The sequence below is a fragment of the Juglans microcarpa x Juglans regia genome, chromosome 7D (genome assembly GCF_004785595.1).
Source record: "Juglans microcarpa x Juglans regia isolate MS1-56 chromosome 7D, Jm3101_v1.0, whole genome shotgun sequence".
Lineage (NCBI taxonomy): Eukaryota > Viridiplantae > Streptophyta > Magnoliopsida > Fagales > Juglandaceae > Juglans > Juglans microcarpa x Juglans regia.
The window spans coordinates 17,080,138-17,183,194 of NC_054606.1; the positions used below are offsets into that span (position 1 = coordinate 17,080,138).

General features: G+C 37.7%; 1 protein-coding gene, 1 long non-coding RNA gene and 1 other non-coding gene across 4 annotated transcripts; 1 reads left to right on the plus strand and 2 right to left on the minus strand.

Moving 5' to 3' along the window:
- Positions 1–28,478: 28,478 nt before the first annotated feature.
- Positions 28,479–91,895, minus strand: LOC121239342. Of its 2 annotated transcripts, none has more exons than XM_041136579.1 (14): positions 91,563–91,895; positions 89,697–90,410; positions 84,381–84,587; positions 83,965–84,276; positions 65,884–66,011; positions 64,498–65,634; positions 62,777–62,918; positions 62,514–62,670; positions 62,160–62,323; positions 57,347–57,432; positions 55,429–55,528; positions 51,329–51,390; positions 30,195–30,354; positions 28,479–29,029 (listed from the first exon to the last, which is right to left on the minus strand). In XM_041136579.1, the coding sequence occupies exons 1-14, from the start codon at positions 91,740–91,742 to the stop codon at positions 28,856–28,858; spliced, it is 3,723 nt and encodes a 1,240-aa protein (XP_040992513.1). In that variant the 5' UTR covers positions 91,743–91,895; the 3' UTR covers positions 28,479–28,855. The 2 variants fall into 2 exon arrangements, with proteins under 2 accessions (XP_040992513.1, XP_040992512.1); XM_041136578.1 differs by having other exon boundaries at positions 62,514–62,676.
- On the plus strand, positions 30,669–30,787 carry LOC121240111. Its single transcript, XR_005935444.1, has one exon. It is a non-coding gene; the product is annotated as a 5S ribosomal RNA (ribosomal RNA).
- LOC121239343 lies at positions 73,490–81,230 on the minus strand. Its single transcript, XR_005935290.1, has 3 exons — positions 80,843–81,230; positions 78,060–78,065; positions 73,490–73,501 (listed from the first exon to the last, which is right to left on the minus strand). It is a non-coding gene; the product is annotated as an uncharacterized LOC121239343 (long non-coding RNA).
- Positions 91,896–103,057: the final 11,162 nt, after the last annotated feature.

Sequence of the window (103,057 nt, forward strand, 5' to 3'; positions counted from 1 at the left end):
ACTGACTTTTTCTCTTGATCTGAATTACTCTCAAATCCCATCATTATCCTTATTTGAAGAGTTCTACACTCGTTGAAAGTTCTAAAGTTGTACCAACGTCTTGCCCACTTGAAAGTTCTTTGAATTTGACTAGGTTTTGACTTGCTCATTTATAGACTCAGAAATTAAACATAAAAATCTGCTCATGAGTGTCCCAAAATAAATAAAAACTCAATTCAAGAATACACATTAATTCCTATGATTTCTATTCATATTTTATCACTTTAGTCCAATAATAGGGTATTTAGAGTGCATTTTTGTACACTCATCACCCGACTTGTGGGCTTCAGAAAGGATGATTAATTCAAATTATTTAAAACCTTAATCTCAGAGTTTTTCTCTATTTGTGAGTTTCCTCAATTTCAATCTCTAGCTTTTGTTGTTTAGCTAGCCGTAAAAATTAATCTTCTATTCTGACCCAGCGTCTGTTGGTATCAGAGATTTAGCTTTTTGTTGGAGTGAATTATTGTCAGTTTGCATGGCTAGTGGTAGAGGTCATGGTCGGAGTGGACATGTGAGGAAGTCTCTCCTTGCGATTGTAACATACAGAAAGCGATGATTGCAAATTTGTAGAGGAAAATAATATAATTATCCCAGAGTCTAGAGGCACAAAACCTAGAGGGTCATACTTATGATCAAGAGTCTGAATCCAGTTTCAAAAACCCGTATCACAATCGTGCTCTATTATGGGAGCATTGTGGTCAGGAGGAACAAGGTGGAGACCTAGGCTTTAGAGTGGATCTACCAGAATTTTCTAGTACTCTACAAGTAGAGGGCTTCATTGATTGGTTGCACAAAGTGGAACGTATCTTTGAATACAAGGATGTCCCAGATCGTAAGAAGGTGAAACTAGTCGCCATCAAACTAAAGGGCCGAGCGTCTGCTTGTTGGGAGCAGTTCAAGCGGTCTCAGAAGTGACAAGGTAAAGCCAAGATTGGTGACTAGGAGAAGATGAAAAAAAAGATGAAGGGTCACTTTGTGCCCTTTAGATATACTCAAATCTTGTTTCAATGACTTCACATGTTGAGGCAAGGAATGAAATTCGTTGATGGTTACACCAAGGAGGAACGACACGAAAACTTAGGCTTCAGAGTTGACATACTAGAATCTATTAGTACTTTGCAGACTAAAGGTTTCATTGATGTGTTGCCTGAGGTCGAGTGAGCTTACTACTTTGAGAAAGATAACTTCAAAAAGGAACATTCTTCCATAGGATGAACCCTACACCGATTTTCAATACCTATCCCGACGAAGACGAAGTCCTGGAAGAGATAACTGCCTTGGTGCGTTGGGCGGCTTTTCTAGCTTGCCTACCATAAGGCGAAAATTCCTTTATCACCTTGCGTCAAGATGTCTCAGATAAGCTTTCTACACAGTGTTGCTCACCCATATGCTATACTAGCTGCACTCTGCATAACCCATGGCTATTTTTCACCAAACCAGTGGAGTAGATTCTCATCTTTTCCTTCCATGCACACTGGATTGGTGGTTTGTCCCCTTGCACTAGCGCAGTTCTCACATCCTCCCCTCCATTCAAGGAGTTTCGTCCTCAAAATTTGGTGAGGATCCTCCATTGATCTGGCCTTCTAAGGGAGAGGATCTTGGCGGGGGATTTGTCGATACCTCTGGTTTCCTTCTACTAAAGAGGGGACTTGCCCTCATCTAGATCTGCAGACTGACCTTCATCATCTGAGATTGGGACATGAGCTGACTCCTCATGTCTCCTTTGTCTACTCCATCTGGGTTGCCCACCAATTGTGCTCTCTCGTATCCTAGCTCGTCCCTTAGGTTTGGCATCATAGGATGTTGGTGAATCCTCACCATTGTCCTTTTATTGCTTGTCCTGCTTTGATGCAGCTCGTTTCTCTCCTCGAAGTGCCCCAGCTGTACCATTGTGGTCCAGCATCTCTGCTAGTAGGGTTCTTGCCCTCTAAAATCTCTCTTCATCTCAGCGGCATTCCTCATCTACTCGTTGGTGTTAGGCTTCCAATCTCACCGCTTCATGCTATAACAGCTCGCTATAAATTCAATAGTAGAATTTCCATAGTCTTTAGGAACCTTGTGAAAATACCGTAAGTTTTCATGATTCGATCAATCGCATAGGTTTTAGTCTGTCAGCATAGTCAGAGCTATCACTCACTATGGTGCTAGAAGTGTGATTTTATTTATTTGAGGTAATTAGAAGTGTCAGTTTGAGATATGGTCTGCGCCATTAGACTCAGTTGATTATTTAAGATTTTACAGTGCAATAATCTTTGATGTGCTTAATTTCTACATAAGTTTTGTCATACTTTTATTCTTAATTTTATGCTAGTTTGTGCTTAATTTTCTTATTTATTAGATTTTTTATTTATTTTGTTTATTTTTGTTTAGGAATAAATAAATTGAATGAGTCATCAAAAGAATAGGAAACATTCAGTTCTTGAAATTCCTGAAGTATCCTTCCGTATTTAAAGGATAACTTTTTCTAAACAACTCCAATAAGGGTAATTTTAGTGTCTGTAGAAAGCCAAGAGAAAATCATAGAAATTTTGTGTTAAAGCCTTGGCAAAAAACGAATATCTAGAAGGTAGAAAGGGCACATCAATTCAAAAGTCGCAAAACTACCAAATTTTTGAAATACCCTTCAGTATTTAGAGCGCAACTTCTTGTAGAAAACTTCAATAAAGGCAATCTCGATGTCTATGGAAATCTGAGATAAAAACATAAAACTTTTGTGTTTAAGTGAGGGCCGAAAACGAATATCTTCAGGGATGAAACAGTGCTTCAAGCAGGATGTCGAAAATCTGCAGAATTGGAGTTCATCAACGATAGAGATTCTTGATCTACATAGAGTTTCCTTCTTAACTCTTTAATCTTCTCTTTGTATAATTCTCATTATGAATTCCAGAATTATTATGGTTTGTTTTGATTAGATTATGAACTAATTTCTATTGCTAAGGCTTTGATGTAGGCTCTCCATGATAATCCCGAATCTTATTTCCTTGTGATCATAATTTTATCATTTCTTATGAGTATACATCGTTGAGTTTAATGCCTTCAATTATTTGGCCAATAGTTGAATTATTTGTTGTGTATGTTAATTCGAGAGATGATGCATGTAGTTTAGTTTCGTATGATGTATGTCATGAATTGAACGAAAAACAGGAGTGAGCCAACATGATTTGTGCGATTTTTATGTGAAATATTATTAATCTTAATGTGTTCAAATGCTTTTAAATTTGCATAGACATATCGCGGGTTATCGTATGTTGAGTAATTCTAATTCTACTCTAGAAATGGTCTTAGATAAGTTAGAATATTTCATCGTCAAATAGGATGATAATTGATTGATTGTATGGTTAGGATTTGGGATTGGATTGGTTAGGTGAGTCGGATGCCTTAGTGTTTTTTTCTTGGGTGAAATATTCTTCTTTCCAAGTGTTTGGTCAATTCTTTAGTTGTTGATTTAATTTAATTTGTTGCTGTTTTTCTAAGTCGAAATGCACCACTTTTCTTGATTTCAAATGCTTTTAAATTTGCATAGACATATCGCCAGTTATCGTATGTTGAGTAATTCTAATTCTACTCTAGAAATGGTCTTAGATAAGTTAGAATATTTCATCGTCAAATAGGATGATAATTGATTGATTGTATGGTTAGGATTTGGGATTGGATTGGTTAGGTGAGTCGGATGCCTTAGTGTTTTTTTCTTGGGTGAAATATTCTTCGTTCCAAGTGTTTGGTCAATTCTTTAGTTGTTGATTTAATTTAATTTGTTGCTGTTTTTCTAATTCGAAATGCACCACTTTTCTTGATTTTCAAATAATTTAGAATTAGAACAATTTCAATAGTTAATAGGTAAATAGTCCTTGTGGGTTCGACATCTTTCTTATCATTATATTACTTGGTACGATCGTACACTTGCGAAATTTCACAACAATCTCATTTTCAGTTTTTGGATGATACACTTGTTCGAAAATGCATTTTACTTATTTCGAGGGACTTCGGGATTGAAATTCAATAAACAAATTGCACAGTTAGGTTTGTATGAATATTTAGGTTTTTACCGTGCGAAATTTATTTTTTACTTTTCCAGAGTGAATAGTAACCTCAATAATAGAATCCAGTGTAGTGTTTTCAAAATCATAGTGTGGAATGTCTAAATTAGGTTAGAGAAGTTTTATTTGGACATTTGGCAAGATCTTAGCCACACTTGGTGAATAGTATTAGACACTTGACAACATGAGGAACCATTAGATAGATTTGTAAAAGAAATCAAGGTGTGAGATCATGCCACCTAAGCAAAATCCTATTTTCCATCTGATGAACCAAATTGTGCTGAATCAAAAAGGGTTTCAACCCTAGTGAGATCCTAAACCATTGGAATCTATTTGAAGCCCCAAAAGCTTGGTTGAAACTGAAACCCTAAACGGTTTCCCCAAACCCTAAAGTTGGCCTCCAAACCCTTTTTGATCCGATTTCTACTATTGTGTTTAATCACTTGACTAAACCACTTTCACATCCTATTAATTCATCAAATTCTTGTTATGACATCATTATCCAACCTTTTAAATCTTGGAATTTGATTGGGCCAAGAAAAATTAGATTTGGGCTTGATAGGATCTCAAACCCTAACCAAACCCTCTTTAAACCAAAAATTGAAGCCCACTTGGTTAAGACCCACGAATTTGGCCACCTTGGAAAAGCTTCTAGGGGAAGTTTTCTCCCCACATGACATGCCATCCTCTGCCCTTGGCAGCACCCAAATAATTCCTTGATGTGAGAGGGAAGTCCACCTCACCACCCTGCATACCTCACGGCAGTAGCAACAGTCATTCTCCCTCACTATTCTTCACTTTTTGTGACATAGGCACCTCCAATCAAAGGGTCATTCAAGCCCATACCCCCCCTTCAAAATTCTAGAGTCATGCAAGACACACTTCACTTCATTTCATCACTTTTCCACCCCGTTCTTAGAGAGAAACCCTTAAGAGTTCTCTCGGGTAGATTTCAGAGTTATTTTGCATGATGATTTTTGACATATTTTAAGTATTTTCTCATGATTAGTCCTTCATGAAAGTTGTTCATCTTTGAGTTTAGTTTCCGTGGATATCTTTTTTTTTTATTTAATGGTCATTTGTATGATAAAAAGTTGTTTTAACCATGGAAAGGTCATTCTAGGCGTTAATCTGGAGAGTATGTTATATTTTGGAGTTTTTGACAAAGCTAATGAACATATCTTGATCCAAAATTTTTATGGAGTATTTTAAATATGTGTATATGAATTTTAATTAAGGACTTGTTGCATGATTAAAACTTTTGATGAAATATTTTCTTAGATCTAGAAACTTACACTGGAAGAAGAAAAACAGTTTCTATTTTGAGAAAGTTTGAATATTTCGTAGTTTAATCTTACTTCAATGGCCTTGATATTTTTATTGGATGATCTTAAGCCTCTTATATGCATGTTAGGATGTTATTTTGTAGATTTTTTTGTATTAGTTTCAAATATATGAATGTTTTTGCAAGTGGATATTCGGTTAGGCCAAATGATTGATGTTTTTTAGCTAGATCCAAGTTTTTTGTTGTTTTTAGCCATGTGATTTTAAGTTTAATGGTTGGATCTTCTTTAGGACATATTCTTTAAATCATGTGATATTTTGGTTTAAAGATCTCAACTTTTTAAGCGATGAATCAAGTGATTGCTCAAAACAAGTTAAGAAAAAGTTTATGTTTTTGGACTTAGTAGGAAGCTGAAAACTCCAAGTATTGTTTTGTGATTTTTGGTGACTTTTGTTTGATAATTCTAAATATGGTTGTTCTTAGGATGATGTTATGAATATGTTAGAAGTGATATTTGATTTTTTTGGAATTCTTGGAGATGCTTTGAAAAAAGTAAAAAATTGTGATTCAAGGGTTTGTTTTTAGTTAAAAAATTTGGATCTTTTTACTAAAATGTTTTGGGTTGATGATTAGTAAATTCTTGTTGGGTCTTTTAATTATGTTTTTAAACTTAGGATAGGAAGATCTTTGCTGCACAAATTTGGTTTGATCATCAGTTTTGAAATTGGAAGAAGTGCAACAAAAATTAAGGGAAAAAACTCGTGCATGTTTCAGCCCCTATGGAGTTTTCATGATTGTGTTTTGTTTTAAATTTTTTTGAGTTGATATTTGAGTTTAGGAAAAAATTTACATGATGGTAATTTTTGGAGTTAGGATGCAGAATTCTTAAGTTGGGCAAAATGGACATTTTTTCACATGTAGAGGGTAAAATGGTAATTTTACTCTAAGTTAGTTTTTTTTCCTTATTTCTAAGTGTTAGTGATTAAATTTCTAACTTTTAGAATCCCTACTTATAGTTTCTCGTGTTTCACACTTTATTCTCGTAACGTGTCGATTGTTGTAAGTTAGCTCTTAACTTACTATCAACTTATTGTGTATATGTGATAGGTAATGAAACTATAATTATATTTGTATGTTATCATATATGACATTTCATGCCACGCCATTACATATTTATCTGTTACACATGATGTATACTGTCACGAAATACTTATCTGTTACATAATATATTCTACACGCTATTTGATGCAAGTATGTCATGTTACGTATACCATCTGTTACATGTATGTCATGTAACGTAATATTTACTGTTACATGTTATGCCATGTTATGGAATATTGTCTGTTATATTGTTATGCCATGTTATAAAATATTTTCTGTTACATATTATATCATGCTACAAAATATTTTCTGTCAAGTACGTCACGTTTGTCGACTTACGTTCATGTCATGTTATGCTATGTTAGGACTTCTATCCTTTTGTATTCATGTCACGTTTCATCTCAAGTACAATTTGTGTATCTCAGGAGTAGTCATGTCAAATTAGTTCATGTTTATCGCTACCCTAAGTTCTAGGATGAAGTAATATCATAGTGGAACTCCTTTATTCATGCTGGAGTGTCTAAATAGGTGAGAAATTTTCTGGGTTGATGAAATACAGTCAATAGATTGCGAATGGTAACTAGTTGGTCACCAGAGCGAGCCAGACACTAATGCCGATGGAGCCATCTTTTATTTCACGTGTGTCCACAGCAATTATGGTATAAAAAACTCATGGGATCACAACAATTATGATGCATGACATATAGGGTTACAACAATTGTAGCGCATACACTACGTGAGACACAACAATTGTGACACGTAGAATATGTTGGGCCACAACAACTATGGAGCATGTATTATCACTCTCACAGCTGGTCCAAATACCATGCATTGTGATATGGTAATCAGCAGGGACACATGGCTCAAGAGGACCCGTGTAGTACCCACATGGTCATTTTATTAATCAAGTTTATTAAACAAGATTCCAAGTTCATGTATTTCATGTTCACGTCAGGTTTCAGTTCACATTCATGTCTAAGTCAGTTCATGTTCAGTTCACGTTCAGTCATGTTTCAAGTTCACGTTTATGTCCAAGTCAGCTCACATTCAATTTCATGCTCAGTCATGTTTCAAGTTCAAGTTCATGTCCAAGTCAGTTTACGTTTAGGTCACGTCAAGTCAAGTCTCAGTTTCAAGTTCATGTCATGTCAAGTTTCAAATTTAGTTCATGTTTCAGTTCAAGTTAAGTCAGTTCATGCCATGTTATGCTTATTATTGACTTTGATTATGCAATCATATATTTACTGCCATGCATGCATTATTAACCCAACTACCATTTCCCTTGAATGGTAGGCGATGTTTCAAGACCAGGATAGGGAGCGGACACCGGTAGATTGGAAGAGGTTGTCTAGACGCTGCAGACACGACACAGAGCTTACGGCCTCCATTGTTAGGTTTTTGGTCAAAATTTTGGCATCGTTAGTCGAGTTACGCGAGTTACTCAATGAACTAGCCCATTAGTATATTTTGGTAATATAATTAAGGAGTGCAGTCTCCCTTGTTTTGAGATTACAATCTTCTGAGACCTGTAGTGTAATCATGTATGTTTATTTTGTCATATATGCATTGATTCTGTTTTAATTATTTGGGATATTATAAGTTTGGTGCATAGTATTGCTAAAAATAAAAAACATTATCCGCTGCGAATATTGCATAATGCTAGATGCATGTTAGGAACATTGCATTTTATATGTCATGAACAGGGGCAGGTAACTTTGCGTTGTATGTCCCGATGCTTCAGATGTCCGTCCGATCCCAAGCGAAATCTGGGGGTGTCACACACGCAGCTACTCCAAGAACCGACTCATTATCTTGAGCGGTACAACTGCCCTTCGTGCGGTTCTTTCTCTCGCACCATGGTTATGGTTCTTAGGGCTCTAAGAGATATGGTCCAAATGGGTAAACTGAAGGCTTCCTTATTACCTTACTCTTGCCCTCGATTTGACTAATCTACCCTTGCATCGAGTGTTACAACGCACTCATTATAGCTCGAATAAGTATGGGGACTATTCCTGCATGACATGCTCACTTTCCCAAGTAAACTCCTCGTTTCCTACATCTCCCCACTACACCTTTACTAAGGCTATGATTTTAAATTGCAATCTTTGCTCCTTCCAGTCTACGATTCGTACTGGTCTTTTTACATAAGTGAGATCTGGATGCAATGGGACTAAATCCAAACTGAATACTCGGGGTTACTGATTCTTGAAACTTTTCCTTAATGAGGAAACGTGGAACATGTCATGAACCCATTTGTATTTCGTTGGTAACGCAACTCGGTACGCTACTGAGCCTACTCTTTCCATTACTTTGTATGGTCTAATGTACCTTGGGCTTAATTTTTCTTTTAGCCCAAATCTTTTAACTTCTTTCATAGGTGATACCTTGAGACACACCAAATCTCCTTCCTCAAAGTCAACTCCCTCCTTTTTACGTCAGTGTAGTTCTTTTGCCTACTCTGAGTCATAGCCATAATTGCTCGTATGAGTTTGACATGTTCTATCATCTTCTAGATAATCTCCTGTCCAATCACTCTAGCTTCTCCTATTTCATCCCAACATATCGACGATCTATATCTTTTCCCGTATAATGCCTCATAAGGGGCCATTTGGATGGTCACCTCATAACTATTATTGTATGCAAACTCAATGAGTGAGATGTAGCTCTCCCAGGGTCCCTTAAAATCTAAAACATATGCTCTTAGCATGTCCTCCAACGTCTGAATAGTCCTCTCTGACTGTCCGCTGGTTTGGGGATGGTTAGCACTACTGAATTTCAGCTTAGTGCCCATTGTTGCTTGTAAACTTTCCAAAAAATAAGATGAAAATCTTGGATTTCAGTCTGATACTAAAGTCTTAAGCACTCTGTGTAACCTAACTATTGTAACATTCCACTTAAGACTACTTAGTAACATTATCAAATATTGAGAATTTGAAAATAATAACCCATGACTTTGGCTAAGTGGAAGTTATGATCCTTAGAGAAAATAGAGCTTTTGGATCATGATTTGGCAAAATGACATCCACCATTGCTTTAAATAGGATTTTTAGAGATTTCTAGAGCAATGACACTTTTTGTGAAAATAGGTTGCCAAGAGGCTAATAGTAAGATGACAAGTGGCATGAAGAAGAATTGCCACCTTAATGGACTTGGTATTTGGTTCATAGCAAGCCATGGAAGTTAGATGATTTGAATAAGGCCCAAAAGTTGGTTAAATTAAAGGTCCAAGCTTGATAAGAAAAATGTGTCAAAGAATGGTTCAAGACAAAGCCCAATGTGAGGCCCAAGACTAAGACCTAACTTAGTAAGCTATTGAGGTATAAGGAAAGGCCCAATAAAAACTTTCACATCATGCAAGCAGATTTTTTCTAGCTTTTCTCTCCATCATTTTTTTGAAATTTTCATCTTCTTCACTTGAATGGGATCAATCTTCCACAACTCTAGAATAGTAGTTAGATTGCAACTCATGCCATGAAGTGGGAAGGCATGTCAATGCCAAGAAATCACTCAATCAGATGCACTAAGTGCAAACTAATGCACTCCAAGAACAAGCCAACAAAATCTTGTTCTTTCAACTACCTCATCAATTGATTTTTGGACTTGATTAAACCACTCTCATGTTACCTAACTCTGGAAAATTTAGGCATAATATGAAGCCAAGAACAGCTCCCATAGTCACTCCAAAAACCAAACTATTTCACCTTGGAAATGGAACTTGTTTAAGCCAAATTGCACCCTTGTTCTTCTAAAATGTTTTGCAACAAATCTAGCCTTCTTCACACGCTTATAGCACCACATCTAGGTTTGGAAATGTGTCATCAAATCACACTCATTTTACCCTAAGAACTAACCCTAGCAATGATTAAAACGGAGTCATTTAGTCTCGATTGTCCTCCTGCAAGATGACAGAGACAGACAGACACAACATGGTTTACACGCCCTTATAGCCTTCCTTATGTCCAATCCCCAATCTCTCTTCGAGTGAAGATCTCCCACATAATGTTGGACCATATCTTTGGGTTCAAACAATATGATATGCCGAGTCATAATCTTTTCTGCAGGCCAACTCTGGATGTGACTCTTTAGATGGAGTGTGGACTTCTGTGTACTACACTGCCACTTTTTGAGCGTTTCCGTGTAATTTTAGAAAACTCATTCGTCAACAAGGGTCTTGCCCTTGATTGTTGCTCATCTTGAGCTCGTTCTTCACCTTTGTGCATTGGCTGGCTTTTCTAGCTCGCCTACCATAAGGTGAAAATTTATTTATTATCTTGTGTTAGAACGTCTCAGCTAGGCTTTCTACACAGCATTGCTCGCCCATATACTAGACTAGCTGCACTTTGCAGCACCCGCGTCTATTTTTTACCAAACCAATGGAGTGGCTTCTTAACTTTTTTTTTTTCCAATCACACTTGATTGGTTGTGACGCCCCGACTCCCACGTACAAAGATACGGGAATCGTGACGTCAGGATGATGAGAACACGGTTACGAATCCCAATGAAAGTGCCAAATGTGTGTGTACATTCAACAGTGTACAATAAACAACGCAGCGGATAATATAAATAAGTCTACTAAGTACCAGAATTTTTAAATATAAATATTCAAAAGAAATCATCTTTAAAAAGTTATACAGTCATCCCAAAATATATTACAAAATAAATACATAAATAATTGATAAAGTGAATCTCGATAAACAGGAGCAATCCCAGATCACTCCTCCAACGAAGCCAAGCTTAAGGCTCGTCATCCTCATCTACATCAAAATTTGCGATACCATAAAATGGTACCACAGGTAAGTATAAACCAAACAACCACAAAATAAAAACATATTGATGCAACCAACATGCATGCATATGATGAAATATGCATCAAATCCAAAATATCATTTTTCCCGAAAATTGATATTTTCCAACACACGCCAAAATCTCATTTTTGCCCAAAAATAGTAATCCGTCATTTTCCCAGAAAATGACCCAAATCAATAAAACATCATTTTCCTAGAAAATGAATCACATACAAATCCTTTTATTCAACACACGCTATTTTCCCAGAAAATAGCCCATCAATCCATTAACCATATGCACCACGATCTCCCCTAGGGATCATCCGCACGTCCTGACTTCGTAGCGATGCCCAGTTCCGCGCCCAGCGCGTTCGTGGCCAAGCACCCATTACGCAATGATCGATGCCCAGTTCCGCGCCTAGCGCGTTCGTGGCTAAGCATCCTCTAGCCCCCGCTAGCAGAAGGGCCATGGAGTCAGCACGAGACCATCTCGTCCGATCCCGTTGTCGCCCTGCTACAATCCAGGGAATGTCACTCAGTATATTCCACTCCCGAGTGACCAGAGGAGCTCCAGCGAGATAATACCCCATCTCGGCTTAGGGTTGTGATACACACGCACCCAAAAATCCTTTAACACATGAAAACCCAGTTTTCAATCAGCACATGAACATGAATGCATTTACACGAAAATCCAGTTTCCTTTACAAACATGATCATGCGTGCGATATGCCATGTACATAAACAACAACATACCAACAACCAACAATACAAATCAAACACACAACAACTCCGTCCACAATCCATCCGACCCCTGAACTCCTTGAACTCATTCCGGCATAACCAACCAGTTCACAATAATATGAGTTAGTGCAAAAATATATTTAAATCACGATAGTTATTTGGAAAAATACTTACAGTGCTATAATATAACTTCCGAAGGATCGCAAAGCTGTGAGAAGTGGTGGCTTAGCAACAAAACAGTGTAAAATACATTGTGGCCGTGGGTCTCAAAAACTCACCTTTGAATGGAGACAAACTAAGACCCGAAATTGATAGGGTAGGACTTAGGGATGTCGATGAAACTAGTGGTGATGGTGGTTTGCCGTGAGTGGCGGCGCAAAGGGTAGTTGAAGACAAAAAATACCTAAATCAGAAATGGGGTTGGTTGTGCTTTATCGGTGACGGATCGGAGCTGGGGTTGGGTGCATTGGGTTGCTAGGAGGTCGAGGATGAAGTGGTGAAGAAATGGTGGCTGGAGGTGGTGCGACGGCGGCGCTGGAACAAACAGAAGGCCGCGGCTTTGGGTGGTTCGTGGAGGCTAACAGTGGCGAGATAGGGGCTGGGATTGACGGGGAATGGTCGCCGGCCGGTGGGGGAGCGAACGGGAGGGGCAGTGTGGGTCATGGCGACGCGGCGGCGGTGGCTGGGTGGAAAAGGAGAAATCGCACGGGAGAGAGAGGGAGGGGTGTCGCGCGGTGAGAAGGAGAGGAAGAAAGAAATGAAAAGAAAAAAAGAAAAAAAAGAGGAAAGAGAAAATGGAGGAAAAGAAATGAGGTCCAGTCCTCACATCTTGGGTTACAAAAATGATCCAACGGAAACGATTTCAAAACAACGAGTACAATACAATAATTTAAACGTAATGATACAATGAAAATAAAATAATTAAATCCAACAATCAATTAATTTAAAATAAAGAACAATTTAAATGCATCACAATAATAAATATTAAGAAAACATAACAAATTAATTTTCACAATTTAAAGATCATAAAATAAACCATTTAAAATATTCGATAATTTTAAAACAAGAGAATAAATTTTTGAATTAATAAAAATAATCCTTCAATAAAAATACACTAAAATACGGGGTGTTACATTGGTAGTTTGTCCCCTTGCGCTAGCGTGATCCTCACAATAGAAGCAACCAAATTAGCAGGTAAAACATTTTCTTCCTGATTTATCCAAAACAAAAACTACATCATTTTTCCTTTTTTGTTCTTATGCTACCACTGAATATTCTAAGTTTGTTTCTCTTCAATTATTCTCATTCCCTGCTTCCATGGTTATGTAGTTGAGTATATAACCAAGGAAATGAATTTTAAAGAAAAAGAAATTAGCTCAAAATCGTCTATCACAAGTAAGAGAATTTGCCATTTGTTTGCTAAATTTTCAGTTTTTTATTTAGTTAACACTGAAAACCACCATCTGTTATTCCACCTCGAACTGTTTTAGCAACCTATACATACTCAACACTAAGGCAAATTTCATTTTTTGTGTACTCCTTATGAATCCTTAATTCCTTACTCTTTCCAGCTCCAACTCCTTGGCTTTCATGTTTAGTTTTATTCATCCCCACCACCCCATATCAAATGTGAATCATAGAGGCAAATTGAAGTAGTGAAAAAAGAAAATAGCGGCCCTAAACCAAGAATGACAATAAGAACAAAGTGGAAACACAACTTTTATTTCACCACCAATTTTAATTTTGATTTCCCTTGATTACCTTAATTCTTATATTATTCTTGATTCCCATTTTTCTGTTACTTACTCATAGCTGCAGAAACTTGAAAGACTCCATAGTAGAGACATCAAATAGCAGCTGAAAGTGATACAAAAAGCAGTAGTAATTATTGCATAACAACAAGAAAATTACAACATATGTAATGATCTTCCAACCCTTTTATGTTTTGGAATTCTCTTATCTCAAGCCATAATTGACCACTTCACTCAAGATCCCTTGTATAGGCATAAGCCAAAATCTTTAGAAGTGTCAAATAGAAGTTGATGAAAGAATAAAATACTAGATATGGAATAGCTAGCAGCAGAAATAAAATAGCACATACCTTCTGTCATGGTGATTCAAGAATAAAACAAGAGTCTAAAAGAAATCTCACTTTAAGAAAAATATGTTAAACGTGAATAGCAAGAGAATTTTCTTGGCTATGCCTCTTTATTGCCGTACCGATGGTGTAGATAGACTCTTTATTTATAGGCTAGGCTAGGGACCCTCTAACAGAGTTAGACTTGAACCATTTCTCCAATCAAGGAATATGAATTATCCATTACTGGTTGTTCATTAGAAATAAAACTCTCAACACAAGTTAACAAAATGTGGCATATGGGTCACTCTAAATAGAATTCTAACATTCTCCCACTTGACCCTCAAGTCACAAAAATTTCCATATAGGGTGATAGAAAAACAAATATGGCCAAATATTGTTTATTTCAACTAGTTATAGAATACTACTACTCAGATAAAGAATATTATACACGAATCATGGCGGTAAAGCCCTTTATAAAGTTAACCCATCCCTTCCATGTATCACATGTACAACACCCCTTAAATAAGTACCATATGAGCAAACAACTTTATGAATGAACTTCCAATAAGTCATTCGGGTCCTACTTTACATTATCCCCATGGATAAAAATAATATGCGCAAAACAACTTTATTCTCCAAAATAAAACCAAAATGAATACTATATATGTCTATAGACCAAATAAAGAGAAACTAAACATAAAATAAATTGACAAGTCCCATATTGTCCACATGACCATTAAACTGCAGTACTGGTAAGCCTTTGGTCATGGGATCTGCAATCATCAACTCAGTACTTATGTGCTCAATAAAAACCTCATTCCTTTTAATGCTCTCTCTAACGCTGAGGTACTTGATGTCGATATGCTTACTTCTGCTACTGCTTTTATTGTTCTTGGAGAAGAAAACTGCAGCAGTGCTATCACAGAAGATCTCTGTAGCAGTGCTATCACAGAAGATCTTTAGTGGCCCTTCTACTAAATTAACAATCTTAAGATTCTCTTCCTACTCACGTTTAACATATTTGTTTTTTAAAGTCCCATTATAAGAACAAGAGTTCCAACAAAAAAATAAAAATATGAAAGCTACATGAAAGAAATAGCAAGAAAATGAGGTATAAGAAAAATGGTAAAAATCAGGGTCAAAATACAGAATTTATAAAATTTCAGGGTCGAAGTATGAAGAATAAGAGTTTAAGGTCACAATTATAAATAAATAACAAATAAGGACAAAACATGTAGTTGAAGAAAAAATTTGGGTTTGTAAGTAAATATTTTAAGTTATACTCTATACTGTCTTTATAATTGAAAACTATGCAGAAATCAAGACAAAATTGCACTAAACCTAAGGCGATCTATAAGTTATTATTTTGAGTATGAATGAACTTTGATGATTGAATGAGATTTATTATTTTATTTTTTATTGCATGTTTTGATTACTTCTTGCCTAAATGACTTGATTAAATTTCTCTATGTATGTTGAATTAAAGTCAAGTACTCATGACATTGCTTGGAAATTAATAATAAGAAAGAGAAGCGACCCTACGATTGAGAAGGGAAAGAATCAAGATGGAACTTCTCTAGCCACATCTAAAGTATGTAAAGGTGGAAGTGGCAATCTTGTGGTTGGGTGGGGAGCATCCAGTGACTCTGAGCGGATAAGAAGATGAAATAAATTGTCAACAAACCTTACAATCGAGTGGATCGGGAGCATCCAGAATCGCATGGGTCACTCATTCGACCATGAAAACAGAAATTGAATTAATGGCAAATCATGAAAATGAATGTTATCTCTTTACATGACTGCCTACTTTGTTGAATTGTTGTAAATACCTACTCTTGGCAAATTGATAATTACACCTTTTGTGATAACTTGGGCAGTACGAAACCTGTATGCAATCACTTGCTTATATTTGGAGTAAAACTTATCTCATCGTGATTATCCCACATGTAGTCCCAAATATCAGAACAGTTATCTGTCAACTAACCGAACGACTTGTACGAGACCCCAAGGTCGGGGAATTATATTTAGTTTCACTGTTTTTAGTTTTTGTTGTTAAAAGACCATATATTGTCTTATTTAAATTGTTTTAAATGGCTAATGTAGGCCCATAAGTTGGACATGTTTTCTTGGTTTGTAATATTGTAGTTGTTGTTACTTAATTTAATACATACGTTGAATTCAAGATTTCAAGCATCATATAATTATATATCTACATATGGATTTTGATGATAACAAACAAATTCAAGCATAAATGAGTCTCATACTCAAGTTGTACACATAATGGAGCTAAGCATATCAACGTATCAAGCATGAGTAAGAAAGGGAACTATTATGGACCTAGATGTAATATTGAGTGTTGTAGTGATAGTATGAAAATGGTAGAATGAACACATGATGAAGATGAAGGAAAATACGCGGAGAGTAGATTAATCATGCTGGAATTCTTCGAGGGAATTCCTTCCTCCAACAATTCATCATACTCAGGTTTCAGATGGCATTTCCCACGTCCTTCCCTTCCCATATACCCCACTCATAACAAACTAAGACAAAAGATAAAATAACCATTGTAGTAGCAATTGTAAATGACAGTAAATAAAAGGATAGAAACACATCGTTTGGTTTATAAGTACCAAACATTGCATTTTACAAAAAAAATGGTCACAAGCCTAAAAACCAAGGACTCCAGAAGCTTCCTCTTCAGTCTCACGTCGCATATCCCTCTTCTTTAAGCTGTGCGTTTTGCTTCCCTCAGCGGTGCCATTTAGAGTTCACCCCTTCACTTCAACACCCGTAGCTTTAGTTCTAATTCATCTCGCAGTTCTCTATCTTTCAGTTCACCCCTTTCTCTCTAGGGCTCCTAACAAGTCCTTCCCCGTTTACAGCACCTTGCCCCCAAGGTGTTGAAATTGTTGTTGTAGCTTCCACAAAAGTTTCCATGTGTTATCTTCATTAGTTGTCCCAGCCCATTTAAAACAAGAACCTCGGTCACTACCTTATTGCCGTGCTTCCTCATGTGTCGATCCACAATTACTTCAGGTTCCGGTGAGACCTCACCATGTGTATCTACAGGAGGTAAACTGGCCAAAGGTTGGGTCTGAGTTCCTAACTTTCTCTTAAGGCATGAGACGTGGAAGGTAGGGTGAGTTTTTGAAGTTTCTTGTAGTTTGAGACGATATGCAACTAATCCTATTTTTTGTTCCATAAAACCGTGGTGAGAGTTTCATGTTTCTACGATAGACAACAGAACGCTGCAAGTAAGGTTGCAAGCGGAGGTACACCCACTCACCCACTTCAAAACTCCTCTCAGTTCTATGTTTGTTTGCTTGATGCTTCATTCTATTTCTAGCTGCCTCTAGATTTTCTTTCAATATCTTGAGAATTTGGTCTCTTGTCTTCAACAACTGATCAACTGTGTTGTTGGTTGAGGTCCTCGAGACATAGGACAATAGTCGGGGTGGGGGGTAACCATACAAGGCCTTGAATGGGGTCAACTTAGTTGCTGTGTGATACGTGGTATTGTACCACCACTCGGCAAATGGTATCCACTCAGTCCACTTCTGTGGCTTCATTCCCGCCTAACACCATAAATAGCCCCCCACACACTTGTTCAAAGCTTCTGTTTGACCATCCGACTGAGGGTGGCATGCAAAACTATGATTTAGAGTTGTTCCCTGTAATGAGAACAAGGCTTTCCAAAAGGAACTTACAAAGACAGGATCTTGGTCAATGACAATTGTCTGAGGTAAGCCATGTAATTTAAAAACATTGGTAAGAAATAAATTGGCCACGACAGAAGCAGTGTATGGATGAGATAAAGTAATGAAATGGCCAAATTTAGTAAACTTGTCAATAACCACAAGAATAACATTCTGGCCATCAGACATAGGAAGTCCCTCTATAAAAATCCATAGATATGTCTATCCATGCCTGTTAGGGATGGGCAGTGGGTGTAGAAGTCCAGCTGGAGGAAAAGTTTGGTACTTCACTGCTTGGCAAGTGTCACACTCCCGGACTAGCTGTTTGGTGTCTTTTTCATCCCTTGCCAATAAAAGTCTCGCTTGGCCCTTTGATACGTCTTAAGGTAACCCGAATGGCCTCCCAAATGGATGGTTATGAATATAATGCATCACCTTATTCTTAAATAAGGAATCATGCACAATCACAATCCTCCCCTTCTTCAAAGGCAGCCCCTGATTTTCTCGATACCCTTTAGGTGCATATCTATCCCCTCTTAGTTTCTCAAGGATTTCCTTTACTTCAGCAGACCCCTCATAACTTTCTTTCAACTCAGCCACCCACTCAGGATTCGGAAAGGAAATCATGGCCAAATAGCCATCAATATGGTCTCTTCTTCCATTTTCCGTGATAATGCATCGACAACGACATTTTCCTTACCCTTTTTGTTTGAGATTGTAAAGTCATACCCCAATAATTTTCTAATCCACTTTTGTTGAGCAATTGTTCCCACCTTTTGTTCCAGTAGGAATTTTAAGGTCTGCTGGTCCGTTTTCACCACAAAAGATTGCCCCAAAATGTAAGGTCTCCATTTCCTTATCTTTGTCATTAAGGCCAACAACTCATTCTCATAGGTCGAGAGAAGGAGGGCCTTACCCTTAAGGGCCTTGCTCAAATATGCAAGGGGCTATCCCGATTGCATCAATACTGCACCAACACTCCTTCCACTCGCATCACATTCAATAACAAACGGTTCTAAAACATTTGGTAGTCTAAATACGGGAGGGTTTGCCACTGCTGTTTTCAGCTCCATAAAGGCCCTCATAGCCTCTTCGTTCCACGCAAAAGCATGTTTTTTTAGTAAATCTATCAATGGTGCAGCTATCACCCCATAATCCTTGATGAATTTATGGTAGTACCCCCGTCAAGCCTACAAAGCCCAGAGGGATTTCACAGAAACTAGGACAGGCCAATCTAACATCGCTGCCACCTTACCCGGGTTTGCCATTACACCATTGTCACTTATAACATGTCCCAAATAATCCACCTCTGACACCCCAAACTTACATTTTGACAATTTCGCGTACAACTACTTTGTTTGCAATATTTCCAACACTATTCTCAAATGCTCCATGTGAGCTATCCAGCTCTTACTATATATTAGTATATCATCAAAAAATACTAATACGAACCTCCTCAACTAAGGCCTAAACACATCATTCATCAAGCATTGAAAGGTTGATGAGGCATTGGTTAGCCCGAAAGGCATCGCAAGGAACTCATAGTGCCCCTTGTGTGTCCTAAAGGATGTTTTTGCCATGTCCTCGAGTACACCCTGATTTGGTGGTATTAGGGGTGGGCAGTGGGGCCCTGGCCCCTGTCCACCCCACCCCCTTATGGTAGGGCAGATCCCCCCATCAGCCAGATGCAGGGGGCGGGTGGCCTCGCCCACATCTGGCACCCACAGCGGGGGCGGGGGCGGGGGCGGGGGCTGGGGCGAGATAGGGGTGACCCTCGCCCCGCCCTTGCTTATATATAAATAAAAATATATATATATGTATTTATATGTATAAAAAAAATATCAGGCATGAAACAACATCGTTTCATGCATAGGTTTTTTTTTATTTAATAACAAATGATGAAACGACTCAGTTTGGCCATAGACAAAACGACATCATTCCGTCATCTGTTAAGATTCTTAGAAACCCCCCCCTCCCCGAGACTTAGCCCCTTCTCAGTTCTCTGAATCTCTCTCTCTCTCTCTCTCTCTCTCTCTCTCTCTCTCTCTCTCTCTCTCTCTCTCTCTGTGCTGAGTCTTGTTCACTCTTTGCATCTTTGATTCTCCATCGTCATCACTGTCTTTCCCACTACGTCATCGCCGTAGCCTTCCGTCTACATCTCCGTCGCCAAAGGTAAGAATCTTGGTTAAAGTTTTGATTTTTTGTTGATTTATGGAATGGAGATTGGAGGAAAGATGAGATTTAATCGGAGATGGATGATGGTATTGTGTTTGTGAATTGTGTGCTATGGAGACTTGATTGTGCATGTATTTTGATGATTGATGAACTAATGTGTGTGAATCCATTCTGTGATTTTGATTTTTGTAGGTTTGTAATGTGTTTTGAATCTTGATGATTGAATACATGATAGTGAATCAGTGATTGTGATTTTATGGCTAAATTAATTCGGATTAGGGTTTCGAAATACCCTAAATTAATTTGAGAATCCAATCCGAATTAATTTAGCTTGATATTCTTATGGCTTGATGTTCTTATGGCTTCCAAATAGAAGTAACACTTGATTTCCATAAACATGTACAGTTTATGCAATATTATTAATCTTTGATGTTACTCAATTTCTTAGATGCATTCTGTTTTCAAACTTCGCAACCTCATAAAACTGGCAATAGGACTTATCTGAACAACCAGTGTGTGTACTATGTAGTCCTCAACCAGAACAATAGTATTTTTTGAATGGTTTTTTTTTTTTTTTGAGTTCAACTTCAACTGGAACAATAGTTTTTTTTTTCTTTTTGATTAATTTCATTTTGCAACTCAAAATTATCACTTTTTTCTTTTTATCAAATTACAGTACTCCTAGTCTCCAAATTGTCAAAACCAAAGAACTATCAATTTCTTCCAATTTTTACCATCTAATTTCTAATTGATCTGTTAACTATAATAGTCAATAGAGCACTTAATTATATTTCTCGTATTACTATATTTTAATTACGTGAAATGTAGTATAAAAATTGAGTACTATATCATTTGTATTCGAAGAGCACAATGAAGTACTTTCAATAACATAATTAATATTTTGATGTTAATACTTGGATGTTAATTGTTTGGCATGTTGCTATAATTTCATATTTGTTGTTTGCTTGAGTTCATAGATATTACGGTAGATTCTAGTGCAAGCTCCCATTTCCAGGCCCAGGGTACTCCTACCCTATCGCTACTCCTACTCCTACTCCTGGCTCAACACCTACCTCTACGGAACCTTGTCCTGTGTAACGCCCCAATCCCGAAGGTTCGGAGAGTTAGCTCTTAATACCTAAAATTAACTTAAATAACACAACTATAAAATCCAAAAAATCCCATAAAATATTAATCCATTTAATCAATTCAAAAACCTAAGTTCCTCTATGGGGACAATAAAGAAATTCCCAATAACATAAATGAGAAATTCTCCAAAAAACTCGAAAATATCTTCAACTCATCAAATCAAAATACCTGAAAAATAAATCAGTTTACTAACTACGACTCTCAAATAAGTATTTGTACCCTCAGACACTTATTCCACTACGATCATCACACATTGCTAAACTTTATACTCTTATTCTCCAGCTGAACTATCAAAATTATCTGAAAAATAATTGGAGTTAAGGGGTGAGTTATCAACAACTCAGTAAGCAGAGAACATATACTAGTATGTAAACATGAGCATTTACAGAGTTCAGAATGCAGAATAAAAATATTTTCTTTCAGAATGCAGAATCAGAGTAATGTTTTCAAAATGTAACGTCATAACATGTTATCAAATATATCAGAGCGAAAGTTTGAAAATATTCATAATCAAAATCCCTTTGGTATAGCATAAACTGAAACATCACATCTTATCTTATCATATCAGAACAAATACCATGTTTAACCCCCGTGGTAGGGTTGTGCAAATCCAGGTAGCTAACCGAGCAGAAACAGAATGTGAATCTTCTCCTTATTCATTCTCGGAGCCCCGAGTGTGCACATAGGAAAGACCACGCAGAAAACCACTTTGTTTCCAAAGTGGGTGCACCAGAAACAGAAAAGTTGGTACCAACCCGAACATAGGCCACAGTTTTACAGCCGTTGTAAGGTCAGAACGGAATAGAAACAGAAACAGAATGTTATGTCAGAGGTTTTCAAAAATCACATCAGATCATATTAGAGTACAGAAAATTTTCAAAACAGAACAAAATCATATCACAACATAATTTATGCACAAAATTTCATATTCGTTCTCTTTTCAAAGTTCAGAAACAGAATATAAAATATAAGCTCATGTCTACACCAGTCATGACAGAAAATAATTTCTTATTAAACAGAATCTCATGAGTAATGCAGAACAAATAACTGAAGTAGTTCAAATTTCTTTTCATAATCAAATATGTATATTTTCCAAAAATAACCTCAGCTCATTTTATTTTAATGCAAAGTCTAGCATAGGAATCCCGCTTACCTGGACTTCTTAGCTTTTCAGGAATTTCCTCAAAATGCCGAACAATTATTAATTGTCACCTATAACATAATAACGTAATTCTCATAAATTTTCAATTAATCACGTATTTCGATATTTAATCCTAAGCTTCTACAATAACCTATTTAATTCCTCAAAACCTAAAATTACAAATCATCACTTTCTAAAATCGTCAATGTTGATTTAATAACTATGACTAAAACATTTAAAAGTTTGATGTATTTATTATTGAAAACAAACTATAAAGTTTAATACTAGATAATATAATTATCCCAAAATATTTTAAAATAAACATAACTATTTTTAAATAGACTAAATCATATCTAAAGTGTAAAAACAACATTACTCCAATATTGTTTACTTTTAAAATAAATCTTTACTTAATAACATGTTAAAATGCTTAAGTGATTTATGTAATCATAATTATATAAGAGTGTACTAATACATAATAAAAAATTAAAAGCACATTAATATAACATGTAGTAAAAGGGCACTAATGTAATTTCCTTCATTTCTTTGAAAACCAACAAAAACTTACGTAAACAGATAACTTGCATGGCAGGGGCTTACCCACGGAGGAATCACGCGGCAGCGTGCAATGCAGCGAGGGGCTAGAGGCTTAGCAAAGTAGCGGTGGTGATCTCGATGGAGCACTGGAAGCGAGAGAGAGCAATACGGTGAGGGAAACAGATAGTGAGGGAGAGACGGAGAATAATGGAACGGAAACTCACCGCGAAGGAGGAGCGGCGTAAGGTGCGGAGATGAAGATGGCTGTCTTGGCAGCGTCGAATGTGTGGGAAGGAGTTGTGCAAAGAGCTGGGAGATGGACAGTGGCAACGTCGGCGGCTGGGTGGTAAAGACAAACTCACGGTGGCCGAAACAAAGTGCTCTATTTTTGGGAGATAAAACAGAGGATTTTGACTTGGTGAAAGCCGTGGGTTGCTATTTCCTGTGGCTGTGGCATGCGGTTTTGGTGGTTGTTCTTGGTGGATGCTTACGAGTGGTGGATGAACTGGACGACAACTATATGGAGGTGCTGGGGTGGCGTGGCAATGCACGGTGCGGGCTTCATGTAAGCATGGGTTGCGTCGATCTCATATAGGGGCAGCGTGAATTCTGGTCGGTGCACGGTGGAGATGGGTTGGTTGTTCAGAGGCTTACGAAGGGGTGCACTGGTGGCGACAGTATGGAGGACGGAGGGCTGGCTTAGGTGGGGTGACTCTCGGTATGGGAGTGCATGAAACCGAGGGGATGGAGGCTGGGGCTTACGAGTCTAAGGTGGGGTGGCGGCAAGTGTTTAGGTAGTTTCTAATAGCATGGGATAACATATATGTGTCTATATATATGTGAGGTGAAACCCTAGAGATAAGAGGGAGACGTGTGTGTGGAGAGAGCTGAAAATAAAGTCGTGTGTGTGCATGGAGTGGATAAAAAAAAACACTAGAGACGTGCAAGATCATGCATTGCCGTGGACGAGAGGGAAAAACTTAGGGGTGAAAAAAAAATATAGACAGAAAGAAAAAAAATAAAACATGCGGGAAAAATTAACGTATGAAAAAAAATAAAATAAAATAAAATGAACTAAAAATAAATAAACAAAAATTGAGCTTGATTGGGTCCGGGTGTTACATCCCGCCCCCAAGCCTAATAAGAAACCTGCTTCCATAATTTGGTTTTATTTTACCAAACTAGAGGGTGATGACCCCAATAACTCACAAGTCAAGTGTAACCACTGTGGAAAAATTTATGTATGCCACTATAGGAAACATGGTACCTCACAATTAAAGGTGCACTTAGAAGAGCAATGCAAAAAAAGTCCAATATTAAGATCATTATAAGAGAAGAGTCAATCTAGGCTAGAAATTGGACTTAAAAAAATGGTGGATGGGAGTTGTGGGGGTGCAACGTTAAGGGGGTATACTAAGTATGATCTTGATGAGTGTAGGAGACACCTAGCTCGCATGGTCATCATGGACGAGTTACCTTTTCAAGTTGTTGATGAGAAAGGGTCCAAACGTATTCTCACTACTTAGAACCAAGGTTTAATCTTCATTTTCGCCACACGATGTCAAAGGATGTAAAAAAACATTATTTTTCTGAAAAGAGAAGTTGAGGGATCAATTGGTAGGTCAATTTGTTTACCTCACCACTGATACTTGGACATCAGTCCAAAATTTTAATTATATGTCTTTAACTATGCATTTTGTTGATGGTGATTGGACATTGCATAAGAAAATTATAAAATTTTGTCAAATCACCGATCACAAGGGTGAGACGATTGGGAGGGCCTTGGAGGCCGCAATAAAGGAGTAGGGGTTGACACGAGTTGTTACAGTCACAGTTGATAATGCCTCGTCTGACGATATCACATTGAGACATCTTAAGACCTATCTTAGAGAGGCAAATAAGATCATCATGGGTGGTGAGTGTCTACATGTGAGATGAGCGGCACATATTTTGAATCTTATTCTCACTGATGGTTTGAAGGATCTTCATGACTCAATTGCTCGGGTTAGGACTGCTGTGAGATGGGTGAGATCTTCTCCTTTGAGATGAGAGAAATTCAAGGTTGCTGTGAGGACCTAACATCTAAGAAGGGCCTTTGTACTGATATGCCTACACGCTAAAACTTAAATTTTTTATGTTGGAGGCGGCCCAAGAATATAAGTTGGCATTTGCATTATTGTGTGATCAAGACATCCAATATGTAAAATATTTTTATGATTGGGAAGTTGTATATATTTTCGTAGATTTTCTGAGGCTTTTGTACGAGATCACCACGACACTATCTGGTATTTTGTATCCTACATCAAATCAATTTTGTCAACAAATATGTAGGGTAAAAGAAAAATTAGATGACATGGTCACTGGTGGTCACATTAGGCAGCTGGAGATGGCATTAATTATGAGGTCAAAGTACGACAAGTATTAGGGCGATTTCACTAGGGCTAATATTTTATTATATGTAGTTGTTATCTTTGACCCTCGATTTAAGGTGAATGTCATGGTATTTGGATTGCAAATTGCGTACGGGCAAGCATAGGCGGAGCATATTGTAGTAAGGGTAAGGGAAACCCTTGGTAGATTATTTGATGAGTTTATCGTCTTGCGGGGTGGTAATATTGCGGCACCTACACCTACCCCCCACCAGTTCCAAAGGCCAAGGTTGGAAAAAACATAGATTGGACTGGGGTAAAAGGTTGGAGCAGACCCTCTTCGTCTGGAGTTTTACAGAGGCTTAGTCAGAGATTGACAGATTCTTGCCAGTGGATCTTCAACCATTTTCAGAATCGGCCTTTAGCATCGGAGGGCACATATTGGATTCATTCTGGAATTCATTAGCTCCTACCACGTTGGAGGCTTTAATTTGCACATAGAATTGGATCACAGGGACTCCAATCCATATTCCAAATGTTCTTGATTATGAGGAGGCCGACGTCGAGGAGGAGGGTGGTGATCAGCCTGGATCTGGTAATCGTGGGACTTGAATTTTATTTTCTTATTTTAATTTATTTATTTTCGTTTAATTGGTATTAATTTCAAATTTAATTGTTATAGTGATACATGAGACTATGTCTAGGACTACCTCCGATGTAGTATGACTTTGTGTGTATTAGACCCACCATTGCCATAATTTGCACAATTTGTCCCTTAATTATTTGTTGCATTTATAATTTTATATAATATTTTAGTATCTAATTATTTTGCTTGTATGTTTTTTAGCTTTTATATTCTCAATATACATATGCCGAATCCTAATCCTAAGGACCCAATGACCTATGCTCATCTTCATCACAATGACCTAATCTCATCTTAGTTAGTACTTTTAATATTTTGTATTTTAAATTATTGTTTCATGTTTATAACTTTATAATTCTAATTTGTTTTATTTTTAGCTTATTAATATTGCAGGTTTTATAACTTTTATGATCTCGATTCTCAATCTCACAGCAGTCAATACAACTCAGTCTCAGTGAACTCACCGCCAGGGGCGGACCTACATTGATGCTTAGTATATGGTTTTTTAAAGATGTCCTAATATAAAGATAATTTACCCCACAAAACATTTTCAAAAATCTTACCTAGTACTTAGTTGTTTAGTTTTTCAACAATTTTTCATACTCACACCTATTTTTTGTCATTAATAAAATCTCACATTCTCATTTTTCTCACATCTCATGAGAGGCAAGAAAATATCTTGGTCTCTTTTTATAAGCTATTTGGTAAATCTACAACCTCATTTTTCCTATTTACTTACACTTTTATTTTCAAGTGTTCCACTAGCTAATTTATTAATTTGGATTAGTTTTGTTAGTAAGTACATATGTACTACCATCGAATTAACAATAAGGAGTGAATGCAAAGATAAAACCACGTACCTATTTTTTGATTTTTATCGTTTGCTTCAACAAGTCTCATATACCTATTTTTATCTTAATTTTTATCGTTCGATGGACTCAAGTGAGAGGTTCAGATTGGTAGCTTGAATAATTTAATTGTTCCTAGATAACTACCTTATATGGTTAATGTTAAATATTAGTGACACAGTTTGCTACATTAAATGTTAGTTATTGTTCACCCTACATACGATACACTTTGCTAATCGCCCCCCCCCCCCCCCCCCCCCCCCCCCCCCCCCCCCCCCCCCCCCCCCCCCCCAACCAAATCCTAGTTCCGCCCCAGTGGTACTACCACAACCCTTTCTTTCCCATGCGCCATCTTCATATGATCAAATGAAGTTTGATCTTAAATTTGCATATATGAGCAACCAAAGTTTGCCTCTAAATTGAGCTCGGATTTTCTCACTCAAAGGGTTTCCCATGATACCATCAATGCCCTTCATGCGCATATGCGCCGACCCCCATGCCAAACCAAGAGTCGATCTTATTTTTGCCCATATGAACCATGATGGCCCCTTCGTGCGTGTGCCCCATCCTTTTGCAAAAGCAGCCAATCTTATTTTCACACATAAATGGACAAAGTTAGCCAACAATTTAAGTGCACTCAAAGGGGTTTTGAATCTTGATAGTACCACCAAGGCTCCATACGTATATATGCCGCATCCCCATGCCGAATGAAGTTGGTCCTATTTTTGCATGTGTGAGTAAAGTTTGTCGGCTTGTCGTCAAATTGTGCATCAAGTTTTCTTGAAGGTGTTCCAATCGTACCATCATGCCCCCTTCATGCATATGCTGTATCCCAAGCAAAAGGAATCATTCTGTTTTTTGCACACAAGAACGAGCAATGTGAGTTGCAAAATTGAGTTCGAATTTTTTGGGTCAAAGGTATTTCGATAGTACCAGGGCTACTGCATGCCAAGCGGAGTCGATCTAGTTGAGTTTTTAGCTCGAAGGTGCTTCCGATAGTACAACGATGTCCTCCTCTATGGATACGCCCATCCCAATGCATGCAGAATTGGTCCAATTCATTTTTAACTATATATATATATATATATATATGGGTTGTGAAAGAAATGGGTCAAATTATCATTATTGACAAATAGCGTGAAAGGTCTTAACACGTGATTGCATGCAGTGCACACGTTAAAAGAGTATGTGAGGCAGCACCATGCATTAAATATGTTGAAATATTTGTAAAATACACAAGTGGAGTGAGTAGACATAGAAAAACGAGTTCAGTGAAAAAACCTGTAGTGCATTATAAAGTAAAGTATATAAGTTTTGCATAGTCTTTCTTAAAAAAGAAATTAATACACGCTCAGGACCATATGAGAAAACCGTTTCTAATAGTAAATCCCATTTTTTTTCCTTTTTTTTTTACAAAAAAAAAAAAAAAACTATACAAAACTTGCACACTCTAAAATTTTATCTAATATTAATCTTACTAAAATTTAACATAGATACAAGACATGTGAGAATGCGTGCTGCTAGGTTTTTGTAGGTGGCAAATCGGATAACTCAATTTAATTGGTCAATGACTTCAAAATCGATTCTTTGGAATACAAAAGAGATTGTTGGAGAACACGCCAAACTAGCAATTACCAATTATCTTAAAAGCTTTATATATATATATATATATATATATATATATATATATAATTAAATAATATTTTAAGACCCTCCATCATGTAGATCTAAAGTTTTTTTAATCAGTATAATTAGGTGAATGTTTATTTGTTAGTATACTGGACATGAACTAGTATTTCTAAGTGTAAATTGTTATTGAAAACAGTACATCTAAAAAAAAAATTTGATAAATTTATGTAAAGTTCACGATCAACTTATAAAACCCAAATCATGATACAATTTCCAACGTAATTTAGGTAGTGTAGTACGTTTACATACAATGGTGGTTTGGGAGTCTAGCGAGTGGCTCTCCCTCCCCAAAAAATCAGTGAAATCTTTAGCATAGTCACTAGAACATGTAAGAATCTATGGGCTCGTTTAGACCAGGACCAACATAATATCACAAATACGGTAGATGTTGAATGGCATTACGGAGGCTTGAAGGATTGCTACAACAGTTCCCCCACACCAGTTGGACGCATCTACCCTCATCTTTCGAGAGATTACTCCTTCAAGAATGCACACCCTCTGATAATAAAGAACTCAAAAGGATCAGCACTTTGCATCCCCTATCTACTGCTCATCACAACTGGCATGTGATTGCAATCATCCGAGTAATACTCGTTATAATTAAGATATGCCCAAAAACAGGAGAGCCCAAACTCCCCATGTTTAGGTGACTTCAGATAACAAAGATGCAACTCATTGAGATTTTTGTTGAATGTTTGCTTTATGGCAAGCACCTGCAAACAGAAGGTCAAATGACTGTTTCTTAACAAAAGCTCAAAAAACACTAGACAGAAAACCAAAGTCGTTTCAATATTATGCATATTTTCCAAATTCATGACAAATAATGAATTCAATGTCACAAAGATGCATTGGTTCATTGTGGTAAGGATTGAGATGTGTATATGCCGTTAGCATGCATGCACAAAGAAATGCATCAAACATGTGTTTAGCTACTCCACGGAGCAAGAGCTCTCTCTCTAATTCAGCAGCCTTATCCGTAGCTCTCTCATTGAAACCCTCACTCTTGCCCAAAAAGTCAAGCTTGGGAGAGAGGGAGAAGCCCCACAGAACCACCCCCCCTCTTTCTTCTTTCTTTTCTTGGTCATTTCCTATTTGTTTGTTTCATATTTCTTGCTCTGTATTAACTTGTTTGGGGTGTTTGTTGGGGATTTCCCTCACCCATCATCTGTGTACCATCTTTTAGTTTAATGTCATAATTTATCTTGTCCAAAAAAAAAAAAAAAATCCATCCAACAAGCACTTATTAATCGAAATGGGATAAGACATGCTTAAGAACTAGCAGGGTTTCCCTGTCAATCACGAGTTCTGGGTAATATGGTGAGTGCGAGTGCACCACCAAATTGGATGGAACTCGAATGTCCACATGAATGAAGGAAATTATTCCCCTTCATTTATGAACTCTTGGCATTTTCAAAGCACTCAGAGCTGGATATTTAATACCGGAACAACTAAAAGATTTCCAATATGCTAAGCGGTTAATTCCTTAGCATCCTCGTCATTTAAGTAAGTTTAGTAGTGTTAGCACTATACGAATATCGCTAATGCACTAGTGGTACCGCAAAATTTATCAACAGAAAATGGGTGGATTAAACACTTAGGCATGCTTTGGAATATCAAAGACAAATACATGATTTTTCATATCTACACTTTCAAAAGAATCCAACAATGTCTAATGATGAACATAAATAGTCATGTGAGATGTGAAATATTCGACATTTTGATTTAAGCAGCCATATCAGAACATAACCAGCATAACTAATGACGGCAAATGCTTATTTTAGTGAGAGTGAGAGAGAGAGAGAGAGGTTACATGGTGATTAAAACAGATGGCAGTTCATGTTGTGTGCACAATATTTTCAACAAAGATGTGAGGATCACCTGGGATATATTGATTCTAGAAAATGTACCCATCAAATCTTCTTGATCCATCCCAACACCACATATACCTCCTGTAAGACAAGACCGGAAATCCAGTGCACACTGCAAAATGTTTTCAATTATGCTGGCTACATGACGTGTTTCGTCAGAGAGGAAACATCTGCAAAAATTATTCACATTGTTACATGACATTCAAGCACGCTTCAATTGTCCAGGATCGAAACATAAAATAAAAACCAATGCAGTAGAAAGAAAAAATAACATTCATTTGGTAACTAGTTATGAAGCAAAAACATAATTGTCAGACAGAGCGAAAGACTTCACCCATGCAGAAAGCACTGTTGAGCTAGATGTCCACCCTAGGGAGACATGTGGGCAAGAAATAAAGATAGTAGTGGCATGCAGATGTTTCATTAAACTTCAGCACCCTCAAGCTCAGCACATCCAAAATATCTTATTCTTAAATTACAAAGGGGGTGCGATCATACCAGCACTAATGCACCGGATCCCATCAGAACTCCGCAGTTAAGCGTGCTTGGGCGAGACTAGTACTAGGATGGGTGACCTCCTGGGAAGTCCTCGTGTTGCACCCCTTGTTTTTAAAAAAATAAAAAATGAGAGAGAAGACAAGCCGCCACCATGCAACCACCCAAGACTGGCGAGTGACCCATCGCCACTAGCACAAACAAGGTCGATGGGCCTCGACGACCTCAATCTAGTGTCTATTATATCCTTGAGATGACGACTGGGTTCTGATCTATTTTTCTGAATTTTTCACGACTGTCATGCCCAATATGGGTTCTCCTATGAAGTTGGTTATAGAATTTAAATCCTTTACACTGGTGAAGGAGGAAAGCATGTTGGTCATTACTGAAAGGAGTCGAAGGGTGATTTCTAAGTTGGTTCTGGGTTCAACAACAGTACAGTGGCTGGCTAAGGCCATGGATGCGTGCACAAAGGATGAGAAACAAGATTTTTTCTCTACTGTCCGGGAAGGAGTCGCAGGTTCATGATGCATCGTTGCTCGAATGCTTGAGGACGTTATATGGCGGTGGAGGAGTATGGTGGTGGTGGTAGGAGGAATTTTATTTTCATTTCTGAGGAGGGGGGTAGTGGATGGAGAAGGATGGGGGAGGTATTGCATGATTTTTCCTTTGGAAGTGATGGCTTGGAAGGACAAAGAGGTGTTGTCGGACATGGCTCTATTAGGGAGTCATGTCCAACTCAGTGGTAGAGGGGCCGTAGCAGACATGTAGGTGGCGTGGAAGAGTGGGAGAACTTGGAGGTGAATCATAAATCTTATGCGGCAGCTCTGAAGACTGGTCATGCTTCGGGGGTTCAGAGTGAGGGGGGTCTGCAAATAACGCTACAGAACCAGTTTGTCAAGGTGCACATTTCTTTAAAGTAGATGGAAACTCAACTTGTCGAGTTGAAGGCAGCGATAGCTTTCTTGTCTATGAAAATATACCTGCTTTCAGCTGGAGGCAACATGAATGTAAGAAATAAAATAGGCCCGAATACTTTAAACTCAGATAAAGGAAAACGGAAAATCGGATTCGGCCTTGTCCCTATAAGTTTATAACCAAATAGAAGAGAGTATGGTGGGTCAAAAGGAAATCTGGCTTATTTGAAGTGGGGTCTACATCGGGCATCGGCGTAGAGACATCAATAATGGAATCACTAATGGAATCGCCTCATGTAACACAAGATAGACCGATAGTCAGTATTACACCCTTGGTCCCCGAATAAACTACGGCTCCCTCATCGGAGTTGAATGAAAATGGTGTACTGCCGAGGTCTGAAGGAGATGCAGGATCCGCTATCACTCCAGAGGTGAAAGAACTTGCTGTCACCCCAGAATCTCCAATGGGGACCCTGATACCATTGGAGAGAACCAATGGAGTTGCTGGAGAATCAATGGGTTTGGCATTGGTGCCTTGTGTAGAGGAATGTCAAGAGTTGAAAGTGTTGTTGGATACTATGTCTAGGGATAATGTTGCTCCCCTGGTCTCTCTTCCTCCAATAACGGATTGGATTCTACCTAAAATTAACAAGATTTAGCAGTTTGTGGGAATGTCACATGGAGGATGTGAAGACCAATTTAAAGAACTAATCACTGCGATTGAGGCAAGTCACATGCTTGAAATCAAATCAAATTTCAAGAAAAGTAGGGAGTTACGTCTTATTTCTTGGACAATCAACTATGACGCTAAGGGTGATAGCTCAACTAGAGGGAAGAAAGACTAAAGGGAAGGCATTGTGAAGACGGGAAACAAGGGGTTGGGGTTGGGTTTTCGGGTAGAGTTTTAGTTCTACGGTTAGGGTCAAGCTTGGTGTATTTTGGGTTTTTTCACGGGCTTTTTGGGTCATTAAGGGTTTTTAATATGGACAAGGTGTTTCCTTTCAGTGTCCTTAGTTACTCCTTTTGATATATATAATATTTTTACTTATCAAAAAAATTGCAAAAGACTTTGAGTTGTCCTATGCACAAAGTCGGGAGGCAGGGGCCGGGGGGGAGGGGTGCCGCGCTAGGCTTTGGCCTTGGCAGGGTTTCACCCACCCGCTCAGCCCATATATATATATATATATTATATTAAAAATAAATAAATTTTATAATGGAACGAAGTCGTTTCTTTTTAGAGTAAATTCTCCCCCTGGCGTCTCAAACCCTATTTCTTCTTTTATTTGTTCTTCTTTCTCTTATTTCCTCTGTTCTTCTTTCTGGATTTCTCCTTTCTCTCCTCTCTCTCTCTCCTTTCTCTTATCCTCCCTATTCTCTTCTTATTCTCCTCTTACTCTTGACCCAACTTCTCTCTCCGTTGTCATAGGTCACAACCAAGCTGCAATCTACAAAGGAAAGACCATGGCTTGGTTGTGGGTTACTATGACCAAAGACCGCAGTCACTACTGTGGATCTGTAAGTTAAAGACCCATGGCGAGTCTTATGGCCCACGGCTGTGGCCATACCCGTGGGGTGGTGCACAAATCTGAAGATCTATTCGATTTGTGCAATTTTCTTGATGTATAAAATGTGTTGTCTGATGGGGTGGCTGGACAGTGGTGGCGTCAATCCGCACGGTCGGCAAGTGGATGCGGATAATCGCCCCGCCTAGGCGTGGACTCCCGTTGGGGTTGATTTAGTCACCCTGCCCAGGCAAGGATGGGGTGCAGGATGGGTGGCAAGGATGGGGTGCGGGATGGGTGGCTAAGCCCGTATAAGGTTGGTAGCACCCCCAAGATTTTCTTTCTTAAAGATGTGTTCAAAGCTAGTGTGGATGCCAACAAGTAGATTGGTGTTATTTAGGCTCCATTAGGGCTTCAGGGGAGCTTTGCTCATGTGGGATAAAATGGCGGTGGAGAAACTAGTGGAGTGATTGAGGGAATATATGTGGGCTTGTTCCTTCAAGAATAGCAAAAATGGTCTGTGTTCCTTGGAATTTTGCAACTGTTTATGGGCCCAAGTTTGACTGCAAAAGAAGGTTTTTGTGATAGTTAGCTAGACTGAGTAGTCGTGGAAGATGTGTCCACGTATTTGCAACTTGACTTGCTTCCCAAGTGAAAGCTCAAGTGAAGCTCACCCTTGTCCCAACTCCTACGATGTATACATTTCCTATCTTTATTTTTGGTCAAGGTCTATTGAATATCTCCTTGATAAGTGGAACATTTATGTTGTCAACCAATCGAGACTCCCTCTTACTCTAGATCAATAGATTGCTTGTATAGCTGGAGTGGGAATCTCAATTGCCATATTCGAGTCAAAAGAGGCTGCCCCAACTTTGCTCAGGCCAATTCCACATTATGCTTGATGGTGGAGGTATTCATGATGATAAAAGATACTTCAAGTTCGAAAATACGTGGCCAAAGACTGAAGGCTTTGTTGATAGGGTTAGAAAAGACCCCCAGCTTTGTGGATAAGTCTCTTATAGAAGATCTGCAAGACTGCAAGCAATCAATAGTGTGGACGATGTGAGGGATTTGTGTTGAAAAAAAAAATGAGGAATGACCAAGTGAAAAATGATATGGAGTGGGCTACATTTTCAGAGGTGTTGGAGGTAGAAATCAAGGGCTCTTTGGTTAACAACAGGTGAGAAGTGCACAAAGTTTTCCATCAAGTGACTGGTTTGAATCCCAGTAATCTATTGAGATGCTATGGGTTGATGAATCAATATCTAGTCTCAATCTCTATCAATAAATCTAAGATTCAAAGTAAAATTGTATAGTTTTATGAGGGACTGTTTTCTAAACAGCTTGCTTTGGAGGCTCAGCTTAATGGCTTAGCTTTTGATTCCACTGGGGAGGAGGCCTAGTAGCTTAAGGAGGTTCTTAAAGTTGTGTAAGCTTTAAATGGTGAAAAGGCACAGGACCCGGATGGTTCTCTTTGGATTTCTTTCAAGTATGTTCACATGTGATTAAAGGAGATATTATGCGGGTGCTAATCTTCATGCCAAGTGTAAGTTTTAAAGGTCTTAACGCTATCTTTATTGCTCTCGTTGAAATGAAGGGTTGTGGAGGTTAAAGAATACATAGCTATTACTTTAGTGAGTAGGGTTTACAAGATCATCTCTAAAGTACTTGTCAGCAGATCGCATGTGGCGTTTGAGAAAATCATCTCATAGCCCTAGAATGCCTTTGCCGAAGGAAGGCAAATTTTAGACTCATTCTTATTACTAACGAGGGCATATATTGTAGCTTTTGATCCAAAGAACCAATGCTCAACAAGTAGACATTGTGAAGGCTTATGATCATCTCAAGTCGGAGTTCTTTTTATACTTGTTGAGAAGATGTGGTATTAGACAGGAATAGCGAAATTAGATTATGTCAATTGTATTTCTATGGTGCGCTTTCCCATTTTGCTATATGGAACTTCTTAGGTTTCTTTAGCAGCTCTTGTGACTTGCAACATAGAGATCCTATCTCTCATTTGGAAGATGATTAGGTACTCCTAGAGTACGATGACGTGGTTCTCTCAACCTGTCACAATATGCCACGTAAGCAAAATTGCTAATGTAAGAATTAATTTAAGGCTTTGGGGAGAGATGGTGTACTTGGGTTGAGTTTTGAATCTCTACAGTTCGATTCTCTATCTTGGTGAATGGTTCACCGGTGGGTTTCTTTGATTCCTCCCATGGTTTAAGATAGGGGGACCCACTCTCTCCACTACTGTTTATATTCGTCATGAAAGCTCTCAACAAGATGATTGTGGGCCTTGTGGAAGGTGGTTTTCTCTATGGTTTCCTGGTGGGGAATGGTGATTATGGTTCTATTGATATTTCTCACTTGCTTTTTGCAAACGATAGTCTCATCTTTTATGGAGCAAATCTCAAGCATATCCAATCTTAGATGGCTCTACTTCTTTGTTTTAAAACTGTCTCGGGGTTGAGAGTTAATCTCTCAAAGTCTGAATTGGTGCTGGTGGGGGCTGTCCCTAAAGCGATGAATCTAGCCTCTCTCTTGGGATGTAAGGTATCTTCTTTACCCCTGAAGTATCTTGGCTTACCACTGGGTGCATCCTTTAAATAAGAGAGGATTTAGAATGTTGTGGTTGAAATGGTGGAGCGTAGATTGGCTTCTTGGAAGAGGTTGTATTTGTCTACAGGTGGTAGGCTCGCTTTGATTAAAAGTACTCTTTCTAACCTACCCACCTATTTTCTGTCTTTGTTCCCGCCCCCCACAAAGGTTGCCAATCGTATTGAGAAGTTAAAAAGTGACTTCTTGTGGAGTGGGTTAGGGGAAGAGTTCAAATTTCATATGGTAAATTGGTCAATATGTTTGTACTCCAATTTTTAGGGGTGGATTGGAGATTCGTAACTTGAGGAAGTTCAACCAAGCTTTATTGGGTAAATAGTTGTGGCGGTACCAACACAAAAGGGGGGGGGGGGGGTCCTATGGAAGTCTATTATAGATTCAAAGTTTGGGCAAGCTTGGCAAGGATGGTGCTCAAATTAGGGTGTCTGTACTTCGGGAGTACCTAATAATAGGATGGGAGTACCACGTGTCTGTACTTCGAGAGTACCTAATAATTACTCATCTCCTTTGCCTTTTGTGGTTGTTAAAGCGATGCTCAGCAGAATGTTATCTGCATTGGTGATTTTTTCTATTAGGATCTTCTATAGGCCTAGGAACTCTAGTGTCATACTCGTCAGATCTCTTTTATGGAAACACTTTTCCTTGTTTGTTTGTTCCGGTTGGTAATGTTACCAACGAGGATAGTTTGGCTGATATTTTGGTGTGCAAGGCGTCCTATTTACCAATGAAGTACCTTGGCATCCGTTAAGGGGTCACTTTCAGGCCAAGACAACTTTGGATGGTGTTATTGAGAAGATTTAGCATTCGTTGATTGCTGGAAGATGAGTATATATCCAATGATGCAATGATCACTTTGATCAATAACAATTCCTTCTTTGTCTATGGATGGCATGTCTCCCTTTTAGCTTTCTTCTAGTATGGTAACCGCCTAGAGAAGTTGGAACAAGACTTCCTTCAGAGAGGGTTAGGCTAAGAGGTTCAATTTCATAAAGTAAGATGTGCCAATATATGTTCTTTAATCTCTTAGAGTGGGTAGGGAGTTTGGAACCGACTCTAAACAGCCAATATATGTTCTTTGATGGAATGATCATCACTTTGATCAAGAACACTTTCTTATTTATCTATGGATGACATGTCTCTTTTTTAGCTTCCTTCTAGTGTGGCTAACCGCCTAGAGAAGTTGGAACGAGACTTCCTTCGGAGAGGGTTAGGTGAAGAGGTTAAATTTCGTCTAAAGATGGGCCAATATATGTTCTTTGATCTCTTAGGGTGGGTTGGGAGTTTGGAACTGACTCTTGTTTAGTCATGCACTCTTGGGAAAAAGACTTGGGCACTATCAAGATTAGAGACACCTTGTGAAGAGCTGTAGTAGATAAATAAATACAGATGTTTGAGGGGTGCGTGGTGTTCTAGAGAGGTATAAGGGTCTTAGGGTCAGAATTATGGAAAAACAAAAGAAAGGTTGGTAAAAGTTGTCTAAGTATTCTAAATATGGGATTGGGGAAGTGATGTAGGATGGAAATTTAGAAAACACTAGAAGTGGAAGAAGTAGCGGAAGAGAAGAAAGAAGCCAGAAAATTAATAGAAGAAGAAGAAGAAGACAGAGAAAAGATGGAAGACAGTGGTAGCCTCAATTGATTAATCTCCAAAACTGAACTCTGATGTTTCATCACAAGCATTTAAATAGGAAACAAACCCTAAATAAACCATAGAAATTCTATGGGCTAAAGCCCAAGCCCATTAATACAAACCCAAATAAAATATAAGTAAAATGACCAAAATAACAATAATAAAAGATGTCCTCATCAACTCTCCCCGGGTGGGAAAAACTCGACTTCGTCGAGTTAATAAAACCAATAAGGCTACAATCAATCACCCAACCATAAGCTAAGTGGTTAAGCAAGCTTCTTGCAATGCCCATAAACTTGTGTGAGTGGAGGCCTGAACCTGGTTCCCCTGGAATGGGTGGATGGTGACCCGGGCAAAGGAAAATCTTGCTGACTCCGATAGATAAAACTCCAATAAATATGGATCAAGCTGTTGAAGTGTCTCTCTGGAAATCCAGTACAATCGGAATCAACAGCTTGATCATTGGTCAACACAATGTGGTCATTTAAAATAGTATCAATTTTATCTTTGTGTGCTATGATAGATGGTATTGGAGTAGGAGTGACAGAAAGGTCATGGTCAAGGTCCACAGATGGAGGTAGAAGATGATCATTGGAGGGATGGAAATGACCTTTGTAAGCAACTAAGTCCTCAACATTGAAAGTAGGGTGGCAACTAAAATGTGATGGAAGATCAATTACATAGGCATTTGGATCAACACGCTTTAAAATTTTAAAAGGACCAGCACTACATGCCTGCAATTTGGAAGCGGATCCAAGTGGACGCCGTTCCGATCTAATTCAGATCATAACATGATCCCCAACCTTAAATTCAACATGTCGTTTATGCAAATTAGCTCGAAGTTTATATGATGCATTACTGGCCTCAAGTTGTTTATTGATCTCAATATGCAAGTCATGAAAATGTTGAACAAATGCCTCAGTTGACACAGACACATTAGCATGTGGAGACAGGGGAATAAGGTCTAAAGGCTTCCTAGGCTTATAGCCATGAACAACTTCAAAGGGACTCATACCTATAGACCGATTCACAGAACTGTTATATGCAATTTGAGCTGTAGGGAGGATCAAATCTCAATTCCTAAGATTTTCCTAGACCAGACATCTTAATAAGTTGTCAAGACTGTGGTTAACAACTTCAGTTTGACCATCCGTCTGGGCGCTAAACAGTGGAGAATTTCAATTTAGTGCCAGCCATATGCCATAGGGTTCTCCAAAAATGACTAGTGAAACATCCTTATTTGAAACAATAGTCTTAGGAAGACCATACAACTTGACAATCTCATTAAAGTACAACCTAGCGACCTTAGACACATCTGAAGTCTTGCTACAAGGGATAAAGCGAGCCATTTTCGAGAGACGGTCCAATACAACAAAAATAGAATCATGCTTATTTGGAGTGCGTGGAAGTCCCAACACAAAATCCATACTGACGTCTTGCCAAGGACAACTAGGGACAAGAAGGGGTACATAGAGACCAGTATTCTATTGCTTTTGTGGCCAATTGACAGGTGTTATAGGTTCTAACTATCTTAGCCACATCTTTCTTCAAGCTAGACCAATAGAATTGACGTTCAATCTCTTCTATGGTCTTATCACGTCCAAAATGTCCGGCCAAGCCTCCGGCATGAATTTCCCAAACTATAAAGTCTCAAGCTAAAGTCCAAGGGATGCACAACTTATTGGTTCTATAAAGATAACCAGCTTCCAGACAGAAACCATCAGTGGTATCCGACTACCCACTTTGCAAAGCGAGAAAAATATCCCTAAAATCAGGACAAGACTCATACTCTTCCTTAAGTCTTTCAAAACCTATGACTTTGACATTCATGATAGACAAAAGGGAGATGTGGTGGCTCAAGGCATCAGCTACTTGGTTCTCAAAACCCTTCCTATGCTTCAAAACAAAAGAAAAAGCCTACAAATATTCAACCCAATGGCCATGCCTAGAATTCAATCTTTTCTGGTAGTTAAGGTAGCGGAGGGCCTCATGGTCCGAATAAAGAACAAACTCCTGAGGCAACAAATAATGGCGTCAATAGCGCAAAGCTTGCACAACCGCATATAGTTCTTTATCATAAGTAGAGTATCGTTGTTTAGCATCATTTAACTTCTCACTAAAATAAGCAATAGGGTGGCGTTCCTGGCTAAGGACTCCACCTATTTCTACCTCTGAGACGTCACACTCGACCTCAAAAACTTTGGAAAAGTCGGGAAGCCGCATAACAGGAGCTTCCATCATTCACTTCTTGACTAACTTAAACGCCTTAGCCGCTTCCAGTGTCTAACAAAACTCTCCTCTCTTCATGCACTCCGTGATAGGAACCATAATTGTGCTAAACCCCTTAATGAAGCGACGATAAAAGGTAACTAGGCCATGAAAACTCCTGACATCATGTATAGTCTTGGGCTTTGCCCAACCAACAATGGCCTGAATCTTTGTGGGTTCAGTAGATACTTCTGTAGAGGATACAATGAATCCTAGGATGACAACTCGATCGGTGAAGAAAGAACATTTCTTCACATTAGCATACAAACTTGTTTCACAAAGGGTAGAACAAACCTGTGTGAGATGATTTAGATGTTGTTCCCTAGTTTTACTATAAACAAGAATATCATCAAAGTAGACAACGAGGAACTTACCCATGAAAGGCCAAAGAGCTTGTGTCATCACTCTCATAAAAGTACTCAAGGCATTGGTTAGTACAAAAGGCATGACCAACCACTCATAAAGACCATCCTTCATCTTGAAGGCAGTTTTCCACTCATCACCCAGGCGAATCCTAATTTGATGATACCTACGCTTTAACTCAGTCTTAGAAAATATTGTGGCACCAACCATCATATCCAACATATCATCAAGCCTAGGGATGGGAAAACGATACTTCATTGTGATCCTATTAATGGCACGACTATCAATGCACATTCTCCAAGAGCCATCTTTCTTAGGAGTCAAAAGGGCATGAACTGCACAAGGGCTCAAACTCTCACAGATAAATCCTTTGTGAAGGAGTTCATCCACTTGCCTCTGGACCTCAGCATGTTCAGTAAGATTCATCCTATAATGAGGCAAGTTTGAAAGAGATGCTCCTGGGACAAGATCTATGACATGTTGAGCATCCCTTAAAGGTGGTAAGTGGTGAGGGAGGTCCTCAAGGAAGACATCCTGAAACTTCTGAAGAAATGATTAGGCCTTAGCAAGGGCCACTATAGGAGATTTTGACGGAACCTCCATAACAACCACACAAACACAACAGAATCACCCACGAGTGTATGTTCAAACTTCGTAGGGTTAATGATATTTAACCCTTTCCGTTCCACAATTTTCTTTGCTTGTGAATTGGATCGACCATGGATGGTCACATCCAAATCGAACAACTAAGGCCTACCAAGAATGGCATGACCGACATCCATAGGAATGACGTCACACCATATATGATCCTTATACTCTAGAAACTGGATGGGCACCAAACAACGCTCTTTTACAGCTATGGAAGAAGTATCAACCCAAGAGACATTATACGGCTAAGGTGAGGAACTGGCTTCAACCTAAGACGTGACACAGTAGCCACAAAAACCGCGTTAATGCAACCACCACTATCCACAATGATTTTACAACCCTTATCATTGATTTTGATATAAGTATAAAAAATGGCATGACGACGCCAATCATTAGCATCTTTGGGCTGGGTAAGGGTACAAAGAACAACACTTAATCAGGGTTGAGAACAAGGGGCATAGAACCTAGACCCACAGGAAGGGTCCGAATACAACCTAAGAAGGTATCCTAATCATCACCCAAATTACCAAACTCTTCAAGCTTAGGTTCATAGACTTGATCCTCTAACGGCTCATCAACAACACCCTCATGTTCCTCAATGATCAAGGCTCGACTAGGACAATTGGAGGAAATGTGGCCAAAACCCTTACAGTTGAAGCACTGCAAGTGGGAGGAAGCCCTAGGAATTTCAGGACCTTTACCCTTATTTTCCCGTATGGGAGGAACATTAGATGGGGAAGGCCCTAGGAGAGACTTATGGGGAAGAGTGGATGCTGGGGTGATGGACGGGCGATTGTCTCCACGCTTTCCATACGGAATCCTGGTAACCGACTCATAGTCTCGAACTAAAGAATAAGCGTGGTCAAGAGTAGTGACACCCCGAAGGACAAGCTCGCGCCTAAGATCATCTTTTAGGCCTTGTCTAAACCTACTCAAAGTCATGGCCTCATCCTCAACTACATGACATCTCCTTTGGAATTCATCAAATTGAGTGACATACTTAGTCACTGGCCGATTGTCATGTGTAAGGGCATTCCATTGGTCCAACAAATTACCCCTTTAAGATTGGGGTAAGTACTTCTCTTGAAGGCGACGTTTCATTTCTTCCCAACTCCCAACAGGAAGCGCATGGCGCCTCTCAAGAAGATCCACTACACTTTCCCAAAAGAGTTAGGCAGTGCCAGTTAATTTCAAGCTGGCGAATTGAACTCTCTGATCCTCAAAAACCCCATACCAAGTAAAGAAACGATCCATATCCTTAATTCATTGAGTAAAAACTCTAGGATCTAAGCAACCATCAAAAGTAGGGGCATCTAACTTGATGTTTCTAAAAAAGCGTTCTTCATGATGAGTAGGAGACTGAGTACCTTGACAGTAATAGTCTCGCCCTCGCTCACGACAATAATCCTTATCCCCATGATCACGTCTAAAGTGTTGTCAACCACCTCGTCAACGACGATGGTCTCTATTATGGGTCGCTTCTGAGTTGTTAGATGAATGAGGGGTTCCTCAAAATTGTTCAACCTAGGAGCTAGGTCCCTGTTCTCCACACGGGTAGCAGCCATCTCAGTTTGGACAGCCGCTAATTGAGTCTATAAATGCTGCTAGTTAGTGGCTAGTTGAGCTAACTGTCGGGTGAGGGCATCAAATTGGGAAGGACCCATGGTAAAGGTACTAGAACTAGGGGTGACAAGACGACCACTACACAACTGCATGCAATGCAACACCCGCTAAATGAAGTGCAATGGAGAGATCAATGAACAATAAATGCAAGCAATGAAACTATCAACCTAAGCAAATTTTTTTTTTTTTTTTTTTTGGGATTAAGTAAATCCAAATACGGCAAGCAACTAATGCTAATATTTAAAATAACAAAGCAAAGACCAAATACCAATCAAGAAAATCCAATCACGTAGGATTGATTTTTTTTTTCCTTTTTTTGGACAAATAATGAAAAGACGAAAAGCAAAGTTATGGACTATGAAAATGAGAGAATGAGAATACAAAATCCAAGGATTGAATAAATTGGGCCGTGGCAAATGTGGGGTAAAATTAACCACGGAGACTAAATCAGCAAAAATGATCCAATCAAGTGGGTTTGGAAAAATTACTACGGGTAACAGCACATAGAAAACAATTGATACAATTTTAAAATAAACCAATAGTATAAAACCAAAGAGAAATAGAAAACAGTGACTCCCTTTGGTCGTTGAGAAGAAACGCTTCTGATGGTGCACCCGAAGTTACAGTTCCTTTTCTCTTTTTTTTTTTTCTTTTTTTTCTTTTTTTTTTTTATTTTTATTATTGTGTTTCCTGCACTAGGTATTTTGGCACCTCTCAAATCACAGCAAGGTCTCTTCTCAAACACTGGGTATTTTGGCACCTCTCAAATCATTTTCGGCGCTTCTCAAGGTCTCAAATCACAACAAGATCTCTAGGTATTTCGGCAGAGTATTTCAACAATAAAGGTTAGAGCAAGAAAAACAGATGGAGAGAGGTAAGAGAGAGAGAGAATCTGAGAAAGAGAGGGAGGTGGAACGATGAAGGTGGAAGGAGACGAGGGAGATGACAAAACGGGTGGCCGAATAAAATGTTTACGTTGACGGAAGGGATAGAAATGTGAGAGATTGAGGGAGAAGAAAGACAGATGTCGGGGGAGGGTTTGCTGCCCAGAGGTGTCGGCTGGTTCTAGTGATTTTCGGCAGTCTAACTTGGTGGTTTTTGGCAAGGTCTGAGAAGAAGATGAAGCGATTGTTCAGCACTGGGTGTTTTCTCAGCATGGTCTGGTCTGGGTTTAGAGGAAGAAGATGAAATGGTTGGTCTGAGAAGAAGATGAAACTGGTTTGGATTGAAGGGAGTTCTTCTGTGGAGATGAATTTCGTGGATTGCAGAAGACGAAGAGCAAAAAAAAAATAGGGACCGGAATTAATCTATTCTTTGAGAAAACTATAGAACCAGCTCTTGATACCAAATATGATATAGGATGGAAATTTAGAAAACACTAGAAGAGGAAGAAGTAGCAGAAGAGAAGAAAGAAGCCAGAAAATTAATAGAAGAAGAAGAAGAAGACAGAGAAAAGATGGAAGATGGCAGCCTCAATTGATTAATCTCCAAAACTGAACTCTGATGTTCCATTACAAGCATTTAAATAGGAAAAATAACACAAACCCTAAATAAACCTTAGAAAGTCTAAGGGTTAAAGCCCAAGCCCATTAATACAAACCCAAATAAAGCATAAGTAAAATGACCAAAATAACAATAATAAAAGATGTCCTCATAAGGAAGGATTCAAGATTTAATTCTAGTAGGATAAGTGGTGTGGAGATAGGACTCTATCAAAGCTTTTCCTAGATGTCTATAGTATTGTTTGTGCAAAGGATGCTTCTGTGGCAAAACATTTGGAGATATTTAACGATTGGATGTTATTTAATCAATTGTAGTCTACTAGTTTGAGATGAGAGGGAAAAAGAAGCTTTTTTGTCCTGCTACGAGAGGGACGTTTACTATTCATCCTTTCTATAATGTCCTTGTTCCCCATCATGACAACCCTTTTACTTAGAAATTTTGGTGGACCATAATCCCTTGGACTTTGGAGAATTGTGTTTGTAGCCTGGACAACCTCTATAGGGAAGACTATCATCATGGATAATCTAAGGAAAAGACTTTGTTTTGATTGATCAATACTCCATGTGTAAAGTAGTGAAGAATCCATTAATCATCTTCTACTCCATAGTGGGAATGCCAGTGCTTCGTGGAGTGACTTTTTCAGTCAGATTGCTTTGCCCTTGGTCATGCCCAGACGAATAGTGAACCCCATTTTTACCCTAAAAAAGGGTTAGATGGCAGCTTACAAATTGCAGCAATGTGGAAGATGGTTCTTACTTGCCAAATGTAGTGTATTTGAACATATGAAGATTCTCGAGAAGAGAGTGAATGTGGTTGGATAGAAATTTAAAGGACAATCTTATAACTGGTAGGAGAATATGACTTGGGTGTCAATGAGACAATCTACAAAGATGAAGCACTTATAGAAGGCAGGATTTTAACTTCCAGATAATAAGGATTGTGAGGAGTATTCTTTCAAATGAAACAAAATTATGCACAAGGATAAAGTTTTGAAGCTAATTTGTAACAATTCTTCCCCTATATTCAAAAATTGCGCTTGAAAAAAAAGGCAAAAGAAATACCTGAAGGAGTTATTCAACATTTGAATAATCCTGTGGCAATTGACAGATGCAAGGAGAAAAAGGGTTTTTTGATGGGCTTCTGTTGAAGAGAATGAAAATAAATCGAAACAATTCTATAGGAGAGGATATGATATTGATGGTATTCTGAGGTACGACATCGATATGCATTTGATGATTGTCCTAAAATTGATAGTTATGACCTTGTACTTCAATTGTTTGATGAAATCCTAGAGAGGCCAATTTTAACAAAGATTTATTACCTTCCCCAAAAAGTCAGTATTCTAATATTTCTAACAATATAATAAAGATTTACGTAATGCTACTTTCTTATCACACTAGATGGGTGGAATTTGATCATATTCAATCTGAAGATCAGATCTGTTCTGATTCTTTGGATTTGGCCCAAGAACAATCAGATCTAATGAGATCTACAAATCTGTCACCTATGGATGCAATTGTTGGTTACTTTTTGGGCTTGTGTTTGGTTTTGAGACTCAGTTGTTGGTTGACTTTCAGATGTTTTTTGGTGTGTTGGACCTGCGGATCATGGACAGTGACTTCAAGAATCCACCAGCCTGTTCAGTGAGGGTGGACGGGCAGTGGGTATGGGCAGGCAGTGGAAAAATAGCCACTGTGGCCAGGCGGGGCCTGGGGCTGGGGAGGGTGGCTACCCACCCACACATGCCTCACTTGATCATAAGAAAGATATGCTGCCATATGAAGTGGCATGGATGCAACGTGTATATTGCTTGTCTATCCCAACTGAATAAGGCATAGAGATTCACCAAATTCATAAAGTGATCAATATGAATTTCTCCAAGACTTCAACAGTTTACAGTAGGTGTCTACGTGATGCGTGAATGAGTCCAGCACCAGCCACTTAGTTGTTTCTATGCATGCAACATTTCATTTGTGCAATAGAATATTGCCCACCAATATGACCTGATGTGTTGGCATAGGTAATATCCCAAAACTTGGTGCAAAAGCTTTCACAAATTCAGTTTAGGGGTCTTTTGGGTTTCTTGTTCTGTTGGGCATTATTTTGTCTTGCTGGGATGGTGTCCAAGAGAAGTGTCTTGGTAGATTCGAAGATTTTCATTTTTTCTGTGGTGAAGGAAGGGTGGTTGCGTATTACTAAAAGGAGCAGAAAAGTTCATAAATGTATTAACTTTGGTAAGACGACGGCGAGATGGTTGGAGAAAACGGTTGTTGTTTGCACTGAATCAGGAAGTAGTGAATTCTACAAGACATCGTGTGAAGGGAACCGTGCTTTTTTGGCTCAGCGATGTGTAAGCTGCTATGGTCGTTACTTGGTGATAGCAGAGTACGGTGATGGTGGTAGGAAATGTTTTATTGGCATTCCAGAGGGAGTGGATGGGAAATGATGGAGAAGGTTTGCTGAAACTCTCAAGGACGTGGTTTCTGTGAAGTCCTCTATTCCTATCACAAATAACAGAGGAAGAGTGGAGGGGGAAAAACTCAGCTTCATGGTGGAGGTTGAGTCCTGTCTAAGTTGATGGTGTCAGAGGACAGTTTAGGTGGTGAAGGGTCTTACAAGGCTACATTGTTGAGACTGACGTCTTTCCCTGATTATCAGTTCCCGACAGAACACAATAGGGGCGTTCGGGGGAAGGAGTTGACGTAGGCAGATGGTGATGCTGTTAAGATTGCTGAAATTTACAAACCATCTCTAGTATCCAGGGGCAGTGTTGGTGTCTACGAGGGAGGCACACCTGGTCGGGAAGAGGAAGAGTCATGGTTGGAGTTGAAGAGCGAATTGATTAAAATCAAAGAGAAGATCAACAATTTTCTCTCAAAGATTGACAAGGAGATGAGCCTGGTTGTGCATGTGCGCCGTCAGTATGGGGTGGATGGGCAGAATGTGGATTATTCTAAGGCAGTGGACTTGGGTTGTAATAATGGGTCCAGCTTGCAATTGGCAGGTCTAGACGCTAGGGTTATTAAAGAGAAGTCTCAAGTGGGCTGCTTTCAGCGGCCCAAACCAAGAGAACTGGATAAAGAAAAACAAAAAGCTGATTCGGCCATTCAGAAGACAACTTGGCCCATGTTGGTGCAGTGGAGTAAGAACGTTTCCAGGTCCATCTCGAGCTCAACTTTGATTGATATCAACCATCGACAGAAGCTCCTCCCACACCGGGGTTAACACAAAAGAGTTCGCTAGTTGTTTGTCCCTGGGATCAACATCCTGTCATTGGTTTGTCCGCCAACGGCTTCTCCCGAGGTTTTGCCGGTTGTTCTGCTGGAATTTTCTCTGCTGGAGGTGACTCATGGGACAGAAAGTGACAGCAAGGTCTCAAATCCCGTGAATCATAAGGGATGCTGCGAGAGTGTTTTTGGGTGTGGTTTAGTCGTGCGTGAAGAGGAGAATTATGATCTTTACTCTTTGGTGGAGGATGATTATAGGCTGATGGGGACAATCAAAGGTTTGCTGAGATGCAGATTGTTATAAGGGATATGGAGTGTGGATTGTATTCATACGAAAGGGAGAAGGTGGGTGATGATCTTGTGCCTTTATGTACTTTGCTCCCGGGTGTGAGTATGGTTGGGTGCTCTTCAAAATGGGTGCTTAAGAAAGTCCAAGAAATTCAAGAGCGCTTGGGAATTTTAAGTGAAGGTTTTGAAGACTAGTTTATGGCCTTACTTATTGCCATTGAAGCGGGTTGTTCTTCATCCTCGAAATCAGCATCGGAACGAGAATTGAAGAGGCTTACCTGCACAATAAATTATGATGCCAAGGAGGGAGTGTAAGTCAAGTAAGGAATAAGGGGAGGGCTTCAAATTCAAATTAATGAAGCTCAAGATACTATCATGGAATGTTAGGGGGCTTAATAACCTTTACAAGCATCTCCGTGTCAAAAATTTACTATGCCAATGGAAGGTCGATGTGATTTGTTTATAGGAAACAAAGTTTCAATTTTTTGATAGGAGGATCATCAAAAGTTTATGGGGATGTTCTTATGCGGGATGGGTTGTCCTTGCCTCCAGGGGGGCTCTAGTGGAGTCATTGTAATGTGGGATAAGAGGATTGTGGAACTTATAGAGGTGTAGTGGGGAATTCTCAATGGATTTGAGTGGGCTTTTTTGGCCTAATATGAATAGTAGTAGAAGGCTTGTGTGGGATGAGATTGCTGGGGTTTATAGCTGGTGGGATGTGCCATGGTGTATTAGAGGGGATCTCAACGTGACTCAATTTTTGAGTGAGAGGTCAGGGGAGAATCAGTTTGATCCGGCTATGGCTGATTTTTCTGATTTTACCTTTGATCTGGAGTTATTGGACTTGCCTTTGGTGGGGGGTGCTTTCACATGGTCTAACAACCGATCTTGGTCAAGGTTGGATCAATTTCTTGTTTCTCCTTCTTGGGAGGCTCAAATTCCACAAGAGAAGTGTTACATACACAAAGAGAGTACACAAAAATAAATATACAAACTGATGTGGTTTCATGTGATCTGTTAAATCTACTTTACAATAAAAGCAACTTTACAATCTGACGTATTGCATCAAGTCACATCAGTTTGTGGGTTTACTTTTGTGTAATCCTTTTATGGCTAAAATATTTTTCTTTCTTCAATGCTGCCAGAAAATAATGTCAAGGGTATGTTCGGACCATTGTCCTATCATATTAAATTGTGGGGGCATTCATGGGGTCGCAGGTATTTTAAGTTTGAAAATATGTGGTTATAAGCTTATGGTTTTGTGGATATGGTGAGACAATGGTGGTCTTCTTACCAGTTTATTGCTACCCCAAGGTTTATATTGGCAAGTAAGCTTAAAGCTTTTACAGAATGATTTGAAGAAGTTACATAGGTTGGAGGAGAGGGTGAGATAGGGGCTTTATCATAAGAGGAGTTGAGTAGGAAAACTTCAGTGACTGCTGATCTTGAAAAGCTGATTTTGATGGAGATTTGTGGAGGCAAAAATCTCGGGCTCTTTGGTTGAAAGAAGGTGATTGTTGCACAAAGTTTTTTAATCGGGTTGCCAACTCTCATTGTAGAAACAATACCATTGAGATGCTCCACTCTAAAGGTAGAGTTATTGACGATCATTCTGATATTATGAATCATGTAGGTCATTTATATGAGACACTTCTATTGGAACAGCAAGCATGGAGGCCAAAATTTGATGGGTTGGTTTTTGAGACTATTGACATCTTAAGTGCAAATTGGATTGAGAGACCGTTTGAGGAAGGTGAGGTGCACCATGTGGTTAGAGGGATAACTAGAGACAACGCCCCTGAACCGGATGGCTTTGCCATGTCCTTTTTTCCAAGAGTGTTGGGATATTGTAAAGGGAGATATTATGAGAGTTTTTCAAGAATTCTTTTCTTATCAGAGATTTGAGAAATGCCTCAATACAACATTTTTAGCACTCATTCCTGGGGGGAGGGGGATGTCAAAGATTTTTGTCTCACTAGCCTTGTAAATGGGGCGTACAAGATTATTTCAAAAGTACTTAGTCCGGCGCCCCCTTGTCTTTTTGTGATTGTTATGGATGCACTTAGTCAGATGTTGAAGGCTATGGTTGTGGGATTTCTATTTGGCTTCTTGGTGGGAAGCACTTACAATGGTTTTATTAATGTCTCCCATCTCTTCTTTGCTGAAGCACATTACTGTTTTGTGATATAGATCCTAGTCATATTTAGGCATTGAAGGCTCTCTTGATTTGTTATGAAGCTGTTTCTGGTTTTAAGGTGAACCTTGGGAAGTCAGAGATGGCGTCGGTGGGCGAAGTTAGGGAACATTAGAAGGTTGGCAAGTATTTTGGGCTGCAAGGTTGCTTCTTTGCCAATGAAATACTTGGGTCTCCCACTTGGGGCATCCTTCAAGGCTAAGACTATTTGGGACAGGGTTGTGGAGAAAAATTGAGAGGAGATTGGCCAGTTAGAAAAGGTTGTATTTGCCTAAAGGGGCAGAACCACTCTTGCTAAGAGTACACACTCTAATCTTCCCCCTTATTTTTTATCCCTTTTTCCTTTGCCGGCAAGTGAGGCTAATCGTATTGAGCAGATTTTTCGAGCTTTTTGTGGGAGGAATTGAAGAGGAAACTAAGTTCCACCTGGTTAAGTGGAATAAGATTTGTACACCTATTTCTAGTGGAGGGCTGGGAACTTGAAATATGAGGATTTTTAATAAGGCAATCCTTGGGAAATGGTTATGGAGGTACCATCAGGAAGGAGAGTCTTGATGGAATATTATTATTGAATTAAAGTATCGGAGTTTGCGAGGGGGCTGGCGTTCAAATGATGTGAGAAGTGCGTATGGTGTAGGTTTGTGGAATAACATTAGCAATGGATGGGAGGCTTTTGTTCAATTTATTAGTTTTGCAATTGGCAATGGATCCAGGATCAGATTTTGGCATGACTTTCGGTGTGGTGATTCAGCTCTTAAGATTATGTTTCCTTCTCTTTTTCGATTGGCTCTGGATCAGGAGGCTTCCGTGTCTAAGTTATTGGATTGTTCTAGTGGTTCCCCCCGATGGAATGTACGTTTTATTAGAGCTGTAAATGATTAGGAAATTGAAGCTATTTCTGATTTTTTTTTCAGTTTATTGTATACTGTACTTATTGATAATAATGTGGTGGACATGATGCTTTGGATGAAGACTGGGAGTAGGAAGTTTACTATGCGATCTTTGTATAAGGCTTTGTCTAGTCAAAATTATACTTTGTTCCCTTGGAAGTGTATTTGGAAAAAGTAAGGTGCCACCTAAGATTGCTTTCTTTGGTTGAACAGCGTATCTAGGGAAAAGTTTGGCTATGGATAACTTGAGAAAGAGGGGTCTCATCGTAATGGATTGGTGTTATATGTGTAAGAGGAGTGGGGAGTTAGTGGATCATCTTACTTCACTATGAGGTGGCAATGATGTTATGGGTGGAGATCTTTAATAGAATGGGTATTGCTTGGGAAATGCCCAAGAGGGTGGTTGATTTGTTTGCTTGTTGGGAACAATGTAAGGCTAACTCACTAAATGCGCATGTTTGGAAAATGATTCCTCTATGTATCATGTGGTACCTATGGATTGAAAGGAATGGTTGGAGTTTAGAAGATAACGAGTGTTCTCCAGATGAGCTTAAAAGTTTCTTCTTCCATTCTTTATTTCTTTGGGTTTCATCTTGTGTCTCTAATGGGTCTTGCTTTAATGATTTTCTTGTATCACTCTCTAGCTCCTGATTTTTGTAACTAGGTGTATGCTGTTTGTATACCTCCTGTGTACTTGGGTACGCCTATTTACTCTCAATACAATGTTATTTTACTTTAAAAAAATGACGTAATGGTTAACAAGAGATCCCTCATCCTGGTCACTAAATAGATCAATAATTTTTCCGTACCTATTGAACAATGCACACTGCATAAATATAAATATCATCTTTTTAAATCAGGGGTGGAGGTCAACAAGAGATCCAAGTTGGTTTTATTAACAACCATTTTCGAAACACTGTTGCCATTAATGTTCAAGGAATGACATCTTTAAAAGACAGCAAAATCTGAACTTACATGTGTAAACAATCCATTAGATAAGCCATATGCAAGGACTCAAGATCCAACATATCTTTGACCTACATAAACGACAAGCAAATTCCAGATTAAAGACACTACAAGAATTAAATAAATATATTGATATGTACCTACGAAAATGACAAACAAAAAAGGTACTATAAAATGAAAATGGTACTATAAAATGAAAATAATATAAGGACCATAGATGTCAATCAAATATGCACAAACAAAGAGACTGAGGGAGAATAAAGAAAGCCCAAGAGGTGGAGTTACTATACTACATCATGACTTACACATTAATCACTGAAGCAGATAATGAATAAGGAGATAATATCTGGACAACTCTTCGAAAGAAAAGAAGCAAAGGGTGGGTCTAAAATCTTAAATGCACCCATAATGTGGCCTGAACACTGGGTTCAACTCACTGAAGCCCAATCATTAAGATGACATCATAGAACAACTTAAATGGACAGGATTCCAACAAATTGAAGACTGGAATATTAGATTGATCCCTAACTTCGGGAGGAAACACCTGAGACAAGTAGCCAAACAGGGTTCTTCCCTATCAACTCTGGCAAGTAACTTCATTGTTGACGTTCAGAAATTACCAAAAAACCACTGCAACTATATTTAGAGAAACCCAAAAACCAATAAATTATCAAATCCTGAGACATTCTCTTTCATCCTCAAAACACAGGATATATTGGAGCCACCAAAAACAAATCAAAGGCCACCATGATTTGATTGCAAACAATCGCAAAACACCGATCAAGCACAGCCAACACCATATGTGAACTTTTTCATGATTTGATAACGTCAGTGATGGAGAGAGCAATACACCACATCATCTTCATACACCTCCAAACGACATTCATATGCGAAAATCTAAGAACCCAAGACAACGACTACCACTACCCAAAAAATAAGAAATAATGAAGAAAAAAATGAAAACAAACAAAAAATGAGAATATATATATAAAGGAAATGTGAAGAAATCAATCTACCAAAAACAAGGGAATGCTCCAATTCCAGCTTTGACACAATGCTACTCATGACGCAAGGAAGAAAATATGTGAAAAGGGCAGTTGGTTTTCAATACAAGCCCTTACTCTTTCTTATGCATAAAATTGTTACAAAAACATAGGAGAAAAATGACAAGGATGACAGCTGATGGGACATCCGACAAGGGCACCTCATCTACAGGTCCTAGAGACTCCTTTCTGTACAGAATATATAAGGAACCCTAACATAGCATTCCAATAGAAATTAACCCAACTAACAATAGATGTGATGCTACAATTTTTTTTTTTTTTAGGTATCATATGTCCGAAAACATTTAACAGCTTTCAAGAAGTCATATGCCTCTCACACACCCCAACTCTAACATCACTTCACAGGTAGGCCAGCCTACCATTAAATTAAAAGACCCTGACCTCGATGTTTAGATCAAATATGAAAATAGTCACTGAACTAGAGACGTAAACAATTGGGTTCACAAGCAAAAGTAGATCTCTTGCTCTAAATGCTTGAGTTCTCTTTTTTGGATAAGTAAAAGACATTTTATTGATACAAAAAATGGAGATAGCCCAAGTACACAAGAAGTATACAAGAGAATGCACCTAATTAAGAACTAGAAATAAATACAAGACATGGAAATTGGGACAATTAAAATCTAAAGGTACGGCCCACATAAATAATGTCTTAAAGAAGAAAGTTTTGAGCTCTTCCAAAGAACGCTACCGATCCTCGACGTTCCGATCATTCCTTTCCCTCCAAATGCACCACAATAAGTAAATAGGTACCATCTTACACACAGCTGCACTCTGGGGGGATTCCCTTAGACCTCTCCAACTAGCTAGAAGATCAACCGCCTTCCTAGGCATAACCCACATTAATCCAACTCTGCTGAAAAAACCATTCGCTAAGGCCCTGGCAAACTCACAATGGAGGAATAAGTGATCCACTGTATCACCACTATTTGTGCACATACAGCACCAATCAATTATGATAATCCCACATTTTTGTAAGTTGTATGTGGTCAGGATCTTCCCTAATAATGCAGCCCAAACAAAAATGCCACCTTAAGAGGCGCATTGCTTCTCCAAATATTCTTCCAAGGGAAGTAATTGTTATCCTGAGTAGTAAGAGTCTCATAGAATAAGTGTACGAAGAATTTTCCTTTCCTAGGAGTCCAAACAACCTTGTCTATCTCTTAATTGCTGACTCCAAAGAAGTAAAACAAATTGAAAAAAAATCTACAAATACACCAAACTCCCAATCATGGGTCTCCCTAATAAAGCTGACATTCATTGTTGTGAGCTAGAAGAGATTTCTCTTAATTCAGCCACCCACGCCTCTTGCTTCCGTGCAATTCTGAAAACTGTAGGATAAGCATCCTTGACGGCCCTGTCCCCCACCCATATATCATGCCAGAAACTTATCCTGATAGCCATCCCCCACCACCAATTTGGTATGGCTAGAGAAAGACCCCCAACCTCTCCAGATATTTTTCCATAACCCGACTCCGTATTCCCAGCCAAACTTTATCTGAGCACCATCCCCCTTAGGGCTGTAACCTGACGAGAAAAAGAAGGGAGTCAACCATGTAGATAAAGCTCTAGGGCTACAACCTGATGTGAAAAAGTCGGGTCCCGAACAAAACTGGCTGTGAAAGGAATCAAATCCGAACCAAACCGATGACAATAGATTTAGGAAGACGGTTCAAGATGAGATCGGGTCTGGTTGTCGGGCTAGACTCACGCACTTTCTAGTAGTCTACCTGCTTTTCTATAGCACCTTCACCCTGAATTATAACTCCAAAGTACTTTCTTCATCATCAAACTCTGCACAGAGAACTATATCATATGATTAGACTTGGCAAACCTTAAGTGATGTTTCAAATCCCTGTAGATTTATTTCCCATTCTCATCTTGCCACTGATACATTTCAACAGTCTCATATGTCATGTAACTGTGATAATCACTTTCAAAGCAACAACAATGATTAGGGAAGTTGTTATGAACAGCCACATCGTGAGACGCTGGCCCTGGTCACCATTGTCGAATATATCTGGAAATTCTTCATGAACAGCACGTTCATTGTAAATGAACTGTTGTTGCTCTCTGCTGTGTTGAGAGTTTGGGTTTGATTTGTAGGGTTATTAAAAAACACTGGGGGCTAATAGAAACCATTATATTTGGCTTAGATTTTTCATCCAATGGCACAACACTCTGGAGGAGATGACAATTCTATAGAGGTTAAATCTGAAACTCTATTTTATGTCTCTCGAAAGTATGATGAAGAGTCATATCTGAGGAAATCAACCTCTTCCTCTGAATATCAGAGAAGAAATCGTCCTCTTCCTACTTAAACTCACTATTGTCGGTTTGCCTCCTTCCATCGCTGCCACCGCAGGGCTCATTGTCCCTAGATCAATCGCCACCACCTTCTCATTCACCAACCTCAATGCCCAGACCTTAGCGATGGCTCCAAGTCTTAGCAAAAATGTCTTATTAAGTAGCCTTTGCCAAATAAGAAGGCTTTGGAAGACGATGACTGGGTTTCTTCCAGAAAGGAAGTGGTGGTACTGAGGCCATAAATTTGGACTTGCAGAGGACGCCAAGGAGAACTAGAAGGACTTACAAAGAAAGGGGAAAAAAAAGAAAAGAAAAAGGGTCTTGTCGATTTCATGAGCCACTAAACCGAGACTAGTCCAATATTGGCCAGTTTTGTCTAAGGCATGAACAAACCTGAACCAAAACACACTTTTTCGGTCAGGTCGGTTTGGTATGGTTGAGCGGGTCGGGCGATCAATTTTTTTGCACAAGCTCGCAAACACCTACTCTATCAGCTCTAAGCATTCACATTCAACAAAAAGTGCATACACTGAACCCTAAGGCAATGGAGTATGAAAAAACATTTTAAACACGATTGGAAATACTATATATGAAAAAACATTTTAAACACGATTGGAAATTATATATATAGAAATATGCACAACCAAACACACATCTATATATGGACAACAAGTCTCCACAAAATATCTACAATGAGTATAGAAAATAAATCAACAAAGATAAAGATAGTTTGTGTCAAACCTTATTATGAAGGGAGTCAAGAAACCTGCACCATGATACGTGAGATAATTGAGACTCCACGTATTGCTGTAATGTCGAAATAAAATGATTGACCTGATGCCTAACATGGGATGGGAGAAAGAGAATGATTAGTTTTTAGAAGGAAAAAAAAAAATGCATCATGCTAAAATTTGGCAGAATTTGAAACTTCAATGTTAGAACATTTTTTGAGATAATGATCATTGACTTTTATTTTTCCTAAGCTTTTGTTCTAGATAACTGCTACAAAAGGAAAAATTAAGATCACATTGTATACTGATTATTGATGGGCCTCAGGATTGATTTCACAAATTAGTAGACCTCTTGAAAACTCTGTTCATCAGGATATGATTAACTGTACAATAAGCTCTACCCGTAATAAGCAGAAGAATCATACAATTCAACTTTATTCATTTTGGAACTTTTGGTAGTGGCATAAATAAGCATTAGCCTAAGGGATACTTAGCACAAAAAGAGGGCTATTTCAGATATATTTCTCTTAAAAACAAACAAACAATAACCAAACAAATATATTTATCGTTGTACAAGTAACACAAGAAGATAAACAGCAAAGCAAAAATAAAATAAAACAAATTAGTTCATTTTTTTTAAGCAAAAGAGAGGAAGATTAAGTAAGAAGAAATCATTGTTAATGTGTCACTCATTATGAAGAAACAAAATACCATCTATCACTAGTGCTAATGTTTGCTTATTGCACAAAGGATGCAAAGATGTTCTCAATTTCCTTTTGGGAACTTTTGCTGTCATGGAAAAAGGATTTCATCAGGAGATGCTTTCACAAATGAAGACTTATATGCAAGGATCCAATACTAAATTACTTTATTCTTAACTTCTACAATGACAATGCCTTAGCTTACATATAATAATAAAATAATTTTCATGGAGTTAGTGTATTGTACTGTACATGACACGTAAAATAAATAACAAAAAAAAAAATTTGAAAAATGGCTTATGATATAATTCATTAGTTGATAACTGTAATTTTATCATCAAACTCAATTGAACTGAACGTTAGTCCCAACTAAATAGCAGTAAATACAAGAATCATTTTCCACCAATCACTCCTGTCGAAGCATATTTTTTACACTAGGACTAAAATGACATTTTGATATAGAAACAGTGTTACCAAAACAAAAACAAGAAAAAAAGGGAAGCAGCCAGATAAGAGTTAGTACATGCTAAGTATCCTAGCTTAACATTTTCTTATGAGTAAGATTTCATTAAAACTAAAAAGAAAGATACAAAAGGAGGGGTGGGGAGTCCCAACAAAACACCTCGTTACATTCAATACGACACATAAAACTAAAAGAAAAAAGGGACAATGGACCACAAAATTGGTCTGCGCACATGTTTTTAATGCAAAACAACAAAGGGTTTGCAATAGTGCGACTGAAAACAACAGTGCATAATCATGCACTGTGGTTGATTGCTTAAAGGCGTCCCATAGAGCTTTCTGAACCCTCGTTTGCCAATTTTGATTATACTAGAGAGGGGAGGGGGCTTATCTCAAAACCACACAGGGTATCCTAGCTTTACATAACAATGAGTATATCACCTCAACTCTATCCCACAACCCTCATCCCCCAAAAAATTTTGAGATGGACTCTTAAGTTAGTTTTTCTTCATAGTATCCATTTCCACTATATGAATAACGTTTGTCCCATCCAAAAATCCTATATTAGATAATGTCCAAGGGTTGGATCTGTCTTTTTCCTAAGCTTTCTAACATTTTTTACCCCTATCATGAAGTAGCAACATTGCTATGTTAGCATGATGGGTCCATGAAAAATAGCCATAAACCGAAGAGCCAGAGGAAATAAAAATCCTACACGATGAGAAAAACATAAATCCAAATAAAATGAACCATTTTTTGCCTTACCTTAACTTCATCAATTTATGGAGATGGCTTACTTCATTTTCATGATGCTCAGAAGTAGGTTTCCGATTAATCAAGTGCACCAAATCCTGTTTGCCACAATTGACAGCTTGTTAATACTTTAACATGATAAAGCAACTTGAATGTCTATGATTTTTCAGCATGAGTTATGACATAAAACCTAATGTTAATGTCAAAACTCCTAGAAAGTGCATCAACTCTTGCAGACACCTAACACTATATATCAATTTCGTGATTAAGCAAAACAAAACAAACAAAAAAATCCATGCAGGTCTAATTCTCAAAAAAATTGGGTGTTTTTTTGTAGGTAAAATTAAAATTTTATTAATAAAAAGAAGGTGCAGCCTAAGTACACAGGAAGTACACAAAGAAAACACCTAACACCTAAAAATTGAGTGTATAGCAGCCACCATTGAAAAATGATATGTAGGTATCAATGTGTGTCACCCCAAGGAAAGGGAGGAATCTAGAAAACTTGATTATGAATATTAGACCATGGAGGTCACAGATTGGGCTAGATTTTAGGCCCAAGAATTCATGACGACCCTTTAGTTGGTCTAACTTCTTGGAATTGTTAGAGATACTTAGGAGTATAATTGACAAAAGGATTAGCACCACCGTTTTAGTTAGAAATTTTTGGTGCGATAAAAACTTTGTGATGAAGTGGCGCCAAGTGGCCCAATTCGGACTTGACATGTGGCAGCCCACTTTGCCACCACATTCTTAGGGCCCTACCACCCATAGCCACCTGGACAATGGTTTTTGTTATCCTAAATACATGACTAAGTCACGTCTTAGTTCCTTGCATCATCATACCTTACACTTGGCAAAAAGATACTTCACAAGTTCACTTTTTCAGATTTTGTTCCCCATACCCTAGCCAGAGCCATTCTACTCATCATCCCTACATCACAACACACCACACATGATTTTTTAGTTTTTATTTTTATTTTTTATTTTGTTTTATTCTTGCTAAACTAAATGAATTCTTCTACTCATCATCCATACACCACACATTTGGTAAGGGAAAAAAATAAAATAAAATAAAAAAATCATGTGTGGTGTGTGGTGTAGGGATGATGAGTCGAATTTTTCTTCCAAGCAAATTTTGTTCTTTCGTTTTCTGCATTATCCCGCCCTCATCACCAATGAAGTTTGAAGCCTTTAGTCAGTTACCTAATCATTGTTAGTCAGTGCAATATTAGAAATTTCAGACTTTGTTAATAATTACAAGAAAGCTGGAATCTTGAGTGAGGAACGGGGCTAGGGGTCATAGCCAAGATTCACCAAGCAACCTCCTCTCATTCATTCTGCTATGTGCTGCCCCTCTCACCAATGAGATTTAAGGATTTTGGTTGCTTGTTTTACTCAAGATCTGGTCAGTGCAATCATTAGAACCCAAGGCCACCCATTGGTCTTCCAAGATGGATAAACTTGTCGGAAAATTTGGAGGAACCATGCAACATCATTCAGATTTTGTCCATTATTTTGGTGGCTATCTATTGGGCAACAAAAGCTGAAGCAAGGGGGTATTAGTGGGCGGTTTTAATTCAAGATTTGTGCTCATTTTCTCTCATCTTCCCACCTAGAAACTGAGAGCTTCATAAGAGTGTGTTGTCTCCTTCCTTCTCTTCTTCTTCACTCTTCCAAACAACCACACTTAGATTGAGATATCAAACAAAACCACACTTGTTGCAAACCGAAAGATAGGAGCCAGTGAGTTATTGTGTTGAAGCCTCTTTAGTTAAGGCCGAATTCTTCAACTTTGTAAGTATTTCTCTTATCTTTCTCTTTTATAAAGGTTAGGAGGTTATATTGGTGGTTGTATGAAAGTCTTTTTCAAATGAATAATAGCTTGTTGGTGATCATGGTTGGATGTTGGACTTGTTAGCTTCAGTTTGAGCTAGATAAGAGTTGGATTTCCATGATTTGTGTGCTATGCTTAGATCCTTGTTTGGAAGTATCTATGAGTTCTATCATGAAAGATTTATGATCTTGTGTAAGGATTGAGGAATGAAGGTTAGAATGTCATCTAAACCATGCATGTTTCAGTTGGACCTTTGCTCTTGCACCTGGATCTTTTTGAGTTAATCTTCATAAAGAAAGAATGCTCATAAATGATATGATGTTAGAGCACTTAGATCTAGTTTGTAAGTGGAGAGTATGATCTTAAATGTCTCAGAAAAATCATCAAGATGCCTAGGTTTGTAACATAAGGGAGTAGGGTTAACAAAGTATGTTTCAGTTTCAAGCTTATGTTTGTATGTATGTGGTCTTTTCTCTAATATGTTTCGAATTGTATATTTGTGAGGGATTAGTATCTAAAGGAAATGACATTGATTGTGTTATGGTTAGAACTTTTGGTGATATAGATGATCTATGTGTTAAGGGCATAAAAAGGAGTGAGATCAATATGGCTAAGTTTCAGATTTGAGATAGTCATGTTTATATACATGTGTGAGCTAATATTTTCTTTGCGTCTGAATATGAAGAGTATGAATCAAGAGAGTAAATGTGCTTTTAGGATCTGTTACAGGAACAAGATGAGTAATGTTTGGAGGTGATGGTTTCTCTATGCTTAACTAGGTTGTAATGCAAGTTAATGATTCAAGGTCTCAGTTGTGGTTATTATTTTATTGAGACGTGTGAATATCAATATTTTGAGGACAGAAATGAGTTTAGCATACAAGTCTTATGCTGTTTGCTAAATTTTGTGAGCTTTGGGTTAGGTTTGCAAATGTTGAAAGTCCATGGGTAATGTTGAAAGTCTATGGGTCATTTAGTAATTTCCGTTAGTTAAGGGGGCTGACTTGTGATTTTGTTAAAGTTTGAGTCTTGATAATTCTTCATATGATATTGAAGAAGTCCTAACATTAAGTACCACTTTACTTGGATAATATGAGTAGGCTTGTGTAAATGCTTCATGCATATTTTATATGTTCTAATTATTTCAAGCCATTCGCATGCCATGTTTATAGTATATGTTCTAATTAATTCATGCCATGATTAAGTGTTATCATCACATGTCCATGCAAAAAAGTGTATGAGGTGCATGAAAATTGAAATTTTGTCACGATTCCAATGCTAAGATGGGGGATTATCCTAGTGGAACTCCCTTGTCCACTCTGGAGTGATTAAAAATGGAGTGGTATTCCATAAGTTGATAAAGAACAATCAACGACTTCGAATGGGATAAAAATGGTCCCGAAGCAAAGCTAAGAGCATTCTAGCTGGTGAATGAGCTAGAGTACTCATGGTGAAGGTCGTTTCGTGCTGCCTGAATATTTTTGAGATGAAGCTACAAGCAGCATTATGTGATACCCCATATGATAAGGATAATGGTAGGTGGTGTATGGGATACCACATTGCTTGGGAAGGAAAAGTCTTTGCTCTTTATAAGATTCCAATGAAACTCCAATTGTATTATTAACTAGTCCTTTTGGAGTATAGGTCATGTGTTCTAGGCCTTCTATTGGAGCGTTACAAATGGTATCAGAGACTATCCCAACCAGAAATGTGGGATTTGAGCCATGCTACCTACGATGGACTAGCCCGACGAGGACGTCGGGAATTGAAAGGGGGTAGATTGTGATACCCCATATGATAAAGATAAGGGTAGGTGGTATATGAGATCTCACATTACTTGGGAAGGAAAAAATATTGTTCTTTATAAGGTTCCAATGGGGCTCCAATTATATCATTGATTAGTCCTTTTAGAGTATAGGTCATGTGGTTTAGGCCTTCCATTGAGGTATTACACATTACCCGTCTTGTGGTGAAAATAACCAATAGGTACACGCAGTTTATGGGGGGAACCGTGAGTTATCCACATGTATGAATAAGAAAAGATGAAAATGTTTCATGTATGTCACGATGTCATTGAGTCCACTAAATATTTTTTAAAAGGAATCTAGATGGGAGAAAAATACAATTCCATGAAGTGCAAGTTCATGTCCATGCATATATGCTCATGTTTACCTTAATCATGTTTATGTTATCTCTGCGTATGTTTATGGCATAACTTACAGAGATTTCAAAGAATCTCACCACCATTCCCACCCTAGAATGGTAGAAATTGTAATAGGGCAGGAAGAAATTGGGCAGGATGGAGAGGCGCAAACCAACCTAGTCGAAGATAGTTGAGGATTAACTTGACTTTGATAAAAGAATTGAACTGATCATTTTCTTTTTGGAGATTGTCCTACTACTGATGACAAATGTTAGGGAAATGCTTTAGTTATGCATTTTTTGTAATCTTAAGAAGTATGATACATTATGATGGTTTTTGTGACTTTTGGATAAGTTTGAAACCCGAATGATTGTATGATATTTTGGAAGACATGTTTAACTTGGGATGAGTAGTGTTCTTTTGGTACCATGACTTAGACACTTTCCGCCGCAATTTATTAATATTGCTGGAAACATGTTAGGTGCATTGCATGTTAACTGTCATGAACAGGAGTATGTAACCTAGTGTTGCACGTTCTAATACTTCGATCACTACCAAATTCCAAGCGGGGGGTTGGGGGTGTCACACAATGCACCTGGCATGTTTCTTCAAAATGTTACAGCAAATTTCACAATCAGCAATCTCACTAACCACAGAGAGAATTAAAGAGCAGCAATAAAAACCAACTTCTATGGCCAAATGGTAACTCAGCCCTACTAATAGTTGGAGGTTTGAGGTTCCATACTTGGGAGCGGAGGGTTTCGTGACAGAGGCTAGGAGACGAGATCGCATCAAAAAATTAGCTGTAACTTTCTGTTGCAATTTGATCAAATTAGGCATGCATACCTTCAACGAGCACCATACACTAGCCAATGAAAATACGGCGAGCTTCACTTGTATCAAAAAACTGAATATGTCAGCATATATTTCCAATGCACCAGGAGTCAAAACAATGCTGATTGGCCAATCCACTCGGTAACCCAAGCCTAAAAACTTGAAGGAACGCACTCCTGCAATGGAAAGAAAAGAATTGGGTATATGCATTTCAAGATTATATTTTAATTTAGTTTAAAAAAGGAAAAATTACATAAACAGTGAAATGAGAAACAGTAAGACGTGACCATGGGATGCACCTTTTGTGTTTTCTAATAAAGACTTCTTACTTAACAAAAAATTTAAAAAAGAAACAGTTAGTAGTACCAATAGAAGATGTAGAGAGAGGCATTGTTCCATGTCCTTTCATGTAAACAAATAACCTATCCTTGTAGCGGTCTTGTTCACATGAAGACCTCTGAACCGATGCCTCAAGGAAGGCTTGAATGGCTGAAAGTCTTTGATCTGCCTTGGTGACACACTTCTGTGGCTTCAAGTTAAAAACAGTAATCGGATCAGAAGGTTTGGGGCAACCTGAATCACATAACTACAACATGGTATGCATTAAAGTAATAATTAGAAAAAAATACATGATCCCAAAGTGACTTGATAAACAAATCTGCCCAGTCTGCTATTTCCATAAAATGATAGCGACGCAGTGCCAGAAAATGTTCTTGCAGATTAAATCCTTCTTCAAACAACTTGATAGTTAACTTGCTGATGTACTTATATCTAGCATTCTTAAGGAAGACCATTACATAAAATTATATCTCTTCCAGCAGCAACAGTTTGAGCAGGATAAATAAGTTCAGTAATGGAGATTTTACCATAAGATAGAATAGAAGAGTAGAATTATAAAGTACAAGGAACCCAATAAAATCAAACATTGTACGGCAATGAAATCATGGATGGGATTAGAGAACATAAAAAAATCCTGTCCCAAAAGGTTTTGAGAGGCTATAAGTTACTCTTTCATTTATTTATGTTTTTCTAAAACAATGAAGCTTTTGTAATAATACTTATGAAACTGAATGAATACAAGGAAACCGAGATTAAAGAATAAAAACACCGATTTTTCAAATTCAACAATCTGCAACTTATAACGAGTTTACCCTTTGAGTCTCATCCACAACCTCTTTTTTATGACAAAGTCTCATCTACAGCATTGCTTATGTGAAGTGAAAGATAGTATTCGAGTTAGGTTTCTATCTGCTCTCCAATTATTGGTTTTTCCAACCGGCTTCATAAAATACCAAAGTGTGCATGATTAGCTATTTCAGTTCATAAAAATAAAATGAAACGTCAAAGATCCAATCCTCTAACATCATAAATTAGTCCCTCTCAACAATGTGCAAACATTCACATTTGTCCAGCCTTCTCAATATCCATCTTCAACATCCCAAAACATTGCATATTATGCTGCATAATTTTGGCTCCACAAAAACAACGTACAAATAAGATTGAGTTCCCAAAAATTAGTTGCAAGAGAAAACGTACTTAAAATCATATATAGAATGCTGCCATCCAGTTTTAAAGCAGTGTCCTAAAACTACTGTATAGTTGTGGCAGCAGAAATGATCAAACCTTCTCACAGATAGGTTCATATTTCCTTTTCCAGATTTTTCCCTCGTCACTCTCCAACCAAAATCCCAAGACAACAAATATTACATGGCGTTACAGTTTCTGCTCCACGAAACATATTTAACGACAAAGCAGGACATAAATGATTTTGAGAGTAGAGTGGAAACCACAATAGAAAAAAATAAGTTGATAGATTTGTCCACCCCAGATTCTGTAGATGACATCATCATAGGTCTCATTGGTCAGTTCTCACAACTATCTTATCAAAAAATTGAATACTCTTATCAAAATGTCTTTCCCATTTATATTTGGACATGCTTAGATTGAAATTTGAAAACTTAATAGAAAACTCGACATTTTTTGCACTCCCCAAACAAAGCCTGTGTATAGGAAACACTGAACTAGATTATTCACTTAATAGTTAATACAATGAGTATCTCAATCTATATGACATCTGTTGTGACAGACTTTATATGTCATTAATATTATGAAGCACTAATTTTTCGGTGGGAATCTAATATCACTACAGACAAAAATAAATACTCGACGGAAATAAAAAATGTCAAACCAACAGCTAATAAAACCCCCAACAAAGGCGAGCACACAAGCCAGAAGTGCCCGTACATGACATTGCTGATTGGACCTAGCACCAAACACGTTATGGAAAGGAGAAAAAGAAAAAATGAACAAAACAAGAAATGATTGATCGTTAGCACAAGGAAAAGGATACTGAAGCATGATTTCCTGCTGTATGCATTTTTCAATGATGAAATCGAGAGGTATCTCAAACGTGAATGACAAATTCTGTCTGTGACATTGAACACTAGAATTAAAGGTGTCACTGGAGCTTCCAAACATAGCCTTCCAATCACTGCAACCAGATTCTATAATATCTTGGTTGCAGCACTTTGAATCCAACGGTGAATAAACATTGCACACTTCCATATTATCAATCAAACCATGGTCATTCTCTTGATTACAATAATGATCATTCTTACTACTGGTAGAAGAAGCATGCAAGTCTAGGGGTAGTTGAAGCTCAGATCCAAAGTCACACCCAGAATTGGCTGCTGACCGTTCTACGCATAACTTGCAAGGGTTTTCAACAGAACTAAAGTCAAAGTATGGCAAAGATTGCCCATAGGCTGTGCTGCATCTCTCTCCAGACTTGCCCATCAAGTGAAGGAAAGCATAATTTGTCAACATAGGGTTCATACTGAGAAAATTGCTATGGTAGGCAGGATTCTGCCATTGCAAGGTATAAGAATATGAAGTACTCGTGGAATTTTCAGCTTGCTCCATTGAAGCATCGAGATTGCCAAGAATTTCGCTAAAATATGATGGACCTTCCCTTATGACTCCTACATATCTTTTCCTCAGCTTTTTCTCAGAATCTGCAGGATGAAACCTAGATTTACCTCCATACCCTTCACTAAAAGACTGTTTAGGAAGGCTTCCTTGTGAGTAAGCCTTATCAGGTAGAGTAAATGTATGCTCAATATCAGATGTACTAGACCCGTGTGACTCCCCTGAATCAAATATGTGACTTGAAAGCACTCCCTTATGATGACAACGCGCATCATGACCAAGGCCATATTTTAATTCACAAATTCGTTGTGAATCATTTTCTTTATCAGATGAGCTTCTAAACAGATGAGGCTTTTGCAAAGTAATATCCGTGGACATACTCGAAGAGAAGCTTATAGCAGATAAATACTTAGTTTCAAGCCCAACCACATGATTAGGAGGCTCGATCAGCATTTCAGACTCAATTTGTTCATCAGATCCACTTGAGGACAAGCATTCAGATGACTCGGATGTATCCATTACAAATGACAACTCATCCATTGAACTTGAGTAATCATAGCTGACATTACAGACATCACTCAGAATTAGAGGAATTAATGCATCAATTAGGCAGTAAACATTTTTAAAAGGGAAAGTGGCGTATAGGGAATAAGTGGAATGAAGGAGTGTACCCATGAACCACAGAGAAATATATTCACCAGCAAGCATGCATGCCCAGAAATGGTTTTACACTCGTGCAGACATAGTGAATTACCAAGCGTGTGTGTGTTTGTGTGGGAGAGAGGGGGGAGAGAGAAAAATAGATTACACATTTGATCCTCTTCTAGATGCTGCCGACGGAGCAATCAAACTGTCATCCAACAAAAATGAAACTTGGTTGTGTGAACACCCTCCATCAGTATCAAAGGATAAAGGTTCAGTGCAATTTGAAACTACCTGCACAAGGAAAATCTCATAATACAGAAATGCAACTGAATGATCAAAAGGCAGCCAAGAATAAAACCAACATGCGGATACACAAAACAGGCTCCAATTTCATTCTCTCTCTCTCTCTGTCTCTCTCTCAACCAAGGCAAGTCAAATATTGTGGAGAACAGAGTTTAAGGGAATCAAAGAGTGTCACCCCCAAACCAGAGCACTTTCAACATACATTAATTGTCCAATATGATGTGACATCTTTGCAAACAACTCAGGGGCCTTTTGGAACAGATGCTGGAAAAAGTGTTGGTAATAAAATATGCTACAACAAGAATTGTAGATGGAACAACGTGAACAAAATAAGCTATAACAATAACTGCAGATGAAAAGTGTTAAAGTGAAATCTGTTGGTCCAAAAGTGATGTTGGATAAGCTACTATCTAATTCATTCCTAACCGGTCTTTTTTCCTTTCTTAACTTTTATGAACTTTGCTTACTAATATCGAAATCGTACTACGTTCAGGCCAACTGTATAATAGTAGAAGCAGCAGCAACGAAAACGACAAGAATAATAATAATTTTAGTATCATAGTCTCAATCATTATTTTTTTGTTGTTACTTTTCTCTAATATTTATTGATTATATATATTTGTTGGCATGCAATAACAGATTGAAGAAGTCCGATAAAACAGCTTACCAATACATTGAAAATTTAAATTGATAAACTGATTAGCAATAAATTGCCCTACATGAAGTAATAAAAATTGAAATGCTGCTACTGAGATATAGCCCTCATGGACTGTCATGAGATTCATAATGAAACCATGATTTCTCTTGAATAACAGGCATCAATAGTTCTTGCACCTACTGCTTGGCCAAATAACATTCAGTAAAAAAGGCCCATAAGACCATCATGTGCAATTTTCGTATAAACCTACATAATTTTTGGGCATAGTAGGGTTTCTAATTGATTGCACTTTCTTTGAATACCATGTTAGTCACATTAGTTTAACCAGTCAAAAAAATTCTGTAACTCCAAATTAACTATAGTATTCACACTTTATCATGTTATGAAGAACTTGATGCATCCAAACTCCCAAAACCATTATGATCAAACCATGCTTGGCTGGTTAACTTGCTTGGACTTTCTGCTTGACATCTTCTCGTCTTGGCCTTTAGGTTTGTCTGGGTTAGTGGGCATCTGGTATATGACTCTTTAAAGGGCTTAAATTCATTTTTGTAGGAGCAAACATTTTTGTAGGAAAAAAGTTCAACAATGCACAAGCAACCTCACAATGGAGCAAGAGACGATCAGCCGATTACCTCTCTCTCTCTCTCTCTCTCTCTCTCTCATGTTTTTCTCCCTTGGCCAAAGCTCACCCTTAACTTTCACTCACTTTCCCAAATGCCAAACACCACTTTGAAAACTCCGAACACTAATTTCCCCCATAGAAGATCAACTAGGTGAGGCTAGTGGTAAAGATTCTCAACCAATGTAAGTACTACTACAATCCTTTTCTTAGCATTATTCACTTAAGCACGTCTGAATTAAGATGTGAAATCACTTGATGCATGTCAGAATAGGGAGTAAAACATGAAAATAAGAACATGGATTTTGGGCCAAGGCTTGTAGATGAAGCATTCATGCATGGCATGTGTGAATGAGTAGTGTCAAGCTTGAATCTTCACATAAGAATCTTGGATTTGAAGATATGGAACTAGGATCTTGAATTCTTAAACCTGTGCATTTTGGCCACCCCATGTATTTCAAGCTAGAACACTCGAAACCAACATGCATGAACTAAATGACACAAGTATGATCATGAATAGACCATGCACGTGCAGAAATCAGGTCTAGGAATGAAGTGTTTAAGCATTTCGGCCATAGCTTGGATGACATGATCTCGTTCATGCATGCATGTAAATAATGCTCTAGCATTTAAATATTGACTATAAATTTTTTTCCGCTAGCCACAGAAAGAACCTTGACTGCAAGGATCGTTAACCCAAACACACAAGTGTTAACGGTGTACCTAGCATGAAGTTAAAAGAGCAAAGACTGTAAAGGCATAACTAAGATGGAATGAGACTGCATGACTGAATTGTGTGACTGAGACCTTGAGAAACCAAGGGGAATGTATTTATACGTATTAATGTGACTTAACGTAACTGTGAATGTTATTGCATGAATGAAAACCTATGTTCTTATATGTTTACAGTATGAAGTAGTTCTAACTAAGTATTCAATACATTTTTGTTTTAATGTGTGATTGTCCCAAGTAATGCTTTAAAGTGGGGTTTGAGGTTGCAGGACGGGACCTGGCTCAGGGAGAAGAGTTGGAGGCCTAGATCATGTACAGAGGTTTTAATTTATGATTTTATAGTACAAGACTCTAAGAAATCTTTATAAGAGCTAATGCAGACTCTCCTTTAATTTTTATAAAGAACATTTTATTTTTATGAAACGGAATCTTTTGTACCTAACTCTTCATTAAAGAAAAGTTTCTAAAGGCAAGTAGCATCCCATTCCCTCTAATTTCTAAAATTAACATTATTCTAACCCTAGGGGGACGAGGTGTTATATGGTACCTCAAAAATATATTAAAAAAACCATTATAAATAATAATATTATATATATATCAATAGGAGTAACCAAGTACACTGGACGTATACAAGAAAACACCTAGCCCATACAAGAGAGCCCCTAATGACCCAAAAATCCCATGAAACCTACCTAAAATACAACAAGCCCGAATTGGAATGTAACACACCTCCCCAACCCATCCCCTTGTTTCCATAAAACTAATCCTCTACCCGAACATCCCACTACAAGATCGTCTTCACAATGCCCTCCTTTTATTCTTCCCTCGACTTGAGCTACCTCCCTTAACATCGTAGTTGATTGCACATGAAGACACTTTAACTCTCTGCTTTTCTAGAAATATGATTTGGTTTTAAGCGCGTGACTCGCCTCACTCGCAGTGAGTAGAGCTTTAAATTGGTCTTCATATTCTCCTTGTTCTCCATATGAAAGCCCCAGAATTTGCTGAAATCCGTTAACTTTATTCAAAACCCAATCCGATGGTGAACCCGCTATAGCGTTTAACGGAGGAATAGAAACCAAGGGAACGACATTATCCCCAACCACATTACCCAACTGCACTCCCGATTCTAAACCTTCCCCCACATGAGGCACCAACGACAAACCGCTAGTTTCCATTATTTATGTCATAAATAAAAAATAAAATTAAAAAAATTAAAACATGGCTGGTGTGTGGTGTAGGATGATGTGTAGCAAAGCCCTTTGGCCAAACCAGACAACTAGGAGTTCTAAAGCTTGATCCTATATGCATGTACTCATTTGGGCTTTCAAGTGAGGAATTCAATTCAGGACTCTTGCAAGAAATCAGCCATCACTTCGAACCTGGAGAAGGTGCTTCTTATGGAGGAAATTTCATGGAGACAAAAGTCACAAGCCCTATTGTTGAAGGAAGGGGACAAATGTACTAGATTTTTTCATCGGGTGGCTAATTCTCATCGTAGAAATAATACCATCGAGGTGATTCAGGTTGAGGGCCAGGTTTACTCAGATTATGATGCTGTTAATAACCACATTGTCAACTTTTATACAGATCTTCTTGCTGAAAAAGCCTCTTGGAGACCCAAACTCGATGGTATGCCTTTCGAGACTATTGACCAGCTAAGCTCTATGTGGTTGGAGGGACCATTTGAGTCGGAGGAGGTTTTTCGGGTGATTCGTGGGATGGCTAAGGATAAAGCCCCGAGTCCGGATGGATTTTCGATGGCTATTTATCACGATTGCTAGGATGTAGTGGGTGGAGATATTTTGCTGGTTTTTCAGGAACTATACACCTTTGGTAAATTTGAAAAAAGCACTAATGCGTCTTTTATTGCTCTTATCCCTAAGAAAGTTGGTGTTGTGGATGTGAAAGACTTTCGGCCTATTAGTGTTATAAATGGAGTATATAAGATTATCTCAAAGGTGCTTGCCCGTCGCATGAACACAGTTATGAGCAGTATTATTTCAAAATCTCAAACTGCATTTGTGAAGGGGAGACAAATTTTGGATTCAGTATTGATAGCCAACGAATGCTTGGATTGTAGAATCAAGGAGGGCATACCCGGGCTTTTGTGCAGGTTAGACATGGAAAAGGCTTATGACCATATTAATTGGGATTTTTTGTGCTATTTACTTGGGAGGTGAGGATTTGGGGATCGATGGATATCACGGATTAGGCATTGTATATCTACGGTTCGTTACTCGGTTTTGGTGAATGGAGCACCGGAATGATTCTTTAACATCTCTAGGGGACTACGGCAAGAAAACCTCTCTCCCCCTTGCTATTTGTTGTTGTTATGGAAGCACTAAGTTGAACGTTGAGAATGGCAATGAATAGAGGTTTTCTTGCAAGGTTTTTAGTGGGTGGGGTTACTATATCTCACCTTCTCTTTGTTGATGACACACTTTTGTTTTGCAAGCCGCACAACGATTATTTGCAGTACTTGAGGGTTGTGTTACTTCGCTTCAAAGCGGTTTCAGACTTGAAGGTAAATCTCTCAAAGTCTGAAATGGTTCCCGTGGGTGTTGTACAGAATATCTTGGACTTGACAAATATATTGGCCTTTGAAATATCTTGGCCTCCCGTTGGAGGCTGCTTTCATGACAAAAACCATTTGGGATGGTGTGTTAGAAAGAATTGAAAGAAGATTGGCTGGGTGTAAATGGCTATATTTGTCCAAAGGTGTTCAATTAACTCTTATCAAGAGCACTCTATCTAACCTCCCTACTTATTTCTTATCCCTTTTTCCATTACCTGCAAGTGTGGCTTCTTGTATGGAGAAAATGTTTTGCAACTTTCTTTGGGGAGGCATGGGAGAAGAAATTAAGTTCCATCTTGCGGGTTGGGATAAAATTTACTCACCAATTCCATGTGGTGGGTTGGGGGTGCGCAATGTGAGGGTCTTCAATAAAGCACTTTTGGGGAAATGGTCGTGGAGATACCATAAGGAAGGGGAAGGTTTATGGCAAGAAGTCATAGATGCTAAGTATGAGAGTATGATGGGGGGATGGTGTTCTAAGGAAGTTAGAGGGACACATGGTGTGGCCTTGTGGAAAAACATTAAAGCTGGATGGGGAAGATTCTCCAAGTGTTTTAGATTTGCAATTGGAAAAGGTAATAGAGTTTATTTTTGGCGTGATGTCTGGTGCGATGAAAGGGTCTTAAAGCAAGTGTTTCCCACGCTCTACCAGATTTCTTGCGACAAAGAGGTTGTTGTGGCTGACTTAGTGGTAATATCTAATGGTGTTGTCCATTGAAATGTAAGTTTCTCGAGAGCTGCTCATGATTGGGAGTTGGATATGTTTGTTGATTTCTTTGACTCGTTATATGCAATTTCAATGGGCAGTGAGATGGAGGATAGGATGATTTGATATTTGAATGGAAATAACAAATTTTCGGTGCGCTCTTTCTACAAGGCCCTCTTGAGAGTATCTAATGATCATAATTTTCTTTGGAATGCTATATGACAATGTAAAGTACCTTCTAAGATCGTTTTCTTTGTATGGTCTGCATCTCTAGGGCAGATCCTCACATCGGATAATCTGAGAAAACTTTGTCTTATCATAACAGATTGGATTTTTTGTGCAAGAGTGATGGGGAATCAATGAATCATCTATTATTACATTGTGAGGTGGCCAGGTGTTTAAGGAATGAGATTCTTAATAGGACAAGGGTGGCTAGGGTCATTCCCAGAAGAGTTAGGTATATTCTGGAGTATTCGATAGGAATTGGGGGGAATGCACAAATAGAGAAATAAGAGGTGCTTTAAAGACATGGAGCTTTCTTTGGATGAGCTGAAGTGATTCTTCTACAATACTTTACTTTCTTGGGCTTCGGCCATTATTTGTAATACAGACAATTTTCATGACCTGCTTGTATCTCTTACTAGTACCTAGATGTAATTAGACATGCTCCGTGTATACTTCTAGTGTACTTCGACAATGTCTTTATTTCAATAAAATTTTACTTTTACCTATAAAAAAAATGAGGAATTCAAAGACAAATTCATGGCTCTTCTTATTGCCACTAAAGCTGGACAGTCCCAGTTGTACTCAACTGCTAATTCTACTTCAGCGAGAGAGAGAGTGAGAGAGAGAGAGAGAGAGAGAGAACTAAAAAGGCTTACCTGGTTGGTGAGCTACGAAACAAGAGAAGGGAGCACTATTCGGAAGATGACAAAGGGTCGGGTGTCGAATGTGGTTTTATGAAAGCTCAAAATCATCTCATGAAATGTAAGGAGACTAAACAAGTTGGAAAAGTGTCTCAAAATTCATAACCAGCTTCGTGATTGGAAAGTTGACATGGTATTTTTTTTTTTTTTTTTTTTTTGATAATTAATAAGAAACTTTATTCCCAAGAATAGGCAAAGTCCAAGTACACAGGACGTATACAAAGGAAATACCTACATCTCTCTAAAAACAAAAGAAAAGCTAATACAAATTCAGAAAGTTAACATTATCCATTACAAGAGTTTTAGCCCACAAACACAAAGTATTAAAGAAAAAATCCCTAAGTTCACCCATCGAGCGTTCTTTGTTTTCAAAGCATCTCCCATTCCTTTCAATCCATAGACACCACATCAAGCAAGAAGGAATCATCTTCCATATATCAGCAGCACTCTTTCTTCCCTTTAATCCATACCAACCTGCATATAGATCCACTACATCCTTAGCCATCACCCAAAGCAAACCTGTCCGGTTAAAAACCTCGTTCCACAAAGACAAGGCCACATCACAGTGAAGAAAGAGATGATTAACAGATTCCCCATCCTTCTTGCACATGACACACCAATCAGCTATGCACATACCTCTCCACCTAAGATTATCAGGGATCAAAACTTTGCCAAGAGATACCACCCAACTGAAAAAAGCCACCTTGGAAGGTACCTTCACTCTACAAATATTTTTCCAAGGAAACTCGCAGCTCCTGTTACAAGTTAAAATTCTGTAAAAAGAAGAAACGGAGAACTTGGAATTTCCTGCATGAACCGACAACATACTATCCTATCTTCCCGGCATCACCTTTGAACTATAAAGTCTCTCCAAAAAAGCAGTAACATCATTCACTTCCCAATCATTAGCATTTCTAACAAAGTCAACATTCCACTGAATATTATTATCAATACATGAGAAAGAATGTTCCACAGCTGCATCTTGATCCCTAGCAATCCGAAAGAGAGAAGGAAAATCCAACTTAAGCATAGAATCTATTAGTGGATTATATTTATTTGAATTAATTCCTATGTTTTATCTATTCCTTCTCATTCATTAAGTAGCCAAAAATAGATTACACCAAATTTGCCATTCAAAATCTGATTTTCTATCCTAAAGGGATTCAAATCTTGGATAAGATATGTTTCAGTCAAAGAAATTTGTTAGAATCCCACACCAAATGTCATGCCAAAATAGAATCATCTTCCCATCTCACCTTCAATTTAATATGATTAGAGAATTCCCCAACCTTTTCGAATGAACTTCCACAAACTCACCCCATACGCACCTCGTATTTCTTTTGAACCCCCCCCCCCCCCCCCCAAAACTTCCATATTCAACATCAACAATGTTTTTCCACAAGGCATTTCTCTCCATAGGATATCTCCAAAGCCATTTCCCTAGTAGTGTCTTATTAAACAACCTCAAATTTTTTATCCCCAAACCACCACAAGAAATCGGTTGACAAACCTTGTTCCAACTAACCAAATGAAACTTTATTTCTTCTCCTTTACCACCCCACAAGAAATTCCGATACAAACTCTCAATTCTTCTTTCTACCCTTGCCGGCAATGGGCAAAGAGAAAGAAAATAAGTTGGAAGATTTGACAAAGTACTTTTTATCAATGTTAATCTTCCCCCTTTAGACAAGTAAATCATTTTCCAACCAGCTAATCTCTTTTTAATTTTCTCAATCACCCCATCCCAAATAATGACTGATTTATGCGAAGCCCCCAATGGAAGACCGAGATATCTCATAGGAAGCGAAGAAATCCTGCAACCCAATGCATTAGCCAGATCTGAAATATTCTGAATGGAACCAACGGGAACAATTTCAGATTTGGATAAATTTACTCTTAACCCCAAGACAGCTTCAAAACACAGCAATAAAGCTCTTAAAGCACGAAGATTATCAGTATTAGGCTCACTAAATATCAAAGTATCATCAGCAAATAATAAATGAGATACTTTTAACCAATTTTGGGACTCATCACCCACCACAAACCCCGATATAAAGTTACCATCCACCGCCTTTTCAATCATTCTACTTAAAGCCTCCATAATCATAACAAAAAGGAAGAGAGAAATGGGATCACCTTGTCTCAAGCCATGTGAGCTGTTAAAGAATCCAACTGGCAAGCCATTCACCAAAATTGAAAATCTCGACGTCGAAATACATTGCTTAATCCACAAACACCAGTTTTCTCCAAATCCATATCTCCTAAGCAAACACAAAAGGAATTCCCAACTAATATGATCATAAGCTTTTTCCATGTCTAATTTAATTAAAATTCCCGCTTCCCCCATTTTAATTCTACTCTCCAAACATTCATTTGCAATTAATACAGAGTCTAGGATTTGTCTCCCCCTTACAAAAGCATTTTGAGATTTCACATTAATCCTCTCCATCACCCCTGCTCAAGCGGTTGGCCAGCACCTTAGAAATGATTTTATACACTCCATTAACCAAACTAATAGGCCTAAAATCTCTCATCTCCACAGCCCCACCTTTTATGGAATGAGTGCAATGAAAGTCACATTAAAACTTTTCTCAAATCTCATATAAGAATGAAATTCAACAAACACCATTATATCTTCTCGTACAATGTCCCATTATTTTGACATGGTATATTTACAGGAGATGAAGCTGGAGTTCATTCTCTTAAGCATAATGAGTTTGTGGGGTTGTATTTAATCAAGTGGGCTACTTATCAAAAAAAATAATAATCAAGTGGGTTGGCCCTACTTGACTTCCATTGGAGCTTTTGGGGCTTTTTTTTTTCTTTATTAGCACCGGGTGTCCAGGAACAACGTCCCGACTAATCCCAAGGGTGCATATTAGGGGCATATTGGTCATGCAGGATAAAAGGGTGGTGGAAAAGATGGTAGATTGTGTGGTGGAATTCACAACGGCTTGATCGTTCAAGAATATTGAGAATGGATATCATTGGCCCTTTGAAAGTGTTTATAGTCCAAATCTTGATCAAGCAAGAAGGCTATTATGGGATGAGTTAGTAGGACTATGTGGCATATGGGAGTACCTTGGTTTATTAGTGGTGATTTCAACATCACCCGGTTCCCAAGTGAAAGATCAAATGGTTCCAATTACAATTCAGCAATGGTAGACTTCTCTGACTTCATCTTTGTGCAAGATCTACAAGATATTCCTCTTGCAGATGGCACTTTCACTTGGTCAAGTAATCAAGAGCAGCCTTCTTGGTCGAGGACTGATAGATTTGTGGTATCCTCTAATTGGGAAGCTTATCATCCATACCTTATTCAAAAGTGACTCCCTAGGATGTGTTTAGATCACTTTCCCATCCTCCTTAGAGGGCTTCATTGACAGAGTCAGGCAATGGTGGTTTTCTTATCAATTCCAAGGAAACCCAAGCTATATCATGGCATGCAAATTGAAGGCACTGAAGATAGACATGAAGGCTTGGAATGAGCAGATGTTTGGCAATGTGGAATTCCAATATAATTCCCTCATGGAGGAACTCAAGGAATTGGAGGATGTAGAGCGGGAGAGGGACGTGCCTACGTGGAGAGGGTTCGTAAAACTCAATTGACTACAAAACATGAGAGGATTTCTTTATTAAAGGAGATATCTCAGAGACAAAGATCACGAGCCTTAGGGTTGAAAGAGGAGGATACATGCACCAAGTTCTTCCACTGGATGGCTAATTCGAACAGGAGAAACAATGCCATACAGACGTTGATGGTGGAGAGGATTTTTACCTCAAACCAACCTAAGATGATGGATCATATAGTCAACTACTATGAGAAAATGCTTTCGGAAGAATTCTCTTGGAAACCAAATCTAGATGGACTTTTGACGCTCTCGATTCACAAGAAGCAAGTTGACTCAAGAGGCCTTTTGAAGAGGTGAAAATCCAAAAAGTGTTAAAAAGTATAGTGGACGACAAAGCTCCAGGCCTAGACGGCTGCTCTATTACTTTCTTTCAAACTTGTTAAGAAGTGATCAAACATAATATCATGTGGGTCTTACACGAGTTCCATGAAAATGAAAGATTTGAGAAGAGTCTAAATACAACCTTCATTGCTCTCATTCCCAAAAACCTAGGTGTGACGAAAGTAAAAGATTATCGTCCCATTAGCTTGGTGAGTGGAATGTACAAAATCCTCTTGAAAATCTTGGCAAATGGATTGAGCATGGTGTTAGAAAATGTTACAAAGATAATTTAGGATATTATGGGATTTGATTTGGGATTTTATTATAATTTATGGAGATATGATTTGGGAAATATTAATTGTATTTTTGGTGATAATTTCCTTTCTAATTAGATTAGATGTTGCTGTAAATTAGGCTGTAAATACTTACCTTGTATAGCCTAGAATCTGGCAACAATATTGTATATTCTCTTCTGCATAATGAAAGCATACCCTCGGTAAAGGGTATTCAGACCAACTTTGACAAGGTACCAGAGCCCCTACTTTGTTTTCAATCTCTATGGTCTTAATATCTGGTGTGCGATTTCCATTGCTGTTCGTGAGAGTTTGTGAGTTGTCGGCGGGAAAAAAAAATTTCCTATTTCCGCAAGTTTTTTTTTCCTGGTTCCTGGTTGAGAGTCGAAGCTCTCTGTGGTGTTCATCCTTCTAAGTTTGCCATTCCGCTGGTTGTCAATGTTGTCTGTGGGTGGTTGTGGGCACGTCGGCTCTCTCTGTGGTACACGGTAAGTTCTATGGTGGTGGTGACGTGATCGGCAACTTCTGTTGTCGTCTGTGCTAGGTGCTGGGCAGGTATTCGATTATTTTGTGCTTGGCATTTGTTAATTATTTTTCTATGTCTGTGGGCTTCTCTTCTTTGTATTGCATGTTTGGGCCTCTATTTCACTTGGAGTTGGAACTGATTTGATTTGGGCTTACTGTTATTTCCTTTGACTGCTTGGGCTGATCTTTTTTAGTAGGCTTTCTTCACGTCTATTGAAAATACTATTGTACGATTTACTGGAAAGAATTTTTCTACGTGGGAATTTCAATTTAAAATGTTCTTGAAAGGGAAAGAATTATCAAATCATATTGATAGTTCGGTTCGAGCTCCCACTGATGAAAAGGAACTTGCCTAATGAGAGGTCAAGGATGCTAAGGTGATCTCCTATCTATTGGGGACGATTGAGCCCCATCTTGTCACAAACATTCGATGTTTTACTACAGCTTAGGCTATGTGGGACTACCTGCATCGTATTTATCACCAAGGCTACAGTGCTCGAAAATTTCAATTGGAGTTGGAAATTAGTAATTACAATCAAAGTAATTTGACTATTGAGCAATTTTATTATGATATTCTTAATCTTTGGAGCGAGTATTCTACTATTGTTCATGCTAAGGTTCCCCCTATGGCACTCGCGGCTCTTCAAGCGGTTCATGCTAAGAGTCAACGCGATCAATTTTTTATGAAACTTCGACTTGAATTTGAGCCTGTTTGAGCCGGTTTATTGAATTGTAATCTGGTTCCTTCTTTGGATATTTGTTTGAGAGATTTATTGCGTGAAAAACAGCAGTTATCCACTCAGATGGGTATGACTTCTGAGAATGTCCTTTCTGAGGTTGTGAATGTAGCCTATGCGGCACAAGGGAGAGAGAGGAACAAGTTGTAGTGTTTCAATTGCAAGGAGTTTGGTCATATTGCTCACAACTGTCCTAGGAAAGTTTGTAACTACTGCAAGAAAGAGGGTCATATCATCAAAGACTGTCAAGTGCAGCCTCAGAATTGCCAATCTCATGCCTTTCAATCTACTGAACTTCTTCTGCACCCCCCACTGTAAGCTCTGATTCATCTGTTCTTACACTAACAATGGTCCAACAGATGATTGTGTCTACTTTTACAACCTTAGGCCTGCAAGGTACAGGTACTAACTCAACTTCTTGGATTGTTAATTCAGGTGCTTCTAATCATATAACTGCTAATACGACGGGTCTCCATGGTGTTTGTAAGTATAGAGGCACGCAAAATATTCAGATTGTTGATGGCAGTACTCTTCCTATTACTGCTGTTGGTAATTTGGGTTCTTCATTTCGCGATGGTTTTTGTCTCTCCTGGCTTGTCTACCAATTTGATTTTTGCTGGACAATTGGTAGATAAAAACTGTGATGTTCATTTTTTTCGTGATGGTTGTCTTGTGCAGGATCAGATGTCGGGGACAGTAATCACGAAGGGGCCTAAAGTGGGACATTTATTTCCTTTATAGTTTTCTATTTCTAATGTTGTTTCACTTGCTTGTACGGCTATGGCCAATAATGATGAAGTCCGGCATAAAAAATTGGGTCATCCTAATTCTGTTATCTTGGCCCATCTTATGAAACATGGTTTTCTGGGCAATAAAGATTATTTTTCCTCTTCTCCTATATCTTTTGATTGTGCTACTTGTCGTCTTGGTAAAAGTAAAAATTTACCTTTTCCTGCGCATGGTAGTCATGCTTCTAATTGCTTTGAGATTGTGCATACTGATATTTAGGGTGTGAGTCCTATTATTTCTTAGGGTCAGTATCGTTATTTTGTGACATTTATCGACAATTATAGTCGATTCACTTGGATATATTCTCTCCGTTCTAAAGCTAACGTGTTTTGTCTTTCAAAAATTTGTTGCACTTGTCAAGACAGTTCAATATTTGTATCAAAACTTTACGTTCCAACTCAAGGGGGAGTACATGTCTCATTCTTTTTCAAGCTTTTCTTCAGCAAAAGGGGATCACTTCCCAGCGTTCTTGTCCTTATACCCCTCAACAAAATGGAGTCGCTGAGAGTAAGAATCGTAATCTCTTAGATGTCGTTCGTACTTTGTTGATTGATTCTTCTGTACCTTCTTAGTTCTGGGTAGAAGCTTTATCTACTGTTGTCTATTTGATTAATCGTTTGCCTACTGCCACTCTAAATTATGATTCTCCCTATTTTCAATTATTTGGCATATCTCTTGCGTATCAATCATTTCATACTTTTGGAAGTGTTTGTTTTGTTCATCTGCCACCTGTTGAGCGTCACAAGCTTGATGCCTAGTCTGTCACTTGTGCCTTTATGGGCAATAGTCCTACTCAGAAATGATTTGTTTGTTATGATGCTCATGCAAACAAATTCTGGATCTCTCGAAATGTGATTTTCTTCGAAAATCAATATTTCTTTCAGTCTCAGGTCATTTTTTATCCTCTTATTACTCTTCTACCCGCTTTTGATGATGTGTCTTCTTTTATTGAGCGATTAAAACCAGGTGTAGTGTATCATAGACGTCCTCCTTCAAAGCCTTCCAAACACTGATCCATCATCTGATTTTGCGGTTCCTATACCTCGACGCTCCACCGGGGTTATACATCTACCGGATATGTATGGTTTTCCTCATACCTCACTTACTGCCACTCTCGACACTGTTTCTGTTCCTCACTCGTATATCCAGGCAATCACTTAAGCATGTTGACAGCAAGCCATGCAAGAAGAAATCCAAACTCTTCAAGATAATCACACTTGGAATCTTATGACTTGTCTCTCTAGTGTCAAACCTATTGGCAGTAAATGGGTGTACTCAGTCAAGTTTCGGTCTGATGGCTCACTGGACAGATATAAAGCCCGTCTCGTGGCTCTTGGGAACCGACAGGAGTATGGTATTGATTATGAAGAGACATTTGCACATGTTGTCAAAATAACTACTGTACAGACTATCTTAGCACTTGCTACATCGCAGGGATGGTCTCTCCAGCAGATGGATGTGAAGAATGTTTTTCTACATGGGGATCTAAAGGAAGAAATCTATATGTCTCCACCTCCCAGCATGTTTGTTACACCTTCCCCAGAGGTTTGTCGGCTACGCCGATCCTTGTATGGACTGAAACAGGCTTCGCGTGCATGGTTTGATAAATTTCGCTCTACCCTACTTGCTTTTCATTTTACTCAGAGTCAGTTTGATTCCTCTCTTTTTCTTTGCAAGACTTCTGCAGGAATTGTTTTGCTTCTGGTATATGTTGATGACATTGTGATTATTAGCTCTGATACTAAGTTAATTAACAATTACAACAGCATCTCAAGGCCTCTTTTCACATGAAAGATCTTGGTCCCCTGCAGTACTTTCTTGGCCTTGAGGTGCAGATTACTCTAACTGGTACATTGTTACACCAGCACAAATACACGCAGAAAGTGATTTCATTAGCTGGTCTCCAATCAGGTAACTCTGTTCTTACTCCCTTGGAGGTAAATCTTAAACTTCTTCAGGAGGAAGGCGAGCTTCTATCAAATCCATCTTTGTATCGACAACTCGTTGGGAGTTTGAACTACTTGACAATTACTCGTCCTGACATTTCTTTTGTTGTGCAGCAGGTCAGTTAATTTATGTAGGCCCCCCGACATCTTCACTTAGCCACTCTCCGCCGCATTATCCGATATCTGAAAGGCACCTCTACCCGCGGGTTGTTCTTTCCTAAGGAATCTTCCTTACAGTTGGTGGGGTATAGTGATGCTGATTGGGCCAGATGTGCAGATACTCGTCACTCTGTCACTGGTTGGTGCATGTTTTTAGGCAATGCACTAATTTCTTAGAAGAGTAAGAAGCAAGACAAAGTTTCCAAGTCCTCCACTGAGTCTGAGTATCGTGCTATGTCATCCGCATGCTCTGAGATCACATGGCTTCGTGGGTTATTGGGTGAACTTGGTTTTCCTCGGCTTCATTCCACTCCTCTTCATGCTGATAATATCAGTGCTATTTAGATCGCCACTAATCCTGTCTTCCATGAGCCTACGAAACATATCGAAGTCGATTGTCGTTCCATACGTGAATCCTTTGACAAACATGTGATTACTCTTCCTCACATTTCTACTGAACATCATATTGCCGACATATTCACTAAAACTCTTTCTCGGCACCGAAATCAGTTCTTGGTTGACAAAGTGATGCTTCTTGATCTACCAGCATCAATTTGAGGGGGAATGTTACGGAGATAATTTAGGATATTATGAGATTTGATTTGGAATTTGATTATAATTTACGGAGATATGATTTGGGAAATATTTATTGTATTTTTAGTGATAATTTCCTTTTTTAGCTAGATTAGATATTGCTGTAAATTAGGCTATAAATACTGACCTTGTATAGCATAAAATCTGGCAACAATATTGTATATTCTCTTTTATATAATGAAAGCAAACCCTCAGTAAAGGGTATTTAGACCAACTTTGACAGAAAAGATAAATATCAATATCTCAGAGTGCCTTTGTAAGAGGTAGGCAATTTCTTGACTCGATGCTAATCGCTAATGAATACTCAGATAGTAGGCTGAGGACAAAAGAGTCAAGGCTTTTATGCAAGCTAGATATGGAAGAGGCCTACAATCGAGTAAATTGGAGATTCTTCCTTTATATGCTCGAGAGATGTGGCTTTGGTATGAAATGTTGCTCATGGATCAAATATTGTATCTCTATCACATACTTCTCTATTTTGATTAATGGCACACCAATGGATTTTTTTACAAGCTCCTGAGGCTTGAGACAATGTGAACCTCCATCTCCATTATTTTTTGTTTTCATAATGGAAGCTTATAGTAAGATGACCTCATTTGGTAAAGTGGACAATGAGTTCAAATTTCATTTAGTAAAATGGACCACAGTATGTTCCTTGATTCAAAAGGTAAATTGGATATTTGGCATGACATACGGTGTCGTGATAGGGAACTCAAGGAAGCTTATCCGAATATCTTCAGTACAGCAAGAATGCAAGAAGCCTTGATTGCTTGCCTTTTAGTCTTATCCAATGGTGTACCCCAATGGAATATTACATCCTTTAGGGATACTCGATCAGGAAGTTGATGCTTTTCGGAATTCTACAATCTTGTGGGTTCTACTCGAATGAGGGAGGAGATGAAGATAAAATTTCATGGTGCCTCTTCAAGAAAGGGAAGTTCATCGTTCAATCTTCCTAGTTTCTACCAACCCCTTAACACACATAATGCAAATCCATTCTTGTGGAAAAGTATGAGCAAAGAAGCCAACCCGAGTAGACTTCCAAAGCTAGGCTCTTCTTTGCATGGACAGCTTCCTACAGGAAGATCCTCACTTTAGACAACTTTAAGAAACGCCAAGTCATTGTCATGAATTGGTGTTGCATGTACAAAAAGAGTGGAAAGTTCGTTTATCATATACTATTTCATTGTGAGATTGACATGACCTTAAAAAAATAAATCTTTGCTAAGATGGGTTTAGATTGGGGGATACCGAGAAGGGTGATCGATCCTCAAGCTTCTTGAAGAGACATTTGGGGCCATTTTCTTGAAGAGACATTTGGGGCAATTCACAGATTGCAGCAATATGGAATATGGTTCCGATATGTCTATGGCGGTTTCTTTCGAGGGAGAGGAATGATCAAAGCTTTGAAGATTGTGAGTAGTCTAGAAGAATTTAGAATTGTCTTTTTTATTACTTTATTCCATTTGACAATTGTAATTGATGTTAATGGCATGAACTTTCATGAATTTCTTGTATCACTAGATTATCATGCATATGTGATGCTCTAATATATGTCCCGTGCACTTGGGCTATGCCTGTCTTTATTATAAATTAAAATTTGTTTACTGACTTTTACGCTACTCTCCGTAGCACGTTGTTTGTAATTAGGCTCTTTCTGGTATACTTCCTGTGTACTCACGCTTTGCCTATTTACGTGGATCAATAAAACCTCTTTCACCTGTCAAAAAAAAATTAAAATTTGTTTACTAATCAAAATATATATATATAGCATTTTGTGCCTATGGGAAATGGCTCTTACAAGACATTCTCCTTGTTGACTATAGGAAGTGAAACCAGTGCACAGCCTAGACACGCAAAGATGCATGTGGGCCACAATAAGTTTAAAGATTAATTACCGTATGATAAGTGTGTGATATTACATCTGATTCATAAATATTGCAAAGAAAATCCAGCTTAAAAACATTTTACTGTGTGATGTACCACTTCTTGACTATTTGACACAATTTTTAGGAATTTTAAAATGTCCCAAGTAACGATGACAGAGTCTCCAGGCCAAAGCCAGTTCAAACATTAAGGTTTTTCCATTATTTTGGCCTGTCAAAATTATTACATTTATTACTTCAATGTATAATAAAGTAATTGATGATTTTGTAGTTTTATAAAGTTTGAACTCTTATTACCAAACTCTCTGTGAAATGTGAAGTAATATTCCTAACCTTAGCGAAATACAATTGTCACAGACTAACAACGGAAAAGCATTAGTACAACACATAATTAAATTTTCAAAAGTGGAATATTCTTACCTATCAAAAAAAATTCAAAAGTGGAATGATGGTCTCATGCTAGGTTGATAATTAACACTCCATTGCATGAAAAATGCACTTAAAAGCATCAAATTCACCAAAATACAAAATAATAGGCAGGATAATTTTATTTAGGAATAATAAGAATTCAATATTTATCACAGGGAAAATAAACCAAAGCATCACGAATGCCTGTGGATTTGCAGGAGAATTTATAATTTATAGCAAGCCCGAACCATGAATGTTAAATAAACGAATAGGTATTTGAACCAAAGCATATAGCAGACAATAACATAAGATAACAATATAAATGATATTAGAGAATTCCAAGTTTTTGCAGCATAGTTTAGCATATATTAACATCATGCAGCAGAAAACACAAACTACTAAAAGAATCTCAAGTATTAGTGGAATTACCTGATCATATCTAAACTCTAATTTTGCCAAAAGATATTCTAGCTTTTCCTGGATCATTTTGTAGTAACTGTCTCTTGCCAGTACCATGGCTTCTACATTAGCTTTGCAGAAAGTTACAGGAGATGTATAAGACGGATAACTGCTTGAAAAACCACTCCAGCACGGAAGAAAATCCTCATAAGTATGGTCCCCAGTGGAAACAAATACATACAATTCAAGCAATTTCATTATCACTTGAACCTGCTGACCAGCTCTGACAAGCGGAATTAAGAAGTCCTTTAGAAAACAAGGAATAGCAACTGCATCTCGCTCCTGAGGTTAAACAATGATAATTAACTTTTAGAATAAAACTAAAATATGGGGAAAAACAGAAAAGCTTCTCAGCTCAAGTTCAAAGTTACAATAGACAACAATACCCTGATATTTGACAATGGGAAGTCAACAGATATGCCAGCTTTACCATGTGGATTAGGTGGTATATTGTTTGCATATTCTACTATAAATTCCCCATAAGGATCACTAATCTCAGCTTTAAATATCCATGATCTGATGAAACCACAATATGGTTCACATGACCTATGAAAGAGAAACTTGAGTACTGCACGGTGCGCAGGATCAGCAACCTAAAACAACAATTTTGGTCCAAATAGTCATTAGCAAAAGCGTAAAAATATGGTTAAGAATTGCTCATTATTTAACTGATGGAAAAGGGATATCCACAAAAAAGGGGAACAATGTTCATAGCAAAATCCCAAGTTATTCAATCAACAGAGTTTGGTACAGAAATCACTAGAACTTGAGCAAAAAATGCACAATGGTAACAGATCTCATCCAAAGGAATCATTTCGAGGATGTTTGGACATAAGACTTTCTTCAAAATTTCTGAAACGTTTGAAAAAATTTCTAAGATGGGTTTTGTGATGATTTTGTTAAAACAGTGGGATTTTTTAAAACTATGTTTGGATTTAAAGTTTTTTGAGAGTTTGCATGTTTTCTAGAGAAGTAATTAACATGAGCATGAGAGAGAAGTAACTAACAGGTAAGAAATCAGAAATCTTAAAGATGAGATTTTTATATTGGGGTAGATTTTTATCAATACTCTTCTTATGTGAGCTGTCACTATTGACTTCAATGGGCAGAACCTACAAGACTCTTGTATCTATTTCCTCTTCTTGACAGATGTTACACTTGTAGACTTCCTGTGTACTTAGGTTCCACCTTTTGCACTTATTAATAAATTACCTATTGAAACAAATGGGGGGAATTGTCACACACATAACTTTAAAAGGAGCCATTTGGAAAATTATGCAGTTTGTGTATTTTACTCCTAAGTTTTCGTGGGTTTTCATAGGCTTTTAAAAAGTGTTAAAAAGGTTGTTTAAGGCCTAGGATTAAAAAGTAACAAGGCCTAACCCATATCCTATTAGGTTAACCAGAAAAGAATCAATAAAACATTAGGAATTCTTTAAAAAATGATTTCTTTTTATGGCTAATCTGCCTTTTAGGGATAAATACTTATCAATAAACCTTTATAGGCATAAACCATAAAAATTAAGACTCTTTCTTCCAAAAATACATGCTGTCAGATTTTACTAGAGGTTCTACGAGTTGTTCACAAACTTTTCTCTAAGGAAACCTAGTCCAATAAAGAGTTAAAACCCTGTTTTTGATGTAGCCCAGCAATAGCATAAGTTCTCTTATAAATAGGACCCTAAACCTATCAAATCAACTCTCCCATAACTTGCCCTTTCTGCTACCCCTTTTTAGCAACACAAAAAGTTTTTCGGCTACTTTCCTTACCTTAACATAAACCATACTACGTGCCTCTCCTTGGTGATTTAGGTGAGTTTTCTACAAATTTTCTAGGGGCCATCAGACTAGGGGATTATCCCCTTAAATTACCCAAGATGCACTTGCGGAAAACTCCTTGTCGAGGGCCTGTGCACCCCTGGGATTAGTTAGGATGCTATTCCTAGACACCCAGTGCCAATCAGAAAAAAAATTTCTACAAATTTTCTTAAGACTTCTCAACAAGATTTCAAATTTAGTTTTCAAATAACCTTCATATCCTTCTTGAATGATTAGATCAGTGCAAGATTATTTCTTTTATAGAAAACTCCATCAAAATTTATACTCATCCAATCTTGGTTTTTTTCTCTTGGAAGAAAGAAAAAAGGCGACTGAATGTGGAAACTAGTGTAGGGCATTGATTGTTTACAAGTGATTGCTAGGTTAATATTTTCATTAGTTTCAGGATTTTTTTGAATCTAAATAGGGAGGTGAGTGGTGAGGTGAGTAGATATAATCATACACTTAATTTTTCAGATTTTCAATGACATAACTTTTGAAAAATGTGTTTTTTAGTAAATGATATATATTGACCCTTTCTTTGGAAGTCCCTTTTAATGTATCGTACATGAAATGACATAAATTACTAGTTTACTCCAATGTTTTATGTTCCACCTACCACTATAGTGGTGATATAAATGTACTGATGTTAAAAAGATGTTTATGTTAGGAAAAATGTAGGCAAAAATGCAGTTAAGTGCAAAGTATCATGGCCGAAGTACTTCGCTTACAAAAAGTGAAGCACATATACAAAAAGTTTCATTGGCTCTTTTTTCAGCAAACTGAAAGCGCAAAAAACATTTTTGTAGTTTTTTGAAAAAAAACATACGAAATATCAATTTCAACCATTACCATTAGTCTAGACCATCAATTTGAATGAAGTAGATGAGGAAGTTGATGAGGGATACAAATCTTAAAGGTAATCCTAGCTTATAACTAAGAGATACAAATCTCAATGGTAATCCTAGCTTAATAACTAAGATGATTATGTACTTTAGGATTGTATCTTATCGCCTCTATTAGCAAAGAAGTCGATATCTAAAATCCTTGGGCCTTTTTCATCATTGCCTTGGGAATAATTTGATTCAACCATGTGCTTTATTTTGATTATGGATATCGAATATCAGGGTTGTGTATATTTTGCAAAGCAAGAGAATAATTATATAAAACACTGTTTAAATTTTATGTAATTAGGATCAATGATCAGTTTATGTGAGTTTTCATTGACAAGTTCTTATATAATTGAACAACATAAAGGAGCATGGGAGCATTAGATGATCAGAGCATGCTTACAATGATGACTCAATCATGAAAATTTTTTTAAGCATAAAAATATCATGTTGACAGTCTAAACGAGGAAACAGATTAAAAAACATATTGTTTTAAGATGGTGCCTTCTTCATTGTTTTGAGAAATGAAGAATTAGCTGACCACCTTCTTCTTCATTGCGATTTGGTTAAGGCTTTATGGGATGGAATTTTTACTAGGCTTGGTATTGCATGGGTAGTGCCTAGGAGGGTGGTAGATTTATTTTTTTGATAAGTAAGGGTGGTAGATTTATTGTCATGTTGGAGAGGAATTTGGGGCAATCGTCAAATTGCGGCTATTTGGAAGATGGTGCATTTATGTCTATTGTGGTGTACTTGGAATGAGAGGAATGGTCGTTGTTTTGATAATAGGGAATGTTCAATGGGAGGGATTAGATATTTTTTCTTCCATACATTGTTACTTTGGGCTTCAGTTATTGTATTGAATGGGACTAGTTTTACGGCAAGTTTGGCAAGTGGGATGAGACATAAAATTCTCATCTCATCATTATAACTTTTTCAAATTTCCACACAAAATATAATAAACAATTCAACTTTTTCAAATCTCTATTCAACTTTTTCAAATCCCAAAACAATAATAATATTAAAAAATAATATTTTAAACTTTCATCTAAAACTAAAAATTCTCATCTCACTATCCAAACCTACCCGACTTTTATGCTGTTTTTCACAGCTCTTGTAATTAGGTTTTTCTCTTGTATACTTCATATGTACTTGGGCTTTGCCTAATTATTTGGATTCATAAATTCTTCTTACATACAAAAAAAACATATTGTTTTAAGCACAAGTGCTAGAAGGCCAAATAGTGGAAAATAATTTAGCAGAGTGATAGTTTACAAATAAGATTGATACATTGATTTAAGGGAAGTTCTTTTTATTTGAAGCTAAGGTGTGGGGTAAGTAGATATGAGCATACCCTTATTGTTTCAACTTTGCAGTCATGACTTTAAAAAAATGTCTTTAATACAAGTTATAACTTGTTACCCTTTCTTTGGAAGTCTCTTTTGACATACCTTGTATTGATATGTTATCAAATACAAGTTTATTCAAATATTTTAAGTTGCATGCTTTCATTTTGTTTCCTTTTTTTTTTTTTTTTTTTTTTTTTGGGTGAGAAAGACAAGAATTAAAGGAATGAAAGATGGTACCGCAACAAAAAGGGAAAAGTGACCATCAATATATGGTCCAGGGAGATTTGCCCACTCAAGTGTGCCATAATTTATCGAGTGTTATTTAGGGATGTAATTGGTCCGGTCGGCCTTGGAGGATAATTTTAGACCAAACCGATTCTTTTGGTCCACCAAAACTCTGGACCAGACCGGACCGCTTTGGTTCCGTCCAGTCGGTCTTATCGAGGTGTTTCGATCAAGGTCATTTTTTTCTTTTTTTCAACTTTTTGACAACAAATAATAATAAAATAATTAAGTGAATGATTTAATCTAAGCTTTCTAACTAAGTATATACTTAACTAATTTAGTATTTTAATTGAGTATAATAAATTAATAATGTTAATGGTATGTGCATTTTCAATAATTAATAGTTAATGCCTTGTCTTAAAATTCTTAACCTTTAATATGTCATATAATCTAACATAAATAATTAGGTTAGAAGAAAATTACATAATTACTTGCTTTCAATTTATATAACTACTTAAAAAATTATAAAATATCATATAAAAAATTTATATATTAAAGTTGGTCGGTCCGGCCCGGGGTGAAAAAACCCCACCCCGAGACCGGACAGAAAACCGGATTTCCTTACTTTCTTGGACCGAGACCGACCAGTTCCATAATCTGTCCAGTTAAGACCAATCAAAACCAGTTGGTCCAGTCCGGACAGATTGAAACTAGTTGGTTTTTTGGGTCCAGAACAAAAAACCTTACACCCCTAGTGTTATTGGTATCTTATATGCAACTCCACTTGTTGGCCACGAGAATTTCATTGAGATTCTTATAATCACCAACGCACACAGAAGAAATAGATGTGTATTGAGCACGCAAAAGTTCAAATGAAAATTGCTTTTTATGACATCTGTGCAATGTTCATATTGTGATTTTATAGAGTTTTCTCAAAAATAGTTTTCTCAAAGATATAAATATTTGATAACCTTATTTAATGCATGATATATCTATAAACAAATTACTCTACTCATTTTGTTATTATGTATTAATTATTTGTCATTGATGATGATCCTACAAGCCAAGGAAATTAGAGACAAAGTAATTACCTAGAGGAAGCTTAATAATAAATGCTTATAGAATTTTGGTCAATTTGCTACTAAAGGCATTAAAGGACAGAGTATGTTCTTTAGGTTTGTTTTTATGACATGTGACGACACGGTATATGTTGCTTAAGTTCATTCATAAAGTTTGCTTAGACGTTTACTTAATAGAATCTTTGCACAATGGTATGAGCAAGTAGCATCTTGTCCCTAAGAGTGGGGGGGGGGGGGGGGGGGGGGGGGGTTAAAGCCCTGTAAAAGGATGCAAAAATACTAAGCCAATGAGCAAAAGAAGTATAATTTAAGCAAGCACAATGGAAAAAAATTAACCAAACCTGTAGCAGTTTATACAAATATGTGAGTAGATCCCCTCCTTTGTAGAAGTTACAAAGTCCAGAGGTTGCTTTAGCACTTAGGTGTTCGAAAGAAGATGTCGAGAAGCAGAGAGCTACATTATGTAGGTTACAAATATTTCCCAGAGCTTCAATCCACGTCCTCAACTCCTTTGTGTGCAGGTACAACTCCAATAGTGTAATTTCAGAATGCACAACACTGGTAAAACATCCTACCATATACGATGCATGCATACCAACCTTCCTTGATGAATGTCTGAAACCTACTGATGCATATAAGGTATCCAGTGCACACATGTACCCTTCTAAAACCTTTCCAACTGCAGCAGCAAATGCCTGATTGACAAGACTGTATGGACGGCACTTTTTGTCGTGCACTTCACTGTCACCATAAATTTGATTTTCTGCAGGTTCAGATATCTCTCTCTTTCCCATCAAACTTTCATCTGAATTCAAATTTGTAAAGTAGTCTACAAATTGATGGAGAAGAAAAACTAGAGAACCCGAGCAGCCAATGGAGTTCAGGATCTTTCCCAAAGCATGAGTACTTGAAGACCGGTTCCATAAACTTGGAATTTGATGGAAGGTCCTATCAGTTGGATCAGAACAAAAGGCAGCAGAAAGCTTTTCAATGCTGATAAGTGCAGATTTTACACCTTGCAGTGCATACATGGCCAACCTCACCATACTTTCCTCCTACCTCCAGAAGTTTGCATCTATTAGTTTAGACAAGAATATACAGACCTATACTAAAAATAGCTGTACCTTTATTTTATTGTCAAATTTCTAGCTTACAAATTCAGAATAGAAGAAAGACTCACCGAAATCCATTAATTTGACAAAAAATACATGTCTATTGAAGTCTCAAAAGAAACATGTGTAATTAATTTGTGTAAAGTGCACAAAACAAATATTTGAAAGTATAATGACAAGGAATGCCCAAACCACATCTATGCTACAAAAGGACTAGTCAATGTCAAAATTGGAGCCCCTTAAATTTCATTATAAAGGGAAGTATAACGAGCCAAGGAATGCCCAAACCACATTTATACTCCAAAATGACTAGTCAATGTCACAACTGGAGCCCCTTAAAATTCATTATAAAGGATGAGAACTTATCCTTCACAAGCAATGCGCAATCTCATTCGCCACCTTCCTGTATATAATCTGAGGTATTACAATCTTCTCATGTTAAATTCCCGACATTCTCTTTGAGCCATTCTATTATAGGTGGCACATCTCAAGTCCCATGCTTCTACTTGGATTTGGATTTGATACCATCTGTAACAACCAGTTGGAATTGGCTCTAATACTATTTATAACAACTCAAAGCCCAAGCTACAACTAAAGCCTATACTTCAAAAGGAGTACTGAATGTTACGGTTGGAGCCCCTTGAAATTCATTATATAGCCAAGAACTTCTCCTTCCCAAGTAATGCAAGATCTCATTCACCACCTTCCTTTACATATTCCGAGGTATTACAGAGATTAGTACAAAATATTTAGATCAGAATATTGTAGGTTGCACTAATGGTGTGGAAACTAGTTGCACTAATGGCGTGTAAACTTACCTGCGTAAGATTTCTCTCAAAAAAAAAAGTTACTAATATGTTTGAGGTGTGTTTTTCAAATTAGAGTGGAAGCAGGGTGGCTATTTTGGGTTTCTGAATAACATTTCAACGAACTTTTTCATCAACCTTTATGGGTTACATCAAAGTAAGAAAACGACCAGGAAATGAATATATTCATCATTCAGAAAAGCATTTCGAAATGCCAATTAAATGGTGCATTTCGCACAATTTAGTGACTCAACGATGACTCGATGTATGTAAGAGAAGTGGGGCTTACGGAGAGAGTCGATGCGTCGTAGAGGGGCTGAGACTGAGAGGAAGATGATAAATGGGAAAGAGAACGTGGTCCTCCGTCTCCGCTTTCGGACGGGATCGATTCCCAAGTCCTCGGAGGAAGCCATGGATCTTCAACTTTAAGCTTCTCAAACAACGACGCGAAATTTGAATCCACTGCCATTTCCCTTCACGTCTACTACGAGGTCGACCCTCTTCTTATACTTTCTAACAGATCGATTTGCCTTACGAGCGCGGCTACTCACTTGGCCCGCCTAAAACTCCAAAAGACGGCAATTCTTGAGTAATAGGCAGAAACGTATTTTTGCCCTTTTTCACTTTTTCCGTCTCGTGGATTATTGGGTTGCAAATATTCAAATGCAAAATTCGGTGGGCAGAACGTATTTATACATAATATAATAAATAATTTAATTTTTTTAAATTTTAAAATAATAATAATATTAAAAAATAATATTCTAATAATATTTTATTCAATTTTCATATAAAATCATCTCATCTCATTTCACTAACTGAACGGGACCTTAGTAAAGTTTATATCTGGTATAATTTGATTAGAAACATAAATTTTAAATTTTATAAATCAAGTATTATAATTTAAGTGATTTAGATGGCATACTTTACACACCAACTTAGAATAGAATAATTTGGTTGGATTGAGTAATAGTACATGTACGCACAATATTTCTCACAATATTTCTCACAATATTACTCACAATATTATACGAATTTAGTGACAAACTCATTTTATTATTATTTTCTCTTTTAATTCAAATTTTGAATTTTAAAATCTTGACTATGTAAATAGTTGATATCTCAATATATATAATTATATGAATAAAATTACAAGTACAGATAATATTTCGATTATCCGTTTTTCATAATACTTTTAAAAGTAGCATATTCATGTGATTATAACGTTTTATGTGGTTTAAAAAGTTATAAAATAATAATACTCATGGTTATAACTAACTTCTATTTTTTTTCTTCAAACAAACAGTATATTAAAAAGAACAAAGAGTCTAATACAAAGAGCATAGAAAAGTTAAGGGAGATCAAACCCCGTATAGGTCCAGTATAGAGAGTCGTAGATGACAGGATCTTGGGTGATGCTATTACACATGGGTGAGTTAGCAACCCTTTGAGCAAGCTCATATGCCTTATGGTTGGCATTTCGGAAGACATGAACAAATTTCCAATCTTTGAGAAGCTTGAAATGATTTTTGCAATCTTCTCTAATGGTGAGGATGGACCAATCAACTTCAGCAAAGAGATCTATAAAAGCATTATGAGCTAGTAGTGAGTCACCTTTAAGAATAATAGAGTGAGCTTTGAGCACTAGGGCTTCTTTAGTCGCTAGCAAGTCACCTTTTGCTTCACCATAAAGGGGAGAGGATGTTCAAATGCATTTAACCTAGGACTTGAGTGAGATCCCTTCAAAATTTCTGCAAATACCTATAGTGATAGTAAAGTTTTCTCAAATAGCAGAATCATAATTTATCTTCATGAAATCAAGAGGGGGGTTGACCATAGCTTTGATTGGTGGATTTCAGGCTTTTCAGCCAAGCTAGGGTGTGTTCTTTGGCAAGGCGATTGACTTGGTTTGATATGTCTAATGCGGAGGGGATGGTTTGTGTAGAGAATGGTTCAATATTGAGAGGCCAGGGGGATTGATGCACACAAGAGTAGTGGTAGTTTAGAAATGTGTGTTCCAAGGTGTCTGGAGAGGTTTGCCACAAGGAGCATGAGGTATTGATAAAGGTAGTGAGTTGGAGGCGGGAGGCAATGTTGCTTTTTGTAGGAAAAGAGTTCTAAGAGACTTTCCAAAGAAGGAGCTTGAGGCGTGCTTGAAGTTTGAGTTTCCAAAGTTTTTTCCACTGCGTTGTGGGTTTTCTAGGGGTTGAAAGGGTAAAGAGTGTTTGGTGATGAGATTATAGGTGGATTTAATGGAAAATTTGCTAGAAAGGAAAGGGGCCCAAATGAGTTCATCATTGTTATCATGTTGGGGAAGGTGAATCTTGAGGATAACATTGTTTTGGATGAAGGTGGAAACTAAGGTTGAGGTCTCTGGATTGAGACTGAGAGTGTTTAGAGGATGTAGATGGATCCAATTGTCACAAAAAGCTTCGATGGAACAACCATTCTTTACAACAAAGTGGGCTCCCTGTGAGATAATGGATTTGGTTTTTCTTAGACCTTTCCAAAACCAGGAGTCTATAGGCTTAACTTTGGAATCTAAAAATTGATCATGTTTTATATACTTGGCTTTGATGTTGATAGCCCAAAGTTTATTATTGTCTGCATTAAGCTGCCAGCTGAGTTTAGATAGAAGAGCAAGATTTAAGTTATGCATCTTTCGGATCCCTAGGCCACCTAATGGTTTTGGGAGATAGATGGAGTCCCAACTTTTCAAGAATAAGTGCTATTCATTGTCTAATTTGAAACCCCACCATAATCTCATAAACATCTTGTCAAATTCATTGCAAAACCTTTTGGAGAGAAGAAAAGAGGACTTGCTATAAGAATGGATGGTTGATGCTACCGATGTGATAAGAGTGGTTCTTGCAACTTAAGAGGGAAGTTTGGCTTGCCAACTTACAAGTTTTGAGGTAATGTGATTTTTTCTAGCTTTGAAAGCTTCGTCTTTGTTCTTTGGAAGGAGAAGGGGTAGTCCAAGATGTTTTGTTTTGGCTGGTAATTTTGCAATTGCAGAGTGTCTAGAGGTACAAAGTTGTCTGAGGGGGAGTGTTTTTGCTAATGAAGGCAGTGGATTTGCTACTGTTAATGCTTTGGCCAGACCATAATATGTAACTGAGAATTGTGAATTGGATAGTGTTTGCTTTTTGCAGGTTTGATTTAGCAAAGACGATGAGATCATCATCAAATAGGAGTTGAGTGATTGGAGGGCATGAAGGTGAAATCTTGATTCCATGAAAGAGGTTGGTGGATTCTGCTTTGATGAGAAGTCGGGATAAAGCTTCGGTTCCCATGATAAAAAAAATGAAGATAGGGGATCCCCTTGTCAAAGTTCTTGGGAATGGGAGAAAAAGCTATAGGTGATATGTTAATGTCATGTTTCGTACGTTTGGGCTAAGTTCCTGCAACTCAAGTCGGGATATTTCTACCTGCGATCACAAAGACAAAAATAGGCTCAGTGGTGGTCTAGGGAGCCTCCGATACCAAAGTCAGTATTTCGTCTGAGAAAATAGCTGGAGAATAAAGGAGTTCAGAAAGATTCATTCATAACTAGAGCATGGATTTTATATGCGATTTCAGAGAACATTCTCGTACCTTTTGTCAAGGGTTTGTGTCACGCCCATAGTTGACCCAGAGACATGGCCTTTAAGGTGGTGTGGTGTCTGAGCTGACACCATTAATGTTACGTGGCTTCCCGGGTGGTTTCTCGACGGTCAGTGATTGGCATAGTCACTTATTGTCTCTATCTTCAAAGAATGAAGGGTTGCCTGTGCTTTCCATTCACTTGCCGATGTGGATTCTTTAATGTTGGTCATCACAGGTGAGTGTCAAAGTTGACGCATCCCGTCTGTCCCCTTTGACTCATTTTCCACCCAATGCATTCCATTTTTGCTTACACAGTTCATGGTCGGGCCCTTTTGATGATTTCTGGGCCATGGGGGATAGGTTCCAGTCCGAGAGGGGCTTTAGTATCAAGCCCAGGCCCAACCCAGTGGGTTGGAAAGGGAATATCCCTTCCATTGAGGAGAATGGAGCATTTGGGGGTGGTGTTGCATTCTTTGATTAGGTGAATCCATTTTTGGCTAAAGCTAAGGCATTTTTAAACATAAAGAATGAAGTCACATTCCATTATGTTAAAATCTTTCTCCATGTCCACTTTAATGGCCATAATGTTGCATTTACCTTGCTTTCGGAGAATTTTATGAAAGAGTTCATGGGCTATTTTCTTGAATCACTCTCTCTGGGACAAAGGTAGCTTGTAATGGAAAGATGAATTTGTGAAGCACAGATTTGAGCCTATTTGTAAGAATTTTTGAGATGATTTTGTAGGTGACATTGCACAAGCTAATAGGGCAGTAGCTACTCACATTGACTTGAGAATCATTTTTGGGGATGGGAGCTATATGAGTGTAGTTTATCTCCGGCAGGAAATGACCTCGTTGAAAGAAATATTGCACTACTACTAAGACTTCTTTGCTAGTGATCTACTAACTTGTCTTGAAAAAATTTGTTGTCATGTCATCCGGATTAGGGACTTTGTGAGCTCCTAGAGAGAATAAAGATTTCTTTATTTATGAGTTTTCGAGAATGCTGCAAAGGAAGGAATTATCAGAATATATCAATGATTGAAGGGAGGAGATTTGAAAGTTCCGGCATGAATAGGGGATTGTTGGATGTGTAAATGTATTCCTTTATCATTTCATCCAAGAGGTAGAGTTCCTCTAATTTTATGAATTTTTTTAGAATACTCTTTTCTTGAATATCAAAACGAAAATTACTTAAATACGTTCGTATTGCCGGGACACACGTGCTACAATGGCCAGGAAAAGAGTTCTCCTAAGTCAGTGCATCCCAATCTCCAATTTCCTTCTTGATCCTTGAGCATTTCAATAGAGTTTCTTCATCTTCTTATAACCATGCAAGCATGAAAATATTTTGTATTGAGATCACTTCATGAAAGCCATTGCTGACGTGACTTTTGTTTCCATAAATCTTCTTCTCTTTTGAGATGTTCCTGGATGGCAATGCATAGTGCTTCCTCTCTTGCTTTATTAGCATATGTGGGATCCAAATGATGTACAACGTCTATTTCTAAATTGAGCGCTTTGATTTGCTAGTTGATGTGGCCAAAGTGGTTGTGGTTCCAATCTTTGATGAATTTTTTGACCATCTTGATCAATTTGAGTGAGAATGTATATGGGGGAGGTTCCTTGAAAAGGGTGATTCCATGCAGTGAATATGATAGAAAGACAGCTTGGATCCCTAAACCAAAAGTCTTCAAATTTGAAAGGTTTGGGGAGATTTGCTAGAGTGCCCTTTCTATTGAGGACAAGGGGGTGATGGTCAGAAGAGGTAGCGGGAAGATGGGTTATGTTGGTGTTGGGGACAAGAATTTTCCATTGAGCATTGATCAACCCTCTATCTAGCCTTTCACGAATATTGGTCTTTCCTTCACGTTTGTTAGAGCAAGTGTAAGGGAATCCCTAAAAAGCCTAAATCAATTAAGCCTTCATTATTAATGAGTTTCATGAGGTTTTTTGAATGGTGGAAGAGGAAGGGCGACCTCCTCTTTTCTCGTTATAGTATCAAAGCTCAAAGGTCTTATCAATACAGGTTTTGGTTTCATTCAAAAAACAGTATCAAGATCATATTCCCTAATAAGAGCTCGAATAGTTCTAGTTGCCGAGGGGCCAGCTAAGCCTTGGCAATTCCAAGAGAGTAGCTTCATGTCTCTGTCGAGGGCAATTTATGGCTTGCCCTTGCCTCCATTTAGAAGTCTCACATTCCATTGCGGTCCCTATCTTGATAAAATGAGCTGCAATCTTGAGTTTTCTTTGAGCTCTACGAGTATGTATTTTCTTGTTGCCACTTTTCTTCTTTGAGGAAGTTTTATTTGATACCTAAACTTCTATTTGATACCTACATCAATCTCTCGTGGAAAAATGCTGATTTGAGAGCACGGGAGCATCAATAAGAATATTACATTTAATTAAAAAAAAAAACTTAGTAAAAAATTTAAAAGACAAAAAATCAAAAGAACTGTTAAAAAATCATTAGAAAAATAAAGAAAACAAAACTCAATAAAAACGTTAAAACTAAAACTAAAAGATAAAACAAAGTTATAAATTTCAAAAAATACAAAATAAAAAATAAAAAATACATAAAATATAGAAAACAGCAAAAAGAAAAAAAAAATTGCTAAGGGAACAAATTTCTAAACTAAATTTCTGAAAGACATAAGATTATAAAAAGATCATGAAACTTATTAAAAAAGTATTTTAAAACACTTAAAAAGATAAAGAGTAAAATAAAATCAGAGAGTTTTAAACAATAACATGAAAATTGATAAGTAAAACAACCCCCCAGATCTATCTCCGGTGGCCGACAGCCACTCCTATATATATATTTTTTTTAAAATTCGATTTATAGATATGTTTAATTTGTTTAATTTTACCTACTTTTTTAATTTATAGATATGTTTAATTTGTTTAATTTTACCTACCTTTTTAATTTTTATTAAATTTTTATAAATATTTTAAATGAATTTTTAATCTCTTTTTTATTTTAATTTATTATTTTTGTTCTTCACTATTGATGTGCCATCTTCTTATTGGTAGGTCTGCTACTTTAAAACTTTTTAAAATACTACCACTTTTAAAATGGAAAATGATAGGATTGCTACTTTTTTGCAACACATTTATTATTATTTTTATTTGATTTTTTTATTAATTTTTTATTTTATTTAATGGTTAAAGGAGTGATTATTAGTAAAATTATATATATTTTTTAATTTTTTTTAATGATTAAAAATGTTAAAAAAATACTTAAAATAAAATGATAAAAAAAAAATTTAAATATAGTATAAATAATAAAAGAATAGTAAACTGGTTATAAGGGTATCATTACCCATTTATAATGAAAACCACAGATAGCGTAGCTTTCACGCTTTTACAAAATTGAGACCTAGGTCTTCAATTTTTCAAAGTTGATGATATCTTGATATATAAATTAATTTTAAAGAACTCGCAATTAATTACTTTTGTGAAATTGAAGTAACTAGAGATTACTACGTGTCCGTCTTTGATTAGCTGACATAGCATATGCCAGTGAATGACATGTGGCAAATCTTCATTTGGCTATTTTACAAGAGATTAGTGGATATATTCTTTAACCCTTAAAAAATCTATTTTCATTTTCCATTTAATCATTTGCTTGGCTTAGTTACAAAACATATCTCATAATTTTTCAAAAAACAACTCTCAGAATTTCTCAAACTTTTTCTTAACCAAGCATATACATATTTCCCCCCTTTAACATGTACAAAGTTCTCAAAATGTATTTTTGGTTTTTATTTCTTAAAATCATAAAATAATAAATAAAATACAGGTCGAGTTGAGTCGAGTCTTGTGCTTGAAGTTGAAAACTGGAGCAGGGAGGGTTTAGGGTTTCGGCCAACACATAGAAATTAGGATTCAAAATTTTTTGCTAATAAATCATATAATTAAGGGAATAAACTAAAGGAGTTGAGGTTAATTGTGTAGATCAAATATATGAGATCTTCCGATCAAACAAGGCATAAATGTTTTATAACACCCTACATTTCTAGGAAGGGAAAAGTCCAAGTGGAACTCTCCTAAACACTACGTAATGAGTAAACTCGAGTGGGGTCCCCAAAGTTGATGAGATAAATCAATGAATCCGAAAATTATGAGCCTTTTGGGTCGAGGGCTTACCCTTTGTTGGTGACGGCCCCAGTAATGTTCTACACATGTAATGGGCCAAAACTGACCCAGAATCTGTTTCTAGTAATTTACAATAATAAAAATTATATACTACTAAATTGTAACTATTAACTAATAATAATTATAACTAAACTATTATAATAATACAAATTAAGAGAAAATTATTACAAAATTATAAATTCATCAAAAAATATTACAAATTATACTATTGTAGCAACATTACAATTAACTAATTAAATGAATTAACAAAATAATAACATTTTATCGGAATTTGGTGTAGCCATAGTAGTAGAAAAGTCAATGAGTTGTGTTGACTATTGTGAGACTGTGAGATCATAAAACTTAAAATATTAATAATTTAAAAGGAAAACAAATTAGAATTATAAACAAGAAAAAAATAAAAAATAAAAACATATATTAGAAATATAAAAGTTACAAACATTAAAAGTACTAACCTAGATGAGATTCAATCATTGAGATCAAGATGAGAATAGATCATTGGGTTCTTGGGATTATGATTGGGCATACGACACTGAGATTATAAAAGCTAGAAAATTACAAGAAAAATAACTAGATACCAAAAATTATATAAATACAAAAAATAATTAAGGGACTAATTGTACAAATCAATGGAAAATGACAATGATAGGTCCAATACACACAAAATCATACTGCAACGGAGATAGTCATAAAAGCCGTCTCATGTATCGCTACAACAATTAAATTTGAAATTAATACCGATAAAATGCAAATAAATAAATGAAAATAAATAAATGAAAATAATAAAATGAAATTCATAATTACCAAATCCAGGCTGATCACCACTCTCCTCCTCCTTGGCGTCTTCAAAGTCAAGAACATCCGGAATATGAATTGGGATTCCCTCGATCCAATTCTGCGTGCAAATCAATGCCTCCACAATGGTAACAAATAATGAACTCCGGAATGTATCCACTATTCTCCCTCCGGTGCTAAAGTCTGACTCTGAGACTACGATACTAATAGGGATGGCCAAAATACTGTAGGCTATCTCTCTAAAGACGGGATACTTCACGACATTGGTTTTCCACCAAGTTAATATATCAAAGTCTTGTGCAAATGGTTAAATATCTACTGTCAAGTACCTCTGACCGAACCCCTGTAGAATGAAGGACTTGGGATTGTATCCAACCTTTCACCCCAGCCCAACCTATGTTTTTTTCCAACCCCGATTTCTGGAGGAGGCAGGGGTAGGTGTATATGTTGGAATATTACCACCCCTGTACACGGTAAACTCATCAAACAATCTAGCAAGGGTTTCCCTAACTCTTGTCTAAATAAGCTTTGCCCATGCATTCCCATGCGCAATTTCCAATTTATATACCATGCCATTAATCTTAAACTAGGGGTCAAGATCAACATCAACATATTACAAAATATTAGTCCTACCAAAATCTCCCCAACTTCACCCTTATTATCAATGCCATCTCCCGCATCCTAATATGGTCACTCCCGCACATGTCATCCAATTATTCTTTTACTCTATATATTTGCTGACAGAAACGGGAGATGTAGGATACAAAAAACCATATAGCCTCGTTGTGACCTTGTAAAAAGCCTAAAAAAAATCTACAAAAATAGCAACAAACTCCCAATCATCATCAATAGGCTTCCCCAATACCCTATGCTCATCAAAATATCTGACATATTGAATGTCTTTGTCACTCAATAATGCAAAGGCAGACTTATATTCTTGTGTCGCCTCCAACATCAAGAAGGTTGAGTTCCATCTTGTAGGAACATTAGTACAAAAGCCATTCTTCGATGTTATGCCTGCAGACCTCAGAACAACATTGAATTTCTCCAATCTAGTAGGAGAAGATTTCATAAATCTCACAGCAGTTTTGACCCAGGCAATCGATTCATCAAGATCTTTCAAACCATCAGTGACAATTAGATTCAGAATATGTGCAGCAAATCTCACATGCAAACACTCACCACTCAAGATTGTCTTATTTACCTCTCTAAAATAGGTCATAAGATGTCACAATGTGACATCGTTAGGCGATGCATTATCAACTGTAACTGTTAGAACTCGTGCCAACCCCCACTCCTTTATTGTAGCCTTTAAGGTATTCCCAACCGTCTCACCCTTATGATTGAAAACTTGACAAGACTTTAAAATCTTTTTGTGTAACTTTCAATCAGAATCAATAAAATGTACAGTCAAAAATATATAATTAAAGTTTTGGGAGGATATCCAACTATCGGTGGTGATACAAACTATTTGACCCACCATTTGGCCCCTCAACAACTCTTTTTCTGATATATAATATTTTTTTATACATTTTGTCACCGTGTGACAAGAATGAAGATTAAACCTAGGTTCCAAATATTTATAATATGTTTGGAACCCTTTCCCCTCCGCAAACTAAAATGGTAGCTCATCCAGGATGACCATACGAGTTAGGTATCTCCTATATTTCTTGAGATCATACTTAGTATACCCATTCAATGTTGCACCCCATTACTCTCATCCGTCATTTTTTTAACTCCAATCTCTATTTTAGATTGACTCTTCTCTTGTAAAGATTTTGATATTGGACTTTTTTTGCATTGTTCTCCTAAGTGTACCTTTAATTGGAATGTACCATGTCACCTATAGTGACATCCATACACTTTACCATAATGATTACACTTAGCTTGGTGGTTATTGGGGTTACCACCCTCTAATTTGGTAAAGTGAGTTCAAACTATTGAAACATGTTTCTTGCTTTGTGGGAGGCAAAGGGGTAGGGCAAGTGTTCGTAGGGGTAGAAAGCTAGTACTAAAATATGAGGGACAAGCCATTTCCCAAAACTGACATAAATTTGAAATGAAGCAAACATCACAGCAACCATTAAAACCATGTAACAATCACCCAAAATAGATCGGGGTTTCGATATCGAAACTTCTAATTTAATTTATGAGTTCCAATTTGAAACTCTAAATTAGTTTAGACACCCCTAACACAATTCAGGGTTTCGAATTGAAACCCTAAACTACTTTAGGATTCCATTTCGAGACCCTACAAAATTTTAAATTCACAATTTAAAAATTACAAACATCAAAATACATGCACAATTCAATCCTCCATAGCACACAATTCAAATTCTCATCCTCCAACTCCTTAATTTAATCCAATCCTCCATAACTCCAAAAAAAAAAAAAAAAACATAATTGGCGTGCATGTGAATTGGGAACTTACCTTCGGCGACAGACTAGGCGTGCGATGAACAGACGACGACAGATTGACTGTGGGGGGGGGGGGGGGGGGGAGATCCTGAAAATGGTGGTCGCGGGAAAAGGGGGACCCGGGGTTAACCAACTTATCAAAATGATGCCGTTTTGTGACGTTGTTTTGATATGGGTTGCTTTTTTTTTTTTTTAAAAAAAAAAAAAACCTACTCATCAAAACGATGTCGTTTTGATGACTGGGGGGGTTTTTTTAGTTATAATATACATATTATATATATATGTGGGGTTGGGCTCAGCCCGCCCCCCACACCTAGCACTAGATGCGGACGGGGCCACTCGCCCGCACATCTAGCGGACGGGGGTCTGCCCCATCCATGAGGGGGTAGGGTAGCGGAGTGTGGGGCCGTGCTGCCCACCCATGAGTGAAGTTTCGATAGTTGTCAAGAGTTGTAAATATGTAAAAGTTGCATTGTTCATCTTTTACCAAACAATGCTGATTTGTAGATATTTTGTCTATGTATTTCTTAGCCTTGGACAAATTGAGTGTATGTTATATATGCAACTACTCAATCGATGTTGGCTTAAGTTTGAATAGAATTTTTATATTTGTGGATGTACTATTGCCAAGTGTATGTTATATATATTGGATACTACTAAGCTACCGTTGTTTTGAGAATAATTCCATAATCAGGTCGCCATACCTTATTTAATTCCTATCACACTTTATGTCTGTGTATTAAATACACTATCCAGTCATTTTCGCATTGAATAGTCTCTTCTCACCAATGGCCACGGACGGTTATGTCACTCCTTCCTAGTCCAATGT

Bases quoted from the DNA above. Each gene is read 5' to 3' on its own strand.
- LOC121239342 (XM_041136578.1), bottom strand. From the start codon at position 91,742: ATGGCAGTGGATTCAAATTTCGCGTCGTTGTTTGAGAAGCTTAAAGTT. The intron at 90,411-91,562 runs GTAAGCCCCACT...TTCTGGAGGTAG, and splicing joins ACGACGCATCGACTCTCTCC to GAGGAAAGTATGGTGAGGTT. The intron at 51,391-55,428 runs GTTTGACACAAA...TCGTTTATGTAG, and splicing joins TTGACTCCCTTCATAATAAG to GTCAAAGATATGTTGGATCT.